Source organism: Wolffia australiana, chromosome 15 (genome assembly GCF_029677425.1).
Source record: "Wolffia australiana isolate 7733 chromosome 15, ASM2967742v1".
Lineage (NCBI taxonomy): Eukaryota > Viridiplantae > Streptophyta > Magnoliopsida > Alismatales > Araceae > Wolffia > Wolffia australiana.
In genome coordinates, this window is record NC_135849.1 from 1959594 (window position 1) to 2085000 (window position 125407).

Sequence of the window (125407 nt, forward strand, 5' to 3'; positions counted from 1 at the left end):
GGACGTAACACAAGTCCAACGAGTTATGCATTACTCATCATGCGACTTCACTTATGGCATAAACGTACTAGTGATAAAAAATTGGCTTATCTCACCAGGAGAACACTGAATGAAAATAAATCAGCTATGTATAACACATTAAAATTAATATTATTTATTTTAAAGCTTATTCACACGCTAAGATCCGATTCTAATGTCATGTCATATTTCAAGCTACTCAATATTTGAATACTGCATTAATATAATAAATTAAGTGAGACATCAAAACTCAGGAACAATCGGATTCGTCGAAAATTTAGTTAGGTTTAGATCCCTTGAAAGAATTAAAGAAGTATTTGTATCTAGTTATGGACATATCCATCATAACTCATAAACGTATAAACTTAGAAAAAAACATTGAGCATTTCTCATCCCCCAAAACCATTGTTTATTTGGAGAGAACTTACTGAACAGGATGAATTGGCCCACTTTGAAATGCATGAGCATTGAAAAGAATGGTCGCAGCCTGTAGTGACAATCCCACTAGTGTCTTGGTCCAATCTCTCTGAATGATAATCAGAAAAATAAGAAACGAAATTAGCTAACTTCCAGCCAAAACAAAATATAAAGAACAGAATAGCTAACTTCTAACACTTGCAGGTGTGCTTTAATTCAGCACTCCACATGGTGTGTTTTCCAGATAATTAATTTGTGCTGTAAAATGCACAATAATTTCTAGTAGTCCTATTCTTTCAAAAAAAAAATTTATAGTAGTCCTATTATGTAATTACCCGTCAACTCCTGAAGAACAATGACTAGTTTCTATCAGTCATTCATCTTATATTACTCCCCAAATGCGCATTATTTCTACTTACATTTTATCGCGTCTATACAGAAATAAAGAAAGGTCACACAGAGAATCAGGGTTGATGATAACGAATTGAATGAGGCTTTTGAATCCCCACAGAATTTTAGGATCAAAAGGATCATCCGGGAGTGTTTTGGCAGGGTTTCTGAAGAACAGTTTTTTTTTTCTTTTGAAACATTCTGAAGAACAGTTAACTGGAAATTTTAATTTCAAATAAGTTCATTCACGCAAGCATATTATTTTCACAATTTTGATGAGAAGCAATAGAAGTGTTTTCTCAGACACAGCATACGCAAGACAGCATATGAGACATCCCTTTTCCTCAAAATTCCAGCAATTTGGTGAAATAAGCGAACATGTTTCAAATGATGTAAATGGGAAGAGAAAATGAGCCAGTCAAACTTACATCCAACCGGAAAGAATTACTCATTTTTCGCCTCTTCTTCCATTAGAAAATAAAATCACTAGTTGAATGGATTATGAAATCACACATTGTGCTCAGTACAAAAAAAAAGCTAAACATGACCTCTGGGTAAAGAGGAAGCGAAAAAATCAGAACAGAAAGGTTCTCACCGAGACAAACGGGGCACGCAGGCAGCTCGACAAACCCGGGCGGGGCGGCGGGATCAGCATCCTCTGTAAACTCTACAGAGGATATGAAGAGAATATGGCAGACCTCAGCCTAAAAATGGACACAGTAAGATAGCAGGAAAAATAAATACTGAGAACTTTCTTTTAAAATAAGACTTTTCCAAAGAGAGGGAAACCTCTTCTGAAGGGAAACGCCAGCCATTGAGATCTAAATAGAAACTATCAGCAGCCTTCTGGTCATCAAAGGTGATGAGCATGCTGTACCATTCTTCCACTTCATCATTCCTAGTCATGAGAGACAGAACAATGTCTTCAGGGCATGATAACTCACCACATATGGGTCATTCTCAATTATGATAATCAATGTCAACGCGTGTCACAATCCCCAACCCCTTTCAAGGATACTCTGATTATTTTTGGATTTATTGTAATTTCTTTAAATACTTGTAGCCCTACCCCAAGGAGGACATTCAAGGACTCAATAGAATAGAGGCGCCGAGATCCTCCCAGATAAGACACAGTTGATGAACTGGGTCTCTGTTGCCATTCATAGTCAACCATCCTAAAATCTGTCAATGTCATGGCCATTATCAAAGTTAACAAGAGTAGATGATATCAGCGATGAAGTTGACATTGACAAGAGCCAAACCCTAGTCACCGCATCAGTAGTTGCACACTCAATGGAAACTACGGTTCTGCATCCAAACATGATCGGATCTGATCACCTTTGATCGTCAGCGCCGCGCCATCCGTCAACCAAAACAGGTCCATCTGATCGATCAGTTAATCGATCAGACAGACTGGATGTTGATCGTATCCATGGGCCAATCTGGTCCCTACTGTACATCAAACAAGGACTGCCCATCGGATAAAACTTGTTCGATGTTGATTCATCCCTCACAGCAGATTGACCAGATGGAAGATCGAATTGAATAAGGATTTTGATCGATCAGTTGATTGATCTGTCATCGGATTACCTCACTGCGGATCGACCTGATGGAAGACCAAATAGAATTGGGATTCTGATCAATCAGTTGATGGATCATATCGAATCCTTGATCACAAATGAAAATACACCCATATTAGATTTAGAAGATGAGATTGAGGGAGAAAGAATTTTAAGATTTTTACCTGATAACTCGAAGCTCTTGTAGCCGTTCGGAGTAAGGCCAGCAGCAAAAGTGCAGAAAGTCCTCCGGAGTGAAGCGGCTGGGAATGGCCAGAGCAAAGAGAAGCGTCCTTCTCCATCCCTTGCCCCAGAGAGAGAAAGAGAAGATGGAAATTTGAGGTCAGATGACAGAGAAAGAGGGAGTGTAGAGAGAAACAACTCACTGAATATGAGTGAGAAAGTGGAGAGAGAAAGAGAGAAGAAATTACTGGTTGAAACAGACCGTGAAGAAGCAGAAGATGGCGAGGTCACAGAGAACAAGAGGGCGAAGAGAGAGATAGAGAGAGAAGAACCCAATCACAGAATGTAACAGATTGAGTAGACAGGGCAGACAGCGAGAATGAACAAAGCATCAGAGGGAGAAAGAGGGAGAAGAGAGAGAGATATCAAAGAGAGAGAATGTGAAACCCAATAACAGGCTGAAACCGATGGAGTAGATACGGCAGACGGTTACGACAGACAGAACGAGGGAAGCGCCAGAGAAGGAGAGAGAAAAAAGAGAGAGAAACCCAATTACAGACTGAAACCGATGGAGTATGTACGGAATACGGCGACGAAGGAAAAGAACTAGCGAAGCATGAGAGAGAGAAGAGAGAGAAAAATAGAAAGAAGAGAGAGGAGAGAGAAACCCAATTAGAGACTAAAACCGATGACGCAGATTCGGAATACGGCGAGGAAGGAAAAGAACGAGCGAAGCATCAGAGAAAGTGAAAGAGAGAGAAACCCAATCACCGACTGAAACCGATGACGCAGTTTCGGAATACGGCGAGGAAGGAAAAGAACGAGCGAAGCATCAGAGAAAGAGAGAGAGAGAGAGAGAGAGAGAGAGAGAGAAACCCAATTACAGTCTGAAACCGATGAAGCAGATTCGGAATACGAAGAGGACGGAAAAGAAAAATCGAAGCATCAGAGAAAGAAGAGAGAGAGAGAGAGAGAAACCCAAATCCAGACTGAAACCGACGAAGCAGATTCGGAATACGGCGAGGAAGAACAAGAACGAGCGAAGCAACAAAGAGAGAGAGAGAGAGAGAGAGAGAGAAACCCAAATCCAGACTGAAACCGACGAAGCAGATTCGGAATACGGCGAGGAAGAACAAGAACGAGCGAAGCAACAAAGAGAGAGAGAGAGAGAGAGAGAGAGAGAGAGAGAAACCCAATCACAGACTGAAACCGACGAAGCAGATTCGGAATACGGCGAGGAAGAACAAGAACGACCGAAGCATCAAAGAGAGAGAAAGCAGAGAGAGAGAGAGAGGAAGGGAGAGATTACCGGAAGAGGCGGAAGATGGAGCTGATCCGGGGAGGAGGAAGCGATGCTGCGGAAGAGGCGGGCGACGGCCTTGCACTCTTCAACGCGAGGACTTTGATTCGACCACGACGACGACGTCGATGCCGACGGAATGGACTGCTCCCGCGCTTGCCTCGCCTCTCCGCCGGCCACGATCTCCGCTGCCGTGCGCGCTCGTCGCCCTGCCGAGAGAACCCGAAGATGGAACATTCTCTCTCTCTCTCTCTCTCTCTCTCTCTCTCTCTCTCTCTCTCTCTCTCTCTCTCTCTCTCTAAACTTCAACCCAGGTCCCAGACTTCAACCCAGAACCCACTTCTCTCTCTCTCTCTAACTTTCAACCCAGAACCGACTTCTCTCTCTATAAACTTTAACCCAGAACCCCTTCCCTCTCTCTCTATAGATTTCAACCCAGAACCCACCTCTCTAAATTTCAACCCAAAACCCACATCTCTCTCTCTCTAGATTTCAACCGCCAAGTATCAGAACCTAACTCTCTCTCTAAATTCCTACCTATAACCCAACTCGCTCTCTACCCAGAATCCATCGCGCTTCTTAATAATTCTCAGAACCCTCCTCTCTCTCCCCCCTCTCTATATCTCTCTCTCTCTAAATTCTTACATATACATCGCACTCCTTATAACTCTCTCTAACCTCTCTCACTTCTCACTAAATATATTCATCTCCCTGATGAAGTATCCACAAAACAAGTCAGAAGTTAGTCTTCGCGCGCGCCTGAATTGTTAGATATACATCGGACTCTTTTATATGCATCTCGCTTGTCCAAAAGTATATGCACCTCCCTTGATATATCTAAAAAAACTAAGACAACGGGACGGGACGGGACGGGACGGGACGGGACGGGACGGGACGGGACGGGACGGGACGGGACAAGTGTCTCACTAGATGTATGTGTCTAGCAGTATGTATGATCATGCATGATTTCTCTCTCCATATGTATGTCTCACCAGATGTTACATGCATCTCTCTCTCCTAAATATGTCTGGGACTTGGCAAAACCAGGAAATATCCAATCACATGAAAGATTGATTCAGGAATACAGAAATGCGAAAAACCATAGCCTTTCCGCACCACCCGGGATGCATACGGATCATGATAATGATACATTAACTTAATCTACACAATTAAACAAAATTACAAAAAAACATTCACACCTGACCATCATATTCTCCCTCTGAGCAGACCCAGAACTTTGACCATGATGGGTATTTTTCTCAGGCCTGACAATATCACACATGATCTGGATCTATCAACTAAATCTACAGATATTGAAACAAAATTACAACAAAAAAATCATACCTGGTCGCGAGAGATGCCGACCTCCGAATCATCTGCCTTTCTTTCTTCCATAATCATCTTCTCCAACCTCTCAAGATCTTCAATTTCATCGCCTCTGAGAAAACCAAGGACCTGGGCCATGGTGGGTCTCTTCTCAGGCCTGTTCTGGGCACAGGCAAGAGCAACAAGAACAACCCTCTTCAGCTCTTTTTCACTAAACTCTCCTTCTAGAGAGGGATCTGCCACTGCGGCGAAGTTTCTCTCTCTAGCCAGCTGGAGACCCCACTCGGCCACGGTGTCGCCGCCATTGCCAAATTTCTCTGCAGGCTTCTTCCCACTGACCAGCTCCAGAAGAAGAATCCCAAAGCTGTACACGTCACTGCTCTCCGAGGCCTTTCCAGAGGTGGAGTACTCGGGAGGAAGATAGCCCTGGGAACCACGGGCCCCGCCGCTGACGTGGCCGGGCCCACCGGGAATGAGCCGGGCCAGCCCAAAGTCCGCAACTTGGGCCTCAAAGTCCCGGCCCAATAGTACATTGCTTGACTTGATGGCCCCATGTATGATGTGAGGAGAGGCATGGTGGTGGAGATAACTGCATAAGATAAAACCAAGAAATTTTGGGCCAAAATGGAATAAATCTCATTTATTTTTTATTTTTTTTCACTTACGCGATCCCCTCTGCCGACCCGATAGCTATTTTCATCCGCTTCGGCCAGTCAAGCTCGTTGTCTGAGGAGTTTGGGCCGTGAAGATGAGAGTAGAGGCTCAGGTCATGCACATACTCGTAGACTAAGAGACGCTCCTCGGCTTCGTTGCAGTAGCCGCGTAAGCAGAGGAGGTTCTTGTGCTTGACTCTGCATAGAATCTCAGCCTCCACCGAGAACTCTACTTCAGCTTCGTCGTACCACATTTTTAACCGCTTCACAGCTACCTAAACATGGGACGCAAGATTACTAGAGTTAGAATTCAGGGGGAGAGTGTTAGCCCAATATGTATGGAAACCATGAAAAAATCCGTCTAATTGCAGAAATGCATAGAGAAGTGCTGAATCAACGAGAGAGGGAGAGTTCCTGCCACTCTGGGAGCTGGGCAATGTCAATCAACCAGAAAAACTATAAATGGACTCGGCTACTGATACAACCCCATTGTAATCCCGTAATGCTTCCAAAGTGTAATCTCAATCCTGTTTGGAATTCATGGTCTGAGAGAAGAGATGGAGAGAGAGAGAAGAAAAAGAAGGGAAAGAGATCTGGCGGAGTGGATGACGCCTTCGGGTACAGCAGGATGGACAACGCCATTTGTGATAAGCATCTTCCGAAGACTTATCAAAGATGACAAGGCGTCACACGCTGATAAGCACCTTCCGAAGACTTACCGCAGAAAGACGAAGAGTCGCACGTACGGATCGCTAGAAGCACATGTGAAAGTTAGAATAACTGGCGGGAGGGGAGGCTATAAATAAAGAGGGAAAAAGGGGGAAGGGTATCGAGTTGGTTTTTCTCAGTCGCAAGGGCGCGGGCTGGTGGGAGATTCTCTACGCCAGCGGAGAACGGCCGATCCGGCCTTGATCCATCTCTATCTCTTCTAGAGTTGTTCTTGCTCTATCCTTACTCTCTTCTCCACGACACTTTCTTATACATTCCCAGTTTTCCCTCTGCACTACTCAAATCTGGGATTTTCTTGATTGCTATTATATTTTCTTGAGATTCTCGATTCGAGAATTCTTGAGATCTACCGAGGAATTCTATCAATTTCCCTGATGGTGGAAAACTGTTCCATGATAACAGGAATGGACGTCTGAGAGAGGAAACAGAAAGAAAGGCACGAGAGACTGATGGTTGCAAGGAAGGCATTCACGATAAGTCAAAAACCACCCCCTTCTCTGTGATGGGTAGCTTAAGAGGCACCGGATGTCGGGACGGCCAGGGCCAGGATTTCGTCTCTTTTGTCTGGGTCAAGGTTGATGCCAATAGATGCACTAGATTTTTCCAATGGAGTCCAGTTAGGGACTTGCCATAGAAAGCTGAAACAGACCCACAAGCGCCCATTTAATAACTGGGCCGGAAAGTTTGTAATCATCAGGCCCAGACGGTCATATAATCCTCATCCTATCGAGGGTTAGTTCCATAATGTTATCCCAGTAAGGGCATTTTGGTCATTTGGCAAAGAGAGGGAGAGGAATGAGAGCTAGTAGGAGAGGGAACAACGAATTTTCATCCAAACACCCTTTATAGAGTTTAAGACTCAAATACCCAAAATGACCAATTTTCCCTCTCCATGCTCTTAGAGCCATTGACGTTGATGTATGTAGGGGAGACGCCTTTCAAAATCGTCCTAAATCTTCCTTTTAACAGAAGTTTCTTCAGGAGCTGCAGAAAGTGCACTTCCGCAAGAGAAAGAATCTGATTTCTGGCCTTCCTCAAAAAATATTTCTAACACCCCTTTAGACATGTCAGAGGAAAAAGAAGATGGCAAATGTCGCTTATAACCCTAAGCCATCAAATTTATAATTGACGTGTTGGGGTTTATCTATAACGAAAGGTCATGCTAATTGAATCCTCATGGATGAAAATAAAAACAATTTAACTGAATGAGTTTAGAACATTGATGAGGCCTCACAGAATTCAGGGGTATTTAGTGATTCATACTCGGCCCATTTTTCTTGGCTGATATTTTATGACATTCAAAATGTCAGAACTAGGGAATTGCTTTGATTAATGATAACTCACGTATGAATAACTAAAAATTACAAAAAAATGCGGTCGACAAAGAATACGAACGCAGTTAGCAAAAAAAAAGGGAAGACTTGGTACCTGAGCCCCATCCGTGAGCTGCCCCCAGTAGACGCTCCCGAAAGCGCCTTCTCCGAGTTTGTTGTCATAGTTAAAGTTGTTTGTTGCCGAATGGAGCTCCTTGAGAGAGAAAATTCTCCACGTCTTCGTCCTTTTATTCCCCTTCTCTCTCCTATAACGATCCATTACCTCATCAGACAACAAAAAACATAACATTCAATGGAAGTCAAAGAATTCAGAGGCTCAATACACAGAAATCTTCCACAAGAGAATAACACAACATACAAGATTCGTCACCTCATCAGACAGCAAAGAAATTGAATTAAAAGGAAATCGGATGTTTCAGAGGCCTTATATACAGAAATTTCTCAAGGGAATATCACACCACATACGATCCATAACCTTATTAGACAACGAAAAAAGGATTAAATTCAATGCAAATAAGATAATTAAGGGCTTAACATACAGAAATCTTCCTCAAGGGAATATCACACCACATACGATCCATCACCTTATTAGACAACGAAAAGGATTAAATTCAATGGAAATAAGATAATTCAGGGGCTTAACATACAGAAATCTTCCTCAAGGGAATATCACACCACATACGATCCATCACCTAATTAGACAACGAAAAGGATTAAATTCAATGGAAATAAGATAATTCAGGGGCTTAACATACAGAAATCTTCCTCAAGGGAATATCACACCACATACGATCCATCACCTTATTAGACAACAAAAAGGATTAAATTCAATGGAAATAAGATAATTTAGGGGCTTAACATACAGAAATCTTCCTCAAGAGAATAACACACTGAGCAAGATCCACCACCTCATCAGAAAGTGAAGAAAATTTGAATTCAAAGAAAATCGGATAACTCGGAGGCCTTGTAAACAGAAATCTTCTTCAAGAGAATAACACACCGTGCACAATCATCACCTCATCAGACAACGTAAAAAATATTAAATTAAACCGAAATCGGACGATTCAGAGTCCTATAAAATGATTCTTCCTCAACATAACAAGGCACCGTACGAGATCCGTCAGACAAGATACAATATTTTTTCTTTTTTTTTAATTTTTTTTTAGATAGAATATTTGAATTCAAGAGAAATCGGATATTTCAGAGGCTTTTCAAACAGAAATCTTCCTCAAGAGAATTACGCACCGAGTACGATACATCACCTCATTCGACCACACAAAAAAATTTAAACTCAACGGAAATCCGATGATTCGGAGTCCTAAAAATAATTCTTTCCCAAGAGAACAACACACCGCACAAGATCCATCAGACAAGAAAGAATATTCGGATTCAAGAGAAATCGGATATTTCAGAGGCCTTTCTAACAGAAATCTTCCTCAACAGAATTACACACCGTTTACACGATCCATCACCTCATCAGACAAAGTAAAAAAAATTAAGTTCATCGGTAGTCGGATGATTCAGAGTCCTCATATACATAATTCTTCCGCAAGAGAACAACACACCGTACAAGATCCATCAGACAAGAGAAATCAGACAATTCAGAGGCTTTTTCAACAGAAATCTTCCTCGAGAGAATATCACACCGTACACGATCCACCACCTCATCAGACAACATAAAAAAAAATTGAATTCAACGAAAATCGGATGATTCAGAGTCCTCATTTGCACAAATCTAGAACAACATAATAATGCACCGTTCAAAGTAGTTCACGCAGCAAAATGAGGGGCAGAGTGGCATCTTCAGCTGCGAGATCTGACAGTCTCTATCGATTCTCCGCTGCTATTCCTCTTCCTCTTCTTCCTTTCCCGCTACTTTCGATCCTCGCTTCCCGCCATGGCTTCTTCTTCTTCTTCCTCCTCTTCTTCTTCTTCGTCTTCTTCTCGAGCTAGCTGAGAAGTGAAGAATACCAGAGAATCTAGCTTTAATGGAAAAGCAAAGTTCCATTAAATCTGCGGATCATATTATCTTAACGCGTACCCAAAACATTTCAGTTATGATCGGCTCTTACTTGGGGCCAGCCGTCAGAAGTTCCATTAATGTTCCGAGGGGACAGTGTATTTATGTGGGCCCCACGAAAGTGAACGGATGACGAACGACAGTTATGGACGGATGGGACGGGACTGAGTGCCCTCCTGTTCAGTCATCTCTTCAGAGGATTCGTAGTCGTCTCGACCGTCATCTGTCCACATTTTCTCATCATCAGTACTCCTTCGTCCCTCCTGTACAGTCGTTAGAAGGGACCACAGAAATGACTGAAGTGACGGTCCCCGCCCGTCATTTCCGTTATTAGTCATTCGTCATTTATTAAAGCCCTGAGACAAGGACGGACGCTGCGGTTTGTCAAATAGGTTTAGGTCCAAGGGTCAAACTGGACCGGATCTGGAAGTATATTATTCGATATTTATTTAATATTTTTTATAAAATTCTAAAAATATCAAATCCAACTCGATTGAGAGGTTTCTATTGAGCTCAGCATAGACGCCATATATTTAACCAGCTGTGGGCAACCGCTTGATGTAAAGGATATTTGACATTACTATGAACATAATTTTTTTACTTTGACTTTGACATTGACTAGTCAACCTGACCAAACCGGCACTAGTCTGGTCTGGGACCGAACAAGAACGGATGATACCGAACCGAAGTTTAGGTAAGGTTTAGTTCTATGCTAAAAACCTGACCGGACCGGGACCGTCAAACCCTAATCGTGATGTATAACGGTATCGGATCGAATATCCAGATTCCGTTACTGTAGCAACAGATATCCAAGATTGCCGTCCAATATCCAGATATCAAAATTGTATTGTCATCCATATCAAAATTGAGGTGGGGCGAAGACTACTGGGAAGCAACGTTTCGTTGGAGCAGTGAACATCATATTTATGTCGGTTCAACGTGAGTTGACAGATGACGAATAGCAGTTATGGACGAACGGGATGAGACTGAATGGCCGCATGTTTGGTCATCTCTTCTGTGGATTCAATGTCGTCTCAACCGTCGTCTGTCTGCATTTTATCATCGTCATTATTCCATCGTCCGTCTAGTTCAATCATTGGAACGGATGACGGAAATGACTTGCATGACAGTCTCCGTCCCTCGTGTTCCATCATTTGTCATCTGTCATCTCTGATAGTCCCGAGACAAGGACAGATGCTGATATCGGGACCAATCCCTGGGACAAAGACTGATGCCGATATTGTTATGTATAGTGGTATTGGGATGACGGATATCTGTAATGACGGATATCAGATTTTCCCATGTCGGATATCATCATCCATATTAAAATCGAGATGGGGCTAAGATTACTTGGCAGCAATGTTCCGTTGGAGCTGTGGATCACTCTATACTAATGTGTGGCCTGTATGTTTTAGTTATAATTGAAGTTATAGTTGGCCCATGCTTACTAGAGAGTGTGTGTTCATGTGGACCCCTAGCAAATTTTATATGTGGGATTGGAGAAATATATGGCCATCCAACTGTAAACTTTATTTGTTTAATTGTCCCATCACCATATTATTTTTTGTGGGGTCTGACAGATCAATTATTTTTTATTTGATATATTCTAAACCATTATTATGTAGTTTTTTAGCTGGGAAGATGCAGAATGCGCAAGGAAGGGATCCAAACTAAAAAATTAAACCAAATTGGCAATTAAAAGTGTTTCAATTACCCTCGTGTTTGAAACCTCATAATGATGAAGATATCAAAACCTGACTATACAATGTTATGTCTGATTGATATCACAAGACAATACTGACAGTAACTGAGAAAGAGAGAAAAAAATAACCTGGATGTTGATGAAAACCACTGGATTGGCTGTGTATCTCAACTTTCAATCCATCCCTCTCTGCAGTAAAACCCTTAATTTAAGCATTGATCAAAATTTCTACAAATTGACTAATTGTACCATTAATTAAACATGCCAAATACTCAATAGTTATCATATACATTATGATTTTGAACATTTTATAATGTGCTAGTAATTTTGTAAAAATAACATGACTTACCATGTTTTTAAGTTAAATGGATTTTATGTTTATCATTAATTTTATATATCCTTTCCATTTCCATCTCTTGATTCCTATATTTTCCAGAATACTTTCAATTTGTTGATATTTTTTTCTACATATAGTCTGAAACTATAATAAAGTCTTAAGAGACCATATTTATTCGTATGAATTAAAAAGTATTCAGTTGTCTTTAATATTTCAAACTACAAAACATTCACTTTTATTTATATTTCCCCCGGATTTTTTTTTCTTAAAAATGAATGAATTCTGACATTTAAATTTTGAAACATTTCAGGTATAAAAATATCATAATAAGATCCTACTTAGGAAACTAAAATATTAATGTATGGATTTAGACATTTTGGTCATTTGAGTTGAATCTTCAGCTTGGTTTTCTTCCCTTCATTACCCTTTCTATATATGTATATCTTGTTATTCTCTTTCAGAATCACTCACTTAATAGGTGAGTTATATAGAACAATTTTATCCTTCAGAGTAATGTCAAGTGAGTTCCTAATGTAATAATTAGATAAAACAAGTTTTTTTTCCCAAATAACTAAATCTACCAACATATCACTCAAAATGAATGTAATTATACATGTGTTTAATATACATCAAACACAAAGTAGTATATCTTCATTACCTCGTTCATTGAATTATGAAGTTCACATGTGCAATTGACATCACGTGCATAACCCTAAAGACGTTAAAACTCAAAAACCTTGGGGATGATGTCCGTAGACTTTCTGAATTAAATAATTTTGTCATCATCAAAATTTTCATCGTGAAATATTATTATAACTTTTATCTCTACATAATATTATGATGGAAAATGATGATTACTTTAACTAAATTGGTTGCGTTGGGCGAGTATTGGAGTAAAAACATATTGAGTTATATTACACTCGTTTCCTAGAGTCCTCTCAGACTATAAATATAGAGATTAAGTTGATAAAAAATTGGACCAGATGGAGGTGATTTTGACCTATTGACTTATCCCTAAAGAGTGATAAGTCCACAAATATAACTCCCGAATAGTGGTCAATAATGAAACATAGTTATGCATTCAATGATTTAGATATCGATCATATATGTTGCACTTTAAATAGGTACTATGTATAAAATTATATAGAAAACACAAGAACAAGCATAGAAGTTTGTTGTCTTCGTGTATTGAATAATGATTAATTGAAATTATGGGCAGCTGGTGTTGGTTATAAACGTTTAATTCAGGGTTATTTATGGATGTTAATTCATGATATAACTTGGGAGTTTATAATATTATAAAAAAATTAGATAATAATGTATTTAATGGCATGCCATTGTATTTTTGGAAGTTAAAGATAATTTTTTGGAGAATTATCTTCATTGTCAGCTTCTGTTAATACATAGTGTGCACCTAAATTGAATAATAAATGAAATATATGCATTAATGATTTGAAGAAACATATTTCATCACATGATTTATTTACTTATTTATAAAAGATTGCCTTAAATACATGCAAACATCTACTTGGTACTTTTATGCATATGCTCATTGATTTAGGATCATTATCTGTGGGATTTCAAGGTTAAATAGATCATTATTTTTTCATAATTTTTGAGAACTTTCAGTTCCTAATTTTCAGTAATAAACTAAATAAATAAATTATAAGGATTAAAGGCTGTGTACCCACTTCAAGGGCTTTCCTGTTGGGGGCTGGCCTATAGAAGAAGGTAACGAATGAAGGGACCATAGGACTAGCCCATTAAGATGAATCATGAAAAGGATTAGTCCTATCATGCCATTGGTGCAATGGGCATCTACCTTCATGATAAGTATTCTTAGTTTCACTAAATGAGTAAGCAACACTTTATTCTCAAGTAAAAAAATGATGAATAAAGAAAAACTCAACAGTATTTAGTAAATCTATGTCCCAATGCCTTGGAATGTTGACCAGAAATATTTATATTTGATGTTTAAAATTTTGGCCATCTCTTGATCAGATTGGGTGGAACTTCTCCAGGCCAATCACGAGATGTGATATCATGATATCAAAGGCAAAATCAACAATAAACTTGGGTTTTTTTATCAAAGTATCATCTATTGCATTTTTTTTGTGCGCTGCTTAAAAGGGGACTTATGATCTTTCAGGAATGATGTGTCTGGCTTAAAATTCATTAATAAATAGATTTTTTCAATATGGGGTAATATTTCAAAAGGTTGCCGGCAGTGTATATAAGGTTTGAAAAATCTCTCTTCACTCTCTGGTACACAAATGATACATTATACATTTTCAAAAGTTTAAAGAAATGTTTGGGGATTTTTTGGTTCAACAAAGCATCTTTTCATCGCTATGTAAACTAAAACATTGAATCATTTTTTTAATTTTTACCCTAAAACGAATAGATATATCTTTTGTCAGCCAGATTCAATTTTTTATTTCAAAATATGATTTTATCCTTATGTTTCATTAAAACATTTAGTAAAAAGTTCTTATCATTCTTGAAAACTCTTAAATTGTGACCTCTCAAATTATGAGAGGAATTATATTTTGCATCTGTGAAGCATTCTTTAAATGGCTTAAAAAGGGCTATTTTTTGTAATTTTTTTATAATAAAAATGGCTTGGGTGAATTAGCTTCCCACATTCTGCAGGATTGAATTTGATCAAATCAACTTCTAAGTCCATAAAAATCATGGAAATTATTTTTAAAACTCTGAAACATATTAGGTTCTTGACCTTGATTGAATGTGTGAAAAAACTATTGACATGTTGATAAAGGTAGAAATCAATTCTCAATTGATCTCTAAAACATAGTTTATTCATGATACCTATTGGGGAACTTGCTCCACCTTGACTTGCCGCTTGTTAGAGTGTCAACAAGTCGTTCATGAGCCCAGCTTCTAGAAGTATCCACCCAATTAAAGGTCTGTTAGATCTCCTCGTTTTGTTCTCCAATTCTTCTTGAAGATCTAGTTGATTTTATCACCATCAAGACATTCTAGCGAAATGAGTGGAGAGTGAGAGAGGGGAGAAAGGCAACATCCAGGTCTGGCTATCATGGGCACCTATTTATAGCATGGCTAGCATAAGCCAGGTCTGCGCATTCTACTTATACTTAATTAGAAACTTTTCAGAAAAACTCTTTAAGCAACAATAGATAGGTAGAGAGAGAGAGAGAGATGTAACACGCTCGGGTTCAGGATCGAACTGCTCATGTTACACCAAAGGGTGGGTAAGTGCGATCATATCATATATAGCGGTGACAAGTAATGATGATGTCATGTTAATGATAATGCGACCATATAATCAATGAGAAGTATAAATTCATCGTCGACATGCACCAACATCCACTAGGCTACGGCAAGCAAGACCTGGGAATGCCACTGGGCTCCCGATGATCCGGATATCAGGTTGAAGGCCGACGGTGCGAGCCCAGCTACTGCTTCTTTTGCGCACACCCTTGACGGTCCAAACCAAGAACGTACCAATTGAAATCCAATCCTCAAAACGTGAATCCTATCTATCACTAATCTAACCCCCGGCGGTGGAGACACGCTCGGGCGGCACTAAAAGAAATAATTAAACACGTAAGAGGGGTGAAGTGTGAGCGTACCTGATTCGTCATGGCTGGGCTGACATTCGTTTGAGCGATAAAGAGGCCGGTAGGCGACGCCTAGAGAGCGGTCAGGCGATGACGAGCAATGGAGAGGCACTGACTAACGTCGACAACGATGGGAACAACAACGGCGTGATGTGCATGATAGCAGTGTCGATGAGCGTGACGGAGGGAACGACAGTGCGACAACAAAGTGGCACGCAAGTTGCAAGGCAAAAAGATGCGGCGACGGCTGGGCGCAGCACCGTTGGTAGGGCACGATGGTGGTAGTAGGGCACGGTGACGGCAAGCGGCTGGCGGTTGCAGTTGCGGCGGCGACAGTGGTGGCTAGCGGCCGTGGCGATGGCTGGCGGCCTGGCGGTGGCAGCGGCGGTTGGCGGCCACAGCTGCGGTTGCGGCCGCGACTGCAATTCAGGACACGACTGCGGTTGCGACCGCATCGGCACTTCAGGCCGTTGCTGTGGCCGTGGCCGGTGGCGGTTTCCGGCGAAGACGGTGCCGATTTCTGGCAAACTATAGGGTTTCCTTTCTCTCTCCTAACTTCACAGCGGCATTTTTGTAAATATGATGAAAACTATGAAAACACTAAAAATTCAAGAAAAATCACTAAAAATCACATTTGTTTCAATCTTTCTTCTCTTCTCTTCCTATGGGCGGGCTCCACCCTTTATAGGGCAAATATGGGCCTTCCCCCCTTAGAAATAAAGGAGAAAAAGGCCCAATTAAAATTTATTAGGGCCTCCTAATAGGAGAGAGAGAGGCACATGAATACGCCCACACATGCGCTAACACATGCGTAGTGTGTAGTCGTACAGTGGTCGAGACACGTGCGAATAAACAAAAACAAACAAATAAGTGGCCGTCATACATGGACTACTAAACAAGGAAATGCAAGGAAAGATAATGTCAAACCTTTATGGGCCGTTGATGAGGCCGGGTACTCCGAAGGCGGGGTATCGCCCATGTGCCTTCGCGTGACGAATGGGTTGACAAGGTCTTCGAAGTTAGATGGTCCCCATCAGAGGAAGGTAGAGAGAGGGAGAGATAGATAAATAGAGATAAATATATACATAGATAGAGAGGTATAGAGAGATAAATATATACATAGATCGAGAGAGATAGAGAGATAAACAGATGCACAGATAGAGAGAGATACATAGATAGATAGATACATATATAGAGAGAGATAGAGAGATAAATAGATACATAGATAGAGAGAAAGATAGAGAGATTAATAGATACATAGATAGAGAGAAAGATAGAGAGATTAATAGATACATAGATTGAGAGTGATAGAGAGTATCAGTTCTAGAAGATCTTTTCAGAGGAAATCCTGACAGAGGATTTTGAGGGGCTCTATGTAATTTTCTGCATATCCTGTCAGTTCTAGAAGAATCTTCTTCTTGGGCCACAAGTTGCCAATGGGCCTCAGAAAATGGGCTTCTGGGCTACATCAGAGAGATAAATAGATACGCAGATAGATATAGATACATAGAGACATACACATATAGAGAGAGATAGAGAGATAAGTAGATACATAGATAGAGAGATAGATATAGAGATAAATAGATATATAGATAGAGAGATAAATATATACATAGATAGAGAGATAAATAGATACATCGGCATATAGATAGAAAAGTAGATACACAGAGAGAGATGGAGGGCGGGAGAGACTTTGTTCTTTGACCTCTCATATATCACTGCCCCTTGCCATCTAAATTAAACTACATCGCCATTGGAAAATATCACTAGAACAAACTTCTGTTTAGATTATTGGAATACATCCTCAAATATCTTCCATTCCCATCTCTTATAATTTGTACATGCTTAGTTCTTAAGCTTGAATGAGGGCCCCACCTAGCCAATGCTAATTAAACACCTGTCAGCTTTCTTCCCCCTCAGAAAAAAAACGCGTTCTTTCTCCTCGTGAGTGATCTTTCAATCTGAAGAAGAAGACGGAATCCTCGCTGTCTCATCGCAGGGGTGAGCCAAATCCGTGCCGATGGCCGACCTCGAAATCCAAGAGGTGAGATATGGGTTCAATCCGGAGTCTGGGATCGTTGGAATTCCTAAATTGATCCTCCGTTCTTTCCCCAGTTCCAATTGGGGATTGGATCGAGATTTTTCAGCTGGGTTTTTCAAGATCCGCGGCAAAAACTGCTTCTTTTCCCGTAATTTGAATGGTCTAATTGGTTATTCTATAGATGGGCTCATGGGCATGATAATTTTGCACAAGTTTTCGTTTATTTCGTAGCTGATCTAATGTTTATCACCCCGACAGAGTTTTTTTATTCGCGTATGGTGAGTATTTTCTCCCCTTGAATGTGTAGTCGATCTCTTTGAGATATGGGTTTGAATGGATGATTGACACCATGAATATACTAGGAAATTAAATTCGTTCTTGAAATGAAATATTTGTTTCACGTTTATGATGGTCCTGAGAAGGGACATACCATGGGAGACCTATTTGAATGCGAAGCTTATTACTGGAAGATGCCTTCAGCTATTGCGGCGTTATGATAAGAGACCTGAGAGCAACCGTGCTGCATTACTTGACGATGTGAGTTTGTTTAGATCTTTATGGCTTAGGGTGATTTCAATCTTGTAGCTGATCTTTCTTATCTATTTTTTTCATTTTCACGATTTTTAAATTTTTTATGATGTTGAATTTGATGTTTCGTTAGTAATTGCTCAAAGTAGTCCTTCGTTTGTGACTTTTCTCAATGATTTTTTTGTACAGTAGAAATCAGGTAATAAAATTTCTTTTTTTGGGATTTTCTGGTGTTGTTAAAATATCTCAACCAGGAATGTGAAGGATCAAAATCCCATTCTGTGTTATTGGGTTTTGTTTCGTAAGCCTGTTGTTCCTGAGTTTGTGGGAAATGGAAATTAATCGGACAAAAGAGGCTTAATTCTATTTTTTTACTTTGGAGTAAGATCAGTGATTAAAAATTATTAAGATTCTGCGCCTAACACTGTGCTGCAAGCTATAGCCGATGGAAAAGTTGCTACTTCATTTCTTAACTCAGGCAGGATGTTGACTTCAACAATAATCAGTGGTGATTACAGCGGTCATTGAGGATTTCTCTGAATATTTATCTCTGCAAAATTCACTTAATTTGTCTCTATGCAAGGACAGTAGCTGTTCATATTATCTTTCACTTTTTCTGTATCCATCAGATGAGTCTCGTCGATCAGCCTCATACATGGCCATCAGCTCCATTGATTTAGCTGACGTGTATTTTTGTCGTTGTTAAGAGTGGAAAACCTAATTTCTCACACTTGTGCGTTGCTAAGAGCTTTTTCAGTGCATGCTAGTTTTCTCCAATATTAATAAGTTTTACTCGTTTTCAGACTAGAGTGTGAGAGAGAAATACTAGGAAAAATCCTTGATTTATGAACATGAAGATTTTATGCAATCCAAGTTGATTGTATCCGAAGCATGTATTTCTTTGTTGAAGATTTTGGAGTTCTAGGGTAAGAAACTTGTGGCAGTCTAGAGTTGGAGAAGGTTGTTAGAAACCCCAACCTCTTTTGTGGGGTATCTCTCTCATTATTGCCCACTTGGACATTTTCATCAATTAACATGCCGATATATTTCCTTTTGAATAGATGTAGCCCTTGAGCCGATGAAGATCATCGCATAAATTACGGCCCAAACCTTTAAAGTTCTGATGAACAACTTGAAAAAAAGGATGGAGACCCTGAGATGGAGAGCAGTGATGATGTATTTGGAAGCTGAGTTTGGGTTCTTGTTTTTCCACCATCCATTGGTGGCATGTCCACTGCAGACACTCGTTCCACTCCCCAACAAATAGCACCCTCTCGCACCCTCCCTCTGCCACGGTAGAAGCTCCTTCTTCCTTCTCTCTTTCTCTATCAGGAACAGTTACACTCTTGGGGTTGTAGATTTTGGAGATATAAAGGGGAGATAAGTGTGGCCGTCTAGAATTGAATGGGAAGATCACAGAGAAGGTGAAATCGACTGAAGACCCATAGGAGAGATGATCTCAGGGGATAGGAGATGGTAAGGAATAGATATATAGAGAGGTTATTTATCTTGAGAGGCAGAAGGAATGCACGGGGATTCAATTTCAATTCTCTATCGTCTTCCCTTAGGAAGAGGAGGGTAACCTATTTGAAGAGAAATACAATCCCAGAGAAAATACCAAAAAAGCCTTTGGACGTGAAAAATCGAAATTACCCCCGATGGGTTGTGTAATTGTATTACAAACTGTGATGGTTGAGATGGAGAAGAATCCTCAGACCCATCATGCCGTTCAAAAGAATACTCTCGCCTTGACTGATAATTATCTTTCCCCCCTTATGTTTCTCATAACAGCTATTTATAAGATCCAATGACCTAAGTGTAATACCCAGAAATTGTTGTGCGCACGTATTTTTTCCCTTTCTTTTACCTCTGTTTCATAATTGTTATGTGAATATTGTAATACCCTATAGTTCAAGATTTGGTCAAATCTCTTGATTGGTTTGACTAATTTCATCGGTGCGGTTAAAATCATCTTAGTTCTGATTCAAAAGGAATATCTTATTTAAACACATCAAGATTCTTGATATTTTTTAAATACTCATTCTTAATTTAAATTTCAAGAGGCTCCAGAACATGGCAGATAAAGAAGCAAGTCAAAAAATCTTTTTACTCATCCTTAATTTTTAATTTCTGCAGGAAGGTCCAGCCTACATTAGAGTCTTCGTCAACATCCTGCGAACCATTAATAAGGCGGACACTGTGGAATATGTTCTTGCTCTAATTGACGAAATGCTTTCTGGTATATCAAGGAATAGATCACAATTTAACATATTTAAATTGAGATTAATGAGTAGAAAATTAAAATTTCACATTTTTCTCTATTCTCAGTATTTATTTTGTTGGGCAGCAAATCCAAAACGAGCCAGATTATTTCATGATAAATCTCTGGAAAGCGACGACAACTATGAGCCTTTCTTAAGTTGAGTTTTATCTTTAATCATAATCTTTTGTTTCTACTTGTGTAACTCCTTTCTTACTTCTACATGTCATGGTTTCTATTTTACATGACTGTTAACAAACAATAAATTTCGTCAGATTACTGTGGGGCACGAATTGGTTCATGCAAGAAAAGAGCTGTAAGATACTCTCTCTAATTGTGAGGTAATTAAAAAATATTTATTCAACTATGCATCTATTATCTTATGACGAATCTTATACTGAGATAGAACTTCACTCCTCTCAGCACAAGTCCAAAAGTTAAGAATGATAGTACCTCAAATGGTAAAGCACCGAGTTCTGAGATCAAGTTTACTACCATTGACGATGTGCTCAAAGGGTTGGTTGACTGGCTATGTTCTCAGGTATGCATCCGTGTAAAATTGTGGAAATTAATCTGGATAGATACAACTCCCCCATTATTTGCATTGTCCTCGAGGATCGCAAAACCATGCGTTTTTTGGATATGTCATCATCTTGGTGCTTTGGAGAAGGGTTGTATATCTGCTCACCCAACCATGCGCAGCAAGTGCATACCGAAAAACATTTTTAACATGTCATGTAGGGATTTTGGTTTGTTCTGAAGAATTGTAGGTTTTACAGGATGAGTGGAAGTTTCGAAAATTTCGTGATTTATTTGAAAGATTTAAAAAGTGGAATAATCAGGAAAATTCCTTATCTCCAACTCTACGTGATTTTCTATGATTCATTGTCCCAACTGACAAGTCAATGCAATTCCCCTTTCATATACTGAGAAATATATCATTTCTAGAAGAATAGAATACTCCGCAAATTCGTTAAGAGAGGAAGGTCTCAGTACATTAATAGAGCTTACCGGTCATACTTATTAATTGGATAGAGAGGTGTATTAAGGACTTTGAGATGAGTTATGTCGGGTAATATGTTCCATTATATTCGTTTTTTGTATTTTCATGACGACAGATTTAAAGAAGTTTCATTTTTTAACATTATTTGTGACGAAATTTTCAAGATCTCTCTCTCTTTCTCTTCTCTCTCTCTCCCCCCCTCTCTCGCTCCTTCTCACTCTCGGCCAATTTTGCACTATCAAAATGCATGTGCAAAATGCTTTTATAGTATGTTCATCAATAGGAGGCATCTTTTTCTTGTCGAAATCATGAAAAGTGATAAAAACCTCCCAGAATAATTCTCATGGTTTAAATGACTGTGCTGCAATTTCCTCTTTATACTAGTTTTCTATAAGTTGATTGTTAAGGAATGTTAAATGCAGCTTAAGAATCCAACACACCCCAGCCGTAGTAGCCCGGTAGCCGTTAATGCATTAGCTACATTACTGAGGAGCCTTCTGTGCGGGCCTACTTTGTTCAAGCAGATGGAATCAAACTGCTGATTCCTTTGATCACCCCTCGTCCACTCAACAAAGCATTCAGGTGATTTGATTTGTTGTTTTCTTTCTCTCTCTCTCTCTTGCTTTATAATGTACTTACATAAGAATACAACAATTCCTCAGTCTGAGGAAAATCTTCATGTATTTCTTCGATTGAATGATAAAATATCCAAGTCCTCACAAATTTTATTTTTTTGGTTTCTGATGACGCATTCAACATCCACAGTTTCATTTGAATATTACCTCACGGTCCTTTTGGTTTTATGGCATGTCATAAAATTTGGTTCTATCATCTCTAGAAAATTGTAAGATTCATTATTCTTTCATCATTGATGCCAGTCATCTCTACCTTTGTTAATCATGAATGTGGAAAATTGATTCAGATTAAAGCCTAACAAGCACAAGCTCTCTATTCTGCAGCTCCTTTATGAAGCTTGCCTATGCCTCTGGCTGCTATCATTCTACGGCACGGCCATAGACTACCTGGCAACGACAAGGATCCTTCCACGACTCGTCGAAGTGGTCAAAGGGTCAACTAAGGAAAAGGTTGGAAATAAATTTCTTTGATTTCTCCCCTTTCATTTCGACCATGGAGGACACGTTGACCTCTGGTCATGAATATTTACTTTGCCTTCATGTCTATCATGATTTACACTGGCCAGTTTGGATTGAGATTTTTCCCTGTACAAAGGTTTGGTGGCATGAGAGTATGGTCTTTCTGATAGAATCCTGGGAGGAAATCTGTCTAAAATCACGCGCCATTAAAGGGATATATTAAGAGGAAGAAGACCATGCAAAACTTGCTGAATGCAACGATTCTGATGCTACTGTCAATCCAGATATGGCCCTCAGATCTGAGGACAACTCCTTGTATTCCAGAATTGTCAGTCCTGATACATTGATAGTTGCGAGAATTCAGGGCTATAAGTCTTACTTCTTACTTTAGTTGGAGGGTCTTGTGTAAAATCTGAGTTTCCTATTAAAGGCAGATAGAGAGGAGTAAATCGGGACCCATTACAGGGTTTATTTGGGGCTCCCATGGTGGTGGGTTCTTGATGTCACCCAAACTTCTCTTTCTCTTTCTCCATTCATCCAAAAGTTTGCCAATGGGTATCTATAACATTATGAAATCTTGAAAGGGAAGCGGCTTTTTTCCACTCTTAGAACTAAATGGACCTTTCAGATGCCATTCTGTGCACTTTTCCGATCATACTGTATGTTTTGATGGGTGGTTTATGTTAAACCTCATTAATTATATTTTTTTGATGTCGACAGGTGGTGAGGGTTGTCATCTTGACGCTCATGAATTTCTTATCCAATTGATCGTTCGGTGCCCAGATGGTCGATCTTGGCCTGCCACAAATAGTGCAACACATAAAAGCTCAGGTGTGGACAGATGAGGTAAATTCCCAACTCCCTTATCTGTTTTCTTTCTTTTCTTTTACTCGGGGGGTGGCATCAGTCGGGCGGATTTTTAAGTTAATTAACAGCTGGCTAGCAGACTTGATTTGGTTCTTTCTTCATAAGTTTCTGGTACTTTTAAGGATTGGAGGAAAAAAAGGATTTTTCTGGGTTTCTGGGACTTAAGAATTGTCAACGGCCCGGTAAACGTTGAGTAAAGCCACCCAGCTCTTTTCAGTTGTGCTGAACTCAAAAATTGATGATTAAACAGCGGTGTGGAACATGTGTTGGACAGCATTTTCTCTTTGCAAATGCAAAGGCAAGCTGCTTAATTGCCAGTAGAAACTTCATAATGGTTTAATTAACTGGCAAATTTTAGGGCATCCAAACAGGCTTTGGCTCATCCCATGACGATGATGATGAGGAATCATCATAATTATCATCATTCATACAATCATTGGTTGAGGACTTCTTCAATATCTATCCATCTCATCATTGTCGCCTTCTCAATGTCTCCTCATCATCATGTTCTCTTCGTCTCGTCAGTCGTCCTGTATAGAGAGCAACTAACGACAATGATGTCAAACATCACCATCTGCCAACGCTATGGAAGTAGGATAGAAAGGAATCCGAAAAAAACAGTGCAAGTATACATCCAACGTCTCTATCTCTATCTCAAACTCTTTGGTTTATAGGATTAAAAATTGAATTTATGATATAAATCTTCTTGATGGTGTTGGATCTGTTCGCACCGATCGGTGGTGTGGATATTCATGGACAAAGCTCATCCCCCACTCCGTAAGCTCTCGAGCCAATTACATGGATCATTGGGAACCTGACAGTGGCATGGCCCTTGTGTTTTTGTTTACTGGCAAAAAACATGGTGCCGGGTACGTCCAACCTTGCTTTTGTGCCTGTAGACCGATCTAGTCGTGCCCTGGATGCCACCCAGGGGGATTATATATATATAAGTAGATTTTTTATCATATTTTATAGGCGTGGAGCGAGCATAAATATCACAATTATGCTAGAACCCGACTCGTCCACGCCCATGTGCAGGAAAAAGAGAAGATACATAAGTGATACCTGGTAGGTGCTCGGAGAAGATCGCTCCTGTCGGCATTTTTCCGAATCTCCCCGCAGTGGTGATGATGCATAGCGGAGACCTCCCCACCGTCGACAGTCGCCATTGATGAGGAGCGTGACGAAGACATCAGTTAGGTGAGAGAGCGAGCGCTCCCGCCTTTTGTGTTTCATGCAATACGTCAATCGTGTGGGCCAATCGCAGGAGATGATCATTCGTGCCTGCAGGAGTGGGTGGAGCTGGTGTAGCAGATGCGATGCTTGGAGTGTGTGCAGTCCAACCCGTCGTCTGCTGATGTCAATGTTGAGGTGTGCGGCAAGTTGGACTATCAGGCGAGAGGATGAGCTCTCCGCCCCTAGTGCTCCATGCAATCTGCCAGTCCCTCGACCCGCCTTAGACAGTGTGCGACGCGTGCAAAGAGCCGGCAAGCCGAGGCATCCACGACCCTCGTGTTGACTACCTACCTTGATGTCGTGTATCATTTGGTGTAACATCGTATTACTCGTTGAATTTTAACAACACATCATTTTTAATCACGTTTGCGAACACCATTCTCGCCATTTCCCCGTGGTGTAACACGAGCCGCTCAAGCGTGGCACATTGTGTTACATCACTCCCCATTCCCAAAGGATATGGTGTATGTATCATCAGGAAAAGTCTGCAGTAGAAGCGGTAGTGAGAACTGGTAAAAATGTGGACACCGCTAGTGAATGATCACGACGATGAGAGTTCCCTAGAGATTGATCGAGGAGGGAACCGTCGAGGTAGATTCGAGGTGAAAATTCTGGGTTGACCAACAGCAAGAAGGAGATATGGAACCAGAGTGATCGTCCGTCGATGAAGGCCAGTCGGATTGACACGGGGTCGTCAGGGGAAGCACAAGCAACCAGTCGACGGTCATGGAAAAGAGAAAGAGTGAAATTGGTCCAAGTGAGACCGTAGAAAATCCTCGGTAAAGCAACAACCACTTGATGTTCGCGGACGCCGGATCTGACAATCACACATGGAATATCAGATGTTCAGGAAAACATCAATATTGAGTCTTCTTGAAAGCAATTGACGTTCTGGCTTTGGAGGAGAATTACTGGAGCTTGGAGAAGCCCTGCAATAATGGCAGTAATCTTCAACAATTTTCCTTCCCAATCAGATCTCCGAGATATAACGGGAAGATCAAGAAGGTGTTCAACATAAACATGAACTCTCTCAAAGAACAAAATAACTGACAACTCAACGAAACAGGTCTGGATTTTTTTTCTTGAAAGAAGACAACCTGACTCCCATGTTCACCCGCCCTCTCTTCTTATTGAAGAGGGGGGGACGGTTATGGACCTCCTAGTGGACCCTTTTAAGGGGGAAGCTTATGGGGCTTCCCCCTAAAAGGGTTCTTTAGGGGAGTAAGAATTCGAATGGACTCCCCCCAAAAGGTACAAAGTGAATCAATAAGACAAACACATAAACATCATTCATGGGAAGGCCTAAACACATACAGGGAAATAAAACAATGGAGATTGTCGTAAAACAAGTGATTATGTAAGAAAGAACCGCCGGAGAAGGAACCCAACGTTAGACTTGATACTGGAAATACGAATTCTTCACGTCAGCGAGCTACACGGCATGGTTGATGATGAGATTGAGTGTGCTCCTTGGGATGGTCCTCCATCAGGAAGATATCATAAGATGCATACATTTACATGTCATTTACAATCCTAATATGCATTAGATTAATTCAATTAATGCATTTCAACACTTATTGTGTATTTTTTCATTCCAGTCATGAATTCAAATAGAGTTAGTTATTTCATACAATTTTAAGATGGTAAAAAGGAGCGTGTGCGATAGATTAAAAAATTTTAATGCAATTTTACCGTATTCACTGCTAAAATCTTAGTGCTTTGGAAAATTCCAGGATTAATTGACTTTTTTATATATATATTATAATATGGGATCTAAAACGCATTAAAATTTTAATCTTGAGATTGTGTTAGTAGACTGTGAGATCTGGACAGGGAGCAGGTTGATTGCAGGGGTGGTCTAATTGATTTTGGAAGCAAACTACAAGGTTATGCAACGGGTCATAGAAGGAGATAAGTTATCTTTCCCAAAGTCACTAAGCAAGTATTTGAACTAGAAGATAAATTTAAGTTGGCCCATTTTAAGGTAAATGACACATGGATTGTGGTGATAGGCTTGTGCCTGTGTAAGCTCATGGGGAATGAGAATGAGACAATCAACTTCATCATACAGCATAAATAAGACAATCAACCCTATCTATATTTATTGAAGTTATTCCTTATTTTTTCCACTTTACATCAACCCCCAAAATAATCATTCCTTGTGATAATGTTGTCTAGTTTTTAAAACATTATATGCATTTTATCAGGATTATCATTCTTGTGTGTCCTACTGTAGAAAATCATTAAATTTATAGCTCAAAATTTTCGTACTGACGAGGATGTGGTCAAATTTCAACATGCCATCTCTGGGTTGTGGAATGACTAAGTGCTGAAAGATCCATGCGAAGGTCAAATTAAGGAAGAAGCTTTTGTGAAGATGATGGTAGAGAAGATGAAACTCACCATTTCTCATTAAATATGACCAAGGACAAAATCAATTATAGAGAAATCGGTGAATTAAGAGTGAAAAATATCTTCAATCACACTCATTGTCCATTCTATACCATCAGGTTAGTTGGAAATCCAAAATAAAGTTCCCACTATATGATGAACAAATTCTAAACATGATGGAAATATATGTGTCTGTAAAACCAATCACACATGCCATGTCTCATTCCATGTTCATTGATATAACATATTCATTACAATGCACATGTAATGCTTATAATGAAGTCCATGAATATATGATCAGACATGGTGAATTATGATGATATTGTTATACAGAGATTACTAGTATTTAAGCATGTGTTCTAAATGTTCATATTCAAAGGATACTCGAGAAGGACATCAAAGTATCTAAATAGAATGACACTATCTAGCCTCACTCATACGATGAGTATAGTCGTTCTTGTGGTCAGTACTTTGGAGACACTACGAATAGATAGTGGGTGATATTTAGTGGAAAGAGTTCATTGAATTACCTCGTACAAATCCCTCAATGATATTGTACCAAATTATCAATCAGGTTGATTCAGATCACAATTGTGTAAGTGGTCCTTATACATGAGACACCAAGATGCCTTGTAGATGAACAATTGTACTTTGACTATAGCCTGCGAGTCCCTAATCATGGGATTCTAAATAGTCTTATTTTAGGCGCATCATGAAGATCATGAAGACGATTGAGTGGTAAAGATGGGATAATCCACCGTGGTTTGAGAGTTGACAACTCACGGAAGAAGATGCAATAGCGAAAGATTAGAGAAGAGTTATCAGATGATTTCCGAACGCCGTAGTACTATCTCGGATGTCTGATCAGGGTTTGATAGTTGACCATATTCTAAGTCATCCTAGGAGTGTCAAGTGGATGAGGGACTATATGTACATGGTAACCGATGACGAAAAGGTTCAATGAGTAAATCTATACATACTTCTTTGTATCTTCTAGAGCATGATGTATAATTTGGCACCCCACATATTAGAAACTCAACCTATCATTTGGGTAAAATTAATTTGACTTTAATTAATCTATATGCTGATATAGTTAAGTAATTTGGAAGAACAATAAAGGTGTTTGGGCCACTCGAGTCGTTAACTAGACTTATTCATGGGTCTAGAGGGCCACACGTAAGCGGTCTTAAGACGTTGGAAGATATATTTAAGTTTTGGGAGGAAGGCCCTAAACAAAAGTCACCCATACCAGAATTGTCTAGGGGCCTTCTCCTACTTCTCCCTTCTCCCCCAACTCCTCTCCACTCTCGATGCGATCAGGACAACATAACAATGATGACGGTGGGTGTACATAGTTTGCATGGATGAAGGAAGAGATTTGATGTGTCAAGAATCACGATGATACATCTAGAGGCTGCACACTTGAGCAACTCAACTCGCCTTGCTCGAGGATCCAAGAAATCACAGATGCAATCAGTGCATTGGTTCCTTGTTTCAATAATTTTTTTTTGAGATGTTAGGATTGCGTTTTAAGTCTTTTGCTACAGATCATTTTGAATTCTTCATCTAAATCAAGGCGTGTAGCCCAAAAAACATAGGTAAAGTTAACATCTCAGTTGTCAATACCTACGATCATATCTCTTTGTATGTAATTTTTTTTTAAAGATCCCCAAACCTCTCAGTAGAAGTAGACAAAAATTCAATTGAATGAAACAAATGAAAAACTGGGAACATTATACTGAAAATTATGTAGGGCCATTTGGCTAGTACACTTAAAAATTATTCTAAATGAGCTCCAACAAGTAGAAAAAAAATCAGGTAAAGTGGAAATAGAGGATATGAAATTTATGGAGGACCCTTGTCACTATTGTATTGTGTTAGTGACATAGTTACTTTCCACTGCCAGTTTGAGTGAAACAAGGTGCAAAGATAAAGGCGGGAGACCATAAGGTGAATATGAATATATCTAAGATGGTAAAATATATATTCTTAGATGGGGCGTATGCATTTTGCGAGGTTTATATAAGTATTTAAGACCAAGATAATATGAATTACCTCATAAACATTTCATAGGTTCACGTGTGTTATCTTCTTAGAGCTCATTGTTCAGTATTTAGAGCTATTGATGAACAATTTATTTATCTTTTGATTGAATGATGTCTCCGATTAGAACAGGAGTATAACAAGTTCATGGGCCTGGACAATCCACATTTCTGGGTCAAGACGCTGATGAGCACATTAAACTAGTCATGTAGTGGAGAGTGCTCAAAATCCAAGCAAAACAACACAATTATCAGGGTATGCTACCATGTAGCTAAAAGCCCATCATGCATGCCTCCTACTGGAAGGCTTGCATGCAAAAACCGAGAGAAACTGCATACCTCTCTTTCCTTTTTATGTCCAGGTCGCCCCCCAGCAGGGATACGGGGATGTAAAAAATATCATATCAACTTTTTCTGACCTAGGATTATAAGCTCATGAGCATGGTCTTCCACTTAGGAAATATTGACGACAAAGTCTATTAATAATAGGGTAGTTTTTATTTGGGGAAATTCATGTGACATATTATAGCTAGAAAATCATGCTCAAACACGCAATGCCCAACCAAAGCCTTGAGATGCTTAAGACCATCTCTGAGATTATCAAGAATCTGAGTGTACCCAGAAAGTAATCAGAGAGCTTAGAGGATCTTCCAAACATGTTGACTTTTATAGGTGTTTTTTCAAATTTTTATTAAGACCTCTCAGTTATGGACTTTCCTATCATCTGCACAACCAATAAGAAATCAAACTACTGAATTAGATCGTTAATTAATTAGCAAGTTTACAAAGTTAATATTTAACTTGTGATTTAAAATTACGTGTGAAAGAATCAATCAAGACATTTCTGATCAAATATAGAAATAAAACAACACAGATATATATTATGTCAACAAAATCTTAGTTGATGCTCAGATAAACTACAAAATATAAGATATAGATGTATTACTTGTAGTGTTTGAATAGTAAAAATATTGATATTATATATCAGGATGTTATATCATTTTCTTTATGTTCATTTAATATTGGTATTACTGCACATTAATTTTCTTCATTGATCTTTGCTTAAAAATCTCAATAATCATTAACATGTTGGGGAATCCTCCATTACTGCTTGTGAATTATTTCCTCACAATTGTAGTTTTTTTTTCTGAGGAACCAATGATCGAGAATGATCATTTAATATGATTATTTATCCATTAGATGAACATCATATGCGGACTTTTTTGACACTATATATTCCTATTATGAGAACCAAAGTTCAACCAAACATTCATTAACCTTCTGAAATTTTAATTAAGTTATATTTGTACCCATAAGCCTGAAAGGATTCAAGTGAATGTGCTTCGGAATTTGAGTCATCTTCTAAAGGATACAGATCATGAACTTGAGTTCAATCCCTATGTTTCCTAACTCATTAATATAATTAGCAAAAACCTTCATTAATACTATTATTTGGTACGCTTTTATCAAATTGAACGATGTAATGAGAAAATACACTGATCGATACATTATTTATTATTATTACCATGTGTTATCCTAATCACACGTGAGAGTTAATAATGCGGTACTGGCAGTTTGTCCGTGGAATCAAATTTTAGGCTTCCACGTCTTTTGTACGCGGAGTCTCCAGCGCGGCTTCCGATCTATCGTTGTCCAGGTGAATCTCGCCGTCTCCTTTGATCAATCTGTATGTTCCTGAAAATCTCTTTGAAAATCTGTTCGTTCTATTTGTCGTTCGGTGTTTTGCTGTTATACTTCATTTTGTGGCTCGCCCGGAGCGTTTTTTTGATTAATTTTGAGTATGTTGCTGTTTTTGAATCGGTTCTTCCTTTCAGCGTCGAGGATTTCGATTTCTTTGTTGCAATATTGCGGATTTCGTCTTCTCTGCTACGCTTGATTGGCGTGTGTGTGTTTTCGAAACGCCTGTTCGAATGTCATGTTCGCGCAATTAATCGTTCCACGTTTCGCTGTTATCCTTCATTATGTGGCTCGCTGTGAGCATTTTTTTGATTAATTTTGGGTCTGTTGCTGTTTTTGCATCGGTTCTTCCGTTCAGCGTTGAGGATTTCGATTTCCTTGCTGCAATATTGCGGATTTCGTCTTCTCTGCTATGCTTGATTTGCGTCTGTGTGTTTTCGAAACGCCTATTAGAATTATCTCTCATTACGTCTCCTGTTCTCTCAATTATCTCTCCTTAGCTCGGTTATCGAATTCCTTTGCGCAATATTTCAGAGTTCGTTTTCTCTGCTTCACTTGATTTTGCGGCTTTGTGTTCTCGAAACGCCTATTCGAAACTATGTTCTGTTCGGTTGTGGGGTCTGCCGTTCAATATTTCAGAGTTTATGTTCTTTGCTACGCTAGATTTGTGGCTTTCTGTTTTTTTTTTTGAACTATTGTGGCTTTCTGTTTTGAAACGCCTATTCCAGTGTCATGTACTTTTGTTCGCTTTTGGAGCCTTGACTTTTAATTTTCTCTCATTTTAATTTTCTCGTTCGCTTTTTGAGTGACTTTCTGCAATATTTCAGAGCTCATCTTCTCGTGAGTGATCTTTCAATCTGAAGAAGAAGACGGAATCCTCGCTGTCTCATCGCAGGGGTGATCCAAATCCGTGCCGATGGCCGACCTCGAAACCCAAGAGGTGAGATCTGGGTTCAATCCGGAGTTTGTCATCGTTGGAATTCCTTAATTGATCCTCCGTTCTTTCCCCAGTTCCAATTGGGGATTGGATCGAGACTTTTCAGCTGGGTTTTTCAAGATCCGCGGCAAAAACTGCTTCTTTTCCCGTAATTTGAATGGTCTAATTGATTATTCTATAGATGGGCTCATGGGCATGATTATTTTGCGCAAGTTTTCGTTTATTTCGTAGATAATCTAATATTATTCACCCCTGGCGGAGTTTTTTTATTCGCGTATGGTGAGTATTTTCTCCCCTTGAATGTGTAATCGATCTCTTTGAGATAAGGGTTTGAATGGATGATTGACACCGTGAATATACTAGGAAATTAAAGTCGTTCTTGAACTGAAATATTTGTTTCACGTTTATGAAGGTCCTGAGAAGGGACATACCATGGGAGACCTATTTGAATGCGAAGCTTATTACTGGAAGATGCCTTCAGCTGTTGCGGCGTTATGATAAGAGACCTGAGAGCAACCGTGCTGCATTACTTGACGATGTGAGTTTGTTTAGATCTTTATGGCTTAGGGTGATTTCAATCTTGTCGTTGATCTTTCTTATCTATTTTTTTCATTTTCACGATTTTTAAAATTTTTACGATGTTAAATTGGATGTTTCGTTAATAATTGCTCAAAGTAGTCCTTCGTTGGTGACTTTTCTCAATGATTTTTTTGTACAGTAGAAATCAGGTAATACAATTTCTTTTTTTGGGATTTTCTGGTGTTGTTAAAATATCTCAACCAGGAATGTGAAGGATCAAAATCCCATTCTGTGTTATTGGGTTTTGTTTCGTAAGCCTGTTGTTCCTGAGTTTGTGGGAAATGGAAATTAATCGGACAAAAGAGGCTTAATTCTATTTTTTTACTTTGGAGTAAGATCAGTGATTAAAAATTATTAAGATTCTGCGCCTAACACTGTGCTGCAAGCTATAGCCGATGGAAAAGTTGCTACTTCATTTCTTAACTCAGGCAGGATGTTGACTTCAACAATAATCAGTGGTGATTACAGCGGTCATTGAGGATTTCTCTGAATATTTATCTCTGCAAAATTCACTTAATTTGTCTCTATGCAAGGACAGTAGCTGTTCATATTATCTTTCACTTTTTCTGTATCCATCAGATGAGTCTCGTCGATCAGCCTCATACATGGCCATCAGCTCCATTGATTTAGCTGACGTGTATTTTTGTCGTTGTTAAGAGTGGAAAACCTAATTTCTCACACTTGTGCGTTGCTAAGAGCTTTTTCAGTGCATGCTAGTTTTCTCCAATATTAATAAGTTTTACTCGTTTTCAGACTAGAGCGTGTGAGAGAGAAATACTAGGAAAAATCCTTGATTTATGAACATGAAGATTTTATGCAATCCAAGTTGATTGTATCCAAGCATGTATTTCTTTGTTGAAGATTTTGGAGTTCTAGGGTAAGAAACTTGTGGCAGTCTAGAGTTGGAGAAGGTTGTTAGAAACCCCAACCTCTTTTGTGGGGTATCTCTCTCATTATTGCCCACTTGGACATTTTCATCAATTAACATGCCGATATATTTCCTTTTGAATAGTTGTGGCCCTTGAGGCGATGAAGCTCGTCGCATAAATTACTGCCCAAACCTTTAAAGTTCTGATGAACAACTTGAAAAAAGGATGGAGACCCTGAGATGGAGAGCAGTGATGATGTATTTGGAAGCTGAGTTTGGGTTCTTGTTTTCCACCATCCATTGGTGGCATGTCCACTGCAGACACTCCTTCCACTCCCAACAAATAGCACCCTCTCGCACCCTCCCTCTGCCACGGTAGAAGCTCCTTCTTCCTTCTCTCTTTCTCTATCAGGAACAGTTACACTCTTGGGGTTGTAGATTTTGGAGATATAAAGGGGAGATAAGTGTGGCCGTCTAGAATTGAATGGGAAGATCACAGAGAAGGTGAAATCGACTGAAGACCCATAGGAGAGATGATCTCAGGGGATAGGAGATGGTAAGGAATAGATATATAGAGAGGTTATTTATCTTGAGAGGCAGAAGGAATGCACGGGGATTCAATTTCAATTCTCTATCGTCTTCCCTTAGGAAGAGGAGGGTAACCTATTTGAAGAGAAATACAATCCCAGAGAAAATACCAAAAAAGCCTTTGGACGTGAAAAATCGAAATTACCCCCGATGGGTTGTGTAATTGTATTACAAACTGTGATGGTTGAGATGGAGAAGAATCCTCAGACCCATCATGCCGTTCAAAAGAATACTCTCGCCTTGACTGATAATTATCTTTCCCCCCTTATGTTTCTCATAACAGCTATTTATAAGATCCAATGACCTAAGTGTAATACCCAGAAATTGTTGTGCGCACGTATTTTTTCCCTTTCTTTTACCTCTGTTTCATAATTGTTATGTGAATATTGTAATACCCTATAGTTCAAGATTTGGTCAAATCTCTTGATTGGTTTGACTAATTTCATCGGTGCGGTTAAAATCATCTTAGTTCTGATTCAAAAGGAATATCTTATTTAAACACATCAAGATTCTTGATATTTTTTAAATACTCATTCTTAATTTAAATTTCAAGAGGCTCCAGAACATGGCAGATAAAGAAGCAAGTCAAAAAATCTTTTTACTCATCCTTAATTTTTAATTTCTGCAGGAAGGTCCAGCCTACATTAGAGTCTTCGTCAACATCCTGCGAACCATTAATAAGGCGGACACTGTGGAATATGTTCTTGCTCTAATTGACGAAATGCTTTCTGGTATATCAAGGAATAGATCACAATTTAACATATTTAAATTGAGATTAATGAGTAGAAAATTAAAATTTCACATTTTCTCTATTCTCAGTATTTATTTTGTTGGGCAGCAAATCCAAAACAGGCCAGATTATTTCATGATAAATCTCTGGAAAGCGACGACAACTATGAGCCTTTCTTAAGTTGAGTTTTATCTTTAATCATAATCTTTTGTTTCTACTTGTGTAACTCCTTTCTTACTTCTACATGTCATGGTTTCTATTTTACATGACTGTTAACAAACAATAAATTTCGTCAGATTACTGTGGGGCACGAATTGGTTCATGCAAGAAAAGAGCTGTAAGATACTCTCTCTAATTGTGAGGTAATTAAAAAATATTTATTCAACTATGCATCTATTATCTTATGGCCAGATCTTATACTGAGATAGAACTTCACTCCTCTCAGCACAAGTCCAAAAGTTAAGAATGATAGTACCTCAAATGGTAAAGCACCGAGTTCTGAGATCAAGTTTACTACCATTGACGATGTGCTCAAAGGGTTGGTTGACTGGCTATGTTCTCAGGTATGGATCCGTGTGAAATTGTAGAAAGTAATTCTTGATAGTACAACTCCACCATTATTTGTATTGTCCTCGAGGATCGCAAAACCTTGCCTTTTTAGGATATTTCATCATCTTTGTGCTTTGGAGAAGGGATGTAACGGGAGTACCTGCTCACCCCACCATGCGCAGCAAGTGCATACCGAAAAACATTTTGAACATGTCGTGTAGGGATTTTGGTTTGTTCTGAAGAATTGTAGGTTTTACAGGATGAGTGGAAGTTTCGAAAATTTCGTGATTTATTTGAAAGATTTAAAAAGTGGAATAATCAGGAAAATTCCTTATCTCCAACTCTACGTGATTTTCTATGATTCATTGTCCCAACTGACAAGTCAATGCAATTCCCCTTTCATATACTGAGAAATATATCATTTCTAGAAGAATAGAATACTCCGCAAATTCGTTAAGAGAGGAAGGTCTCAGTACATTAATAGAGCTTACCGGTCATACTTATTAATTGGATAGAGAGGTGTATTAAGGACTTTGAGATGAGTTATGTCGGGTAATATGTTCCATTATATTCGTTTTTTGTATTTTCATGACGACAGATTTAAAGAAGTTTCATTTTTTAACATTATTTGTGACGAAATTTTCAAGATCTCTCTCTCTTTCTCTTCTCTCTCTCTCCCCCCCTCTCTCGCTCCTTCTCACTCTCGGCCAATTTTGCACTATCAAAATGCATGTGCAAAATGCTTTTATAGTATGTTCATCAATAGGAGGCATCTTTTTCTTGTCCGAAATCATGAAAAGTGATAAAAAACCTCCCAGAATAATTCTCATGGTTTAAATGACTGTGCTGCAATTTCCTCTTTATACTAGTTTTCTATAAGTTGATTGTTAAGGAATGTTAAATGCAGCTTAAGAATCCAACACACCCCAGCCGTAGTAGCCCGGTAGCCGTTAATGCATTAGCTACATTACTGAGGGAGCCTTCTGTGCGGGCCTACTTTGTTCAAGCAGATGGAATCAAACTGCTGATTCCTTTGATCACCCCTGCGTCCACTCAACAAAGCATTCAGGTGATTTGATTTGTTGTTTTCTTTCGCTCTCTCTCTCTCTTGCTTTATAATGTACTTACATAAGAATACAACAATTCCTCAGTCTGAGGAAAATCTTCATGTATTTCTTCGATTGAATGATAAAATATCCAAGTCCTCACAAATTTTATTTTTTTGGTTTCTGATGACGCATTCAACATCCACAGTTTCATTTGAATATTACCTCACGGTCCTTTTGGTTTTATGGCATGTCATAAAATTTGGTTCTATCATCTCTAGAAAATTGTAAGATTCATTATTCTTTCATCATTGATGCCAGTCATCTCTACCTTTGTTAATCATGAATGTGGAAAATTGATTCAGATTAAAGCCTAACAAGCACAAGCTCTCTATTCTGCAGCTCCTTTATGAAGCTTGCCTATGCCTCTGGCTGCTATCATTCTACGGCACGGCCATAGACTACCTGGCAACGACAAGGATCCTTCCACGACTCGTCGAAGTGGTCAAAGGGTCAACTAAGGAAAAGGTTGGAAATAAATTTCTTTGATTTCTCCCCTTTCATTTCGACCATGGAGGACACGTTGACCTCTGGTCATGAATATTTACTTTGCCTTCATGTCTATCATGATTTACACTGGCCAGTTTGGATTGAGATTTTTCCCTGTACAAAGGTTTGGTGGCATGAGAGTATGGTCTTTCTGATAGAATCCTGGGAGGAAATCTGTCTAAAATCACGCGCCATTAAAGGGATATATTAAGAGGAAGAAGACCATGCAAAACTTGCTGAATGCAATGATTCTGATGCTACTGTCAATCCAGATATGGCCCTCAGATCTGAGGACAACTCCATGTATTCCTGAATTGTCAGTCCTGATACATTGATAGGTGTGAGAATTCAGAGCTATAAGTCTTACTTCTTACTTTAGTTGGAGGGTATTGTGTAATTCGTAGTCTTGTGTAAAAGCAGATAGAAAGGAGTGAATCGGGACCCCATTACAGGGTTTATTTTGGGCTCCCATGGTGGTGGGTTCTTCATGTCGTCCAAACTCCTCTTTATCTTTCTCCTCCATTCATCCTAAAGTTCGTCAATGGGTATCTATAATATTATGAAATCTTGAAAGGGAAGCGGCTCTTTCCCACTCTTAGAGCTAAATGGACCTTTCAGATGCCATTCTGTGCACTTTTCCGATCATACAGTATGTTTTGATGGGTGGTTTATGTTAAACCTCATTTATGTTGAATTTTTTTGATGGCGGCAGGTGGTGAGGGTTGTCATCTTGACGCTCAGGAATTTCTTATCCAAGGGATCGTTCGGTGCCCAGATGGTCGATCTTGGCCTGCCACAAATAGTGCAACACATAAAAGCTCAGGCGTGGACAGATGAGGTAAATCCCCAACTCCCTTCTCTGTTTTCTTTCTTTTCTTTTACTCGGGGGGTGGCATCAGTCGGGCGGATTTTTAAGTTAATTAACAGCTGGCCAGCAGACTTTTTTTTGGTTGTTTCTTCATAAGCTTCTGGCACTTTAAGGATTGGAGGAAAAAAATGATTTTCTGGTTTTCCGAGACTTTAGAATTGTCAATGGCCCGGTAAACATTGAGTACAGCCACCCAGCTATTTTCGGTTGTGCTGAAGTCAAAAATTGATGATTAAACAGCGGTGTGGAACATGTGTTGGAAAGCTTTTGCTCTTTGCAAATGCAAAGGCAAGTGGCTTAATCACCAGCAGAAACTTCACAATGATTTAATTAACTGGAAAATTTTAGGGCATCCAAATAGGCTTCGGCTCATCCCATGACGATGGCGATGGCGATGGCGATGACGATGAAGAATCATCATAATATCATCATTCGTACAATCATTGCTGGAGGACTTCTTCAATATCTCTCCATCTCATCATTGTTGCATTCTCAATGTCTCCTCATCATCATGTTCTCTTCATCTCTTCATTCGTCCTGTACTGAGAGCGACTAATGACAAAGATGTCGAATTCATTGCCATCTGCCAACCCTAGGGAGTAGGATAGAAAGGAATCCAAAAGAAAACAGCGCAAATATACATCCGACATCTCTATCTCTATCTCTAGCTCTTTGGTTTATAAAGCTGAGATAGACAATTCTTTGGTTTGTGCTTCGATTTGTTTTATAAATTTCTTATTTTAACTTGGATAGGATCTGGTGGATGCGCTGGGGCAGCTGGAGGAGGTTGAAAGAGAACGTGAGGAGGCTGAGCTCGTTCGACAAGTACAAGCAGGAGGTGCTGCTGGGCCATCTTGAATGGTCACCCATGCACAAGGACCCCAACTTCTGGCGCGAGAATATCATCAATTTCGAGGAGAACGACTTCCAGGTAAGAGAAAAATAATTAATCTTTGAATTTCTTTGAAAAGTACCAATTTACCTAGGACCATGAAAATATAATGTTGGAGGGAGAATGAAATGGTGATATATTTTCATTCCCCAGAGGGAGAGAGAATATACTGTTGATGAAACAAGAATTGATTAAATGGGTCTTTGATTATACAGACTGTTCGGATGGGAACTGAATATCCAGTTAGAGAGAGTGAAAAATAGGCATTTATACGAAAACCCAGCTGGTGGAAGATGAGATTTTTTTTAAGAATTTCAGATTTTTTGCATACTCGAAGGAGATTTGGAAATATTTTTGCATGCTTTTACTAAATGCATTCATACAAAGGTACATGCATATCCTATCCGAATGGATAAAATCTCAGGAGCTGATACCATTTGACACTCTGTGGAATATCTCGCAAGAGAGGGAATCTGTGCATTTATACTAACACCCAGCAGTTGAAAGAAAAAAAAAACATGATTTACTTTTTGGCTTCCATGCTTACAGGAGATGAAAATGTAGTGTCTTTTCATGACAATCATGCAGGCATGGTACATACATGTCACATCATATCATATTGTATCGTATCATATCATATCATTTAATGCACGTAATGAAGAAATAGAGGAATCCAAGTTTTCATAATCTGATGATGAATGATGAATGAATTGAACAGATCGTTCGAGTGCTGCTGACGATTATGGAGACATCGAGTGACACAATAGCATCGGCAGTGGCGTGCCAGGATATCGCTCAATTCGTTCAGCACCATCCGGGTGGCCGCATCGTTCTCGCTGATCTCGGTGCCAAGGAGAGAGTCATGAAGCTCATGACTCATGAAGATCCAGATGTCATGAAAAACGCGCTCCTCTGCGCCCAGCGCCTCTTCTTGGGCACCAAGTATGCTTCCTTCCTCCAGCCCTCTTCTTGAGGCCTCTTTATTCCATTTTTATTGTGATTATTCTCTTTACCTGGAATATTGCTATGTTATCTGGGCGAATAAATGATCAGACAAATGGAATTTATCCTTATTTATCCAAAACATCCATGATTCCAGAACATCTACTGAAAATTCATCATCCTCTAGCCAATTGAGATGCTAGTATAGAGACGAAATATTCCATAATTTATATTGGTAGTTTTTTTATGATTGTGCACCTGAAATGTGGTTACTGATGCATATACACATTCCTTAATTCTTATTCCCGCTCGGAAAAGGAACATTTTGATATCCTTCTCTCTAAGAAAATAGTACACTTGAAACTTAATTTTATGAATTTTTTATTCATTATGTTCATGGGCGGTCTCGGGCTGCATGTTATTATCTGGTTAAGAAACCCCTAAGAATATCCTTTGACTTTGCTGCAAATCCTTATTCCCACTCGGAAAGGGAACATTTTGATATCCTTCTCTCGAAGAAAATAGTACACTTGAAACTTAATTTTATGAATTATTCATTATGTTCATGGGCGGTCTTGGGCTGCATGTTATTATCTGGTTAAGAAACCCCTAAGAACATCCCTTGACTTTGCTGCAAATCCTTATTCCCACTCGGAAAGGGAACATTTTGATATCCTTCTCTCTAAGAAAATAGTACACTTGAAACTTAATTTTATGAATTATTCATTATGTTCATGGGTGGTCTTGGGCTACATGTTATTATCTGGTTAAGAAACCCCGAAGAACATGCTTTGACTTTGCTACAAAATATAAAGTTGAGGCAAGTGGTATTTGCTTAACACTAATTCACTGTATAGTGAGTAGTTATCATCTTAGCATCACAAATTAAGTGGTACAATTCGACTATTTAGCCTTAGATCTGTACCTTGTATCCTCAATATGCAGATATATTTTTATGTGCTACATCTTGTACCCTCAAAATATAATGATTCAATGGGCAAATCTTTATGTGCTATTATTTATTTAACAAAATCATTTTAGTGCACAATGTTTGGACCTGTTCTTAATACTGTGCAATGATAAGTTTTGAGTGTCTAGATAACATTTGATCTCCTCCACTATACAAGATTGCATTGGAAGTTATACTATTTTACATGGATGGGATCTACACAACATTCCTAGGCCGTACCACTGAGTGCTAATAAAGTATAAAATTAACCTTGGACGATCCCAATTGGTATGGAAAAAACTAGGATTGAATATTTAGGACATGAGACCGGTCAGTCTGGACCAAACCGGGATTGCACTTCCATCATTTTAGGTGGAGCAGCCAAACTGGACTGTACCACTCCTAGAAATGTGAGTGTAACAGGGATAGATAGTCAAAGGCAATTTGCCAATGAATCACACAATGTTTTGGTTGTTACATACAATTGGTCAATTTATTCAGAAGTAATTCGTCGAGATCATGCACATTTTCATCCTACTTTATGAAGAAACTAAAATTAAGCCTAGCCAGTCAGCTCCAACTTATGTTTAAAATTCACACTCAGCACACTCCCTACCCAAAATAAAGGGGTACACTAATTACTTTGCATATAATCATTGGACTTGTCACAAAAGTATCAACATTAGACACAAAACCTCTGACGGATGGGACAGGAAGTAAATTATTTAAATTATTATATATTTTTAGTAAGAGTCAGAAAGGCATCCCCACTTCCAGAACCCATCACAAGCTCTTCCTCTGCCATATGTTTCTTCCTGCTTTGTCGGATGGTTCTCAATGAAGAGATGTGGAGAGAGAAAGACCCAAATAACGAAGGGAGAGGAGAGAGAGGGAAGGCACATTCATCACCAGTGGCTCAAAAACTGGTTATGCTAATAGTCAGCTTATGTTAATAGTCAACATGACTTTTCTACTTTGACTTAGACATTAACTAGTTGACCTGACCCGGGACCAAACAAGACCAGACCGAACTTTAGGTAAGGTTTAGGTCCTTGCTAAAAACTTGGACTAGACCCTAGAAACAAATTTTCCCAAATCTGGACGAGGGCTAAATACGGGATAAATTTACTAGGTGATTTGATGAGATAGGTATAGATAAAAACAAGAGGTTGTAGGGAGGCCCACATTCTGAATCTAAATCTCATAATAATAATAACATGAAGATATATATTTTATAATGTATGTTTTGGGCTTTGTATTCTAGGCTGCCTGATTTTCTGTGCAGCTATGACAATAGCTAATTTCTAGCAAACTTGGCAAAACTCTTTATCACTTAAAGATGCAAGTTGTCAAGATCTTGAACATATTGTGCTTGAATCCAAAGTGAGGCTTTTGAACGGATCTCATTACAAACAGACCGGCACTCGGAACGATTAACGTGATCGAAACCTTAGAGGCTCAAATTTGAAACAAAAGAAATTTAAAATTCTGTATTTCAACCAAGAACAGAGAACAAAGTCTGCCATTTTATGATATATTAATTACTCCATAGAAAGAAAATGAATGTATGAGAACAAGTTCAACCCCATTAATCACACTTACTCTTGGTAAAGTTTCAGTTGTCATTGGAATAGGGCTTGAGCTTTCCATAAAAAGTATGCAATATATTCTATGTAATTTGATGGTACTAATTTGGTCAAAATATTTTGCTCTATTATGGCATATTAAAAAGCTAATTTGTCACGTAAAAAGACAACAATTAATTACAAAGATGCAATGGTTTGGCTTATCGCCATATCATTTTATTATTTATTGGCAAGTTAAAAAGATGGGGAATACATGGGCATGCCTATTAAAACTATATTAGGCGCACAATGATCTTAAATTGAGCATGGAATGAGGAAGCAAAAAGATGCACAAAAAATGCACATTTTTTGCAACAATAACTAGATGTATGCATATTTGGATCTAAATAGATATACACACATTTTAAGTAAACTGATTAGTTCACATTTATATGAGCTTTGATCCACATTTTGATACACCTGAAACTTGATACAATTGAGCACTAATTGTATTATGTAATAAAATAATGATTTACATGATACCTATAATGGTGACTTAGACACATAGGTATGAATATAACAAATCCTTTCTTCGTTACTAACAGGAATGAAATTACAAGAGAAATATCTTCCTTCTTTTATTATTTTCTATAAGCTTTTTATCTGTTTGTGCGATACATTTTTGAGAGCCAAACCCAACTAGAGGACTTCGTATCAGTTTCCTCAAATTACATGTTCAGTAATCAAATGCAAATGAACCTAACTTTATTTAACACATAATGCACTAAAATGTTCACATAAGACAGACGCAGAGATGATGCTTGAGAAAAGAAAGCAAACAAATCACCAAAAATAACTAACTATTCAGATAAAAAAGTATTACTTAGTTCAATCCAAACGAATCACAAAAATAAGAACTTATTCGGTAAAAAAAAGCCTTATTGATCAAAGAGCAAACCTCCAGGAGCCGAGATTGAGCGAAATGCCTGGCCGGAGTTCTTAAGAGCAGCGAAGGATCTGGGCACCTGAAATTTTCTCTTCTTCAAGAACTCAATGGAATCTTCTAAGCAGTGAGATGGGTGTGACTCTTTCAGAATCACAGCTTCTACAGCCCTGTTTAGTTGATCGTCAATCTCATTAAGATCATCACATCTACAAAAAAATATAATAATTTTTTCGTAACCTCGATCACCAGAACTTACCCGAAATGCTTGTGCTGCCTCTTTTTTCTAGAGACCGGCTCATCGACGATTGTTTAGCTCTCCGTGTCTGACGAGAAAGTCGGCCTGGAACTGTGACATTGATTTTGAAGGCCAATCAGAGAAAAGCCAGGATAATCACAGATTTGAACGAACAAATTGAAATTGATAGAGAAAAGAGAGATAGATAGATAGATAGATAGATAGAAAGTTATTCTTTCTCTCTCTTTCATGCTTTATAATTTTTTACATAAAAAAAAACTGTTTTATATTTTTTGGGGCAAACAATGCCATGATAACACATAGTGGGGTTCATTCAAACTAATGATTCGAATGAATTGCTTTGGATTCATTCTTATCCGTATGAACTGTAAGAATGCGTCTCAAAATCACGGATAAGTATATTTCAAAAACAATCCCTGCAATTATCGAAAGAGACTGAACTACATCATGAAAGGCCTGCACACATTTAATCCCAAACATTTCAACTAAGCTCCTGGCAGTACTACCAAAAGTAATTTAGAGAACAAGTGCATACCAAAATTTTTTTGAACATGTCATGTAGGGATTTTGGTTTGTTCTGAAGAATTTTAGGTTTTACAGGATGAGTGGAAGTTTCGAATTTTGTGATTTATTTGAAAGATTTAATAAGTAGAATAATCAGGAATATTCCTTATCTCCAACTCTACGTGATTTTCTATGATTCATTGTCCCAACTGACAAGTCAATGCAATTCCCCTTTCATATACTGAGAAAAATATCATTTCTAGAAGAATAGAATACTCCGCAAATTCGTTAAGAGAGGAAGGCCTCAGTACATTAATAGAGCTTGCCGGTCATACTTATTAATTGGATAGAGAGGTGTATTAAGGACTTTGAGATGAGTTATGTCGGGTAATATGTTCCATTATATTCGTTTTTTGTATTTTCATGACGACAGATTTAAAGAAGTTTCATTTTTTAACATTATTTGTGACGAAATTTTCAAGATCTCTCTCTCTTTCTCTTCTCTCTCTCTCACTCCTTCTCACTCTCGGCCAATTTTGCACTATCAAAATGCATGTTCAAAATGCTTTTATAGTATGTTCATCAATAGGAAGCATCTTTTTCTTGACCCAAATCATGGAAAGAGATAAAAAACCTCCCAGAATAATTCTCATGGTTTAAATGACTGTGCTGCAATTTCCTCTTTATACTAGTTTTCTATAAGTTGATTGTTAAGGAATGTTTAATACAGCTTAAGAATCCGTCACACCCCAGCCGTAGCACCCCTGTAGCCGTTAATGCATTGGCTACATTACTGAGGGCGCCTTTTGTGCGGGCCTTCTTTGTTCAAGCAGATGGAATCAAACTGCTGGTTCCTTTGATCACCCCTGCCTCCTTTGATCAACAAAGCATTCAGGTGATTTGATTCGTTGTTTTCTTTCGCTCTCTCTCTCTCTTGCTTTATAATGTACTTACATAAGAATACAACAATTCCTCAGTCTGAGGAAAATCTTCATGTATTTCTTCGATTGAATGATAAAATATCCAAGTCCTCACAAATTTTATTTTTTTGGTTTCTGATGACGCATTCAACATCCACAGTTTCATTTGAATATTACCTCACGGTCCTTTTGGTTTTATGGCATGTCATAAAATTTGGTTCTATCATCTCTAGAAAATTGTAAGATTCATTATTCTTTCATCATTGATGCCAGTCATCTCTACCTTTGTTAATCATGAATGTGGAAAATTGATTCAGATTAAAACCTAACAAGCACAAGCTCTCTATTCTGCAGCTCCTTTATGAAGCTTGCCTATGCCTCTGGCTGCTATCATTCTACGGCGCGGCCATAGACTACCTGGCAACGACAAGGATCCTTCCACGACTCGTCGAAGTGGTCAAAGGGTCAACTAAGGAAAAGGTTGGAAATAAATTTCTTTGATTTCTCCCCTTTCATTTCGACCATGGAGGACACGTTGACCTCTGGTCATGAATATTTACTTTGCCTTCATGTCTATCATGATTTACACTGGCCAGTTTGGATTGAGATTTTTCCCTGTACAAAGGTTTGGTGGCATGAGAGTATGGTCTTTCTGATAGAATCCTGGGAGGAAATCTGTCTAAAATCACGCGCCATTAAAGGGATATATTAAGAGGAAGAAGACCATGCAAAACTTGCTGAATGCAATGATTCTGATGCTACTGTCAATCCAGATATGGCCCGCAGATCCGAGGACAACTCCATGTATTCCTGAATTGTCAGTCCTGATACATTGATAGGTGTGAGAATTCAGAGCTATAAGTCTTACTTCTTACTTTAGTTGGAGGGTATTGTGTAATTCGTAGTCTTGTGTAAAAGCAGATAGAAAGGAGTGAATCGGGACCCCATTACAGGGTTTATTTTGGGCTCCCATGGTGGTGGGTTCTTCATGTCGTCCAAACTCCTCTTTATCTTTCTCCTCCATTCATCCTAAAGTTCGTCAATGGGTATCTATAATATTATGAAATCTTGAAAGGGAAGCGGCTCTTTCCCACTCTTAGAGCTAAATGGACCTTTCAGATGCCATTCTGTGCACTTTTCCGATCATACAGTATGTTTTGATGGGTGGTTTATGTTAAACCTCATTTATGTTGAATTTTTTTGATGGCGGCAGGTGGTGAGGGTTGTCATCTTGACGCTCAGGAATTTCTTATCCAAGGGATCGTTCGGTGCCCAGATGGTCGATCTTGGCCTGCCACAAATAGTGCAACACATAAAAGCTCAGGCGTGGACAGATGAGGTAAATCCCCAACTCCCTTCTCTGTTTTCTTTCTTTTCTTTTACTCGGGGGGTGGCATCAGTCGGGCGGATTTTTAAGTTAATTAACAGCTGGCCAGCAGACTTTTTTTTGGTTGTTTCTTCATAAGCTTCTGGCACTTTAAGGATTGGAGGAAAAAAATGATTTTCTGGTTTTCCGAGACTTTAGAATTGTCAATGGCCCGGTAAACATTGAGTACAGCCACCCAGCTATTTTCGGTTGTGCTGAAGTCAAAAATTGATGATTAAACAGCGGTGTGGAACATGTGTTGGACAGCATTTTCTCTTTGCAAATGCAAAGGCAAGCTGCTTAATTGCCAGTAGAAACTTCATAATGGTTTAATTAACTGGCAAATTTTAGGGCATCCAAACAGGCTTTGGCTCATCCCATGACGATGATGATGAGGAATCATCATAATTATCATCATTCATACAATCATTGGTTGAGGACTTCTTCAATATCTATCCATCTCATCATTGTCGCCTTCTCAATGTCTCCTCATCATCATGTTCTCTTCGTCTCGTCAGTCGTCCTGTATAGAGAGCAACTAACGACAATGATGTCAAACATCACCATCTGCCAACGCTATGGAAGTAGGATAGAAAGGAATCCGAAAAAAACAGTGCAAGTATACATCCAACGTCTCTATCTCTATCTCAAACTCTTTGGTTTATAGGATTAAAAATTGAATTTATGATATAAATCTTCTTGATGGTGTTGGATCTGTTCGCACCGATCGGTGGTGTGGATATTCATGGACAAAGCTCATCCCCCACTCCGTAAGCTCTCGAGCCAATTACATGGATCATTGGGAACCTGACAGTGGCATGGCCCTTGTGTTTTTGTTTACTGGCAAAAAACATGGTGCCGGGTACGTCCAACCTTGCTTTTGTGCCTGTAGACCGATCTAGTCGTGCCCTGGATGCCACCCAGGGGGATTATGTATATATAAGTAGATTTTTTATCATATCTTATAGGCGTGGAGCGAGCATAAATATCACAATTATGCTAGAACCCGACTCGTCCACGCCCATGTGCAGGAAAAAGAGAAGATACATAAGTGATACCTGGTAGGTGCTCGGAGAAGATCGCTCCTGTCGGCATTTTTCCGAATCTCCCCGCAGTGGTGATGATGCATAGCGGAGACCTCCCCACCGTCGACAGTCGCCATTGATGAGGAGCGTGACGAAGACATCAGTTAGGTGAGAGAGCGAGCGCTCCCGCCTTTTGTGTTTCATGCAATACGTCAATCGTGTGGGCCAATCGCGGGAGATGATCATTCGTGCCTGCAGGAGTGGGTGGAGCTGGTGTAGCAGATGCGATGCTTGGAGTGTGTGCAGTCCAACCCGTCGTCTGCTGATGTCAATGTTGAGGTGTGCGGCAAGTTGGACTATCAGGCGAGAGGATGAGCTCTCCGCCCCTAGTGCTCCATGCAATCTGCCAGTCCCTCGACCCGCCTTAGACAGTGTGCGACGCGTGCAAAGAGCCGGCAAGCCGAGGCATCCACGACCCTCGTGTTGACTACCTACCTTGATGTCGTGTATCATTTGGTGTAACATCGTATTACTCGTTGAATTTTAACAACACATCATTTTTAATCACGTTTGCGAACACCATTCTCGCCATTTCCCCGTGGTGTAACACGAGCCGCTCAAGCGTGGCACATTGTGTTACATCACTCCCCATTCCCAAAGGATATGGTGTATGTATCATCAGGAAAAGTCTGCAGTAGAAGCGGTAGTGAGAACTGGTAAAAATGTGGACACCGCTAGTGAATGATCACGACGATGAGAGTTCCCTAGAGATTGATCGAGGAGGGAACCGTCGAGGTAGATTCGAGGTGAAAATTCTGGGTTGACCAACAGCAAGAAGGAGATATGGAACCAGAGTGATCGTCCGTCGATGAAGGCCAGTCGGATTGACACGGGGTCGTCAGGGGAAGCACAAGCAACCAGTCGACGGTCATGGAAAAGAGAGAAAGAGTGAAATTGGTCCAAGTGAGACCGTAGAAAATCCTCGGGCGAAAGCAACACCCACTTGATGTTCGAGGACGCCGGATCTGACAATCACACATGGAATATCAGATGTTCAGGAAAACATCAATATTGAGTCTTCTTGAAAGCAATTGACGTTCTGGCTTTGGAGGAGAATTACTGGAGCTTGGAGAAGCCCTGCAATAATGGCAGTAATCTTCAACAATTTTCCTTCCCAATCAGATCTCCGAGATATAACGGGAAGATCAAGAAGGTGTTCAACATAAACATGAACTCTCTCAAAGAACAAAATAACTGACAACTCAACGAAACAGGTCTGGATTTTTTTTCTTGAAAGAAGACAACCTGACTCCCATGTTCACCCGCCCTCTCTTCTTATTGAAGAGGGGGGGACGGTTATGGACCTCCTAGTGGACCCTTTTAAGGGGGAAGCTTATGGGGCTTCCCCCTAAAAGGGTTCTTTAGGGGAGTAAGAATTCGAATGGACTCCCCCCAAAAGGTACAAAGTGAATCAATAAGACAAACACATAAACATCATTCATGGGAAGGCCTAAACACATACAGGGAAATAAAACAATGGAGATTGTCGTAAAACAAGTGATTATGTAAGAAAGAACCGCCGGAGAAGGAACCCAACGTTAGACTTGATACTGGAAATACGAATTCTTCACGTCGGCGCGAGCTACACGGCATGGTTGATGATGAGATTGAGTGTGCTCCTTGGGATGGTCCTCCATCAGGAAGATATCATAAGATGCATACATTTACATGTCATTTACAATCCTAATATGCATTAGATTAATTCAATTAATGCATTTCAACACTTATTGTGTATTTTTTCATTCCAGTCATGAATTCAAATAGAGTTAGTTATTTCATACAATTTTAAGATGGTAAAAAGGAGCGTGTGCGATAGATTAAAAAATTTTAATGCAATTTTACCGTATTCACTGCTAAAATCTTAGTGCTTTGGAAAATTCCAGGATTAATTGACTTTTTTATATATATATTATAATATGGGATCTAAAACGCATTAAAATTTTAATCTTGAGATTGTGTTAGTAGACTGTGAGATCTGGACAGGGAGCAGGTTGATTGCAGGGGTGGTCTAATTGATTTTGGAAGCAAACTACAAGGTTATGCAACGGGTCATAGAAGGAGATAAGTTATCTTTCCCAAAGTCACTAAGCAAGTATTTGAACTGGAAGATAAATTTAAGTTGGCCCATTTTAAGGTAAATGACACATGGATTGTGGTGATAGGCTTGTGCCTGTGCAAGCTCATGGGGAATGAGAATGAGACAATCAACTTCATCATACAGCATAAATAAGACAATCAACCCTATCTATATTTATTGAAGTTATTCCTTATTTTTTCCACTTTACATCAACCCCCAAAATAATCATTCCTTGTGATAATGTTGTCTAGTTTTTAAAACATTATATGCATTTTATCAGGATTATCATTCTTGTGTGTCCTACTGTAGAAAATCATTAAATTTATAGCTCAAAATTTTCGTACTGACGAGGATGTGGTCAAATTTCAACATGCCATCTCTGGGTTGTGGAATGACTAAGTGCTGAAAGATCCATGCGAAGGTCAAATTAAGGAAGAAGCTTTTGTGAAGATGATGGTAGAGAAGATGAAACTCACCATTTCTCATTAAATATGACTAAGGACAAAATCAATATTCCACATTCATGATTAACAAAGGTAGAGATGACTGGCATCAATGATGAAAGAATAATGAATCTTACAATTTTCAAGAGATGATAGAACCAAATTTTATAACATGACGTAAAACCAAAATGATCGTGAGTTAATATTCATATGAAACTGTGGACGTTGAATGCGTCATCAGAAACCAAAAAAAAAAAAAATTGTGAGGACTTGGGGATTTTATCATTCAATCAAAGAAATACAAGAGGATTTTCCTCAAACTGAGGAATTATTATATTTTTATGCAGTACTTTATAAAGCGAGAGAGAGAGAGAGAAACAAAACAACGAATCAAATCACCTGAATGCTTTGTTGATCAAAGGAGGCAGGGGTGATCAAAGGAACCAGCAGTTTGATTCCATCTGCTTGAACAAAGAAGGCCCGCACAAAAGGCGCCCTCAGTAATGTAGCCAATGCATTAACGGCTACAGGGGTGCTACGGCTGGGGTGTGACGGATTCTTAAGCTGTATTAAACATTCCTTAACAATCAACTTATAGAAAACTAGTATAAAGAGGAAATTGCAGCACAGTCATTTAAACCATGAGAATTATTCTGGGAGGTTTTTTATCTCTTTCCATGATTTGGGTCAAGAAAAAGATGCTTCCTATTGATGAACATACTATAAAAGCATTTTGAACATGCATTTTGATAGTGCAAAATTGGCCGAGAGTGAGAAGGAGTGAGAGAGAGAGAAGAGAAAGAGAGAGAGATCTTGAAAATTTCGTCACAAATAATGTTAAAAAATGAAACTTCTTTAAATCTGTCGTCATGAAAATACAAAAAACGAATATAATGGAACATATTACCCGACATAACTCATCTCAAAGTCCTTAATACACCTCTCTATCCAATTAATAAGTATGACCGGCAAGCTCTATTAATGTACTGAGGCCTTCCTCTCTTAACGAATTTGCGGAGTATTCTATTCTTCTAGAAATGATATTTTTCTCAGTATATGAAAGGGGAATTGCATTGACTTGTCAGTTGGGACAATGAATCATAGAAAATCACGTAGAGTTGGAGATAAGGAATTTTCCTGATTATTCCACTTTTTAAATCTTTCAAATAAATCACGAAATTTTCGAAACTTCCACTCATCCTGTAAAACCTAAAATTCTTCAGAACAAACCAAAATCCCTACATGACATGTTCAAAAAAATTTTGGTATGCACTTGTTCTCTAAATTACTTTTGGTAGTACTGCCAGGAGCTTAGTTGAAATGTTTGGGATTAAATGTGTGCAGGCCTTTCATGATGTAGTTCAGTCTCTTTCGATAATTGCAGGGATTGTTTTTGAAATATACTTATCCGTGATTTTGAGACGCATTCTTACAGTTCATACGGATAAGAATGAATCCAAAGCAATTCATTCGAATCATTAGTTTGAATGAACCCCACTATGTGTTATCATGGCATTGTTTGCCCCAAAAAATATAAAACAGTTTTTTTTTATGTAAAAAATTATAAAGCATGAAAGAGAGAGAAAGAATAACTTTCTATCTATCTATCTATCTATCTATCTCTCTTTTCTCTATCAATTTCAATTTGTTCGTTCAAATCTGTGATTATCCTGGCTTTTCTCTGATTGGCCTTCAAAATCAATGTCACAGTTCCAGGCCGACTTTCTCGTCAGACACGGAGAGCGAAACAATCGTCGATGAGCCGGTCTCTAGAAAAAAGAGGCAGCACAAGCATTTCGGGTAAGTTCTGGTGATCGAGGTTACGAAAAAATTATTATATTTTTTTGTAGATGTGATGATCTTAATGAGATTGACGATCAACTAAACAGGGCTGTAGAAGCTGTGATTCTGAAAGAGTCACACCCATCTCACTGCTTAGAAGATTCCATTGAGTTCTTGAAGAAGAGAAAATTTCAGGTGCCCAGATCCTTCGCTGCTCTTAAGAACTCCGGCCAGGCATTTCGCTCAATCTCGGCTCCTGGAGGTTTGCTCTTTGATCAATAAGGCTTTTTTTTACCGAATAAGTTCTTATTTTTGTGATTCGTTTGGATTGAACTAAGTAATACTTTTTTATCTGAATAGTTAGTTATTTTTGGTGATTTGTTTGCTTTCTTTTCTCAAGCATCATCTCTGCGTCTGTCTTATGTGAACATTTTAGTGCATTATGTGTTAAATAAAGTTAGGTTCATTTGCATTTGATTACTGAACATGTAATTTGAGGAAACTGATACGAAGTCCTCTAGTTGGGTTTGGCTCCTCAAAAAATGTATCGCACAAACAGATAAAAAGCTTATAGAAAATACGAAAAGAAGGAAGATATTTCTCTTGTAATTTCATTCCTGTTAGTAACGAAGAAAGGATTTGTTATATTCATACCTATGTGTCTAAGTCACCATTATAGGTATCATGTAAATCATTATTTTATTACATAATACAATTAGTGCTCAATTGTATCAAGTTTCAGGTGTATCAAAATGTGGATCAAAGCTCATATAAATGTGAACTAATCAGTTTACTTAAAATGTGTGTATATCTATTTAGATCCAAATATGCATACATCTAGTTATTGTTGCAAAAAATGTGCATTTTTTGTGCATCTTTTTGCTTCCTCATTCCATGCTCAATTTAAGATCATTGTGCGCCTAATATAGTTTTAATAGGCATGCCCATGTATTCCCCATCTTTTTAACTTGCCAATAAATAATAAAATGATATGGCGATAAGCCAAACCATTGCATCTTTGTAATTAATTGTTGTCTTTTTACGTGACAAATTAGCTTTTTAATATGCCATAATAGAGCAAAATATTTTGACCAAATTAGTACCATCAAATTACATAGAATATATTGCATACTTTTTATGGAAAGCTCAAGCCCTATTCCAATGACAACTGAAACTTTACCAAGAGTAAGTGTGATTAATGGGGTTGAACTTGTTCTCATACATTCATTTTCTTTCTATGGAGTAATTAATATATCATAAAATGGCAGACTTTGTTCTCTGTTCTTGGTTGAAATACAGAATTTTAAATTTCTTTTTTCAAATTTGAGCCTCGAAGGTTTCGATCACGTTAATCGTTCCGAGTGCCGGTCTGTTTGTAATGAGATCCGTTCAAAAGCCTCACTTTGGATTCAAGCACAATATGTTCAAGATCTTGACAACTTGCATCTTTAAGTGATAAAGAGTTTTGCCAAGTTTGCTAGAAATTAGCTATTGTCATAGCTGCACAGAAAATCAGGCAGCCTAGAATACAAAGCCCAAAACATACATTATAAAATATATATCTTCATGTTATTATTATTATGAGATTTAGATTCAGAATGTGGGCCTCCCTACAACCTCTTGTTTTTATCTATACCTATCTCATCAAATCACCTAGTAAATTTATCCCGTATTTAGCCCTCGTCCAGATTTGGGAAAATTTGTTTCTAGGGTCTAGTCCAAGTTTTTAGCAAGGACCTAAACCTTACCTAAAGTTCGGTCTGGTCTTGTTTGGTCCCGGGTCAGGTCAACTAGTTAATGTCTAAGTCAAAGTAGAAAAGTCATGTTGACTATTAACATAAGCTGACCATTAGCATAACCAGTTTTTGAGCCACTGGTGATGAATGTGCCTTCCCTCTCTCTCCTCTCCCTTCGTTATTTGGGTCTTTCTCTCTCCACATCTCTTCATTGAGAACCATCCGACAAAGCAGGAAGAAACATATGGCAGAGGAAGAGCTTGTGATGGGTTCTGGAAGTGGGGATGCCTTTCTGACTCTTACTAAAAATATATAATAATTTAAATAATTTACTTCCTGTCCCATCCGTCAGAGGTTTTGTGTCTAATGTTGATACTTTTGTGACAAGTCCAATGATTATATGCAAAGTAATTAGTGTACCCCTTTATTTTGGGTAGGGAGTGTGCTGAGTGTGAATTTTAAACATAAGTTGGAGCTGACTGGCTAGGCTTAATTTTAGTTTCTTCATAAAGTAGGATGAAAATGTGCATGATCTCGACGAATTACTTCTGAATAAATTGACCAATTGTATGTAACAACCAAAACATTGTGTGATTCATTGGCAAATTGCCTTTGACTATCTATCCCTGTTACACTCACATTTCTAGGAGTGGTACAGTCCAGTTTGGCTGCTCCACCCTAAAATGATGGAAGTGCAATCCCGGTTTGGTCCAGACTGACCGGTCTCATGTCCTAAATATTCAATCCTAGTTTTTTCCATACCAATTGGGATCGTCCAAGGTTAATTTTATACTTTATTAGCACTCAGTGGTACGGCCTAGGAATGTTGTGTAGATCCCATCCATGTAAAATAGTATAACTTCCAATGCAATCTTGTATAGTGGAGGAGATCAAATGTTATCTAGACACTCAAAACTTATCATTGCACAGTATTAAGAACAGGTCCAAACATTGTGCACTAAAATGATTTTGTTAAATAAATAATAGCACATAAAGATTTGCCCATTGAATCATTATATTTTGAGGGTACAAGATGTAGCACATAAAATATATCTGCATATTAAGAATACAAGGTACATATCTAAGGCTAAATAGTCGAATTGTACCACTTAATTTGTGATGCTAAGATGATAACTACTCACTATACAGTGAATTAGTGTTAAGCAAATACCACTTGCCTCAACTTTATATTTTGTAGCAAAGTCAAAGCATGTTCTTCGGGGTTTCTTAACCAGATAATAACATGTAGCCCAAGACCACCCATGAACATAATGAATAATTCATAAAATTAAGTTTCAAGTGTACTATTTTCTTAGAGAGAAGGATATCAAAATGTTCCCTTTCCGAGTGGGAATAAGGATTTGCAGCAAAGTCAAGGGATGTTCTTAGGGTTTCTTAACCAGATAATAACATGCAGCCCAAGACCGCCCATGAACATAATGAATAATTCATAAAATTAAGTTTCAAGTGTACTATTTTCTTGAGAGAAGGATATCAAAATGTTCCCTTTCGAGTGGGAATAAGGATTTGCAGCAAAGTCAAAGGATATTCTTAGGGTTTCTTAACCAGATAATAACATGCAGCCCGAGACCGCCCATGAACATAATGAATAAAAATTCATAAAATTAAGTTTCAAGTGTACTATTTTCTTAGAGAAGGATATCAAAATGTTCCTTTTCCGAAAGGAATAAGAATTAAGGAATGTGTATATGCATCAGTAACCACCTTTCAGGTGCACGATCATAAAAAAACTACCAATATAAATTATGGAATATTTCGTCTCTATACTAGCATCTCAATTGGCTAGAGGATGATGAATTTTCAGTAGATGTTCTGGAATCATGGATGTTTTGGATAAATAAGGATAAATTCCATTTGTCTGATCATTTATTCGCCCAGATAACATAGCAATATTCCAGGTAAAGAGAATAATCACAATAAAAATGGAATAAAGAGGCCTCAAGAAGAGGGCTGGAGGAAGGAAGCATACTTGGTGCCCAAGAAGAGGCGCTGGGCGCAGAGGAGCGCGTTTTTCATGACATCTGGATCTTCATGAGTCATGAGCTTCATGACTCTCTCCTTGGCACCGAGATCAGCGAGAACGATGCGGCCACCCGGATGGTGCTGAACGAATTGAGCGATATCCTGGCACGCCACTGCCGATGCTATTGTGTCACTCGATGTCTCCATAATCGTCAGCAGCACTCGAACGATCTGTTCAATTCATTCATCATTCATCATCAGATTATGAAAACTTGGATTCCTCTATTTCTTCATTACGTGCATTAAATGATATGATATGATACGATACAATATGATATGATGTGACATGTATGTACCATGCCTGCATGATTGTCATGAAAAGACACTACATTTTCATCTCCTGTAAGCATGGAAGCCAAAAAGTAAATCATGTTTTTTTTTTCTTTCAACTGCTGGGTGTTAGTATAAATGCACAGATTCCCTCTCTTGCGAGATATTCCACAGAGTGTCAAATGGTATCAGCTCCTGAGATTTTATCCATTCGGATAGGATATGCATGTACCTTTGTATGAATGCATTTAGTAAAAGCATGCAAAAATATTTCCAAATCTCCTTCGAGTATGCAAAAAATCTGAAATTCTTAAAAAAAATCTCATCTTCCACCAGCTGGGTTTTCGTATAAATGCCTATTTTTCACTCTCTCTAACTGGATATTCAGTTCCCATCCGAACAGTCTGTATAATCAAAGACCCATTTAATCAATTCTTGTTTCATCAACAGTATATTCTCTCTCCCTCTGGGGAATGAAAATATATCACCATTTCATTCTCCCTCCAACATTATATTTTCATGGTCCTAGGTAAATTGGTACTTTTCAAAGAAATTCAAAGATTAATTATTTTTCTCTTACCTGGAAGTCGTTCTCCTCGAAATTGATGATATTCTCGCGCCAGAAGTTGGGGTCCTTGTGCATGGGTGACCATTCAAGATGGCCCAGCAGCACCTCCTGCTTGTACTTGTCGAACGAGCTCAGCCTCCTCACGTTCTCTTTCAACCCTCCCTCCAGCTGCCCCAGCGCATCCACCAGATCCTATCCAAGTTAAAATAAGAAATTTATAAAACAAATCGAAGCACAAACCAAAGAATTGTCTATCTCAGCTTTATAAACCAAAGAGCTAGAGATAGAGATAGAGATGTCGGATGTATATTTGCGCTGTTTTCTTTTGGATTCCTTTCTATCCTACTCCCTAGGGTTGGCAGATGGCAATGAATTCGACATCTTTGTCATTAGTCGCTCTCAGTACAGGACGAATGAAGAGATGAAGAGAACATGATGATGAGGAGACATTGAGAATGCAACAATGATGAGATGGAGAGATATTGAAGAAGTCCTCCAGCAATGATTGTACGAATGATGATATTATGATGATTCTTCATCGTCATCGTCATCGTCATCGTCATCGTCATGGGATGAGCCGAAGCCTATTTGGATGCCCTAAAATTTTCCAGTTAATTAAATCATTGTGAAGTTTCTGCTGGTGATTAAGCCACTTGCCTTTGCATTTGCAAAGAGCAAAAGCTTTCCAACACATGTTCCACACCGCTGTTTAATCATCAATTTTTGACTTCAGCACAACCGAAAATAGCTGGGTGGCTGTACTCAATGTTTACCGGGCCATTGACAATTCTAAAGTCTCGGAAAACCAGAAAATCATTTTTTTCCTCCAATCCTTAAAGTGCCAGAAGCTTATGAAGAAACAACCAAAAAAAAGTCTGCTGGCCAGCTGTTAATTAACTTAAAAATCCGCCCGACTGATGCCACCCCCCGAGTAAAAGAAAAGAAAGAAAACAGAGAAGGGAGTTGGGGATTTACCTCATCTGTCCACGCCTGAGCTTTTATGTGTTGCACTATTTGTGGCAGGCCAAGATCGACCATCTGGGCACCGAACGATCCCTTGGATAAGAAATTCCTGAGCGTCAAGATGACAACCCTCACCACCTGCCGCCATCAAAAAAATTCAACATAAATGAGGTTTAACATAAACCACCCATCAAAACATACTGTATGATCGGAAAAGTGCACAGAATGGCATCTGAAAGGTCCATTTAGCTCTAAGAGTGGGAAAGAGCCGCTTCCCTTTCAAGATTTCATAATATTATAGATACCCATTGTGAACTTTAGGATGAATGGAGGAGAAAGATAAAGAGGAGTTTGGACGACATGAAGAACCCACCACCATGGGAGCCCAAAATAAACCCTGTAATGGGGTCCCGATTCACTCCTTTCTATCTGCTTTTACACAAGACTACGAATTACACAATACCCTCCAACTAAAGTAAGAAGTAAGACTTATAGCTCTGAATTCTCACACCTATCAATGTATCAGGACTGACAATTCAGGAATACATGGAGTTGTCCTCGGATCTGCGGGCCATATCTGGATTGACAGTAGCATCAGAATCATTGCATTCAGCAAGTTTTGCATGGTCTTCTTCCTCTTAATATATCCCTTTAATGGCGCGTGATTTTAGACAGATTTCCTCCCAGGATTCTATCAGAAAGACCATACTCTCATGCCACCAAACCTTTGTACAGGGAAAAATCTCAATCCAAACTGGCCAGTGTAAATCATGATAGACATGAAGGCAAAGTAAATATTCATGACCAGAGGTCAACGTGTCCTCCATGGTCGAAATGAAAGGGGAGAAATCAAAGAAATTTATTTCCAACCTTTTCCTTAGTTGACCCTTTGACCACTTCGACGAGTCGTGGAAGGATCCTTGTCGTTGCCAGGTAGTCTATGGCCGCGCCGTAGAATGATAGCAGCCAGAGGCATAGGCAAGCTTCATAAAGGAGCTGCAGAATAGAGAGCTTGTGCTTGTTAGGCTTTAATCTGAATCAATTTTCCACATTCATGATTAACAAAGGTAGAGATGACTGGCATCAATGATGAAAGAATAATGAATCTTACAATTTTCTAGAGATGATAGAACCAAATTTTATGACATGCCATAAAACCAAAAGGACCGTGAGGTAATATTCAAATGAAACTGTGGATGTTGAATGCGTCATCAGAAACCAAAAAAATAAAATTTGTGAGGACTTGGATATTTTATCATTCAATCGAAGAAATACATGAAGATTTTCCTCAGACTGAGGAATTGTTGTATTCTTATGTAAGTACATTATAAAGCAAGAGAGAGAGAGAGCGAAAGAAAACAACAAATCAAATCACCTGAATGCTTTGTTGAGTGGACGCAGGGGTGATCAAAGGAATCAGCAGTTTGATTCCATCTGCTTGAACAAAGTAGGCCCGCACAGAAGGCTCCCTCAGTAATGTAGCTAATGCATTAACGGCTACCGGGCTACTACGGCTGGGGTGTGTTGGATTCTTAAGCTGCATTTAACATTCCTTAACAATCAACTTATAGAAAACTAGTATAAAGAGGAAATTGCAGCACAGTCATTTAAACCATGAGAATTATTCTGGGAGGTCTTTTATCACTTTTCATGATTTCGGACAAGAAAAAGATGCCTCCTATTGATGAACATACTATAAAAGCATTTTGCACATGCATTTTGATAGTGCAAAATTGGCCGAGAGTGAGAAGGAGCGAGAGAGGGGGGGAGAGAGAGAGAAGAGAAAGAGAGAGAGATCTTGAAAATTTCGTCACAAATAATGTTAAAAAATGAAACTTCTTTAAATCTGTCGTCATGAAAATACAAAAAACGAATATAATGGAACATATTACCCGACATAACTCATCTCAAAGTCCTTAATACACCTCTCTATCCAATTAATAAGTATGACCGGTAAGCTCTATTAATGTACTGAGACCTTCCTCTCTTAACGAATTTGCGGAGTATTCTATTCTTCTAGAAATGATATATTTCTCAGTATATGAAAGGGGAATTGCATTGACTTGTCAGTTGGGACAATGAATCATAGAAAATCACGTAGAGTTGGAGATAAGGAATTTTCCTGATTATTCCACTTTTTAAATCTTTCAAATAAATCACGAAATTTTCGAAACTTCCACTCATCCTGTAAAACCTACAATTCTTCAGAACAAACCAAAATCCCTACATGACATGTTAAAAATGTTTTTCGGTATGCACTTGCTGCGCATGGTTGGGTGAGCAGATATACAACCCTTCTCCAAAGCACCAAGATGATGACATATCCAAAAAACGCATGGTTTTGCGATCCTCGAGGACAATGCAAATAATGGGGGAGTTGTATCTATCCAGATTAATTTCCACAATTTTACACGGATGCATACCTGAGAACATAGCCAGTCAACCAACCCTTTGAGCACATCAATGGTAGTAAACTTGATCTCAGAACTCGGTGCTTTACCATTTGAGGTACTATCATTCTTAACTTTTGGACTTGTGCTGAGAGGAGTGAAGTTCTATCTCAGTATAAGATTCGTCATAAGATAATAGATGCATAGTTGAATAAATATTTTTTAATTACCTCACAATTAGAGAGAGTATCTTACAGCTCTTTTCTTGCATGAACCAATTCGTGCCCCACAGTAATCTGACGAAATTTATTGTTTGTTAACAGTCATGTAAAATAGAAACCATGACATGTAGAAGTAAGAAAGGAGTTACACAAGTAGAAACAAAAGATTATGATTAAAGATAAAACTCAACTTAAGAAAGGCTCATAGTTGTCGTCGCTTTCCAGAGATTTATCATGAAATAATCTGGCTCGTTTTGGATTTGCTGCCCAACAAAATAAATACTGAGAATAGAGAAAAATGTGAAATTTTAATTTTCTACTCATTAATCTCAATTTAAATATGTTAAATTGTGATCTATTCCTTGATATACCAGAAAGCATTTCGTCAATTAGAGCAAGAACATATTCCACAGTGTCCGCCTTATTAATGGTTCGCAGGATGTTGTGAAGACTCTAATGTAGGCTGGACCTTCCTGCAGAAATTAAAAATTAAGGATGAGTAAAAAGATTTTTTGACTTGCTTCTTTATCTGCCATGTTCTGGAGCCTCTTGAAATTTAAATTAAGAATGAGTATTTAAAAAATATCAAGAATCTTGATGTGTTTAAATAAGATATTCCTTTTGAATCAGAACTAAGATGATTTTAACCGCACCGATGAAATTAGTCAAACCAATCAAGAGATTTGACCAAATCTTGAACTATAGGGTATTACAATATTCACATAACAATTATGAAACAGAGGTAAAAGAAAGGGAAAAAATACGTGCGCACAACAATTTCTGGGTATTACACTTAGGTCATTGGATCTTATAAATAGCTGTTATGAGAAACATAAGGGGGGAAAGATAATTATCAGTCAAGGCGAGAGTATTCTTTTGAACGGCATGATGGGTCTGAGGATTCTTCTCCATCTCAACCATCACAGTTTGTAATACAATTACACAACCCATCGGGGTAATTTCGATTTTCACGTCCAAAGGCTTTTTTGGTATTTTCTCTGGGATTGTATTTCTCTTCAAATAGGTTACCCTCCTCTTCCTAAGGGAAGACGATAGAGAATTGAAATTGAATCCCCGTGCATTCCTTCTGCCTCTCAAGATAAATAACCTCTCTATATATCTATTCCTTACCATCTCCTATCCCCTGAGATCATCTCTCCTATGGGTCTTCAGTCGATTTCACCTTCTCTGTGATCTTCCCATTCAATTCTAGACAGCCACACTTATCTCCCTTTATATCTCCAAAATCTACAACCCCAAGAGTGTAACTGTTCCTGATAGAGAAAGAGAGAAGGAAGAAGGAGCTTCTACCGTGGCAGAGGGAGGGTGCGAGAGGGTGCTATTTGTTGGGGAGTGGAACGAGTGTCTGCAGTGGACATGCCACCAATGGATGGTGGAAAAACAAGAACCCAAACTCAGCTTCCAAATACATCATCACTGCTCTCCATCTCAGGGTCTCCATCCTTTTTTTCAAGTTGTTCATCAGAACTTTAAAGGTTTGGGCCGTAATTTATGCGATGATCTTCATCGGCTCAAGGGCTACATCTATTCAAAAGGAAATATATCGGCATGTTAATTGATGAAAATGTCCAAGTGGGCAATAATGAGAGAGATACCCCACAAAAGAGGTTGGGGTTTCTAACAACCTTCTCCAACTCTAGACTGCCACAAGTTTCTTACCCTAGAACTCCAAAATCTTCAACAAAGAAATACATGCTTCGGATACAATCAACTTGGATTGCATAAAATCTTCATGTTCATAAATCAAGGATTTTTCCTAGTATTTCTCTCTCACACGCTCTAGTCTGAAAACGAGTAAAACTTATTAATATTGGAGAAAACTAGCATGCACTGAAAAAGCTCTTAGCAACGCACAAGTGTGAGAAATTAGGTTTTCCACTCTTAACAACGACAAAAATACACGTCAGCTAAATCAATGGAGCTGATGGCCATGTATGAGGCTGATCGACGAGACTCATCTGATGGATACAGAAAAAGTGAAAGATAATATGAACAGCTACTGTCCTTGCATAGAGACAAATTAAGTGAATTTTGCAGAGATAAATATTCAGAGAAATCCTCAATGACCCTTGTAATCACCACTGATTATTGTTGAAGTCAACATCCTGCCTGAGTTAAGAAGCTAAGTAGCAACTTTTCCATCGGCTATAGGCGCTGAATCATAATAATTTTAATCACTGATCTTATTCCAAAGTAAAAAAATAGAATTAAGCCTCTTCTGTGCGATTAATTTCCATTGCCCACAAACTCAGGAACAACAGGCTTACGAAACAAAACCCAATAACACAGAATGGGATTTTGATCCTTCACATTCCTGGTTGAGATATTTTAACAACACCAGAAAATCCCAAAAACAGAAATTTTATTACCTGATTTCTACTGTACAAAAAAATCATTGAGAAAAGTCACAAACGAAGCACTACTTTGAGCAATTATTAACGAAACATCCAATTCAACATCATAAAACATTTAAAAATCGTGAAAATGAAAAAAATAGATAAGAAAGATCAGCTACAAGATTGAAATCACCCTAAGCCATAAAGATCTAAACAAACTCACATCGTCAAGTAATGCAGCACGGTTGCTCTCAGGTCTCTTATCATAACGCCGCAACAGCTGAAGGCATCTTCCAGTAATAAGCTTCGCATTCAAATAGGTCTCCCATGGTATGTCCCTTCTCAGGACCTTCATAAACGTGAAACAAATATTTCAGTTCAAGAACGACTTTAATTTCCTAGTATATTCACGGTGTCAATCATCCATTCAAACCCTTATCTCAAAGAGATCGATTACACATTCAAGGGGAGAAAATACTCACCATACGCGAATAAAAAAACTCCGCCAGGGGTGAATAATATTAGATTATCTACGAAATAAACGAAAACTTGCGCAAAATAATCATGCCCATGAGCCCATCTATAGAATAATCAATTAGACCATTCAAATTACGGGAAAAGAAGCAGTTTTTGCCGCGGATCTTGAAAAACCCAGCTGAAAAGTCTCGATCCAATCCCCAATTGGAACTGGGGAAATAACGGAGGATCAATTAAGGAATTCCAAGGATGACAAACTCCGGATTGAACCCAGATCTCACCTCTTGGGTTTCGAGATCGGCCATCGGCACGGATTTGGATCACCCCTGCGATGAGAGAGCGAGGATTCCGTCTTCTTCTGCAGATTGAAAGATCACTAACGAGAAGAAAAGAACGGGTTTTTTTTCCTAAGGGGGAAGAAAGCTGACAGGTGTTTAAGTAGCATTGGCTAGGTGGGGCCCTCATTCAAGCTTAAGAACTAAGCATGTACAAATTATAAGAGATGGGAATGGAAGATATTTGAGGATGTATTCCAATAATCAAAACAGAAGTTTGATCTAGTGATATTTTTCAATGGTGATGTAGTTTAATTTAGATGGCATGGGGCAGTGATATATGAGAGGTCAAAGAACAAGTTCTCTCTCTCACTCCCTCCATCTCTCTCTGTATATCTATTTATCTCTCTATCATTCTCGCAAACTATCTATCTATGTATATATCAATGTATCTATATATAGACTAAGTAAAGATTTTTTTTTGAAAAGTTTTTAAATAAGGGTAAATAGAACAGACACCCATTAGTTGCCCATGCCAGCCAGACCTGGGTGTCGCTTTTCTTCACTCTCTCAATCTCCACTCATTCCAATGGATGGTCTTCATGGCGATAAGATCAACTGGATCTTCAGGAAGAGTTGGAGAACAAGAAGAGGAGATCTAACAGTCTTCTGATTGAGTGCATACTTTTAGTATTTGGGCAGGTGAATGGCTTGTAGACACTCTAAAGAGCAGTAAGTCAAGGGTGGGACTAGTTCCCCAATAGATACTCTGGGTCAGCTATATTTTAGAGATCAATTGATAATTGATTTTCACTTTTCCCTGCATGAAAATAGTTCTTCATGTATTCAATAACTAAGGATGATATTAATATATATAGTGAAAGAAGGATATGATATCTGTAAGATATAAGGAATAATAATATATTACTCTTAATGTAATATAGAAAGGTTACTTATTTAATTAATAGTAAATTATATATAAGATAGGATATAGATATAATATTGATGGATATTAAGATATAGTAAGAGAGTGAATAAGATTTTGTCTTAATAATATGTAAGAAGTTAACTAATAGGAGTGCTTATTTTATCAGAATACAAGAGAAAAAAAAGGAGAAGAAAAGGGATGAGAGTATTAATGATAATGAGGAAGATATTATTTAATTACATATAGATTAATGATATAGAGAAATATTTATAAAGCTGAGTTTGAGCTTAAGTGACATGGGTGGGATTGTATGTATTATCTAATTTATAAGAGTTTATTTGATTAGATATAGATGGTGATGATAAGAAAGGATAGTTAGGGTTAATAAGAATAATTAAGAGTGAATATTTGTAATATTATGTTATTTACATGCAGATTATAATAATAGAGTGCTGCTTATAAAGGTGTAATATTTGATATTTATTTTTATATATTATGTAAAATGCTCAGTGCGTATGTCGTGCTCAATAGACTGCCTCAAAAAGGCTGTACCATGAAATTGCATTGAGAACAATATACACAGACAATTCTAAGCAAACGTGTGAACGCAATTAGGAATATGAATTAGATATCCGCCAAATTTGACTCAGAAACCAACCTAGATTGCGCTGATTTAGATGAGCTGGGATAGGAGCGTCGATTGTGCTCCCTAACCTTAGTATGCATCCATGCTCATCTTCCTTTGTGCTGGCGCAAATCTTGTGTGCTTTAGACCTCCCGCTGCACCTTCTAGAGCCAGCCAAACCTCTTTGGAGTCCTCACCCTATCCAATTCAATTGGACGTGCCCAGGATAGGTCTCCGGCCATCACCAAGTATTATGGTCGAAAGATGTGGACTCAGGGGCCTTTCATCACCTTTTAAGGAACTCTTATGGCTGTGGATCTCTTGGTGTGCCCTTGGGGGTCCTTTGAGGGCTATTGGATGGCTTATAGTCCCCTTTCCTCGCTGATAACCATCATCGCCTGACAATGTCGATGTCTAAGGGTGGAGATGGATGAATCTGTCCCTGGCTCTTAAATCTCCTTCATAGAGCGTCCAATGGCCACAATTATGTCACAATCATGGATCCATTTTAGTTACAGTGCACCAGTATCCACTTCAGCTGCCCAGTCAGCCTTTTCTCATTTTTGATTTGTCAATCAAATGGCCTCGCCTTTGTCATCACCCTTCGTGGCAAATTAGAGGCCTAGAAAAGAAAAGATAGAAAATAGGAGTCAGATGTAACGATGGCCATTTGATCCATAATATGAAAACAAAAGGCAATGATTTTGGCCCATTCTGACCTGGGCTTCAAGCCGAGTCCACTCAAAGCCTAGTCATGTTTTATTCCTTATTTTCTTCAGATTATGCCCATTGGGCCGCAATCCTACACCTCCATTTTTGGCACAATCCAATGCAAAGCTGAAGGAGGCTACAGCTGGAAATCCATATTGACAAAAATAGAAATTTTTTTCGCTATATAAATCCTACCTAAATATTGTAATTAAACTAAATCGGCATCTCCCATATGCATGCACAGGTTGTCTCTCTAGTGGGCATTGTATGCAGGGTCTCTATATGTGTCGGGTATGGGTTTAAATGTAGGTGTATACTCTTGTTGGGAACTGCTACGTGGCCTTCAGCTGCTCACTAGTTGTGGGCTAGTTTGAGCACCATGTGCTCACCAGCCTATGGGTAGCTAGAACGATGATGTGCGCCTCACTTAGCGGCCTCTAATTCTTCAAAAAAACCCTCTTTTATTTATGTTTTAAAACTTTTGCTTCATCCATGAAACATACAAACTAACATACCAGAGAGAAGGATTAAATTCATGAAATGTAATAATATTTTAAGAGTATTTTCAATAAGAATTAGTGAGTTTGTAAATTATGCTAAACATTTTGTTAAAAGTGTTATTTTGACCCAATGCTCCTTTTAATGCATGAAATGAGAATCCATAAAAAATGAACATAACATCAACAAAATGGTGCCAAAACAGCCTTTCAAATATGTATAATTTTATGCATCATTTTGGCTTCACCAATGGAACGTGATACAATTTTCTCATGTCCCATCCCACCTCTTCATCCAATACTGTCCCATCCCAGAGAGGCAAACACCTATCCAGGTGCGGCACTTAAACGTGAGCATTAGGATGGTGCACAACAGATTTTCCTTTACCTGACATGTTGTCTCAAGTTCCTTCATGTATCGCATGATGTGATAACATGTCAATGCACTAGACTAATGAACCAAGGCATGAGGATAATGATGTGTTTATACACGTTTATATAATATTACATTCAAAATTATGTATTTACAATTTTTAAAATTTTCAAAGAATGTATTATAGTAACCATTATTTTCAAAGCTTACATCTTGGAACCAAATCATTTTAATAGGGTACATCAGAACACCTAATAAAGGATTACAGCTTTAATCCTAACTGGAATGAAAATTTTACACCCTTGTAACTTCTAACTCCATTAACTTAATAAATGCAAGTATTTAGTAGATGAAAATGAAGATTGAATCTTACTTTTACATTATTAACACATCCAAATAGGTTATAAATAACTTTAATAAAATTACTGATTTGCTTTAATTAGTTCAAACAATCTTAGTAGACATAATAGTTGTAAAATTACTGTATACTGATCCTATTTATAAAACATATTTAAACAAATTTATAGTATAGTTAAACTCATCATAAAATAATGACTAGATAATAACATCATCAATTTATTTAGAAAAATTGTTGACTAAATAAAAATATTTACTTCATAAGAATATGATTTTGGTATCCCTAGGATATCGGTTCCATCACACTTAAGTTTTAAAGGAGAGGAGGAAGTCAAAAAGAAAGGCAATAAATATTCTTAGAAATATGTAGGGCAATATGACCAAGGTTTTCAAAAAGGGATAATAGTTTGTCCGCATAGGAAAGACCCAGCATAGAAAAGGCCTTCTTTTAGTTCTCCATCCCAACTAATCTGTATCATTATAGAAATGAAATTCAAGAATCGAGAGGATATGATAAGGAAATAATTCAAATGAAAACGTATATTGGAAATCCAAGATCCACACTTATTTATGCACTACTTTTGGATGATGCTTCTCTTACTTTAGTCTATCATCAAATTTCTCAATTGTATCCATACCTTCCTCAAACGAAAGTGGGCATTTGAATGATATTAGTATCTCGATGGTGTATGTATCAAGCCAAGCCCGTAAAATATGAAAATACCACAACCGATGGATAACAATTAATCTTTACCAAACATTATGAAGCATATTACAAATAATTCAGTGCCAACTTTGATATCCTTGAAACAATATTTTATGTCATCATACTTGGACCATTTCAATGGATCACATGAAGTATTCAGATTGTTATCTAGTTCTTGGCCTACATCAGACTTTCTTCTCTAAGTACGTCCCTACATAAAATCAATGATAACTGATGAAAGTTTTAATCCCTTGTTGAGATGAGACACATTAAAAATAGAGACTCATTGATAACATTTGCTTAGTATCACTGAATTTATAGGTTTATTTGAACTAAATTTACATATTTTATAAAAATGACCATATGTACATGTTAAACAAGCCTAAAAATGTTTATATATGTTAATAAAGCAGAATTTATATGTTTATTTTTATTTTCATGTATATTTTGTATTCATGTATATTTTCCTCCGTTTAGGGATTTTTCCAAAATAATATTTTTAAAGAAAACAATTGTATGAGTTGGAATTTTTTTTCATCTATTTTCTGATATTAAAATCATAAGATGCTTGAAGATTCATAAAATGGCTTTAGAATTCTGGGAGAATGCGTTATCAGCTGCAATTCATTTCCATCGATCACAAAATTTCTCTCTGTTGTTCTGTCCAAGTCAAAATGGGTCGTTTTGTACAATGGTTTCCTCTTTTGATATGCAACCTGCAGCATTTCATGTCTGGAGATCCATTTAGTCTTCACATCAAATGCCTACTTTATCCATTTTTGGGGACTTTCAGCTTTGGGCACCATTGGACCTAACTCCTATCATTTGATTCATAAATAGCTGTACCAATTTCATGCCCTCGTGTAACCAAACCTCCAAGGGATTTTTATGGTCTGAGCTATCATGTGAGTGCATTTCCAAACTCCTCGTCAACTAGATCCGTAAACAAATATCCATGAGATTTTTATGGTCTGAGCCATGATGTGAGAGCCTTTTCTAACTCCTCGTTAACTAGATTTATTACCTCATTGGGGATAACTGGTGGTGGAATACCTTAGGCCTTTGAGCAATTACAAAATAACAAATAGTAAATGGAAAAATATAAACATACCTGCCTCTTGTTTTTTCCTTGGATTGTCTGAACTAATATACTCTCAAAAGAGGTAAGTTAAATAAAAAAACAAATGACAAAATAATGGGCTTAAAAATCCCTGAAGGCAACCATTCCCCAGCATAATGGCCAATGGATAATCTCAAGTTTAGGGTTAAAAATATGACGTTGTTGATCTGTGTTTGATGAATAAAATTATAAACCAGTATTTATATAATAATTCAAGATATTATATGAGTACATATTGATTCCAAAAGGAGTGGATCCCTAGATAGTGATTCAGGTTGGATGAGAAGGAAAATAGATATGGTAAGAGATAGTGATGGGGGACCATCAAGCCTCAAGGAAATATCTTGCTTGTTCTTTTGTTTGTTTTGTTTTGTTGGTTTATTTCCTGTTTTAAGGTTGGTCTTTTCACCTTCCATAACTGATATGGAACCCCCCCTATAAGGGGAAGGAAACCCCTTATATGAAGAAGGGAAGAAAGACTAAAAAAAATGTGATTTTTACCTTTTTTTCTGGTTTTTAGTGTTATATTTAGTTTTCAAGTTATTTACGAAAATGCCACTCCAAAATTGGGAGAGAGAGAGAGAGAGGAAACCCTAAAGATCGCCGGAAACCGCCGCCGTCATCGCCGGAAACCGCCGTCTCTGTCACCTTCACCGGAGTTCCGGCGAATGCTCCTGAAGCTTTCCAGCGCCGCCTAGGGCTGCCAGCAGCCGCCCACAGCCGCCAGCAGCCACCAGTGACCGCCCACAGCCGCCAGCGACCGCCCACGGCCGCCAGCGACCGCCCACGGCCCCCAGCGACCGCCTAGGGCCGCCAGCAGCCACCCACGGCCGCCAGCAGCCGCCCACGGCTGCCAGCGACCGCCAGCAGCCGCCAACAATCGCCAGCGACCGCCCATGGCCACCAGCAACCGCCAGCGACCGCCCACAGCCGCCAGCGATCGCCAGCAGCTGCCCCCGGCCGCCAGCGACCGCCCTCGGCCGCCAGCAACTGCCCACGGCCGTCAACGATTGCCAGCAGCCAACCACGGCTGCTAGCGACCGCCCACGACCGCCTGCAACCGCCCGCGACCGCCAGCGGCGACCCCAGCCGCTAGGGCCATCAAAACCGACTGTGGTTGTCCCATGCTACGGGTGCCCCTTTGTTTCCCTTTGGACGCCTCGCCCCTGCCCGCGACCGGGCGTTGGCCATCTCCTGCATCCTCGACACGGTGATCGTGATACTGCTGCCACACCATGTCGCTCGCCTCCTACGAATCGAAGACGATAACCCGAGTGTATCATTCCTGGTACGTTCTCTGACTTTTCCCATCGGCGTTATATTATTTCTTTCAGTACCTCCAAACGTTTTCTCCACCGCCGGGGTTAGGATAGTGATAGATAGGACTCACTTTCTGAGGGTTAGGATCTCCTTCGGGACAACCTTGGTTGGGATTGTCGAGGGTGTGTGCAAGAGCGGCAGTAGCCGAGCTCACACCGCCGGCCTTCCACCTGACAACCGGATCATCGGGAGCCTAGTGGCATTCCTAAGTCCTGCTTGCCGTAGCCTAGTGGGTGTTGCTGCGTGACGACACCGAATTCATACTTCTCATAGGTTTTTATTGTCGTATCATCATTACATGACATCGTCATCACTCGTCTCCGATCTACGATATGACCGCATTAGCCCTACCTTTGACGTAACACGAATCGCTTGATACGAGAACCCGATCGTGTTACATTAGATAGTAGTGTGATGGAAACGACGAGATGAGAGGGGAGGTACGGAGTATTTGATGAAGGCATGATATTCAATAGGATAAGAAGTAGGCAAAATGATATGAATAGAGGGGATGGAAATGATGGAGTAAGATAGGTGAAGACATAAGGGGAAGACAGTGGTTGTAGGGGATAAGTGAGAAGGGAGATGGATGATAATAGTGTCTTAGGGTAAATTGAAGAGACGAACATGAGATGAGATCCTATCAGTGTAGATGATGTGTCACATAGATGATGGATGAAGATGGGTGGTGATGAGAAAGGTTGTATTGTTTAAACTAATGTATGTGATGGACAAACACAATATAAAGCAAAAGACTAACCTTACATCAGTACGTTCTGCCAGGGTCAATGTGATTTTCTAATGCAAATCAGACTCTCCTCTTCCCTGTTGAACTTCTCCAAGTACTTCAGACACCAGGAAAACCCTTCATGGACCTTCCCAAACCTCACTCTCTTTCAATCCACCTTTCTAGGAGGAAATGTTTTTACAAAGATTTTGGGCTAAATTTCTAGATCATGCCATACGGATTGCGGGGAAAAATAAAAAGCTGGCCTCAAAATTTCAGCCCGACCAGACCTTGTAATTCCTTGGATACCAATCCTTGAATTTGGATAGTTCCTAAAATTTGATCTAAACTAAATATTCCTCTCTCTGCCTCCCAGTCAGTGCAGCCGCATCACTTTTAATTTATTAAATTCTTAGGGTACTTCTTCTATTTCTAACTTCAGAAATATCGGGTAAGATTTTCCCATTTCATAATTTATAAATTGAATACATGTTCTCATGATGATTTGAAAATGAGATATCACTTTCAACCAAATGTCAATTCCTAGGATTAAATTGAGATTGAATTGGGAGTTGGCTTGTTTTATGGATAGGGAATCCATTGTTACCCATTTTACCATTTTTTTTAGGGTTTGCTTTTGCATTATTTTCTTATCTTATCTTATCTACTCCATTTCATTCTTGGATTCAAGGAGAATTTGAATCATTTGAGCTTGAACTTGCTCCATTTAATCTTTTTTTCATCCAAATCCTTTAATACTCATCATATGAAGCATTAGTATCTTCATGAAAATTATTTTGGTTGGCCCAACGCTAGAAGTTTCTCTGCTCCTACTGATCAAAAAGAGAATTTTGACATGCATTTTTTCACATGCTATTTTTTGGATATCCGCTATCCCTTGGATTCCCACAATATATTGTTGCAGCTATCTTCATCTTGGACCTATCGATGTCCATAACTTGTTCATGCAATGGGCAGGCTACTTCCACATGATCAGCACTAGAACTATGATGGAAAAATGAAATATTTCTCTCAGAAGAATGAGATTAATCGAGTCATTTTCAACTATCAAAGCATGTAGTTAAATCAGAAATTTCTTTTACGAATTTTTAGATTGATGTATCAAGTTTAATTTTACTTAAATCTATCATCCCTCCTCTCTTAGGATTTGCATTTATTCCATTACAAAAATGGTATAATATGCATCATTTTATGCTAATTTTTTTAAAATTATGAGTATATCATCTAAATATTTTAGGAAAGTACCTCCATTGGTCACATCAATCATCATTGTATCCTCTTAATCATGCATAAGAAGTGCGGACAATTTCCCAGTCCTTTAACCTATGTTATGAACATTTTTTGGTTAACTCTTTTGAATCATTTAGCATTAAATTTTAAAATTCAGTTGCTCATCAATAGCAGCATTACTTTTAGAAAGATGTTGATAATAGGGTTCTATCTCTAAGATAAGGGATATGAAACTGGGCATTAGATCATATAACTCAATCAAGAGATGGTGATTTTGTGTTTATGTCAAAACACATTATCTAAGATATGGTGATCTCTAACATACGAAAAAGCTATTCTAACTTTTGAATGAGAGAGGAAATATGGATTCTGAAATTTGGTCCACATACCTCAACCAAGTTTGGAATTTGATGGTCACTCTAAAGGGTATGGTACCCTTATGAGTAAGTAAATCATTTGATAAAGATTGGTGCTGATGGACAAATTTCATAGAGGAAGGGTTTGCACTAACTGCCAAGAAAATGCCCAATTATGGATTTAAATAGGCATTCCTAATTTAGGTTATGCGTTTTGATAGTGAGATCATATCTCATGTCGTCACTGGTAATAAAGAACAAGCCATCCAAGTATACATCAAGACTAATGGGAGCATAAATAGTATCACAATTATCATATTCTTTATGGAATGTTATACTCAATAAAAGAATGAATGTCAAATATCTTCTTCCTGAAGAGACTTAGGAGAAATAACCTGTGCATTGAGATAGCTCAAGAAGATTACTACTATTTTCCAAATCTATAAACATAGATATCATCACCAAAATGAGTTTTGGGATGGAGAAATCTGAGACAAGTTCATTGTACGATAATAATAAAATTAATCATGTACATTGGTCTGAGTGAGGCCTAAAGTCGCCTAAGCTCTAATTGTTATTAGCACTAAAACAATATGAGATATGTTCCTGATGTCTTGTGAAGACAAAATGAAATATTTGAGTTCATGGAGAAGATGGATTGAAGCTCAAGAGTTACATAAAATTGAGTTTCAATGATATTGAAATGATAGAAGGTCTACATTTCAAGTTTGATTATTCAGTATGAAAGTATAACCTATTGGAAAGTTTCCAAGAAGGTGAATTTGAAATATGACGATGAGGAAAAGAGAATGTCGCTATCGTTGAAGTCTCCAAAGAAGAAAAAGTGATAGAAATGTTCATCACTGGAGCTGGATTTTAATTTGATCATAAACCCTATTCTATTGTTGTGTGACCCCAATGATGCTATTGAACAAGTGAAATAGTCTAGGTCTCATATAAAGCTAAAGAACTTCTTAATAAACTTCACTTGATTAGGAAGATCATCTTTAGTAGGAAATTACATAGTGGAAGTGTCCCATTGACCAAAATTAAAGCAAATCAATAGACGAAGCCAATAGCTCAATGAATTTTGAGCATCACTCCAAAACAAAGGGTTTGTTCACTAAGCGTGATTGGCTTTTCTCCAAGTGGGAGATTGATAGAAATATACATGGCATGCAAGCTAATCACACATTCCACATCTCATTCTATATTCATTAAAAGAACATATTCAGTATAATGGTTATTCTTAACTAGATGGTGTTTAATACTTGATATTCATAAGTTTTGGTGGGTTTTGTGAAAAATACCCACTTAGTATGAATAGGGGAAGGCCCTGAATGAAATTGACCCAGGCCAGAATGATCGAGTAGGGTTTTCCCGTCTTCTTTCCACTTCCCATGACTCCTCTCCATTCCCGATCTGATCGTGCTGGCGTAAGAATTGTGATATAGATTGAATGGGGCTCATCTTCGAGAAGGAGGAGATCCGATGTGCCGAGGACCACATGGATACATCTAGAGGCTGAAAACTTGAGCATCTTGACTGGCACCGATGCGGGATCCAAGAAATCACAGATGCGATCTGTGCCAAGGTACTTCGTGTTAATATTTTTATCATTGTCTTACAATTTCGCTAAAGTCTTCTACGGCCTATGGTTTTGATTTTTTCATCCATGTCGCGGCATGTAGAACCCAACACCGATCACAAAAGGCATACAATTTGTAAGAATACTTTTACATCTTCTCTAGTTCAATATATTTAGCCCGCATCCTTAGTTTTACAGCATATGTAATGGTTATTCTTAACCAGATGGTGTAATACTTGATATTCATTAACTTGTTAGCCTGAGTATAATTTATACTATCTTCCTTTAAGATAATAGATAAGATAATATTTTAAGATATTTTTTAAAATATAACGTCCATACACATGCCAGATTGTTATAGATTCCTTAATTGAACTTGTGACACCATATCAAATTATTTATTTTTCTATTTTTTGAAAAAAAGAATCATCTCTTCATTAAAATAAGTTAGTGGCAGTTATTTTTCTTGTCTACTGAGCTCTAATATTCAGGGAAAAACTTTATTGACATGTTTTAGGGTAAAAATAAAACAGATATCTATGAGTTCCTCATATTTGTTTCCATTTTATTTTACTATAACTTTCCTCTGTGTCTCCTAATTTTTTTGTCTAATGATTTTCTCTTTTGGATTTTTTTTCCAAGTTAAATGTTAAGATTTCTCCTTCAAAATTTTCTTGTGATACTTTAGATTTTAAATTAATAGATAGTTTTTCAATATTATGTAGAGTTCAATTGTTAACATACGTATGTTACATATAGAACTTAATCTTCACCCAACCAACTGCCATGTCAACGGCGTAGAGCATTTTAGCTCAAATAGATGAGGAGTTGGCTTTTGAGAAATTACCACAGAACATATTGTTGATACGTAAGTGTATTTTAGACGAAGAAATGGTCCAACATACTAAAATACTTTACACTTGTTGGGGATTTGACATATGAATGTGAAATTTATTGCACAAAGAATGTGACAAAGGTCATGCAACTAAAGCACCCAATCGGCGGTAGTACAAGCATCTTCTGGTACCATTTCAGATTCTTTCATCCAAAAAACATGATGGGCAAAAGTTCAGAACTAGTACGCAATGTTGTATAGATGACTTAGCAAATGACGGGACATCGGGTTTCTTTATTGGAAGGCAACCCTTGAAAGTTTGAACGGCATAAGAAACAAAAGATGTCATTAACCGGCTAGTATGTCACACTGACCTATCATGGCATTGGGTTAATACTGATGCGTGAAAAGAGATGTGGTGATATGCAACACAAATTGAGGTGCCCTCTCCTAGTGCACAAGTCATCAAGGTGTGGACGATGAAGTTGTTTGAGAAGGTGAAGGTGAAGATTGTGTGCATGTTGTTAGATGTAGACCTTGTTTCGGTGACAGAAGATGCATGGATAGTGAAAAATATTTTCAGACTCATGATCATAATAGTTCATTAGATTGATGCTCGTTGGATATATCATTAACTTTTCCTTGGTGTCCATGAGCTATGTGGGAAACATGACGTGAAGTCTATGAAGGAAAAAAATTTTGAGGTGTTAGAAGAATTTGGATTCAAATCAAAGGTGAGCAATACGAAGAGTATTGTTTTGTCTTTGAATGGAGTTTTTGAATGTAGGATAAAATTTTTAATGGGGCATCCTTTGCAGTTACACGTAGTGACCACAGATAACGCGTCAAATAACAAAAGAATGAGGGGCATATTAGGAAGACAACTACATAACATAAGCATGGGGTTTGGCCCTAGACGACACATTCCATGTGCCGCACACATAATGAACATCATCATTCAAGCTGCATTGAAGTGTTTTCTATTCCCATTACGGGACCCACAGCTGAGGAAGAGAGTGATGTCAGCATGACTTTCAACCTGTATGGCAGTGAATTAGAGGGTGGCCGAGGGGGACAGCTCATTGCATTGGTGTGTCAGTTCACTCTGGGATACAATCACTAATGTGAGAATAGTAGTTTGAGCTTTTTGTTGAACAACAAAGCAACGAATATATTATGTAGATCTTTGTAGGACACATAAAATGAAGCGAAGGTTTCCCTCACTTGATTTCCCAACAAAGCGGAGTAGCACAAAGGAGATGCTAGAAAAAGCTATTTCAAAGAGAGATGTGATTGATGTCGGCGTTGCATGATTTACTATATGGGGGAGCCATACAAAGATCCTGTGTGAAGAATGGGAGCTGATAAAGGAGTTTACCTTCGGATTAGCATCTTTTGCTGACACAACAGATCATGTCAGACAATTTAAGGAGTCCATTGTTTTTTTTGTCCCCCTCTTGGTGTAGGCATTATCACTATATATATATGATGTGAAGAAGGGGGTTAATGAGTCCACATTGTTCACCAACAAGAGACCATCTCAAGATGGACGAGCATCATTGATGGCACCATGCATCACCATGTAGACAAAACTAGCTGACTACGAGAAGTTGTTGCAGAAAAGTGGTGGTGTCCTTGTTGTCGCACTACTTGACTTATTTCACAATGATTAAATGTTTGATGAGTCATCCTTTTCAAAAGTCATCTCCTATGTTTGACGTATTCTCCCTACTTCACCAACAATCATACATTATCAATGAAATGAGAACATGCCCCATCAACAACCATCATGGGCTTGGGTAAGTTAGGCCCCTAACAGGGAACCCTCTATAAGAGCAATATCACTAACCCCCCTCATGGAGGAATTTGAAACCTTCCTACATATAACACACCAAGGAGCAGGAGATACTGCACCTGACTGGTGTAGCAGAAAGGCTGTTCTCATCTATCCAGCATTAGTAAAAATGCACATGAATTTCTATCAGTGTATGCAACAAGTGCTACATCAGAACAGTAAGTGAATGATGGTTTTGGTCTCGCTATCAGTTTATGGCCAATATCTAAACTTCGGAATGGTCTCGGTTCGGTCAAAGGCAAAACTGTATTTTGGCACATTTTATATTTATATTTGAACTTGTGCATTTACAGTTTCATAAATTTACATACATTTCAAGTAGCACAATCATAGATTTACATATTTATATATTTAAATATTTATGTATTTACACAATTACATATCTAGGTGTTTACATTTTTGTGTAGGTATGTATTTCCATATTGACATATTCATGTCATTTGTGTGTTTTTAAATTTATTTACGTTATTTTTGTAAATTTTATTTTTGTATATGTCATATAAATTTTATATTATTTTATATTTGTAAATTTATTTTATTTTCATATTTACTTTATTTGTGAATACATGTATTTTTTATATATGTTATTCATGTCTTTGTATGATTCTCATATTTATGTGATTTTTATAGTTATGTATTTTTCATACATGTGATTTTCATATATGTTATTTGTATGTATATCTTATTTTTGTATATGTTATTTGTGTATCTATCTTATTTTATTATTTATTTATTTATTTGATATGTATTATGTTCATATTTATGTGATTTTTATATTTACCTTATTTCATACATGTTATTTCAAAATTGATATGATTTTTGTATTTTTTGTAATACCATTCATGTATTTATCTTATTTTCGTATTCATGTATTTTCTGTATGTGCATTATTTTCATATTTATGTGATTTGTATATTTATGCTGTTTTCATATTTATGTATTTTTTTTAATGCATTTCTGTCTCGTTCTTATTCTTATATTTTTGTGTATGTTATTTGTGTACTTTTTTACATGTATTATTTTCATATTTATGTTATTTTCATATTCATGTATTTTGTGTACATGTTATTTCTGTATCTATCTTATTTTTATATTTTTTGTATATGTTATGTTTGTATCTATCTTATTTTCACATTTTTCATATAATCTGTATCTTTTTGGTTTGATTTTTTTCATGAAACTCAAGTCAGTACTGAACCAACGTATCCGATATTCTCGAGCCGGATATCAGTTTGGTTCAATTTTATCGAGTTTCGGTAAAAATAGCAAACCCAAAGAACGGTTGTTCTTTGGTGGCCAAACAGTTGTCTCTTACAAGCAATCACGTTTGGAGGGGCTGAGTATCAAGGTACTCATTTGTGTGAAGTGTTGTTGTCAAAGAAATACAACAAAATGGTACGACTTTTATCGTGACAGTGAAATCAATGTTGAACCAGAAACATCAGGTTTGATTCAAATTTATCTTAACTTATGTTAAGCATATGGATTGTCAAGTAACAGTGTATTAATTTCAGGTGTTGTGGTACCTTTGGAGTGATGGGTGTCTGGACAATGGGCTTCCAATATAGTTCATGAAGCATTGCAATGTTGATGCAATACCACTCCAAATTTTTTATTTCAAACATGAAAAAATATTCTATTTCGTTACTTTTTGGATAACATAAGTACTTTGTTAGCTACTGGTTGGACATGTGATATTTTTTATCCCAAAGAAGAATTGAAATTTTCATTTTATATTTGAATCTTAAAGCAAATCTTACCTAAGCCATGAACTAAATTACAGGTGACACGACGTAGCCTGAGGAGGTGGCAGCCCAACCTCGATGCATACCATGATGGAGTATGTGACTGCTCCTTCAACGTGTCATGAAGAAACCACAAGACTCAAGTGTGCACATCATCGGCTCTGATTCTAAATCTGACACTGGAAATACTGGTAGGCCTGACTTAAATTATAGAGACACCACTGCTACTGTTCTTCAATTCTCATCGGGCAAATCAAGTTGATTCATGCTAGTTCAAAATGAATCCTTAGAAGCCATCACTTGACTCTAGTTGACCCCATAGCCATGCCACACATCTGTGAGCTGTGGTCTGTATTCTGAGCCATGGGATGGCCAACATCTAGTGGACCCACTACAACTTTCCCCAACAATGATTAACCTCATCAAGGATGAGGTCACCCAAAACATCTATCAAAGGCTACCTCCATCACCCCAAACCTCTAATGGGGGTAACAGATGGCTCGAGGAATAAAATACTATGTCACCTCAATCTCACCAAATGATACTCATGTTTACTTACCATATTTGTTTTTATAGTACGTGTTAGGATAAGTTTCCTAAGTTGTCATCAATGTGGAACATTAATTTAGCTTTAAATAGATATCAAAGTTTGATCGATCTACATTATCACATTATACACACTGTACATTATCTAGATACATTTTTCACAAATTAACAATTGAAGCTGAATTTTTCTAGCTTGTTTGGTAGTGAACAAACCAAAATTTCCTACATGGTATCCGTTATCCATTTTGATATCGTATTCATTATCATTATCGCTACCTCCTAAATGATATCAATATCAATCTAACATTATCTAGAACAGGTATCCGTTCAGCAATATGTAATAATATTTGTGATGCAGGACAATGTCTGGGACGAGGTCCAGCCGTCACTGAGGAATGAGAATCGGTGTCTTGGGTGTCGGTGCCGACGTCTACTCGGGGTTAGTCGTCCGGCACGGGTCTCCTACGGGGAAGACCTATGATGAAATGCACCGGGTAGGGGTTTCGTACGTGCAATCGCCGACAAGCAAACGGATGTTGACCTCTGGTTATCAGCAGGGTCGCCCAGAGGTGGGTGAATAGACCTCCTGACCCTCGTTCAAACGGACGAGGTTGCTACGACGTCGAACGGGATGTATCCCGCCGGATGGTGCTCGCACGTGATGGGCGAACCCGACTCGCACCAAACAGGTAACACGCTCGAATGCACGTAATCTTCACTCAACCTGTCACACTCACCTACGTCTAACCCGAGCACAATGGAGGCAACCAAAAATATACTGCAAAAAATAAAAGATCGGTGCGAAACAGCGTACCTGGGGATCACCCCGGGAAGGATCATTTGCGGCTCGTGCGGAAGTTCAGCTGAGCTGTTGGCGCGTCGGGATGGATGGTGGTAACCGATAGTCTTGGCGTGGGGAATACGCCGGCGGTAGTGGTGGCTGCAGGACAGCGCGACGCCTCAACAGCTGGCGTCCGGTGGCGTGCAGGGGTCGGTGCGAAGGGCGCGGATTGGCGCGGCGCGGCGGGCGTGGATGGGTGCGGCGCGGCGCGTGGATGCAGCGCGGCAGCCGCGGACAGGTGCAGCGCGGCAGGGGGGGTCGCCGCGTCGAAACAGGGCGGCGTGCGGCACGCGCAGTCAAGAAGCAGCATGAGATGGTGACGCAGCTGGCGAGGTCGCGTGCTGGCGGCCATCAGGCAACGGCGGGGAACGGAGCCGTGATGCTGGGCACACGGGGTTGGCAGGTGGGTTCTAGAGGAGTTCTCCAGAGCAGACGGGCTGTCGAGCCCGGAGGTGTCGGCGAGTCATCGGGCGTCGACGGGAAGGCGAGGTCATGGCGGCAGCCGTGCAGTTGGCGCCGTTGCGCGTGCGGCACGAATCAGCAACACCCCGTGCGGGCAGCACGTGCGACAACGCGGGCGCCGAGCGACAAGGCGGGCGATGGTGCAACTCCGGCCAGTGAGCATCCGCGGCGGGAAACCGCGCATGGCTGCGCGAGGGTCCTCCACCACATGGCTGGGTGCGTGGACGACGGGATGCGGCGGTGGCGGCCTGTGGGGCGGCGGCGCGGCCAGATCCTCCTTCTTCGTCTCCCTCTTCTTGCTGCTTCTTCTTCTCCGACCGTGCCCTTTTCTTCAACGTAAAAAAACATCTTCTTCTCAAATTCAACGGGGATGTATCGTTAGGGGAACCCCACTTCCCTTGCATAGGGGGGAAGTGTGGGTGACCACTTAGACCAAAAAAACACAGACATCATAAAGGAAACCCTATGACCTAGGACCAAAAGAGAAGTGAAACAACAAGGAAGAAGAGAGAAAACAAGGGGGAAGGAAGGGGAGATCCTGACAGGATAAACCTCCCGCCTTACATGTAACCATGACGAATTTAAAATGACGAACGGTGAAGACTAAAACCAAAATGACGAACAAAACGAGAACGCAAAAACGATGATAAGGTGTCTGTTACCCGGGATATTTGAATCCGGGCGTGCGTACCGTCACCTTGGCTTGCCGAGCGGGTTGAACACGCACGACTGGCGGTGTCGGGGGCGACGGTGCTGTCTCCGAAGACGTATCTGGGGCTGCGGCTGGTGCTGCGCTATCAATTTGTTATCTTTATCTGAATCTGATATCGTCTATGTCCATAAGTTTTGGGAGAATGGACACCGCGATATCCAATTATGGATATCGCATACGTTTATACCTTAATGATATTATCACCTTAGTTTATACCTTCTGGGAGTGAAAGATTCATGTATTCTTCATTGTATGTTTCCTATATTTTCATTTATAATATAATCTTCATGATGATCTTGTCTATTATTTGAAGCCTCCTCTCACTCAAATTCATCTTTATTTTCATGTTGCTTGAGTGACTCTATGTTTGATGATGAGATATATTCAAGAATATTTAAACAAGGAAAGAGTGTTCAGGACAAAACATTTGAATCCTACCTTCTATTCGTACCCCTCATGGCTTCGTGTGGCTGATTGTACTCTCAAAACATGAATAGTAGGTATGAGAAAATCACCCAATAACGAAACATAAATCCATAAGGGCTACAATTCCCCGAAAACTACCCCAATTGATAAAACTCAAAAATTAGACTTTAAATATGTATGTGGTGTTTTCGAGTTTAATGAATAAAAATAAAAATAGTTATTCACTAAAGTAAATCAATCTACTGATGAGTATGGGTAGCCTCCACAGGTAATGGTAATTAAGGATTTATTAATATTTTTATAATGATTAGGAATATGAGATAAGAGACATGCAAAAATACGAGGTCAAATGATAAGAAAATCTACGGTGATAACTAGTAATAAAATTATGATGATTATAGTACACACTACATAAATAAAATCAAAATTTTAGGAGAACGAGTGAGAACGAGAATGGAGTGAGGATAATGAGAAAATGCAGAGCAATGTGATGAAAAGAGTAAAACTTGTAAGAGTGATGACGATGATATGCTGAAATAAATGTAATAAAATTTAATCAAAGGGTATAAGACTGTAATGTGGCGGTAGACTTTAAAGATGAAAGATTTATAACCTAACAAGGATGCCAAGAAGAACCAATGTAAGGCTATCATACTTATTGTACATCTTGGCATTCTACCAAGATCAAGGTCATTTGTGAATTTAGGTGAGCTCCCCTTCCTCTTTATCGCCCGTTCTCATGCATAATACACCATGAACAAACCTGACAGATCTCAAAAACTCGCTAGCTTTCAAGCATCCACAAGTATGGGAAGTAAATTTACGGTTGAATTTGACAAGGATTCATGCGTCTATTTATCGATCATATGTTATGGATGAGGAAAGATGGCAAATATGAGAAGCAACCATCAAATTTCAACTCAATCAGTCTTAACAGTCTTATCAATCATCAGATATCACGATTTCACATTGTAGCAATTCGGTTGTCCATTTTTCCCTCTCCTCATCATCCTCAATGTAGGTTCCTCACTTTCCCTTGACGGTTAAAATATTCAATACTCATTTATTTCATTATTGATGTGTTCAACTGATCTTCTTTGAGGGGTGATGGAGGACCATCTAGTCGAACGCATCCAAACTCGTCATCAGCCACTTCGCGGAGGCTGAGCCGACATGAAGAACCCACATTTTTGCTACCAGGTTTGAGAAGCTGCATTCACACACCTTCTTGGTATGTGTCGTGCCATTTGCTTGATTTTATGGCGGCTCACTTCTCATATACAAACCCCATATTAGTGTCATATTAGACTTTTTTGCCGTATTCAGATTGTAAGGTGGCTCCTCCTGCCTGAGTACGGGCCCCCTCGTATGGTTTCATGTGCTTTGTTAAATTAGTTGCCATCTTTAGGGGGAGGAAATCCATGTTGTGCTTCTTCCTAAAGAACCCTTTTAAGGGGAAGCCCAATAAGCTTCCCCTTAAAAGACGCCCATTTGGGCATTCTAGAGGTGCCCTTTCTCTCTACAAAGAGGGTGGGGGTGGACATGGGAGGGCAGGCTTGTTATATGAAAGAATCAGATCTGAAATGATGAATTGTGGTTATTGTCTTTTGAGAATGACCACAATTCATATAACAAATGGTGATATATGATGCCCAAAAATATCTACTGAACACTTCGTTGGTTTTAGTATGGGATTTTCCTTCTCTTATCTCAAATCTCTCTCTCTCTCTCTCTCTCTCTCTCTCTCTCTCTCTCTCTCTCTCTCTCTCTCATTTCATACTATGCCATCTTCTTAACATGGTATCAGAGCATGTTGAGGCCATCAGTGCCTCAAACGATGGCATTCCAATGCCTCATGAAGCACATCCTGGTCGCATTTTGTCGCTGTCTCACGCCTCCATTGTGTCAACAACACCAACGATGTCGATCAAGCATAGGAAAGCGAACTACCTGATTTCGAAAATACGAATTGTGCCCATTGTAAAGGCACAGAGCTTGGGGAAGCATCTCGCTCACCCCCAACTTCCTGAGGATGAAGAAACTGATGATGAAAACCTTCCATGGAAGCACAACAATCAGCAAGTACTCTCTATGATTCTTTCTTCCATATCTGATGAGCTTCTCCATCTTGTCTCGAGCTGTATTAGAGCCCGAGATGCTTAGTGAAAGATCGACAACAATATTTCATCGGCTTTAATCGCACATCATGGAATTAACTTACCGTTTCCACTCCATCAAAAAAGGGTATGTTCCCCTTGATGATTACAGTTTGTGCTTTCAGCAAGTTTTGGCAGAACTGGTCGATGTCGTGGAGTATGTAGCTGAAAGAACAATCAAATTTGTCTTCCTTCATGGGCTAGGTCCAAAGTTTCGCTCCTTCTGAACTAGAGTGACCACTCGAAATGAGAATCTGTTGTTTGATGATCTAATAGCTAATATCCACTCTAAAGTTTCCTTAGAAAATTTTGAAAGTGATGATGATGCCTTGGATGCGCATGTCGCTCCAATGGTGCACAACCAGCCCTCCCAACCAGACATCCTACCACAACCAACCGTTGTCTTCTAATGTCAACTATGCCTTAAACAAGGTCACCGGGTTCCTGAGTGTCAGTCTGTCTCTTATGGACGTATGCACTCTCCTTCTCCATCGGCGGTCATGATGCATCCACCTACACATACATTCACGGGGCCTCTTCACGCATATGTAACATCCGTTTGATGGAGCACATCCAGATGATGCCAACAAATCATCAGCGGATCCTTCATCGTCATCATCAGCATTGCCACCGGTCCGTGTCCAGCCCGACCGGCAAGCGAAAGTGTCCATGAAGACGCCCAGGTTTAAATACCCCCGATAGAGCACGTCTGTGCCCTTATCTTGTATTTTTGTCATCTGCTTTCAGTCGATTGATTTCATGTATATGTTCATCATGACGAGGCCATAATACTCGTCATGACGCATTCGTTGTATTTTAATCCATTGTTTTATCGCGAATCGTTTATTAATTCCCCATGTTTTTTATTTTATTTTAAGTGCTGTAAAGGGGTACCTTATTGGGCCCCTATATATGTGTTGTGTAATGGGTCCATCATGGACCCTATATAAGGCCATGATGGACCACGTACAAGACAAATCTATCTTTATGGAAGTTATTGTGTAAGTTATCATATCTCACGCTTAAGGGAGAAAGGGGAAGGAGAAGAAAGAGAAGGAGAAGAAAGAGAAGGAGAAGAGGAAGGAAAAAAGGGAAGAGAAGAAGATTTGGGAAGCAGGAGTTGGGCATAGAACTGTTTGAACCCAGCCTCCTATTCTCCCTTTTCGTTCCCTAAATCAGCTAGTCGCCACAGCTTTTTGAAAGTGCCACCGTCAACAAATTGGCTGACCGTCAAAGTACTGCCAAGTGCAGGTGCCGTCGTGCACCCGCTCACGTGGACTGGTGCTTTTGCCAGTTAATCCGTGTGGAATATGAGCTGTCTGGTCTACCGCAACGGTACGTGAATGCGGATCCTCCCAAGAGCTCTCCCACGCAACTAAAGTTGCTAATTTTTGGCCTCGCGAGTCACCGCACCACACCGGCAAACAGTTAACCTGCGCTTATGGGCGTGCCCAAACCGATCGTGTGTCTGATAAGCCTAAAATGCATGTAAATATGTCATTGATTTGATGTTTAGACTTATACAATAAAATTTATACTAAATATAGAATATTGAGCAAGCAAGAGGTCGAACCACAAGGAGGCAGCAAGTAAGAATTTTTATCAAATTTCAGTGAATTAATTCAAAGATGAATTAATTATGCACTTAATAAATCTTAATTATGCTTAATACTTTTTTTTAATTAATCAAATTTTAAGACAATTTTTATGAATCAAAATTGGGAATTAAATAATCAAAAAAGATATTTTTAAATTGGACCTCAAGATGGATGAATTTTCGAATCAAATTTTATTTTTAGGTTTTTTATATATTAAGTTAAATTCCTAAAAAATAAAAATAAAAATATAGAGAGAGAAACTAGACAAATTAACCTAGAGAGAGAAAGTGAAGAATTTGGGAATAAATGAAATCTAATGATGCAAAAATGTTCTAAATTGATGTATGATTATAGATCAAAAATAAGATCTTGATTCAGAATCAAAAATCAGTGTTAATTTCATTCAAAACCAACTTCTAGGGCATGTACATTTCGCCCATGCCTTGGCGTTTTAGAATTGTTCAAGAAGAATATTGAAATACAAATCAGAAACTTAGAACTTTGAGTGCGAAATCAAGAGTTGTTGACTTCCAAAGCATCCCTTGTGTCCTTCCTGGCCAAATCCTTGGAGAGAGCTTCAAAATTTTGATTTTTCCCTTTTCAAGACCTCTATTTAAATATCCAACCATCTGGATTGTAGAGGGAGAAAAGACAAACCTACCCTCAAAATTGCAGCCCAATCGGACGTCTAGATCTCAAGATATCGTCATTTTACTATAGATTAATCAAGGCCGTAGGATTTAATTTATCTCTCCTCCAATAAGTTAGAAAATGGCATTTTTCTATAGGTCGGCATATTTCTTTCTCATTTTCTGCCTTCTCGGATAGCGCTCTGACACGTCGTTGTGTGCGTCCACAGCGTGCAATCATTGGCAAATGATTCCGACATTTGAATGGCTAGAAACGCTCCATGTCACCCTGAAATAATAAAAAAAGAGAAGGACAAAAGACTTTCAATTCCACGTGCATTTAATGCACGCGGCGAATCGACGCCGCATGCACGTATTCATGTGTGTCGGTTAGCGTGTGCATTTAATGCACGCGGCTAACTGATTCACGTGCAAATTAAAGCACGTGTGTTGGTTGCCACGTGCATTTAATGCACGCGGCTAGCCGACGTGATAGATATAAAAAAAAGAAAAAAACAAAATCAAAACATACTTTTTTATTTTCGCCAACACGCCGATTTTTTTGACTTTTCTAAATAATAATATTCTCATCATATATATATATATACATGAAGAAAGAGCATTATTAGCTCATCATGGCATCGCATTTTTAATCGCGATGCCATGATGAGCTAATAATGCTCTTTCTTCATGTATATATATATGCATCCATGTACTTGCCCAAATTTTGGGCGAATGACGTGGATGCCCCCCTTTATATTTTATTATATGAAAAATACAAAATAAATGGCATATGTATCATTTAAATAAATAAAAATAATTTCTTGGCTATATAATGGTCAAAAAAATATATAAAAATATAGAAATTTTCTAGAAAATTTAGGAAAGCCCTTACCAACCTTTAGCCAAGTATTTAAGGCTCTGTAAAAAAAATTCTGCACTGAAATGAGGTTAAATTGCATGTAAAAATGATCAAAAATCAGAAATAATAGTAAAATCAAAGTGTAGGTGATTTATCTTCGTTTTATATATGATAACATGCAAATATAGTCATTAAAACACATAAATATAATGTAAAATTCATTAATTAATCATGTTAATTTGCAAGTTATCACTGTCGACCGGCAATCTCCATGGATAGCCACGAGCTGATCCCGATCGCCATCGTTTGTGGTCAGCGTTGGCCTTTAGACCCATCATGTCCTCAAGTGGGACTCTCGACTTGCCAACCAGAACAAGTGTCTCATTCTCTGTCTATAAGTCCAAGTGATCTTCGGCAATTGGCCCCCCTCTTGTTCGAGAGCTGACGGTCCCTACATTTGTCGATGTATAGCGTGTGGTCGGGAAGTCCCTCCTCCAAACAGAGCGCCATTGACATCGACTCACAATTACCCTCGTCTTTGCCTTCAAATTCCCTGTACTGTTCCAGATTTTAGCAATTGCCTGCTGACGAGCTGTCTCCATGCACTCTCCACCGCATCGCCTACACCGGCCCATGTAGTGAAGAAGACATCGACGACAATTCCGACATCAATAAGGTACGTTGTTCCCTTGCTCATCAAGTTATATTACATCTTTCAGTATATTTTTTCCTGAACCCCACCGTTCTCGTGTTAGCATTAGGTGAGAGAACATTATTGAGAAAACTACGAGTCGAGCGTCTTTTTAGGTACGGTCAAATCCGTCCGTCACATGTGAGCCCCTACAGAACTACTCTGTCGATGCCGCAGTCACTGTCGATGCCGTAGTCACCGTCGTCGCTCTGACGAAGGTCAGAAGGTCATCGTCCCCGACACTGATCGCTGATTTCGGAGCTCAGAGCTTGGAAAACCCCATGAGTCAGGCCCTGCACGTACATTTTACCTAGGTCAATCGCATCCACGCTGTTATATTTCCTTGGTTATTTTATCCGCTGGACGACACCATCGATAACATCCGACATCACCTTTGTTGTGCCCTTTGCAGGATCCAACTCATCGATGCCTCGCCTAATGCTGTCTCCAAGACCGCACCCCTACCAGTAAGCCTGGTAACCAGACAGCGGTGCTACCTATCACGTTACATCTGACATACACAACTTGTAGGGGGGCACCCCTTAGGACAGATCAGAGTAGCAGTATGCCGGCGATGGCGCAGGTTTGCCCATACATCTCACCTTTATCAACCTCTTCTTTTGAAAAATGTTCTTCATATTCCCCAAATCTCTAAAAATCTCATTTCTATTCTTAAACTAACAGTTGGCAATCATGCATTTGTTGAGTTTCACCCTAATGCATGCTATATAAAGGATCACATGACGGGGGCACTACTCCTCACCATAACAGTTTTTGACGAGATCTACTGCATCGGCCCTCCACGGGCCACCTCATTTTTGGGAGAATGATCAACACTGGATGTCTGGCACCTCTGACTTGGCACCTTGTGTTTAACATTTTGAAGCAAAAAAGAAGATCTCATTTTTGGGCATCCTATATCACAAACTCTATCTACTTTTGTTTGTTCTGCTTGTTGCCTTGAAAAATCTCAAAAACTTCCATTCTCTCCTAATGTTTGTACATCTTCACATCCTCTTCAAGTCATTCATTCTGACTTATGGGGTCATGCACCCGTCCAATCTCAAATAGGATATTCATATATGTTTCTTTCATTAACGAATTTATCGGGTTCACATGGCTCTACCCCTTAAGGCCAAAAGTGGCGTCTACTCGACGTTCATTCAGTTTCAGCGCCTGGTGGTGAAGCAGTTCTCTCGCCACATTCAGACCTTCCACTCGGACTGGGGAGGTGAGTTGTAGGCCCTGCATGAGTATTTGTTAGAATATGGCATAAAATACTATATTGCGCGCCTACACACTCCGGAGCAAAACAGCACACCAAAGCGCAAACATCAACAAGTGGTTGAGAACGCCTCAGCATGTCGCATCAGGCCTCCTTGCCAATGACTTTCTGGGATGCAGCAGTCACCACAGCAGCATATCTCATCAACCAGATGATCTCGCCTATTCTAGGTACCAATCTTTGTTTGAAAAGTTACATTCCAAATCCCCTGATTACCAATTCCTCAAAGTCTTTGGATGTTTATGCTTCCTTAAGTTACATCCTTATAGTAAGGATAAACTGTCTCCCAGATTTGGCAATGTGTTTTTTTGGGGTACAGCTCATTTCATAAGGGATATTGATGTCTTTCCCTCTCGACTTCCCATCTTTACAGATTGTGTGATGTTATTTTTAGTGAAAATGTGTTTCCCTTTTCTCCTCTGTTTAAACAAACTTGACAGTTTGACGGTTTGTTAGGCTTCGGCCCTACTGACAACTCAACAATATGCTTTATAAAATACATCTGAAGATAATACTCTTGTCTCTAATGTTCGCTCTAAAGCAAGCCCCCGAGTCAGGTCTCCTGTTGAAGCCTGCTCTCCCCCTAGTCAGATGCCTTTACCCGCACTTTCTCCTTGATCATCCATTAAAAAATTCTCAACTCCGCCTCTACGCACTCGTCGCATCTACAATTTACTTAACATCCCCCACACGTCTCAAGAACATGCTCGCCATTTATTTCTCTCGAATGTCTGTCATACTAAGGTACGTCTTCAATGTTGGAATTATCTACATCCCGAACCAACGAACATCTCACAAGCTGTGTGATTCTCGTTGGGGGGCACAATGGAGGCAGAAATCGCTGCCCTTCATAAAAAATGGCACATGGGTGCTTGTGAAACCACCAGATGGTCCAATATAGTTGGCTCTAAATGGATTTATAAATGTAAGTTAAATGCAGACAGCACATTAGAGAGATGTAGAGCTCGTCTTGTGGCCCAAGGATTAGTCAAGCCACAAGAATTGACTACCACGAGACTTTCAGTCCCGTAGTTAAAATGACAACCATAAGGCTTATTCTCTCCATTGCACTGTGTAATAATTGCCCAATTAAGCAGCTAGATATCTATAACACCTTCTTACATGGTGACCTTAATGAAACCATTTTATGAAACAAACCCCTGGCTTTGTTAACCCAACTTTTCCTCACCATGTATACTTACTTCAAAGTTCTTTATATGGCCTAAGACGAACACCTCACATGTGTTATAAAAAGCTATCGTACTTTCTAACACTTAATGGCTTCCACAGTTCTAAAACGGCCACCACGTTGTTTTTAAAAAATACACCGACTTCAAAATTAATTCTTCTTGTGTATGTAGAAGACATACCTGTCATCAATCCTAACCCTTCTGAAGTTGTAGGCACCATTTCTTCCCTGCAAAGTGCACTCCCAGTTCGAAACCTCGGCAATGTGACATACTTTCTGGGCATTGAATTAATTTCATTCAATTCTGATACTTGAAGGGAATTGGGACAAATGCCTGGTATCTATCTTTCTCAATCTAAATATCTAGGACAATTATTGCAGACTGCAAAAAGGGGTGACTGCAAGCCCACCAACACTCCATGCAGCATATCCGCATATGTGCCATCAAAAAATTCTGATAGGCCTGACCCAACATTTTACAGAAATTTTTTTGGAAGTCTCCAATATCTAACAATCACTAGGCCCGACATTGCCTATGTTGTCAATTGGGCATGCCAGAATATGCATGACCCCCAACCCATACACGAGGCCACTGTCAAACATTTCCTCCGATACTTGAAGGGAATTGCTGACTTCTCCTTATCATACTTTCGTGCAATCACTATGAAAATTGATGTCTACAATGACTCGTATTGGGCGGGAGACCAAACTGATAGACGATCCACACAGGGATATCTTATTTTTCTTGGTTCTAACTTAATTAGTTGGTCAACCAAGAAACATAAAATGGTGTCTCTTTCGACCACTAAAGCGGAGTACAAGTCAGTCGCCATGTCACAGCCAAAGTCGTCTAGGTCGAATCGCTCATTAACAAACTCAACCTCCACCTAGGTATGTCGCCTCTACTTTGTTGTGACAATTTAGGTGCAAGCTATTTAACAAAAAATCCAGTTTTTCATTCTCGTACAAAGCATATCCAGATAGCATTTCACTTTGTATGAGAATGTGTATCGGCAGGACTCCTGCAAGTGTCATTAGTGTCCACTAATGATCAACTTGTAGATCTTCTTACAAAACCGTTAACCAAGCAACAGTCTCATTGGCTTCGTACAAAAATCTATGTGGTCTCCACCTTGATTTAATAGGGACATATTAACACACTGACAGATCATTCAACAACGAAGGACTTTTGTCCTCTAGCACGCCGCCGGAAATGCATCCCAGAAATGTGCTTGTCAGGAGAAGCCGCCAGTCATACGCCTCGGCTGTCATGAAGATCTCGAAGCTTCCTGAGTCCTACAGAGGACACCATCAATTGCCTCAGACTTCGTCCTCTCTGCTGTTCCCATAATGACTAGGACACCTGTCTTACGGTCCAAAGGCATCCCTCGTCTGCCGAGCAGTGGCGCCATAGAGACCGATACGCGTCATCATGCCACTCGGCATAATGACGTCCTATCGGTTAGCTATTATCATTAATACATCTAAACCGCCTCTGGAGCCCATATATACTGAACACTTCATTTGTTTTAAAACGGGATTTTCCTTCTCTTATCCCAGTTCTCTCTCTCTCTCTCTCTCTCTCTCTCTCTCTCTCTCTCTCTCTCTCTCTCTCTCTCTCTCTCTCTCTCTCTCTCTCTCTCTCTCTCTCTCTCTCTCTCTCTCTCTCTCTCTCTCTCTCTCTCTCTCTCTCTCTCATATTTTTCATACTACGCCATATTCTTAACATTGGATGCCGCTCATCGGCCGGTTATACCTTGGGAAACTGCCATCAACTAGTCATATCTACACCAGTGGAAACTTCCATTCTTAAAACAGTTACTATCCAATGATTTCTGATTATCGCCATCAAGGCGGGGGCTATCGTCGTGTTCTTGCAACTGCCCGAATCTTCTGCTTTGCCGAAGATCCAGCAGTGTCTCACCAGGCTATCATCTGTTGTTCCCACAAGAGACTGCCTAGATAGATCCCACTTCTGATATTTTGCGAGCACTAGCAGTCCGAGCCTCCTCACAGGTTCTGCTTCTCCTTCTGCCTCCTCTTTTGCTTATTGTCTTACTTATGTTCTTTATTGACGGTTTTATGACTGCTCCCCAACCACCAGAGAATTTAAGCATGAGATAGGATTAGCCACTTTATCGTGATAGAACATTTCCTTGTCGGTAATGGACCAACGTCGTTTATAGTGTTACTTAGTGTTACTTACACTCCATCGGCCTTTGATTTGAACTAGTGGATCATTGGGAGCTTGGCTGTACCAAATCGTTCCCATGATGTTGTCTGGATTATGTCTCTGATCATTGGCTTCTGACTAACCTTCTCGTGGATTACAAAACCTGCGCTTTATTATTGTCATATTGCATCATAGTTTGCAACTGTTTTCCTGTGTTGTAACACAAACCGAACCTTCTGGTACACCGTGCTACATCAAGGGGCACGGTGAAGAATTCAGTGTGTAAGTTCTTTTTTTCTGTAAATCTAAGATTCAGATGCTTCTTTCAAGCCTAAAATTGTGTCAAGTGATCAAGAGAGAAGGGAGAAACACTGTCGGAACAACAAAAATTACTGCTTTTGGTTCTTCATATGAGTCCATAAAGCTGTGCAGGTAGGATTTAAGACATAGAGAAACCATGCTAGAGATAAACCAAAATTTAAGGTTAATATGTAATTAAGTAATCTAGTTTATGCTATTATATATATATAATTTTCTTGAGCATATGGTAACTTTTAGAACCATTGGGAGCAAGGATTGAGCGGCTAACTAATATTATGTACGACGTTTACAGTTTCACCTATTTATAAATATATTTACTTTTTAAAGAAAAATTATTAAATTTTTGAAAAAAATATTTTAAAATTACCTTGCTCACTTTAATCATTTTTTAAATATTCAGAACTACATACAGCCAAGAAATGTAAATTAGAACTCCGATGGCATTCTGGTAGTGTCAAGTGGGAGTTGGTTGGTGTTTAATGGCAGTTAGTTCTGATTGGTTTGTGTTTTTTTAGTTCTCATAGAATGTGTGGTTTTGCCACCTGGAAACATTCTGTCATGTGGGTTTCACCCTCTAGTGGTCCCATATTGATCACACCAATCTAGTATGTTGCATTTCATGTTGATCTTGGCTATCAAGTGGTAGAAAATATAGGGATGAGGAGGGACATGACACTAACCTCATTTTTTGTACCACCAGTCCTCGGCCTACTAGTGTTTTACTTAAAATACATAATATGACTCCAGAAACTCCTTCCAATAAATACTCTTACACAATTATATACGTACAAAAATATTGTTTCACAATGCTAATCAATACTAGGGCAAAATCCAACAGTAAAGAGGTTAAATATGCGCATGGACTGGAAGGCAAGGATATAGTTATTAATATCCAGATATGGAAAATAAGATGTTAGCAAACAGTTGTATTAAGATGTTAAAGATTAACGGATGAAATTTTCCATCAACAGGAAAAAAAATTGTCAAGGAACTATCTAAGAGAAAAAAGATAGGATGACACAAAAGATGTTATTAATTCCTTGGATATAAATCAAGTGGATATAAATGACTACAGCACCATGATAAACCACAGGACTATTTTAAAGAGAAAGATGAAGATATAAATGGATGAATATGAGAACAAAATAATTATTTCTCGGGTAAAGAAATATTTCTAGGCAGAACCCATAGCCTTGGTCTTCATCTCCTGAAGAGCTTCTTGGATGCAAATGCATAGAAGCTCAGGATCAGGGATGACTTCTTCTGCCACCAGGATCTGAAGGAAAGCTTTGTCATCGTATGATATCATGTGTACATCAATTGTCTGCAGTGAAAACAGCCATATAGACCAATGAGTCTTCCTCCAGAGTAAAAACATGAGAAAGAGTGAGGAGAGAGAGAGACAAGAAATGAGAGAGATTAGAGAAAGGGAGACAAGAAATGAGATAAATAAGAAAGAGAGAGAAAGTGAGAGAATGAGAAAAATTGGAGGGATAAAAGAGAGAGAGAGAGAGATATGAAATTAGTGTGATAAGAAAAAAGAAGAGATAGAGAGAGAGATAAAAGGGAGAGAGAGAGAGATATGAAATTAGTGTGATAAGAAAAAAGAAGAGATAGAGAGAGAGAGAGAGAGATAAAAGGGAGAGAGAGATATGAAATTAGTGTGATAAGAAAAAAGAAGAGAGAGAGAGAGAGAGATAAAAGAGAGAGAAGAACAAGAATTGAGAAAATAAAAGAAGAGAGAGAGACAACAAATGAGAGAGATAAGAGGGAGGCACAAGAATTGAGAAAATAGGGGAAAGTGAGTGAGATATATAAGAGAGAGAAAGAGAATGAGAGAGAGAAAAGAAATGAAAGAAATAAGAGAAAGTATGAGAGAGAGAAAAGAAATGAGAGAAATAAGAGAGAGACAGAGAGACGAGAAATGAGAAATAATACAGATAACAAAAAGTGAGAGAGACGCACACACAAGAAATGAGAGCGAAGAGAAAGAGAGTGAGATTGAGAGACGGAGACCAAATGAGAGAAATAAGAGAGTGTGAGAGAGAAAAAAGACAAGAAAAAAGAGAGATAAGAGAAAGAGAGTGAGAGAGTGAGAAAAAAAAAAGACAAGAAAAGAGAAATAAGAGAAAGAGAGTGAGAGAGAGAGAGAGACAAGAAACGTGAGAGCTAAGATAGAGGGAGAGAGTGGGAAAGATGGACACAAGAAATAAGAAAGCTAAGAGAGAGTGAGAACACAGGAAATAAGAGAGCTAAGAGAGAGTGAAAGAGTGAGAGAGTGAGAAAGAGAGAGAGACAAGAAATAAAAGAGCTATTTTCATGCAGGGAAAAGTGAAAATCAATTATCAATTGATCTCTAAAATATAGCTGACTTACTGCTCTTTAGAGAGTCTACAAGCCATTCACCTGCCCAAACACTAGAAGTATGCACTCAATCAAAGGACTGTTAGATCTCCTCTTCTTGTTCTCCAACTCTTCCTGAAGATCCAGTTGATCTTATCACCATGAAGACCATCTATTGGAATGAGTGGAGATTGAGAGAGTGAAGAAAAGCGGCACCCAGGTCTGGCTGGCATGGGCAACTAATGGGTGCCTGTTCTATTTACCCTTATTTAAAAACTTTTCAAAAAAAATCTTTAAATAGATATAGATAGAGAGATATATATATATATATATATGGATACATTGATATATACATAGATAGATAGTTTGCGAGAATGATAGAGAGATAAATAGATATACAGAGAGAGATAGTTTGTTCTTTGACCTCTCATATATCACTGCCCCATGCCATCTAAATTAAACTACATCACCATTGAAAAATATCACTAGATCAAACTTCTGTTTTGATTATTGGAATACATCCTCAAATATCTTCCATTCCCATCTCTTATATTTTGTCCATACTTGGTTCTTAAGCTTGAATGGGGCCCCACCTAGCCAATGCTATTTAAACACCTGTCAGCTTTCTTCCCCCTTCGAAAAAAACCCGTTATTTTCTTCTCATGAGTGATCTTTCAATCTGAAGATGAAGAAGACGGAATCCTCGCTGTCTCATCGCAGGGGTGATCCAAATCCGTGCCGATGGCCAACCTCGAAACCCAAGAGGTGAGATCTGGGTTCAATCCGGAGTTTGTCATCGTTGGAATTCCTTAATTGATCCTCCGTTCTTTCCCCAGTTCCAATTGGGGATTGGATCGAGATTTTTCAGCTGGGTTTTTCAAGATCCGCGGAAAAACTGCTTCTTTTCCCGTAATTGGAATGGTCTAATTGATTATTCTATAGATGGGCTCATGGGCATGATTATTTTGCGCAAGTTTATGTTTATTTCGTAGATGATCTAATATTATTCACCCCTGGCGGAGTTTTTTTATTCGCGTATGGCGAGTATTTTCTCCCCTTGAATGTGTAATCGATCTCTTTGAGATATGGGTTTGAATGGATGATTGACACCATGAATATACTAGGAAATTAAATTCGTTCTTGAAATGAAATATTTGTTTCACGTTTATGAAGGTCCTGAGAAGGGACATGCCATGGGAGACCTATTTGAATGCGAAGCTTACTACTGGAAGATGCCTTCAGCTGTTGCGGCGTTATTATAAGAGACCTGAGAGCAACCGTGCTGCATTACTTGATGATGTGAGTTTGTTTAGATCTTTATGGCTTAGGGTGATTTCAATCTTGTCGTTGATCTTTCTTATCTATTTTTTTCATTTTCACGATTTTTAAAATTTTTACGATGTTAAATTGGATGTTTCGTTAATAATTGCTCAAAGTAGTCCTTCGTTGGTGACTTTTCTCAATGATTTTTTTGTACAGTAGAAATCAGGTAATACAATTTCTTTTTTTGGAATTTTCTGGTGTTGTTAAAATATCTCAACCACGAATGTGAAGGATCAAAATCCCATTCTGTGTTATTGGGTTTTGTTTCGTAAGCCTGTTGTTCCTGAGTTTGTGGACAAATGAAACTAATCACACAGAGAAGGCTTAATTCAATTTTTTAAAATTTGGAGTAAGGTCAGTGATTTAAAATTGTTCAGATTCAGCGCCTATAGCCAATGGAAAAGTTGCTACTTAGCTTCTTAACTCAGGCAGGATGTTGACTTCAACAATAATCAGTGGTGATTACAGCGGCCATTGATGATTTCTCTGAATATTTATCTCTGCAAAATTCACTTGATTTGTCTCTATGCAAGGACAATAGCTGTTCATATTATCTTTCACTTTTTCTGTATCCATCAGATGAGTCTCGTCGATCAGGCTCATACATGGCCATCAGCTCCATTGATTTAGCTGACACGTATTTTTGTCGCTGTTAAGAGTGGAAAACCTAATTTCTCACACTTGTGCGTTGCTAATAGCTTTTTCAGTGCATGCTAGTTTTCTCCAATATTAGAAAGGTTACTCGTTTTCCGACTAGAGTGTGTGAGAGAGAAATACTAGGAAAAATCCTTGATTAATTAACTGGAAGATTTTATGCAATCCAAGTTGATTGTATCCGAAGCATGTATTTTCATTATTGAAGATTTTGGAGTTCTAGGGTAAGAAAGTTGTGGCAGTCTAGATTTGGAGAAGGTTGTTACAAACTCCAATCTCTGTTGAGGGGTATCTCTCTCATTATTGCCCACTTGGACATTTTCATCAAGTATCATGCCGATATATTTCATTTTGAATAGATGTAGTCCTTGAGCCGATGAAGATCATCGCTTACGGCGGTAATCTTTAAAGTTCTGATGAACAACTTGAAAAAAAGGATGGAGACCCTGAGATGGAGAGCAGTGATGATGTATTTGGAAGTTGGGTTTAGGTTCTTGTTTTTCCACCATCCATTGGTGGCATGTCTACTGCAGACACTCGTTCCACTCCCCAGCAAACAGCACCCTCTCGCACCCTCCCTCTGCCACGGTAGAAGCTCCTTCTTCCTTCTCTCTTTCTCTATCAGGAACAGTTACACTCTTGGGGTTGTAGATTTTGGAGATATAAAGGGGAGATAAGTGTGGCCGTCTAGAATTGAATGGGAAGATCACAGAGGAGGTGAAATCGGCTGAAGACCCAGAGGAGAGATGATCTCAGTGGATAGGAGATTGTAAGGAATAGATATATAGAGAGATTGTTTATCTTGAGAGGCAAACGTAATGCACGGGGATTCAATTTAAATTCTCTAGTCTTCCCTTAGGGAGAGGAGGCTAACCTATTTGAAGGGAAATACAGTGCCAGAGAAAATACCAAAAAAACCCTTGGACGTGAAAAATCGAAATTACCCCCCATGGGTTGTGTAATTGTATTACAAACTGTGATGGTTGAGATGGAGAAGAATCCTCAGACCCATCATGCCGTTCAAAAGAATACTCTCGCCTTGACTGATAATTATCTTTCCCCCCTTATTTTTCTCATAACAGCTATTTATAAGATCCAATGACCTAAGCGTAATACCCGGAAATTGTTGTGCGCACGTGCTAATAATGGCCCAACATCTAGGGCACTGCAGAACCTTGCACAGATTGCAACCCGACAGGATTTTATGTTCCTCTTCTGATCCTTCTCCTCCTCAGTACCTTCTTCTCTTCTATTTCATAATAATAATAATAAGTTGGGTGATTAAAGTTGCTTTATTGAATCTATATTTAAATCGGAACTCATTAAACTCTGTACTTGCCCTCTTTCTTAGTTATTATGTGTCACTGCAAGCTACTGCTGTATTTTTTCCCTTTCTTTTACCTTTGTTTCATAATTGTTATGCGAATATTGTAATACCCTATAGTTCAAGATTTGGTCAAATCTCTTGATTGGTTTGACTAATTTCATCGGTGCGATTAAAATCATCTTAGTACTGATTCAAAAGGAATATCTTATTTAAACACATCAAGATTCTTAATATTTTTTAAATACTCATTTTTTAATTTCGCGTTGGCCACCGGTTCTGGGTGGCCTTCCATATTTTCTTCCAAAAAAAAAATACTCATTTTTAATTTTAATTTCAAGAGGCTTCAGAATATGGCAGATAAAGAAGCAAGTCAAAAAATCTTTTTACTCATCCTTAATTTGTAATTTCTGCAGGAAGGTCCAGCCTACATTAGAGTCTTCGTCAACATCCTGCGAACCATTAATAAGGCGGACACTATGGAATATGTTCTTGCTCTAATTGACGAAATGCTTTCTGGTATATCAAGGAATTGATCACAATTTAACGTATTTAAATTGAGATTAATGAGTATAAAATTAAAATTTTACATTTTTCTCTATTCTCAGTATTTATTTTGTTGGGCAGCAAATCCAAAACGAGCCAGATTATTTCGTTATAAATCTCTGGAAAGCGACGACAACTATGAGCCTTTCTTAAGTTGAGTTTTATCTTTAATCATAATCTTTTTTTTCTACTTGTGTAACTCCTTTCTTACTTCTAAATGTCATGGTTTCTATTTTACATGACTGTTAACAAACAATAACTTTCGTCAGATTACTGTGGGGCACGAATTGGTTCATGCAAGAAAAGAGCTGTAAGATACTCTCTCTAATTGTGAGGTAATTAAAAAATATTTATTCAACTATGCATCTATTATCTTATGACGAATCTTATACTGAGATAGAACTTCACTCCTCTCAGCACAAGTCCAAAAGTTAAGAATGATAGTACCTCAAATGGTAAAGCACCGAGTTCTGAGATCAAGTTTACTACCATTGACGATGTGCTCAAAGGGTTGGTTGACTGGCTATGTTCTCAGGTATGCATCCGTGTGAAATTGTGGAAATTAATTCTGGATAGATACAACTCCCCCATTATTTGCATTGTCCTCGAGGATCGCAAAACCATGCATTTTTTGGATATATCATCATCTTGGTGCTTTGGAGAAGGGTTGTATATCTGCTCACCCAACCATGCGCAGCAAGTGCATACCAAATTTTTTTTGAACATGTCATGTAGGGATTTTGGTTTGTTCTGAAGAATTTTAGGTTTTACAGGATGAGTGGAAGTTTCGAATTTCGTGATTTATTTGAAAGATTTAATAAGTGGAATAATCAGGAAAATTCCTTATCTCCAACTCTACGTGATTTTATATGATTCATTGTCCCAACTGACAAGTCAATGCAATTCCCCTTTCATATACTGAGAAATATATCATTTCTAGAAGAATAGAATACTCCCCAAATTCATTAAGAGAGGAAGGTCTCAGTACATTAATAGAGCTTACCGGTCATACTTATTAATTGGATAGAGAGGTGTATTAAGGACTTTGAGATGAGTTATGTCGGGTAATATGTTCCATTATATTCGTTTTTTGTATTTTCATGACGACAGATTTAAAGAAGTTTCATTTTTTAACATTATTTGTGATGAAATTTTCAAGATCTCTCTCTCTTTCTCTTCTCTCTCTCTCTCCCCCTCTCTCGCTCCTTCTCACTCTCGGCCAATTTTGCACTATCAAAATGCATGTGCAAAATGCTTTTATAGTATGTTCATCAATAGGAGGCATCTTTTTCTTGACCGAAATCATGAAAAGTGATAAAAAACCTCCCAGAATAATTCTCATGGTTTAAATGACTGTGCTGCAATTTCCTCTTTATACTAGTTTTCTATTAGTTGATTGTTAAGGAATGTTTAATACAGCTTAAGAATCCGTCACACCCCAGCCGTAGCACCCCTGTAGCCGTTAATGCATTGGCTACATTACTGAGGGAGCCTTCTGTGCGGGTCTATTTTGTTCAAGCAGATGGAATCAAACTGCTGGTTTCTTTGATCACCCCTGCGTCTACTTAGAAAGCATTCAGGTGATTTGATTCGTTGTTTTGTTTCACTCTCTCTCTTGCTTTATAAAGTACTACATAAGAATATAATAATTCCTCGGTCTGAGGAAAATCTTCATGCATTTCTTCAAATGATAAAATCTCCCAAGTCCCCACAATTTTTTTTTTTTTTTGCTTTCTAATGACGCATTCAACGTCCACAGTTTCATTTGAATATTACCTCACGGTCGTTTTGGTTTTATGTCATGTTATAAAATTTGGTTCTATCATCTCTAGAAAATTGTAAGAATCATTACTGTCATCATTGATGCCAGTCATCTCTACCTTTGTTAATCATGAATGTGGAAAATTGATTCAGATTAAAGCCTAACCAGCACAAGCTCTCTATTCTGCAGCTTCTTTATGAAGCTTGCCTATGCCTCTGGCTGCTATCATTCTACGACGCGGCCATAGACTACCTGGCAACGACGAGGATCCTTCCACGACTCGTCGAAGTGGTCAAAGGGTCAACTAAGGAAAAGGTTGGAAATAAATTTCTTTGATTTCTCCCCTTTCATTTCGACCATGGAGGACACGTTGACCTCTGGTCATGAATATTTACTTTGCCTTCATGTCTATCATGATTTACACTGGCCAGTTTGGATTGAGCTTTTTCCCTGTACAAAGGTTTGGTGGCATGAGAGTATGGTCTTTCTGATAGAATCCTGGGAGGAAATCTGTCTAAAATCACGCGCCATTAAAGGGATATATTAAGAGGAAGAAGACCATGCAAAACTTGCTGAATGCAATGATTCTGATGCTACTGTCAATCCAGATATGGCCCGCAGATCCGAAGACAACTCCATGTATTCCTGAATTGTCAGTCCTGATACATTGATGGGTGTGAGAATTCAGGGCTATAAGTTCTACTTCTTACTTTAGTTGGAGGGTATTGTGTAATTCGTAGTCTTGTGTAAAAGCAGATAGAAAGGAGTGAATCGGGACCCCATTACAGGGTTTATTTTGGGCTCCCATGGTGGTGGGTTTTTCATGTCGCCCAAACTCCTCTTTATCTTTCTCTTCCATTCATCCTAAAGTTCGTCAATGGGTATCTATAATATTATGAAATCTTGAAAGGGAAGCGGCTCTTTCCCACTCTTAGAGCTAAATGGACCTTTCAGATGTGCACTTTTCCGATCATACAATATATTTTGATGGGTGGTTTATGTTAAACCTCATTAATTGAATTTTTTTTATGGCGGCAGGTGGTGAGGGTTGTCATCTTGACGCTCAGGAATTTCTTATCCAAGGGATCGTTCGGTGCCCAGAGGGTTGATCTTGGCCTGCCACAAATAGTGCAACACATAAAAGCTCAGGCGTGGACAGATGAGGTAAATCCCCAATTCCCTTCTCTGTTTTCTTTCTTTTCTTTTACTCGGGGGGTGGCATCAGTCGGGCGGATTTTTAAGTTAATTAACAGCTGGCCAGCAGACTTTTTTTTGGTTCTTTCTTCATAAGCTTCTGGCACTTTAAGGATTGGAGGAAAAAAATGATTTTCTGGGTTTCCAAGACTTTAGCATTGTCAACGGCCCGGTCACCCAGCTATTTCAGTTGTGCTGAAGTCAAAAATTGATGATTAAACAGTGGTGCGGAACATGTGTTGGACAGCTTTTGCTCTTTGCAAATGCAAATGCAAGCGGCTTAATTGCCAGTAGAAACTTCACAATGGTTTAATTAACTGGCAAATTTTAGGGCATCCAAACAGGCTTTGGCTCATCCCATGGCGATGACGATGAGGAATCATCATAATTATCATCATTCGTACAATCATTGATTGAGGACTTCTTCAATATCTTTCCATCTCATCATTGTCGCCTTCTCAATGTCTCCTCATCATCATGTTCTCTTCGTCTCGTCAGTCGTCCTGTACAGAGAGCAACTAACGACAATGATGTCAAACATCACCATCTGCCAACGCTATGGAAGTAGGATAGAAAGGAATCCAGAAAAAACAGCGCAAGTATACATCCAACGTCTCTATCTCTATCTCTAGCTCTTTGGTTTACAAAGCTGAGGTGGATGATTCTTTGGTAATGCTTTGATTTGTTTTATAAAATTTCTTATTTTAACTTGGATAGGATCTGGTGGATGTGCAGGGGCAGCTGGAGGGAGGGTTGAAAGAGAACGTGAGGAGGCTGAGCTCGTTCGACAAGTACAAGCAGGAGGTGCTGCTGGGACATCTTGAATGGTCACCCATGCACAAGGACCCCAACTTCTGGCGAGGAGAACGACTTCCACGTATGAGAAAAATAATTAATCTTTGAAATTCTTTGAAAAGTACCAATTTACCTAGGACCATGAAAATATAATGTTGGAGGGAGAATGAAATGGTAATATATTTTCATTCCCCAGAGGGAGAGAGAATATACTATTGATTAAACATGAATTGATTAAATGGGTCTTTGATTAGATGGACTGTTCGGATGGGAACTGAATATCCAGTTAGAGAGAGTGAAAAATAGGCATTTATACGAATACCCAGCTGGTGGAAGATGAAAAAAAATTGTAGAATTTAAGATTTTTTGCATACTCGAAGGAGATTTGGAAATATTTTTGCATGCTTTTACTAAATACATTCATACAAAGGTACATACATATCCTATCCGAATGGATAAAATGTCAGGAGCTGATACCATTTGACATTCTGTGGAATATCTCGCAAGAGAGGGGATCTGTGCATTTATACTAACACCCAGCAGTTGAAAGAAAAAAAAACATGATTTAATTTTTTGCTTCCATGCTTACAGGAGATGAAAATGTTGCGTCTTTTCATGAAAAACATGCATGCATGGTACATATATGTCATATCATATTATATTGTGTCGTATCATATCATACCATTTAATGCACATAATGAAGAATTATAGGAATCCAAGTTTTCATAATCTGATGATGAATGATGGGTGAACTGAACAGATCATTCAAGTGCTGCTGACGATTATGGAGACATCGAGTGACGCAATAGCATTGGCAGTGGCGTGCCAGGATATCGCTCAATTCGTTCAGCACCATCCGGATGGCCGCATCGTTCTTGCTGATCTCGGTGCCAAGGAGAGAGTCATGAAGCTAATGACTCATGAAGATCCAGAGGTCATGAAGAACGCGCTCCTCTGCGTCCAGCGCCTCTTCCTGGGCACCAAGTATGCTTCCTTCCTCCAGCCTTCTTCTTGAGGCCTCTTTATTCCATTTTTATTGTGATTATTCTCTTTACCTGGATTATTGCTATGTTATGTGGGCGAATAAATGATCAGACCAATGGGCAAGTAAGTTTTTATGTTCTCCCGGGTGGCATAAGGTACAAGTTTGATAGAGCCTTTGCAGTGATGAGACCCATGAGAACCAACAATTCAAATGATTTGTGATGCACTTAAAATAAAAAATGTAGCCTTTCCTAATAGGGCTTGGCAGCCAGGATGTGGATGACGAGTGGATGATGAAAAAATTAATTTACCCTCATTTATTCAAAACATCCATATCTCCAGAACATCCACTGAAAATTCATCATCCTCTAGCCAATTGAGATGCTAGTATAGAGACGAAATATTCCATATGTTATACTGGTAGTTTTTTTATGATTGTGAACCTGAAATGTGGTTACTGATGCATATACACATTCTTTAATTCTTATTCCCACTCGGAAAAGGAACATTTTGATATCCTTCTCTCTAAGAAAATAGTACACTTGAAACTTAATTTTATGAATTATTCATTATGTTCATGGGTGGTCTTGGGCTGCATGTTATTATCTGGTTAAGAAACCCATAAGAATATCCTTTGACTTTGCTGCAAATCCTTATTCCCACTCGGAAAGGGAACATTTTGATATCCTTCTCTCTAAGAAAATAGTACACTTGAAACTTAATTTTATGAATTATTCATTATGTTCATGGGTGGTCTTGGGCTACATGTTATTATCTGGTTAAGAAACCCCGAAGAACATGCTTTGACTTTGCTACAAAATATAAAGTTGAGGCAAGTGGTATTTGCTTAACACTAATTCACTGTATAGTGAGTAGTTATCATCTTAGCATCACAAATTAAGTGGTACAATTCGACTATTTAGCCTTAGATCTGTACCTTGTATCCTCAATATGCAGATATATTTTTATGTGCTACATCTTGTACCCTCAAAATATAATGATTCAATGGGCAAATCTTTATGTGCTATTATTTATTTAACAAAATCATTTTAGTGCACAATGTTTGGACCTGTTCTTAATACTGTGCAATGATAAGTTTTGAGTGTCTAGATAACATTTGATCTCCTCCACTATACAAGATTGCATTGGAAGTTATACTATTTTACATGGATGGGATCTACACAACATTCCTAGGCCGTACCACTGAGTGCTAATAAAGTATAAAATTAACCTTGGACGATCCCAATTGGTATGGAAAAAACTAGGATTGAATATTTAGGACATGAGACCGGTCAGTCTGGACCAAACCGGGATTGCACTTCCATCATTTTAGGGTGGAGCAGCCAAACTGGACTGTACCACTCCTAGAAATGTGAGTGTAACAGGGATAGATAGTCAAAGGCAATTTGCCAATGAATCACACAATGTTTTGGTTGTTACATACAATTGGTCAATTTATTCAGAAGTAATTCGTCGAGATCATGCACATTTTCATCCTACTTTATGAAGAAACTAAAATTAAGCCTAGCCAGTCAGCTCCAACTTATGTTTAAAATTCACACTCAGCACACTCCCTACCCAAAATAAAGGGGTACACTAATTACTTTGCATATAATCATTGGACTTGTCACAAAAGTATCAACATTAGACACAAAACCTCTGACGGATGGGACAGGAAGTAAATTATTTAAATTATTATATATTTTTAGTAAGAGTCAGAAAGGCATCCCCACTTCCAGAACCCATCACAAGCTCTTCCTCTGCCATATGTTTCTTCCTGCTTTGTCGGATGGTTCTCAATGAAGAGATGTGGAGAGAGAAAGACCCAAATAACGAAGGGAGGAGAGAGAGGAAGGCACATTCATCACCAGTGGCTCAAAAACTGGTTATGCTAATAGTCAGCTTATGTTAATAGTCAACATGACTTTTCTACTTTGACTTAGACATTAACTAGTTGACCTGACCGGGACCAAACAAGACCAGACCGAACTTTAGGTAAGGTTTAGGTCCTTGCTAAAAACTTGGACTAGACCCTAGAAACAAATTTTCCCAAATCTGGACGAGGGCTAAATACGGGATAAATTTACTAGGTGATTTGATGAGATAGGTATAGATAAAAACAAGAGGTTGTAGGGAGGCCCACATTCTGAATCTAAATCTCATAATAATAATAACATGAAGATATATATTTTATAATGTATGTTTTGGGCTTTGTATTCTAGGCTGCCTGATTTTCTGTGCAGCTATGACAATAGCTAATTTCTAGCAAACTTGGCAAAACTCTTTATCACTTAAAGATGCAAGTTGTCAAGATCTTGAACATATTGTGCTTGAATCCAAAGTGAGGCTTTTGAACGGATCTCATTACAAACAGACCGGCACTCGGAACGATTAACGTGATCGAAACCTTAGAGGCTCAAATTTGAAACAAAAGAAATTTAAAATTCTGTATTTCAACCAAGAACAGAGAACAAAGTCTGCCATTTTATGATATATTAATTACTCCATAGAAAGAAAATGAATGTATGAGAACAAGTTCAACCCCATTAATCACACTTACTCTTGGTAAAGTTTCAGTTGTCATTGGAATAGGGCTTGAGCTTTCCATAAAAAGTATGCAATATATTCTATGTAATTTGATGGTACTAATTTGGTCAAAATATTTTACTCTATTATGGCATATTAAAAAGCTAATTTGTCACGTAAAAAGACAACAATTAATTACAAAGATGCAATGGTTTGGCTTATCGCCATATCATTTTATTATTTATTGGCAAGTTAAAAAGATGGGGAATACATGGGCATGCCTATTAAAACTATATTAGGCGCACAATGATCTTAAATTGAGCATGGAATGAGGAAGCAAAAAGATGCACAAAAAATGCACATTTTTTGCAACAATAACTAGATGTATGCATATTTGGATCTAAATAGATATACACACATTTTAAGTAAACTGATTAGTTCACATTTATATGAGCTTTGATCCACATTTTGATACACCTGAAACTTGATACAATTGAGCACTAATTGTATTATGTAATAAAATAATGATTTACATGATACCTATAATGGTGACTTAGACACATAGGTATGAATATAACAAATCCTTTCTTCGATACTAACAGGAATGAAATTACAAGAGAAATATCTTCCTTCTTTTCGTATTTTCTATAAGCTTTTTATCTGTTTGTGCGATACATTTTTTGAGGAGCCAAACCCAACTAGAGGACTTCGTATCAGTTTCCTCAAATTACATGTTCAGTAATCAAATGCAAATGAACCTAACTTTATTTAACACATAATGCACTAAAATGTTCACATAAGACAGACGCAGAGATGATGCTTGAGAAAAGAAAGCAAACAAATCACCAAAAATAACTAACTATTCAGATAAAAAAGTATTACTTAGTTCAATCCAAACGAATCACAAAAAATAAGAAATTATTTGGTAAAAAAAGCCTTATTTATCAAAGAGCAAACCTCCAGGAGCAGAAATCGAGCGAAATGCCTGGCCGGAGTTCTTAAGCGCAGCGAAGGATCTGGGCACCTGAAATTTTCTCTTCTTCAAGAACTCCATGGAATCTTCTAAGCAGTGAGATGGCTGTAACTCTTTCAGAATCACAGCTTCTGCAGCCCTGTTTAGTGGACCGACAATCTCATTAAGATCATCAGATCTACAAAAAAATATAATAATTTTTTCGTATCCTCGATTACCAGAACTTACCCGAAATGCTTATGCTGCCTCTTTTTTCTAGAGACCGGCTCGTCGACGATTGTTTCGCTCTCCGTGTCTGACGAGAAAGTCTGCCTGGAACTGTGACATTGATTTTTAGAGGCCAAACAGAGAAAAATCAGGATAATTACAGATTTGAACGAACAAATCGAAATTGATGGAGAAAAGAGAGATAGAAAGATAGAGGGATTGATAGATAGAGAGAGAGAAGGGTAACGGAAAGAAGAATTTCGGCCGAGACAGGTGACTGAACAACATGAATTCAGTTTGGCCAAGAAAGTTATTCTTTCTCTCTCTTTCATGCTTTATAAATTTTTACTTCAAAAAGAAAATGTTTTATAATTTTTGGCCAAACTGCAAAATGTTTTATAATTGTTTTATAAAAAAAAAATGCAAACAACGCCATGATAACATATCGTGGGGTTCATTCAAACTAATGATTCGAATGAACCACTTTGAATTCATTCTTATCCATATGAACTGTAAGAATGTGTCTAAAAATCAAGCATAACTATATTTCAAAAGCAATCCCTGCGATTATCCAAAGAGACTGAACTATATCATCAAAGACCTGCGCAGATTTAATTCCAAACTTTTCAACTTAGATCCTGGCATTACTACCACAAGTTATTTGGAGAACCATATTTTTCATCAAAGCCAGCAGACCAACCCAACGAAGGAATGGAACCAGCCGTTGACAAAGTGATATTCAAATCTTCTACAAAATGGGATCATCCTTCGGCTTTGACTGGGGTTGATAGATGATGAGGAATTTGTGATCCGCATCCCTATTTGGGCTTGGACAAATGACGATGATGATGACAAATCATCATCAACTGATGAACAGTGATGGTGATAGCTCTTGGAAACCAGATAGCGATGAGGGTATGTTATTATTACCATCATTGCCCACTCACCATCATTATTGTTGGTGCCAGACTAGGGATTGAGAACGATTATGACTCATCATTGTCATCCATGATGATGACGATTCATCAACTGATGAATGATACAATGATTCATCAACATCATCACCACTGTCAGTACCAAACCCCAGCTAAACAGACAATGGAACCCTTTGGCATCATATGGTATGAAATCCTTAGAAAGCAAAAATCCTTAGAAAGTGTACAAGAATCATCAAAGATACAACTCTTGATCCTCTTAATTTTGTGTCTCTCTAACTTCAATCTTTTGATTCTAATCTAGGATCTTGTACAACATACCAGGAGTCCAAAAAATCAAGACATAAATTCTGAGTACTGATCCAAAATGTTCTAAAATCCAAGAGATCCAGTTTTTTCTTTGCACACCAGATTAACGAGAAAAATGAACTCTAGATTTGATCAAAGATCTTGGCAAGCTTTGATTAAGATCACGGTGAGCTTTGAGTCCACAAATTCTAAAGGCACAACCTAAGACTTAATAAAATACAGAGTTAGGCATTATCAACCTCAAATTTTGATAGTCCTCGAAAGCAACTTAGTCATGACACGACAAACATCAATTTAACTACCTATTTATTTTTCCTACCCAAAAAAACTAGTATTTAAGATTTTTTGTACTCACACATGAATGTGAAGAAGAAAAATCCTTCATTGTGCACCTGGGTACTAAGGATTTTCCCTGATAAGGAAAATGGGAAGAAGAAAAAACTCACTTCTCACGAGCGACAAGATGGTCAATTATGTTACTCGGAAGCATTGCTGAGGAATCTTCAGCTTCTCCCTGCCGATCAGCATTGGAAATGTCCGGTTCAGCTGTTTCTCGCTGTTTCTTCATCTGCTTCCTCATATTTCCATGGGAAGAGAAAACTCTATCAGAGATTTCATTTGTATAGACCAATTAAAATAAAGATGCCTCTGAGTCGATTGAAATATGACGCAATGAGAAGAAATGGGCGTTTCCAGCGGATAACATAACATCATAATCATCAAGAAATGAGTATTCAAATCAAATATCCAGGGAAACAATCCATTAAAAGATGGCTGACGAGATAGACAAATATTGATACCAACCTAAGGATACGTTCAAACAAACTTCTTCAGTCGTTGTGTAAATAGAAGATTACTTGATTCAGCCAGCAAAATGAAAGATTACTAGAATAAGAAGAAATTGGTGTTTCGTGCACAGATGATAAAATGTTACGATAATCAAGAAACGAGTATTAACAATAAATATCCCCAGCAACAATTGAGTAAAAGACGACAGATGCGAGAGAGTGTGACAGTCGTCAACCCACAAAAATATGTTGAAATTAAACTTCTCCAGTAGGGGTGAACAGAAGACCTCAGTCTCAAGTACGTAAGCACTAGATAACACCATTAAAAAAAGAGGAATTTTTCCATTTCATGGGGATAATATAATGTTACAATCATCAAGAAATGAGTATTCAAATCAAATATCCCGGGCAACAATCGAGTAAATGAAAGCAGATGAAGAGAGCAAGACAGACATCGACCTAGGAGTATATTTTAAACAAACTTCTCCAGTCGTGGTGTAAACAAAAGGTTTTTTTACTTCTTGAAATATTGTGTAAACAGAAGGTACATCACTCAAGAACGTAAGCACTAAATTATTGCAACCGAATCAAACATTAGTGGAATGAGAAGAAATTGGCATTTCGTGTAAATGATATGGTGTTAAAATCATCGAGAAATAAGATCTCGATCAAATATCCCGAGATACGTTCTCAATCAAATATGAAACCAAACGAGAGAGAAGTAGATATCAACATAGAGATACGTTGAAAACAACCTTCTCCAGTGGTGGTGTAAACAGAATGAATTACGCTCAAGAACATAAGTACTAATTAAACGCGAACGAATCAAACATTACTGGAATGAGAAGAAATTGGGATTCCTAGAAGATATTTTGATGATATAATCATCAAGAGATAAATTTTCAAGTCAAATATCCCCAGCAACAATCGAGTTAAATGGTGGCAGATGACAGACATCGACATACGAGTATGGTGAAAACAAACTTCTCCGCGTGGTGTAAACTGAATGTATCACGATCAAGTACGTAAGTACTGAATCAACGCAACCTAATTAAACATTACTGGAATGAGAACAGATTGGGATTTCTTGAAGATAATATGACGTTACAATCATCAAGAGATAAATTTTCAAGTCAAATATCCCGAGCGACAATCGAGTTAAATGACGGCAGATGACACACATCGACATAAGAATATGGCGAAAACAAACTTCTCCAGTCGTGGTGTAAACAGAATGTATCACGCTCAAGTACGTAAGTACTGAATCAACGTAACCGAATCTAACATAACAGGAACGAGAAGAAATTAGAATTTCGTAAAAATAATTTGTTACGATCACCTAGAAATGAGTATTCAAATCAAAAATCCCGGGAAACAATAGGGTAAATGAAAACAGAAATTGGAATCAAATGCTGAAATTAGATGAGAGAGAGGTAGAGATAAATATCAACCTAGAGATCAGTTGAGATCAAAGTTCTTCAGAGAGACCGAATGCAGACGCCCTCCCGCCTACACGTTTTCGACGAAAGAAATCCCGCGACTGCTCTTCCGACGGGACTCTGGCCTTTATATAGGAGAGAGTACCAATCTATTATTACCTATTGCAACCTGATATTTAACATACATATTTTTCTATAAATTTCATCTCTCTCTCCTCTTTCTCTCTCTTACTGCTCTTTTTCTCTCTCTCTCTCCGTCTCTCTCTCCGGTGGGAATGGGGGATTTGGACATATTGGTCGAATGTTCGATCACTGAGATTATTAAGAATCTAAGTGTACCTAGAAAGTAACCAGAGCGCTTAGAGGATCCTCCAAACATGTTGCCATTTATAGATATTTTTTAAAACTTTTATTTAGACCTCTCAGTCATGGACTTTCCTATTGTCTGCACAACCAATAAGAATTCAAAATATTGAATTAGATAATTAATTAATTATCAAGTTTACAAAGTTAATATTTAACTTGTGATTTAAAATTATGAGTGAAAAAATAAATGGAGATATTTTGGGTCAACTGATAGAAATAAAACAACACCGATATGTATTATGTCAAAAAAATCTTAGTTGATGCTCAGATAAACTACAAAATATATCTTATATAGGTATTACTTGTAGTCTTCACATAGTAAAAATGTTGATCTTATATATTGAGATGTAATATCGTTTTCTTTACTGTTCATTTAATAGTGGTATTAATGCAGATTAATTTTATTTATTGATATTTGATTAAAAATATCACTAATCATTAACATGTTGGGGAATCCTCCATTACTGTTTGTAAATTATTTCCTCACAATTGTAATTTTTTTGTCGAGGAACCAAGAATTGAGAATGATCATATAATATGATTATTTATCCATAAGATGAACATCATATGAGGACTCTTTTGACACTATATATTCCTAGTATAAATCTCCCCACAATATAAGAACCAAATATAGCCAAATATTCATTGACCTTGTGAAATTTTAATTAATTTTTATTTGTACCCATAAGCCTGAAAGGAATCAAGTGAATGTGTTTCAGAATTTGAGTCATCTTCGAAAGGAACCAGATCATGAATTTGAGTTCAATCCCTATGTTTTCTAATCCATAATATAATTTGCAAAAACCTTTATGAATAATATTATTTGGTATGATTTTATCAAATTGAATGATGTAATGAGAAAATACACTGATTGATATATTATTTATTAGTATTGCAATGTGTTATCCTAATAATGCCATCCTGGGAGTTTGTCCATGGAATCAAATATTTAGGTTTCATATTTGTATTTCTTTATGCAGATTTACGTTTTTATTTTTGAAAGAGAAATAATTAACAGCTATTACCCCCCTCAAGCTAAGGTGTTTGTTTAAACATGCCTAATTTATTTAAAACAAAATTGTAAATGGAGATGGAAACAAATGAATCTATCTTTAAGAAATTTTCATTAACATTTCTTGGAGAAAATTGCAAAATTTAAAATCTGTAATTTCATATATCTCTCATAATAAATCGAAAAAATACACCACAGAAAATATAATTCAGTCATCCAGTAACGGTAAGTCAACGCTAGTCCTGAGTTGACCGTTTGGACGCCTCACAGTGCGCCACGTAAGATCTCTCTTTTCAAGCCAGCTGACATATCCCGAGCCAAGTATTTGTAGCCGCTTTTATCCAAATATGGTCCGTTCCAATGCGCACGCATTAGATACGCAGCAAATAACAGCATCCCATTACAGTGAATCAAAGACCGCGAAGAGAACTTTTTAAATTCCTCACTGGATAACGCACAGAACTCGTGCACATCGATTCGTAATCGGACTCGTCTTGTTCTCAGCTCAGGAGAGAGAATGATAGAGGTCCAGGGGGAGTATAAATAGAGGATTTGCGGAGGGGAAGGTGAGGAGAGAAGAAGGCATGGCTTCTACGTCTTTTGTTGGCGGAGTCTCCAGCGCGGCATCCGATCTATCGTTGTCCAGGTAATCTCGCCGTCTTCTTTGTTCAATCTGTATATTCCTGAAAATCTCTTTGAAAATCTGTTCGTTCAATTAATCGTTCGATGTTTTGCTGTTATCCTTCATTTTTGGCTCGCCGGGAGCGTTTTTTTTATTAGTTTTGAGTCTGTTGCTGTTTGTGAATCGGTTCTTCCGTTCAGCATTGAGGATTTCGATTTCCTTGCTGCAATATTGCGGATTTCGTCTTCTCTGCTACGCTTGATTTGCGTCTGTGTGTTTTCAAAACGCCTATTAGAATTATCTCTCATTACCTCTCCTGTTCTCTCAATTATCTCTCCTTAGCTCGGTTTTTGAATTCCTTTGCGCAATATTTCAGAGTTCGTTTTCTCTGCTACACTTGATTTTGTGGCTTTGTGTTTTCGAAACGCCTATTTGAAATTATGTTCTGTTCTTCTGTTCGGTTGTGGGGCCTGCCGTTCAATATTCCAGAGTTTATGTTCTTTGCTACGGTAGATTTGCGGCTTTCTGTTTTGAAACGCCTATTCCAATGTCATGTTCTTTTGTTCGGTTTTGGAGCCCTGACTTTTAATTTTCTCGTTCGTTTTTTGAATGGCTTTCTGCAATATTTCAGAGCTCATCTTCTCTGCTACGCTTGATTTTATGGCTTTGTGTCTTCGACAAGCCTATTCGAAATTATATTATGTTCTTCCGTTCGGGTTTGGAGCCATGCCGTTCAGTTATCTTTCCTTATCTCTGTTTTTGATTCCTTTCTGCAATATTTCAGAGTTTATCCTTTGGCTACGCTTGATTTAGGGCTGTGTTTTTAAATCGCCTTTTCAAATTATGTCATGTTCTCCCATTTGTTTATAAAGCCCTGTCCTCAATTATCTCTCCTTATCTCGGTTAATCTCTTTGCCTCCTTTGATGAGTTTTTTCCCATTTTCGTGTCCGTGTTCGTCTACAAATCTTTCCGGAAATCCTTTCGTTCAGTTTCTCAGTTGAAAGTTGCCTGTTAAGCCCTCCATTTGTGTGGCTTGTTTTATGTTTTTTATGATTTTTTTTTGTGTTTGAGAGTTGGTTCATACTTTTCAGCGCGAGCTCTTCGATAGCCTTTTTTTCTCCTTGTGTCAGTTTGTCTTTCCATCTCCCTGTCTTTCTTGGCTCATGAATATTTCTAAAAATATGTACACGTAGTTCATCAGTTGAATTTTGGCTGTAATCCTTCTATGCATGGCTTGCTTTCTGATGGATTTTTAGAGTTTGTTTATCCTCTTCAGTCTCGAGGTTTTGGATCTCCGTTCTGAAATCTTTCAGAGTTCATCCTTTCTGCTATGTTTGACCTGTAATCTTTGTATTCTCAAAACGTCTTTTAGAAATTGTTTCATGTACTCCCACTTGGTTTTGGTGCCCTGATGTTCCTTTATTCTTGTGGCTCTTGCATCAGGAGGGACTGCTTGCTCGTAAAGAAGTTCATAGGTTCGCAGATCGTTACTGCTTCAGGATATGAAACCAGAGGGGCTCTCAGGCTGGGGTCCGCCAATCGGACACGAGTGTCAAGCCAAGTTATAGGAACCAAAGCCTTGATAGTCGGGCAAGGCGCACCCGTTAGCGAACCTGAGAGTTTTTCCACAGTAACCGAGCTTCCAGCTGATTCAATCAATCTGAGTACCATTGCTACTGATGTTGCTCCGTCGACAATTGACTTCTTTTCCGAAGAAGACGATGAGGCAGATCTTGATCTTCCCACCAAAGGGTTCTCCTCTATCCCAGATGCCATAGAAGATATTCGCCAGGGCAAGGTCCGTGGATGACGAGTACTCGTCTAATGCTTTTGCATTTCTTTTACTTAGGTGTAGATTATTTGCTGAACTGAACAATGCTTGCAGTATGTTATTGTCGTGGATGATGAGGACAGAGAAAACGAAGGGGATCTTATAATGGCGGCATCTCTGGTGACGCATGATGCGATGGCATTTATTGTGAGGCATGGTACTGGAATAGTTTGTGTGGGCATGAAGGAAGATGATTTGGAGAGACTGAAGCTTCCTTTGATGGTTTCTACAAGAGAAAATGAAGAAAAACTTAGTACTGCATTCACTGTCTCGGTGGTACATTGCCAAACCCTTCCAATTATCGGTCATCATATTAGTTCTTCATTCAATGCGAGGATTCTGTGGCCTTAATTTTCAGCCTGTTTTTAAGGATTTTTTGATCTAGAAAGTTTACTTTTGGGCATCTTCTGAGGGAGTATTGTCAAAGTATAGGTTGTATTAAGGAGCACTCTTAAAAGGGTAGAGGGACCACTAAAAATAAATATAGGAAGAGAACAATATCACCAGAATCAGCATGTCAACCCTTTCTGGATGGATCTCCCAGCCAATTCAACAAACCCTCTTTTGCGTTTCCTCCTTAATGGACGGTGATACAATCCTCTCAGACATATATCCGTCATTTATCCTTAAAATTTTCAATAAATACATCTAGGCCCCCAACTGAGAGCGCGCAAAAAGTAATTAGATTTGGACAGGAGATTCTCCTGAGGGTGCACAGGTCCCAACCCGGTCCTCTTTGCTGGAGGTGCTTTAATTTTAACATCCTTGTAAGAGAAGATAAATTTAAAGGGAAGCTGGTAGAAAGATAAATGAAGAAAATACTCTGGATAGGGGTTTAAGATCCTTATTCTGATTTAATATTTATCTTTATTCTTGCAGATGCTAATTTTTTTTCCTGATGATATTTCTCAATAGGATGTAAAGCACGGTACAACCACCGGGGTTTCTGCCAAAGACAGAGCCAAAACAATCCTGGCTCTCGCATCGCCCGCTTCAAAAGCTGAAGATTTTAACCGACCTGGTCATATATTTCCCCTTAAGTACCGGGAAGGCGGGGTCTTAAAACGTTCTGGCCATACAGAAGCGTCGGTTGATCTCGCTATTCTGGCTGGTTTGCCGCCAATGGCTGTGCTATGTGAAATTGTGGATGATGACGATGGTTCTATGGCCCGGCTGCCGAAGCTCCGTGAGTTTGCGCTGAAGCAGAACTTGAAAATCATTTCAATTGCTGACTTAATCAGGTTCACTTTTCTATTTTCATTTTTTTGAAGAAAACTAATTTCGATTATCATCTATGAGTTTGATTGATGGATCTTCAACTATTTGAGCTTGAGCCATGATTCGTTCATTGGACTAGCTGTTGACCCTTATCAAGCATACTGATTTTTTCTCAAATAATCCGCTAAAATTTCTAATTTAATTATCATGTAAGGGTTCTTTTTTCAAAAGAAAATTTATTGTCGGAGGTTGATTAATGTATCTTTAATCGATTAAGATAGAACCATGATTTGTTTTAAAAAAAAAGGATAGAGTCATGATTCGTTCAGAGTAGCCACTACCAAACGACAACATATTTTCTAGAATACTGATTTTTTTCTCAAACAGTTCATCCTTTTTAACCAGAATTTTTTTCTCAAATTTTATTTTTCATATATGAGCTGAAGCCATGTTCTGTTCATTGTACCAGCTTTTAAACTAGAAGTCAATTGTTTCCAAAAAGTAATTAACTACTTTTTTATTTTAAATTATCATGAATGAGATGAATGTATCTTCAACCATTTGAGCTTGAGCCATGATTCGTTCATTTTACGAGCTCTTAAGCCACATCATTGTATTTATAGATACAGCGATGAAGCTTTATTTATAGGTTCCCCAAATGTTGGAGTTTATCTGGACGTGCACGTAATTGACGGCCTTTCTCTTGAGCCTCCTGTCATATGTTTTTAAAAAGCTCATATCAAAAACTAATAGTTTTCTCAATATGTTCTTCCAAAGTAACAATGTACATTTTTCTGTTTGATTTTACATTAATAATGAGATGAATTTATCTTCAACCATTCGAGCTTGAGACACTATTCGTTTATTATACTAACTGCTTAACCACATCATTTTTCTAAATTTCTGATATTTTTCTCAAATAATTCTTACGCAATAAATAATTAGCTTCCAAGAATGCTGGTCTTTTGAGTGAGCAAAAATGGAAATGAATGTTATTAATTATTATTGTGGAATTTTACTTTTATTCTTCGTTGATTATAGTGGCTAAACTTACTCCTGATCTCGAATATTTTCGTTTTCTTAAGGGCAAAAATACAAATATTAGATGAAGTTTAAGGAAGGACATACATACATACATACATACATTTCTTGGTGGGCTGTTTATATTGTTCTCAGCGCTGTATATAATTGACTATTATGATTAAATTATTCTTCCACTTCTAATTACTGATAATATCTTTTTCAAATTGTTCTTATCCTCACAGATACCGAAGAAAAAGAGAGAAACTGGTTGAGAGGGCTTCCGTGGCCCGCTTGCCCCTCGGATGGGGTAATTTCCGGGCATATTGCTACAGATCCATGCTAGATGGCATAGAACACATAGCCATGGTCAAAGTAAGTTTTCTTTTCATGTTATGCATTGCTGAAAATTGTAATATTATGAAAATCAGAAAAATCTCCTTTAACGAAATTTCCCATGGCTTTGGCGAGGGTCTTTTCCTTAAACTTGACCTCTAAATAAATACTTTCCTTTTACGTTTCACAAAATAAATGACCGCCGGCATCATGTTAATTAATTCTTTATTAAAAAAATGAAATTATTCAATGTCTCATACCGGTGATGATGGCAGGGAGAGATAGGAGACGGGCAAGACGTACTGGTCAGGGTGCACTCGGAGTGCCTCACAGGAGACATATTCGGGTCGGCTAGATGCGACTGCGGAAATCAGCTGGCTCTGGCAATGGAGATTATCGAAAAGGCGGGCCGGGGCGTGTTGGTCTATCTCCGCGGTCACGAAGGCCGAGGCATCGGCCTCGGCCACAAGCTTCGGGCCTATAATCTCCAGGACGATGGGAAGGACACAGTCGAAGCCAACGAAGAGCTGGGCTTGCCCGTTGACTCTCGCGAATACGGCATCGGGGCCCAGGTAACTGATCCAAAGTCAAAGTCAAAGTCAAAGTGATACTTAGGTCGTGATTTCTTTGCAGATTCTTCGAGATATCGGCGTGCGTACGATGAAATTGATGACGAACAATCCGGCAAAGTACGTGGGATTGAAAGGCTATGGGCTTAGTGTGGTGGGACGGGTTCCGTTGTTGACCCCAATCACCTTGGAAAACCAGAGATACATGGAGACGAAGAGAGCCAAGATGGGCCATCTCTACGGGCCCCAGATTAGCTCTATTCTGAGCTCCAGGGAACCGAGTCTCGTCGACGATGCTCAACGCCAGGTTGACTAATCTCGAAGGTAATCCGATATTTAAATGTTTTGATCTTCTCCTGTTTTTCATGTTCCCAAATAATGTTCAATCTTATTTGGGAATTTCAAAAAATTTACTACCTTGAATAGCTTCTTAGAGTTAGTTCTCCTTCTGCGGGGTCGATCTATATAGATTTTTTCTTAATTGCATGAATATGCTATGGATTCGCATGTTCCCATGTTTAATTGGATTAATAATGGATAGTTGGGTAATGGATAGTTGAGTAATGGGTTTATCATGTGTGGATATGAGGGCCATGTGATAAACCCTTTTAATTAAATGGTAAATGGATAATTATTGCGCGGTGTGAAACATAGATCATCGCCGTTCTTAACGGAGAATCAGTTTAAGCTACATCTCGGAACCATAGCGAGATTAAGAGGAAAGCATCGTCAGTTTGTTTCATTAAGCGCTGAGAAGCATTGGGAACCCCAATATCTTTCTTCAGAGCTGTTCGCTTCCCCCTCTGTTCATCGAAGCAGTAGTTTTTTATTATAAAAGGTTTAATCGAGCATTAATATTTTAAATGATTCATTTTGAGAGCAATTTTGAAATTTGAGTTTTTATAAGGTCTTAATATAATATCATCATGAAGTCTTAAAAAATTCCTTAATCCGAGGTCTATTGGATGTCGTCATGATTTGATTTGAAATATTTCTGAACATGCAATTATAATGTAGTTCATCCTATCATAAGGTTTCGGGTCGAACGCCGATCTGTTCTTCATGTCGTTCCGTACCGTCATCAACCGACCATCCAGACCTCAGAACCACAAATGGAACGAAAGCCTCCGTGCCTTCCGTTCCGTCCCGTTCGGTCTGTTTGGTCTGTTCCGTCATCAGGTGTCGGTCATTTACTCTTTTAAAAACTTCGTTCATTCCATCATCTGTTCTGTCCAGCGTCTAAGATGATAAACATAATCAAGCTGGGGACTCCGTTAAAAATACAGAGCTGGAACCATAATCATAACTTAGGTTTTTAAAGTCACATTATCACATCATACACATGGAATGCGTTTTAATTTGGTTTTGGAGTAAGTTTTCCAGATAACACGACAACAATAAGTAGATCTAATAGGTGCTTTTGTAAGGACATACTGAACTAGATATAAATAATCACATTTTATGGTATAAACTATTATTTTAGATATCTATCCAATAAAAATAATTCCAAACTATATGGCGTATTTCACTATTATAAATACAAATATTCTCGCAAAATTTTACTTCAATAATGTCATCTGGCATAAATAATACATTTTACGACAATTCTTAAATGATTATAATTCAATAAATACTCCAATGTATTTCTTTGTTAAAAGGAAATCATTCTGATTTTAATAATTTGACCCATTTATTCATAAAGTTTTAACTTTAAAGGGCATTAAATATAAAATAAAATATTTAACAGTATTCCATTAATATAAAATATTAATGTAACATTTAAGCAATAAATAAACAATTGATATGATTTTACATGATCTTCAAATAATTATGCTATAACATAAAATTGAGCAATAGATAATTCATGAAAGTGTGGTGTCAAGTTTTTGTCTACCTCTTTTCTAAGTTTATAAGATGTTCTCCACATCATTATCTTTATATTAATTAATTCGTTTCATTGAAATTCATTTTTTAAAAATAAATTTCAAATTAAGATTTAATAAAAATAATCATATCAATATAAGTTTAATAGTATACATACTATTAATAATATTAAGTTATTTTAATAAATAATTAAACCAATTAAAACATAAAGTAATCCGAATTTTTTAGTTGGACACAAAGATAACCTAGCTTTTATAAGATTTGTTGACACAACTATATACTTAAATGAGATGTTCTCAATATTATAATAGACACGTAATTATAACAAATATTATTATTGCATAAAACTAGCCTTACGGAAATGTAAACAAATGACTTTAGCATAAAAATAATTATTGCAAGAACCTAGCTATTTTAAAATTATTTGATCATGGAATCTTGAATCAACAGCTGAATACTTCTTGGATGATAATATTTGAAGTAAACAATATAAAATTAGAAATAAAAACTAAATTTTATTAAATATATTACTAATATAGAAATATTTTAAATATGTATGATAGTTTTTTCTCTTTGTACAGTATGAAAAAATGTGTGTATACCTATTTACTCTTTATCTTGGGCATTGATTCCTCGGGCACCAACATGTGAGGGTGCATGTGGATCCATGAGTTCAGATATGGGATCACCAAGTAACTTATCCTATTATCATTTTTTAAAGAAACATATACTAATTAAGTATAAACATCAGATATGGATACTTGTGCATATACTGATTGATGAAATCGGGTTAATCTTGTCAAATAAACAACATATCATCCATCAATCGCCTCTAATTCTAAATCATGGATACTTTAAGAAATCTTTCCAAGTTACTTCTATAAACCTTTTATTGATAATAAAATCATTTTTTCATTCAAAAGAATAAAATAAAATACATTTGCATATTTTTTATTATCCAAATAAGGTCTTGATAGGGTTGTGGATAAATGGAAAAAATTAATAAATTTAATAATTCTAATATCTGGGAGATTACATACCAAACTTCGCATAAAGCAACCTAATAAGAACTAATGAAGCATGAATGATTGTTATCTCACTACCAGAATTTAGTGGATCATGATCATGGAACAGATGGTTCTAACTGTTAAATTTTTGTAGATTAATTTCATACAATTGTTATTACCCCTCGAATATTAGAGTTTTATCTCTCTCAAAATATTATTTTTCTCCTTTGCTACTAATCCATCTAGAAGAATAATTTGTCTTTGGGATACATTATTGTATATGTTTTCTGCACCATTATATTCTGGAAAGGTTTTCTACTGCTTTACATTGACCAAAGATTGACATTATGCAATCTTTAAGAGTTCATAAGGAGGTTTGTGAATTGTGATTTTTCATGACTGGCCATCATGAAACGATTTAATTTAGTGATAACTGCTGTGGATAAGAATAATATTATATGATCCATAAAGTATAAAAACTGATATGTCCGGCAGAATTCATTTGTCAGAAAACAGAAGTTTGGATAAAAAATAATCTTAGCCAGATAAGCGATTTTACGCGAAGATGTCAAGTTTAACCCACTATCTTAAAGAAACCCAAAAGGCATGCTCATTGTATGTTCTAAAATATCTGGTAAAACCATAATATAATCTGTATATCGACTTAATAAGTCATTTACTTTTTGTATGATACTTTTTCATTCAAGTCACCTGGTAATTTTGGTGACAAAAGATTGTTCCTTGTTCAATGACCACACATTGAGAATTCAATACTTTAAGTGATCAAACCATGACAGAGTTTGAGTTAAATTCAATAAAAAATCTCTACTTCTAGAAAGACTCGTAACTTCCAAAATTTGTGGGCCATATAATTTAGTCACTATAGACAAGTTTGATTTACCCTGGAAACATTTATGTGGTCAGGACTTAAGTGTCGTACCAAAATTATGAATGAAGAGCCTAACACTATTTCATCAACTTTCAGCTTTTGTAGTATAGCAACAACTTCAATCTGTTATGGACTGTACAACGTGGCCCCAGAAAGCTTGATCAAAGTTAGATGGAATTTAATGCCTGCACGTTTGATAATTAATTTAATGTCAAAAAATTCATCAGGATATGCTTCGTGACAATTTTTCAGGGTTTTCTATACTAGCAAAAAAATTTATCCATGGACATTTATAAATTTAAACCAGGTTGTATCTATGACCCTTGATTGAACATTTTTATTGTCTTCCTTCTCTCTCCCTCATAATCTCACTCCCTCTCTCTCTCTCTTTCTTTCTCTCTCTCTCTCTCTCTATCTCCCTTTCTCACTCCCTCTCTCTCTCTCCCTTTCTCCCTTCCTCTCTTTCTCCCTCTTAATCTCACTCCCCCTCTCTCTATCTCTCTCTCTCTATCTCCCTTTCTCCTTCCCCCTCACTGTCTCTCTTTCTTCATTTTCCCTCCCCTCTCTTTCTCTATCTTCCTTTCTCCCCCCTCTCTCTATCTCTCTCTCCTTCTCTCAGGGATCGGGGATTCAGACAGATCGTACGATCGGATTGGGCATTTGAATGATTGAATCCGAACACCAATCTGTCCAGTTCAGATCCGATCCAAACACAATCTGCACGTCTGTTCCGATCGGATTGTTCAAACAAGATGGCTGTTCAGATCGAGTCAAATGTTCGAATCCAGCAGCACTCGCACCGCCTAGTGCTGGCCAGCGGCTGCCAGCTCTGGCCAGCTCCGGCCAGCAGCCGCCAGTGGTGCCCAGCGGCGACCGCCAGAGAGAAAGTCTCTGGTGGTCGCTGGCGCCCGCTGGCCATTTGTTCAAACAAATGGCCGATCGAACACGAAAGAACCAATTTGTTTGTTAGAAACTTTCAATCGAACACGAAGAAAGGGTATGTTCGATCGAAAGATTAGAACAATCAGTTTGAATCAGCATTTGTTTATTCCAATCTTTAGAACAATCAGATCCGATCTGATGCCTACTTTCCTCTCTCTTCCTTTCTCCCTCCCTCTCTCTCTTTCTGTCTCCCTCCCTCCCTCTCACTCACTCTTTTTTTCTCTCTCCTTCCCTCCTCCCACTCACCCTTTTTTTTCTCTCTCCCTCCCTCCTACTCACTCTTTTTCTATCTCTCCCTTTTGTCCCTCCCTCTCACACACACACTCTCTTTACAACTCTTTCACCCTCTCTTTCTGTGTCCCTCCCTCTCACACCCTCTCTCTTTCCTTATAACTCTTTCACTCTCTGTCTCCCTCCCCATCACAATCTCTCTCTGTCCCTACCTCTCACAATCTCTCTCTTACCTTCTCACTCTTTCACTCTCTCTCCCTCTCTCCCTCCCTCTCCCCCACTCCCTCTCTCTCTCTCACTCTCACTCTCTTTCCCTCTGTCCCTCTGTCTCACACTCTCTCTTTCCTTCTCGCTCTTTCACTCTCTCTCCATCTCCCCTCTCTCTCATTCATTCGCACACACCTCTCTCCTGCGTCCTACTCTCCTGTTTGACTAGTAGGAAATAATACGCTGCATTTAATCCGCATTGAATGCTCGGACTTACCTTAAAATTAATATCGATATAACTTTGTCTGCACTTCCGCAGAACATGTGACTATGGAAACATGTCAGGACTCAGGGACCATGTAAAAATACAATAGAATTCACAGGTCCTCTTACTATGGAAACATCTCTAAGAATTTCATTATTTTACTATTTCATCATGAGTTTTTACAGATATAGCAACCAACTAAATGCCGTCTCTCTCCAAACCCATGAATCAATCATGAGACCTAAAAGCCAATTCATAGCCCCTAGCACTATAGAAGCAGCTGAAGGAGTTTCATTAACTCACTATTTAATATGCTTCTATAAATTTCGTTTCTAGTTCCCACCAACTTCTGGAAAGCATTTGAATGCAGTTTAAGCTCTTTTTTCAGGAAAAAATGGGTATTAAAAATTTGGCTCTGGATTAGTCAGATTCTAGGGTTTTAAATCCCTGTTGCTTCTCTTCAAACCTCTGAAACAACTGGAAAAACTGAAAGTCCAGAGCAGTTTCATTAACCCACTATTTGGTATGCTTCTATAAATGTCATTTCTAATACCCACAACTTCTGGAAAGCATTTAAATGCAGTTTAAATGTGTTTTAAGAATTTGGCTCTGGATTAGTCATAGTCTTTGGTTTGAAGTCCCTGCTGTATCTCTTAAACCTCTGAAACAACTCCGGAAAAATAAAAGTCTAGAGAAGTTTCATTAACCCACTATTTAGTATGCTTCTACAATTTCATTCCTAATTCCCACCAAACCTCTGGGAAGCATTTAAATGCAGTTTAAGAAGCTCTTTTTCAGGAAAAAAATGGATTTTAGAAACTTGGCTCTGGATTAGTCATATTCTATGGTTTAAAGTCTCTGTTGTTTCTCTTCAAACCTCTGAAACAACTCTGGAAAACTAAAAGTCCAGAGTTTGGTGGCATTCATTCGTCCAATTCAATGTAGGGGGAGAGCAGCTGTCTTTAAGAGGACTTAATAAGGAAAAGGAAGAGAGAGAGACAAGTCTCGAGAAACTCACAACCTCGAGGGAATATGATAAATAGTATGTCGGGAAAGAGCACCGTAGATTTGGACTTTCGGAGAGAGGGAAATGGATCGGATTATTTAAGAGAGAGAGGAGACTAGAGAGAGAAAGAAAGGGAGAGAGAGAGGGGAAGAGATACATAGATGGAGAGAGAGAGAGAGAGAGAGAGAGAGAGAGAGAGAGAGAGAGAGAGAGAGAGAGAGAGAGAGAGAGAGAGAGAGAGAGAGAGAGAGAGAGAGAGAGAAAGGACGAGAGAGAAAGTGGGAAAAAGAGAGTGCGAGAGTTTGTGCGAGTGATTTAGATTTAGAGAGGAAGTTTGTGCGCACGTTTTAGAGAGAGAAAGAGTTTGTGCGAGTGATTTAGAGAAAGAGAAAGAGTTTGTGCGAGTGATTTAGAGAAAGAGAAAGAGTTTGTGCGAGTGATTTAGAGAAAGAGAAAGAGTTTGTGCGAGTGATTTAGAGAGAGAGTAAGAGTTTGTGCGAGTAACTTAGAGAGAGAGAAAGAGTTTGTGCGAGTGACTTACAGAGAGAGAGTTTGTGCGAGTAATTTAAAATTTAAATAGAGAGAGAGAGAGAGAGAGTTTGTGCGAGTAATTTAGATAGAGAGAGAGAGAGTTTGTGCGAGTAATTTAGATAGAGAGAGAGAGTCTGTGCGAGTAATTTAGATAGAGAGAGAGAGAGTTTGTGCGCGTGTTTTAGAGAGAGAGAGTTTGTGCGAGTGTTTTAGAGAGAGAGAGAGTTTGTGCGAGTTTTTTAGAGAGAAGGAGAGAGCTCATCAGGCCGGCTCGTTGACCAATTCTCAAGGGCGTAAGATCTGAGAGACGCAGCCAGCGAAAGAGAATTGTCCCTTGGGAGAGAGGAAATAGACCGGACTGCTTACTTCAAACGTGTATGTAGAAATAGAAAGAGAGCATGTATATATTTGACATAGTTCATAGGTTGGCCATACAGTCTCAGTGAGAGAGAGAGAGAGAGAAAGAGCGTGTTCTTTGTGTCTCCTTCCTCTCTTCTCATTGTACCGCGCCAGACAGTCTCAGAGAGAGAAAGAGAGAGAGAGCGGAGAGGAAGAGAACTCATGAGAAGAACTAGATAGTGATAGAGAGAGAGACTCTGAGACACAGAGATTGAGAGAGAGAGAGAGATTGTGAGAGGGGTTATCAGGTCGTCTCCTGCCTCTGTTCTCATGAAAAGAGCTAGATAGTTAGAGAGAGAGAGAGGAAGAGGGAGTTAGAGAGAGACTGAGAGAGAGCTTACCAGGTCGTCTCCTTCCTCTGTTCTCATGAAAAGACCTAGATTCTGAGAGAGAGAGAGAGGAAGAAAGAGATAGAGATTGAGAGAGAGAGGAAGAGAGAGAGAGAGAGTGATAGAGAGGGAGAGAGAGAGAAATTGAGAGAGTGAGGGGGAGCTTACCAGGTCGTCTCTTTTCTCTGTTCTCATGGGTATTGCTAGATACTGATAGTGAGATCGAGATCGAGATAGAGATAGAGAGAGAGAGATCGAGAGAGAGATAGATAGAGAGTGAAAGAGGGGAGGGGGAGAGAGAGAGAGAGAGAGAGAGAGAGAGAGAGAGAGAGAGAGAGAGAGAGAGAGAGAGAGAGAGAGAGAGATGGGAAGAGCCTCATACAAGGAGCCCCTCTCCCCCTCGGGCAGGCACTTCCTCGACGGCCAATGGGACCTCGAAATCCTCTGCTTCCTCTCCTTTCAGAAGCCGGTCGACGTCGCCGCCTTGAAGCTCGCCGTCTCGTCATCCGTCGTCATCTGCCCCCGCCTCCGCTCCGTCCTGGTAACCAAAAAAAAAAACAAAGAAAAAAAACACCCTCCTCCGTCCTTTTCCCGTCATCCGTCGTCCTTCGCCGCGCAGGTCGCCAAGCGGAGGGGGAGGCTGGCGTGGGAGGAGCTGCCGGAGATCGACGTGGACGCCCACGTCGTCGCCGATGACGAGGAGGAGGACGAGAAGGACGACGGGAAGGAGGACGAGGTGTACGTGAACGAGTACGTGGTGGCGCTGGCGTCGTCCGGACCGATGACGAGGGACGCGCCGCTGTGGCGAGTGCACGTCCTGCCGCGGCGGCGGCGGTCGGTGGTGCTGCGCTTCCACCACGCCCTCGGCGACTGCGTCTCTCTCCTCGCCCTTCTCCTCGCCGGTAAGACGGATGACGATTTTGATTACGTCCCCCACCGGACGGGACGGGACGGGATGGGACCTCTTTCTTGGGTGGCTCCGTCTTCAGCGTCTGCCGTTTTGTTCTGTTTTCCGTTCGTCCCGGCCTGGACGGGACGGATGACGGTTATGAGCTTAGTGGGTTTAGTTCCGAGGGTGCAGGGAGGGAAACTTGAGAGGCGTGGAGTTGTGGTGGGGACGGATGACGGAATTGGGCGGATGGAGTGGGAGCAAAGAAAAGCTGATTTTAATTTAATTTAAGTTTATTTATTACTCTTTATTTTTAATTTAATTTATTTGTTACTCTTACTTTTTAGTTTGTTTATTTAATTATTCTTTATTTTTAATTTTTTTCGCTGCTTAAA

The 125407-nt window shown here is 38.6% G+C and overlaps 7 protein-coding genes, 1 long non-coding RNA gene and 2 pseudogenes across 15 annotated transcripts in view; 6 read left to right on the plus strand and 4 right to left on the minus strand.

Moving 5' to 3' along the window:
* Nucleotides 1–2415: 2415 nt before the first annotated feature.
* Nucleotides 2416–4765, minus strand: LOC144712941 (uncharacterized). The gene is made up of 3 exons (XM_078587371.1): nt 3877–4765; nt 2570–2688; nt 2416–2492 (listed from the first exon to the last, which is right to left on the minus strand). Exons 1-3 carry the CDS (start codon nt 4102–4104, stop codon nt 2465–2467), a joined length of 375 nt encoding a protein of 124 aa, XP_078443497.1. The 5' UTR covers nt 4105–4765; the 3' UTR covers nt 2416–2464.
* Nucleotides 4766–4901: 136 nt separating this feature from the next.
* On the minus strand, nt 4902–9874 carry LOC144712940 (PTI1-like tyrosine-protein kinase At3g15890). 2 transcript variants are annotated; one of them, XM_078587370.1, is made up of 5 exons: nt 9667–9874; nt 8004–8154; nt 5859–6121; nt 5212–5782; nt 4902–5132 (listed from the first exon to the last, which is right to left on the minus strand). In XM_078587370.1, exons 1-5 carry the CDS (start codon nt 9708–9710, stop codon nt 5127–5129), a joined length of 1035 nt encoding a protein of 344 aa, XP_078443496.1. In that variant the 5' UTR covers nt 9711–9874; the 3' UTR covers nt 4902–5126. The 2 variants fall into 2 exon arrangements, with proteins under 2 accessions (XP_078443496.1, XP_078443495.1); XM_078587369.1 differs by lacking the exon at nt 9667–9874 and adding an exon at nt 9475–9619.
* A 7613-nt stretch (nt 9875–17487) lies between these two features.
* Nucleotides 17488–24962, plus strand: LOC144712789 (putative V-type proton ATPase subunit H; annotated as a pseudogene). Its single transcript, XR_013583877.1, has 11 exons — nt 17488–17614; nt 18092–18148; nt 20276–20378; nt 20487–20557; nt 20673–20740; nt 20823–20940; nt 21825–21984; nt 22362–22487; nt 23217–24232; nt 24339–24563; nt 24654–24962. The product of XR_013583877.1 is annotated as a putative V-type proton ATPase subunit H (transcript).
* Nucleotides 24963–30566: 5604 nt separating this feature from the next.
* Nucleotides 30567–39439, plus strand: LOC144712970 (putative V-type proton ATPase subunit H). Its single transcript, XM_078587415.1, is given in 13 exon segments — nt 30567–30689; nt 31558–31670; nt 32080–32205; nt 34331–34433; nt 34541–34611; nt 34727–34794; nt 34878–34995; nt 35889–36050; nt 36430–36555; nt 37289–37414; nt 38198–38229; nt 38231–38375; nt 39055–39439. Coding segments are annotated over 12 exon segments (1356 nt in total). The 5' UTR covers nt 30567–30689; nt 31558–31646; the 3' UTR covers nt 39310–39439.
* Nucleotides 39440–46012: 6573 nt separating this feature from the next.
* On the plus strand, nt 46013–47376 carry LOC144712973 (uncharacterized). Its single transcript, XR_013583915.1, has 3 exons — nt 46013–46646; nt 46753–46977; nt 47068–47376. It is a non-coding gene; the product is annotated as an uncharacterized LOC144712973 (long non-coding RNA).
* A 7360-nt stretch (nt 47377–54736) lies between these two features.
* Nucleotides 54737–62628, minus strand: LOC144712859 (putative V-type proton ATPase subunit H). The gene is given in 12 exon segments (XM_078587225.1): nt 54737–55121; nt 55801–55980; nt 56764–56889; nt 57622–57747; nt 58127–58288; nt 59175–59289; nt 59372–59437; nt 59553–59625; nt 59734–59808; nt 59811–59835; nt 61943–62068; nt 62478–62628. Coding segments are annotated over 12 exon segments (1353 nt in total). The 5' UTR covers nt 62502–62628; the 3' UTR covers nt 54737–54866.
* Nucleotides 62629–94317: 31689 nt separating this feature from the next.
* On the plus strand, nt 94318–102420 carry LOC144712971 (putative V-type proton ATPase subunit H; annotated as a pseudogene). The gene is made up of 11 exons (XR_013583914.1): nt 94318–94464; nt 94873–94998; nt 97417–97519; nt 97628–97698; nt 97814–97881; nt 97964–98081; nt 98966–99118; nt 99483–99623; nt 100347–100472; nt 101220–101379; nt 102058–102420. The product of XR_013583914.1 is annotated as a putative V-type proton ATPase subunit H (transcript).
* A 3229-nt stretch (nt 102421–105649) lies between these two features.
* On the minus strand, nt 105650–109625 carry LOC144713286 (UDP-N-acetylmuramoyl-L-alanyl-D-glutamate-2, 6-diaminopimelate ligase). 5 transcript variants are annotated; one of them, XM_078587849.1, is made up of 4 exons: nt 109471–109625; nt 107678–107799; nt 106009–106092; nt 105650–105919 (listed from the first exon to the last, which is right to left on the minus strand). In XM_078587849.1, exons 2-4 carry the CDS (start codon nt 107797–107799, stop codon nt 105745–105747), a joined length of 381 nt encoding a protein of 126 aa, XP_078443975.1. In that variant the 5' UTR covers nt 109471–109625; the 3' UTR covers nt 105650–105744. The 5 variants fall into 5 exon arrangements, with proteins under 5 accessions (XP_078443975.1, XP_078443972.1, XP_078443976.1 ...); XM_078587846.1 differs by having other exon boundaries at nt 106009–106098; XM_078587850.1 differs by having other exon boundaries at nt 107678–107806; nt 109471–109616.
* Nucleotides 109626–111387: 1762 nt separating this feature from the next.
* Nucleotides 111388–117016, plus strand: LOC144712712 (putative bifunctional riboflavin biosynthesis protein RIBA 1, chloroplastic). Its single transcript, XM_078586991.1, has 7 exons — nt 111388–111482; nt 112903–113257; nt 113345–113566; nt 114206–114531; nt 115774–115903; nt 116140–116436; nt 116498–117016. The coding sequence occupies exons 1-7, from the start codon at nt 111421–111423 to the stop codon at nt 116747–116749; spliced, it is 1644 nt and encodes a 547-aa protein (XP_078443117.1). The 5' UTR covers nt 111388–111420; the 3' UTR covers nt 116750–117016.
* A 6720-nt stretch (nt 117017–123736) lies between these two features.
* Nucleotides 123737–125407, plus strand: part of LOC144712713 (wax ester synthase/diacylglycerol acyltransferase 2-like) — a 6277-nt gene continuing 4606 nt past the window's right edge. Inside the window, exons 1-2 of the mRNA XM_078586992.1 lie at nt 123737–124664; nt 124743–125025. Coding sequence (XP_078443118.1) covers nt 124488–124664; nt 124743–125025 — 460 coding nt within the window. The 5' untranslated portion in view covers nt 123737–124487. The remainder of the gene's footprint in view (nt 124665–124742; nt 125026–125407) is intronic.

What these genes read in the sequence shown, in the direction of transcription:
- LOC144713286 (XM_078587846.1), bottom strand. Translation starts at nt 107,799, where the DNA reads ATGAAGAAACAGCGAGAAACAGCTGAACCGGACATTTCCAATGCTGAT. An exon ending in CATCTTGTCGCTCGTGAGAA is followed by an intron (nt 106,099 to 107,677) that starts GTGAGTTTTTTC and finishes TCAATGTCACAG; the next exon opens with TTCCAGGCAGACTTTCTCGT. An exon ending in AGGCAGCATAAGCATTTCGG is followed by an intron (nt 105,920 to 106,008) that starts GTAAGTTCTGGT and finishes TCCACTAAACAG; the next exon opens with GGCTGCAGAAGCTGTGATTC.
- LOC144712941 (XM_078587371.1), bottom strand. Translation starts at nt 4,104, where the DNA reads ATGTTCCATCTTCGGGTTCTCTCGGCAGGGCGACGAGCGCGCACGGCA. An exon ending in TCCATCTTCCGCCTCTTCCG is followed by an intron (nt 2,689 to 3,876) that starts GTAATCTCTCCC and finishes CTCTGGGGCAAG; the next exon opens with GGATGGAGAAGGACGCTTCT. An exon ending in CAAGAGCTTCGAGTTATCAG is followed by an intron (nt 2,493 to 2,569) that starts GTAAAAATCTTA and finishes TTTGTGATCAAG; the next exon opens with GATTCGATATGATCCATCAA.
- LOC144712712 (XM_078586991.1), top strand. Translation starts at nt 111,421, where the DNA reads ATGGCTTCTACGTCTTTTGTTGGCGGAGTCTCCAGCGCGGCATCCGAT. An exon ending in AAGATATTCGCCAGGGCAAG is followed by an intron (nt 113,258 to 113,344) that starts GTCCGTGGATGA and finishes CAATGCTTGCAG; the next exon opens with TATGTTATTGTCGTGGATGA. An exon ending in TCAATTGCTGACTTAATCAG is followed by an intron (nt 114,532 to 115,773) that starts GTTCACTTTTCT and finishes TTATCCTCACAG; the next exon opens with ATACCGAAGAAAAAGAGAGA.
- LOC144712940 (XM_078587369.1), bottom strand. Translation starts at nt 9,587, where the DNA reads ATGTTGTCTGATGAGGTGGTGGATCGTGTACGGTGTGATATTCTCTCG. An exon ending in TGTCTGATGGATCTTGTACG is followed by an intron (nt 8,155 to 9,474) that starts GTGTGTTGTTCT and finishes GGATCGTTATAG; the next exon opens with GAGAGAGAAGGGGAATAAAA. An exon ending in GGGTCGGCAGAGGGGATCGC is followed by an intron (nt 5,783 to 5,858) that starts GTAAGTGAAAAA and finishes TATCTTATGCAG; the next exon opens with TTATCTCCACCACCATGCCT.